This window comes from Arvicanthis niloticus, chromosome 16 (genome assembly GCF_011762505.2).
Source record: "Arvicanthis niloticus isolate mArvNil1 chromosome 16, mArvNil1.pat.X, whole genome shotgun sequence".
NCBI classification, from domain to species: domain Eukaryota; kingdom Metazoa; phylum Chordata; class Mammalia; order Rodentia; family Muridae; genus Arvicanthis; species Arvicanthis niloticus.
Window position 1 is genome coordinate 70,430,918 of NC_047673.1, and position 112,935 is coordinate 70,543,852.

Here is a 112,935-nt window from a genome sequence, read left to right on the forward strand (position 1 = left end):
GCAGGAACGCTGCTCTTGCCTCGATTATCTGTGACCTGTCAACAAGGATGCTGTAAACTAGGCGGGATGAAGTTGTTCCGGGGTTATCGCTGCTAGAGAATCCCAATGGTGCTCAGACCCCGAAGAAATAAAACCACTCCTTGAAGTTTCTGCTCCCTCGGAAGCCATTACTATTTCCTTTGTCCCCTGGAGCTCACCTAATGTTCCCGTTTTGTTTTACGCTAATTTGAAGTTTAGTTGCGACTTCTCTATCTGCTTCCCCTCGTGCATACATGCATTCATTGATTCATATAAGTCTCTCCCCAACTTCTTACCTGAGAATAGGACCTAGGGACTGGAAAATCCTAAGGAAGACCCCCAGTGAGCATCTGTTGAACCAGAAACTAAGTTGCTTCATAGAGAAATCGGAAGCATGTAGCGTTATGGTGAAGGGCGCAGAGGCATGGAGCAAAGGCTTGCAAGGCCTCCAAGGGGCTCCCTGCTGAGGAAGGGGTGTTCCACAGCACAGCCCAGGACCTGTCCCTGCTGCTTCTTCAGTGCTAATGGAAGGATTCACAGGAGAAGGCATATGTGCTGGTTGTGAGCGCATCCTGTCTGCTAATACGCATGTATGCTAATACTACACATGCAAGAAGGCCAAAAGAGGGTAATGGGTTGTAAGCCAACTGACACAGCGCTGGGGACTGAATGACTCTCCATCCTTTGGAAGAGCGGCAAGTAGGCATATCTTTACTATGGGCGATTATTCCAGGTGATCAGCAAGCTACTGAGAGGTCTAGGCTTGCACTGTCTACCAGCAGAATAGTAGTAGCAAGTGTCCTGGCACACACACACACACACACACACACACACACACACACCTCCAACCCCTCTCCCTTTCTTTCCTCTTCTATTTCTTTGACAGATTATCAGGTTCACAGTGGTGTATGGAATGGAAAATCAGATTTTTATTTTTCTATGCTTTTTTTCCCTTCCCCTGCTCCCATACATATATCATGGTCTTGTGTATCCCAGGCTAGCTGGCCTCAAACTCTCTGTGTAGCCAAGGATGACTTCAAACTTCTGATCTTCCCACCTCCACGACGCAAAGCTATATTTATAGACATTCTACCCAATGCCTGATTTTATGCAATGTTAGAGATCAAACAAGACCTTGAACATGCCAGACAAGCACCGTAACAACCATGCTACATCTTCCAGCTTTTATTATTAATTTAGAGACTGGGTCTCACTATATAGCCCAGGCTGGACTTGAACTTGAGATCTCCCTGCCCCGGCTTTCTGGACATGATAGTTCATACCTGCTTTTATTCTTCTCTTTTTCCTGTGATGCTGAGGATCAAGTTCAGGGCCTTGTGCATGCCAGCAAGGCCTTTATTCTTGAATTACATGCCCAGCCCATCACTCAATTTTAAAATCCATTATTTAAAATGAATTATTTAAAAACAAAAAAAAATATGCCTATGCCAGGCTGTGCTTATGTATCTTCTTATGTAGTAGGTGTGTGTGTTCCTGTTTTACTCTGCAAGAACTATACTACAATCCAGACCAAAACCCAAGACCTGGACAGATGCTGTGCCAAGCTGACCTCCAGATGTGACTCCGTGAGAACACTGGATTCCAGTCATCTTGGGAAGAGAGGTGGCCTGGTGTTCAGCACAGTGGCCAGTGCACTGCTGTACCTGAAAGATCAGAAAGCAAGCCTAAGAAGAAAGCAGACGTCCATGATTACTGCTTCCAGGAGGAGCTTGCCAGTGACAGTTGAGTCTCCTAGAGACTCAGGCTGGATTCTGAGCTGTAGGAATTCTTCAACCTGCTATGTGGAAATCCTCCGGGATCCTTTGTCCATCATTGCCCTCTGCCACCTCCTGCCTGCTCAAGAGGAACACTACAGGGCAGGGAAATGGGCTGATGTAAATCATGACAGGCTGTGTACTCCTGGGAGCTGGGGCTGAGTGTGGCCAGAAATCATAGTGCAATTTGTGATCTGAGACTCCTCTAACCCAACCAACAAGCACCATTTTCTTCTCCTTTAGAGTTGTCCCATATGCAATATGTATTGAACGAGAACTCAGGAACACCTCATTCTCTCTTCCTTTTGCTCTAAATTTGGCTTTTTATTTTTTATTCTCTCTCTCCCCTTCTCTGTCTCTCTGTTTCTGTCTGTCTGTGGGTCTCCCTCTCCCCTCCCCCCCCCTCTCTCTCTCTCTCTCTCTCTCTCTCTCTCTCTCTGTGTATGTGTGTACTTGTGAATATGCACACATGAGTTGTCAGAGGACGATTTGTGGGAAATGGTTCTCTCCACCTGCTATGTAAGTCCAGAGATTGAACTCAGTCAGTCCAGCAGGCCTGGCAGCAAGCACTTTGACCTGCTAAGTATCTTGCTGGATCTGAATTGAGTTTTTTCTTGCATGTGCTTGGATGTGCCCTTGTCCAGATACAGAGAAGACTTGGGTTGGAACTGGAAGTGAAAGAAAAAAAACAAAAAAAAAAAACCTCTTAGCCAGACATGGTGGTGCATACCTTTAATCCCAGCACTGAGAAGGCAAGAGGGAGGATTTCTATGAGTCTGAGGCTAGCCTGGCCCCCCAAAGTGAGTTTCGAGATATCCAGGGCTATATAATAGGGAAATCCTGCCTCAAGAAAAGACAGACAGAAAGAGGGAGGCAAGCACGTACTCACGCACATACATGTGTGCAAGCGTGTGAATGCTCGTGCACACACACGGGGGCGGGGCTTTTATGGCTTTCAGCATTGCTTCATTCTGACCATTGAGTCCCTATTGTTCCAGTACTTAGGAGTTGAGGCAGGAGCATCACATCAAGTCCCACCTGCTTTACACAGGAAATTCCAGGTCAGTCAGGGCTACATAAAAAGACCCTGTCTCAAAAACTAAAATAAATAAATAAGCCACATGTACAGATGTTTGTGAGTACATTTTTTTTTGTTTTTTTGTTTTTTGTTTTTTTGTTTTTTGTTTTTCGAGACAGGGTTTCTCTGTATAGCCTTGGCTGTCCTGGAACTCACTCTGTAGACCAGGCTGTCCTCGAACTCAGAAATCCACCAGCCTCTGCCTCCCAAGTGCTGGGATTAAAGGCATGAGCCACCACCGCCCGACATGAGTACATTTTTAAGCCTTTTGAGAATTCTTTTATAGTTATTTTTTGAGACTGGGTCTTGCCATGCAGTCCAGGCTGCTGGAATATTTGGTCCTCATTCACCTTTCTTGTGCTGAAAATGCAGGCACGGTCGTCAAGCCAACCTCATTTTTGGATGAATAACTGTGGTGTGGTGTTCTGGGTTAGATCCTGGAAAAGAAAACGGATATAAATGACGAAGTGGGTAAATTTTAATTAAGACCCACAGCATAGCATGCCCAAGACCCTACCTAGGTTTGCTCTCTGAAGAGCAAAACAAAAACAAACAACCAAAAACTTGACTTTTACAAAGTCAAAGCAAAGGATGCAGGGTGCTGTATCCACACAGAGATAGCTGGGTCTCCCCTTTGTTCATAGATGGGTTGGGGGATGGAGGGCACTGCAGCAGGTCTGCAAACACTCCCCTGTGCACACATTTGTGCAATGAAAGTAACCTACTGCTTTTTGTTCAGGGACTTGTCATAAATACTGTGTAAGAAGGCTGACAAAATGGCTCAGTGGGTGAAGGCGCTTACCTCTAAGGCTGATGATCCCCAGAACCCACATAAATGTTAAAATAACTTCACGAAGTTGTCCTCTGACCGCCACATATGCATCATAACACAAAGAGCCTCCCTCCAAATTAATAAACACTGACATGTTTGTATCTGTGTACGTGTGTGGATGTATATGCACATGTGTGCCTGTGTGTGGCGGGCAGGAGTGATGTAAAGGATCTTTCTCAATTTGCTCTCTTACTTTTAAAAAATGCTTGCCGGGTGGTGGTGGCGCACGCCTTTAATCCCAGCACTTGGGAGGCAGAGGCAGGTGGATTTCTGAGTTCGAGGCTAGCCAGGTCTACCGAGTGAGTTCCAGGACAGCCAAGGCTATACAGAGAAACCCTGTCTTGAAAAAACAAAACAAAACAAAACAAAACAAAAACAAACAAACAAAGAAAAAAAAAAACAAAAAAATAAAAAATGCTTTATTTTTTATTTATGTGTCTATGTATGTGTGTATGTGTGAATGTGTGTACGCACGCGTGTCAGTATGGTGCTCACAGAGCTCAAAAGAGAGAATTAGAGCTCCTGAGGCTGGAATTACAGGCAGTTGTGCACTGTCCAACATAGACGCTGGCAAACAAACTTGGAGCCTCTGCAAGAACTTAACCACTCACAATCACCCTGGCCCCTCATCTTACTCTATTGAGACAGGGTCTGTTACTGAGTTCATGGAGCTGGCTGGAGGGACCGGCTAGCAAGCTCCTGGACTCGGTTTCTTGAATTCGAGGCCCGAACACCAGGCATGTGCTGTTGTGCTAGGTTCTTACATGTATGTTGACAACCCAAATTCAGGTCCCCATGCTTGAACAGAAATCACTTTTTGCCTACCTAGCTAATACCTCGACCTTATAAATACTTATTGAACTCAAATTCTATGTCCTGTTGGCTATTTCTCTGTAAACATATATTGAATAGTAGTTCTTTCACATTTATTTCTCCAAGTGGAAAATATAAAAGAACCCCTTCTTGATAATACCTTTAAATTAACCGGGCATAGTGGTGCATACCTTTAATTCTAGCACTTGGAGGCCAGTCCAGTCTACAGATTGAGTTCCAGGACAGTCAGAGCTACATAGTGAGCCCCTGTCTCAAAAGAAGTTTATGTTTATATATATATATATATATATATATATATATATATATATATATATATATAAAAATTTTTATATATACCTCTAATTTATACATATAATATTTAATTTATATATGTGTGTGCATATATACATTTGTATATATATAGAGAGAACAGTTTCAGAAATAGATACACGGTGAAATTAAAGCTCAACAACAAAAGACCTTGTCAAGCAGAAGCAGGCCCATACACTGGCTACTGAAAAGCAAACTGAAGTTTAAGGATAGCTCAGACAGCCATAGCCAAGATTAGGGTCTGGATTTGCCCTCTCTAACCCCAGGGCTAGCTCACTACATGACAGATGTGCTAAGGACTTTAGGTCACTATTCATAGTTAGTTGATAACATCTGCTGCAACAGACACAGGTAAAGACAGAAGGTAGTCCTCAAGACACACCAGTGCCATGAGGAAAGCCTTGGTTAGCCAGAGCCACAGCCAGGCTGGAACAGACAGGCCACTTGGAGTCATTATCCCTTCTGCAGCTCCCATGTTTCTTGCCACCTTTCCCATCCCTAACACCCAAATATCAGAGGCCTGCCTTTCCTCCCCAAGTGCTAAGTGTTCTCTTCCTCTGCTCTCTTTGTTGTTGGAGTTGGGCCCTCTCCCTGGGCTGCCCAGGACCTAGTGGAGGAGCCCAGGGTGTTTATTAAAAGGGAAACCAGGAAAAGGCAGCCCAGGGGAGCCGATGGCTCGACTTCCCCCTTGAGATCTCTTTTCCCTTTGATCCTGACCTCGCTTTGATTTCCTTCACTCTCCTCTCCACCTTCAGTTTCTGAAGTTTATTTCACAGCCGGTGGTTACAGTAGACAGAGACAGTGTCCTTCCAAAAGGCATACGGTGGCAAGCCATAAGCCTTTTCTGTGTGCTCCAGGCGGGAGGTATAAACTCATCTGACTAACACAGCATCACTAAAAGGCAAAAAATGAGTCCTTGGAGAAACAGCCCATTCCAAGGTTGGAGCCTCAAATATTTTGGCCTAAAATATTTAGACACAGTTGAAAGGGAAAAACACTAGCAAACTACAGAGAAGTGGGCACTCTAAAGAAATCATCCGGGGACAGGGCAGATGACTCCACAGATAAAAGAGCTTCAGTCAAAAAGAGCTGATACCTGTAAATTGTTCTCTGACTTCTACATGGAAGTAGAATGATGGAATGCGCTCTCTCTCTCTCTCTCTCTCTCTCTCTCTCTCTCTCTCACACACACACACACACACACACACACACACACACACACACACAAAATGTAACCACAGGAGAAAAAGAGGAGGAGGAACAGGAGGAGGAGGAGAAGAGAAGAAGGAAGACTAGGAGGAAAGGAAGAAGAAGAGGAGGAGGCAGGGCTGAGTTGTGACTCAGTGGTAGAGCATTTATCTACCATGTATTGGGGACATGAGTTCCATCCCCAAGTATTATAAGGACAACAAAAAGGCACTGCCTTTAAAATAAATGGAGACAAGAAAATGAAATGGCAGGAGGGGGCAGAGGTTGTGGGTAGGGTAGGCTTTCCACAGGGAAAGTGGTACCTCGAATGAGCTCAGTTAGGAGCAGGGTTTTGTTGAAATCACAGCACCAGGACTTCCTTTTTATGTCCCCAGAGAGCACCATTCCCAGGGCACTGGAGTTGGCTGGTAGGGGTCATGCTGTGCGTGCTAAGGGGAGGTTCTGGGAGGTAGGGAGGTCCAAGTCTGAGTCTTTATGCAGCACAGGCACGTGGGTTGTAAGGAGCAACAGCAAGATGGCCATAAACCAAGGTGCAGATGCATGTGTGACAGGCCTGTGCAGAAACAACTGTGGGTAGCTGATGGGCCCTGAACAGAGACTGAGGACCAGAGTTCTGCATCCCTAGTGTATGGAAGGAAGGAGTTACTCACCTGCAGAAAAAAACAAAAACAAAAAAACCCAGCAGGCTCTTCTTCCACTGCTCCAGGGACACCTGTCCTTACAGCAAACCATCTTCCTCTTCTCGACTGTTCAGTACAAGTGACTGAAGCTTGTAAGTGAGGGAGCTGATTTCTGGGCCGTCTCCAGCAATTTTCTGTAGTGTTACATTCCCCACCCCCCACCCCCCACCCCCCACCCCCACCCCGCAAGAATTAGCTCAGCAGAGGACCAGCTCAGAACTGTTCATTAACCATTTGTGTGTAAGAGTGTGTGTGTGTGTGTGTGTGTGTGTGCACATGCACACACTTGCACTGTGCCACAGTGTGCAAATCAAGCTCAGAGGACAACTTGACAGAATCAGTTCTTGCCTTCCTTCTGTCATGTGGACCCCAGGGATCAAACTCATTGAGTTAAGCTCTGAGGCATACATGTCTACCTGCTGAGTTACCTCACTGGTCTTTTTCTGAGTTTTTGAGACAATGTCTTCCTATGTTGTCCAGGCTGTTGGTGAACTTTGCAACTTATCCTCTTATCTGAATTTTGAGATTATAAGCATGTGTCACCGTATCTGGCTTTTGTTTTTTTAAATACAGTTCAATGTCCAGGACATCAAAAGTCCTATTTGTCTGTCTGTTTGTTGCAGTACTGGGAATTGAACCCAGAACCTCATAGCTGCTAGACAAGTACTCTACCACTGAGCTATATCCCTAGCCCCATGGCAAATCATAATCAAATAATAGTATGCCATGTCCTCACATGCTTAGAATACTATAAAATCTATAATAGAGTCTCAATATTTATTTGATACATTAATTGAAAGAAAAATTTGAACTGGTTGGCAGCAATCCATACCTTTAATCTCAGTACTGGGGAGGCAGTGGTAGTCAGATCTCTGAGTTCAAAGCCAGTCAGTTTACAGAGTGAGTTCCAGGGCACCCAGGGCTAGACAGAGAAACTCTTGTTTCAAAAAGAAAAGAAGAAGAAGAAGGAGGAGAAGGAGGAGAAGGAGGAGAAGGAGGAGAAGGAGGAGAAGGAGGAGAAGGAGGAGAAGGAGGAGAAGGAGGAGAAGGAGGAGAAGGAGGAGAAGGAGGAGAAGGAGGAGAAGGAGGAGAAGGAGGAGAAGGGAGAGGAAGAGGAAGAGGAAGAGGAAGAGGAAGAAGAAGAAGAAGAAGAAGAAGAAGAAGAAGAAGAAAGAGGAGAAGGAGGAGGAAGAGGAAGAGGAGAAGAAGGAGGAGGAGGAGGAAGAGGAGGAGGAAGAAGAGGAGAAGGAAAAGAAGGAGAAGAAGAAGAGAAAGAAAATTCTGAGTACACAACCCACCATCTGCATGTATGCAAAACTTCAGGGACAAGGGGACAGAGTGAGGGGTCAGGGTACCTTTAAAGCACTAGAGGCAGAGAAAGTGTGTCTTCCTTACATTCTTATGTTCTTCCGTATATTCTGGATTTTAGAGAGCTGGGATAAGCCAGTGAAACAAACCTGGATCCAGATAACTGAGAAGACTCTGCATGACCAAGGCCAGTCCTGCTTCAGAACTTCCAGCCTCTGAATCAGGTGGGAGAGCAGTGTGATTCACCCCAGCAGGTCCCTAAGCAAGAGTTGGGGTTTTTGGGGCCACCTGTCTTCATCCAAAGATACAACCCGGGAGCATTTAGGGAAAAATTAGGTTTCAAGGAACACATGGCCTGGGGTCAGGTGTGTGTCCCAGATGAGGCAGGGCCGATGAGCCTCCTGGGGACATCCACTCCAGACTCTAAAGCTTTCTTCCTGCCACCAGTGTAGCTCTGTCCTCACCTGTGTGGGGTATCCTCCCCAGTCTGGAGCCGCTCCATCCGGGAACTCCCCTGCATCCATGCACTCACTCAGCAGAGTTCTTGACCTTGCTTGGGGTCCTGTCCCACATGGAAGTGAGGGTGTGAACAGGCCTTGTCTTCTGCGGGGTACTCAGTCTTCCAACCTGTACTGGAGTCACTACACTAGGGTTTCTTGTGCAATTGTTCACGGAACCCACAGACTCCGAGCCTGACTTGTTCCCTGTACGTCTAGGTCAGCCAACAATGTGGTGGTACACAGTAAAGGTGCAGTTATCGTCCCAGAAAGGGACATGTGAAGGGGTCATGTGCCTCTGCTGTTGGCCTACAAATGACCCCAGCCATTCCTGTGCCTCTAGATCAGGATTCTACAAGAGCATCACAGCGTTTGGAATTTGTCTTCACGCAGTTCCTTATCTGCTGCCAGCCCTCAGGCAAGTCCCTTGACCTCTGCAAACTTCCGCTTCCCACCTGCAGAGTGTGCCCTGGAGGAGCAGAGAGGTTTGCTTGCCTTTGGGACTTTTTAAACTGTCTTGCCTTCCTGACCCTCACCCTAATGCATGTTACAACAGTTTATCGTGTTCTTTATCTGTAGGTGAGAGCAGGCCCTGGTCCTGAGGCTGCAGACTGAAGGGTCCGGGAGGAGTTGTTCATATTTACTTTAGCTCTGCCTGACCACCTATCCTGACTGCCACCTGGCCAGGCCCCTAGCAAGGCACCCAGCCCACAGGCCACCCAAGTCTGTCACATCTCCTATACAAAGCTCACTACTTTGCAAAGTAGGTGTCTTCTTCAGATGTGCTGGTTTGGGCTTCCATCTGGTCTGTGAGCTCCTGGTGGGCAGGCATGCCAGGTTTAGGGGATCTTGGGGGCAGTTCTGGTGGTGAGTGTTGAGTCTGTGGTTTTATGAGGATCTGGGGCCCCAAATTCATAAGGGTGCAGAGGCAGAGATGAAGCACCTACTCTACCTGCTACAGTACAGAAGGTGCTGACAGTCTCATCCAAGAACCATGGCTCAGCATTTTGCTAGAAGGCACAGAGGGCTTCTCTCAGGCCCTGAAGATGTCTCTCAATTAATCTGTCCTCAGAGGAACTACACACCCAGTCAAGGGTTTGCAGCTCTGCAGCCTGGAGCAACTGACAGGGCAATGTGGACAGCTACTCTTAGATCCTCGGGGCAAGTATGCCTCTTTCCTTCTCTTCTTCCTGGGGGCTTTGGTAGCTGAAACTTTTCACTTCCTTTAAAAGGCCCAGATGAAAGGTTGTGGTGGGATGAAAGGCTCTTGGGGGGCTGGCTGGAGGAAGTAGTCAGCTGACAGGTAGTTGTGAAGCCACCTGGAGAGGTGCCAGTGGAGAATTAGCCACACCTAGGGGTGAGGGGGCTGAAGACTGGAGGCACCCTTATCAGGAATGAAATCTGTCATTTCCCTCAGAGGAGGCCTGAGTCCAAGGCTTGGGGAGAAGAAAAGTGGTCCCGAGTGAGCCCCACATTCACCCATGAGCTTCTGTGTCCAGGTATGGGGGCAACTGAGCAATGCTTCTCCAAACTCAGAGGCATGGAAGGATCCTGAGACTCTGTGTGTATGTGTGTGTGTGTGTGTGTGGTGTGTGGTGTGTGTGTGTGTGTATGTGTGTGTGTGTGTGTGTAAGAGAGAGAGCGAGAGACAGAGAGAGACAGAGAAAGAGAGAAAGAGAAAGGCAGAGACAGAGAGTCAGAGAGAGAGAGAAAGGAAAGAGACACACTCCAATGCTCTTAGAGCATTTTCTTAGGCCCATCTGTGTACTTCCTTGTAAAATTCTCCACTACAAAATACTATAGTCATTTTAGCAAAAACCTCCCACCCTTGATGTCTGAACAGCTTAGTTGTATGTTTTGGGTTGGATCTGAAAAGACTCCTAGGGCCCCCGGCGCAGCAGTGTTCAGAGGTGAGTCTCCTGGGAAGTGGTTGAATCACAGGGCTCTGACTGACTCTTAATTTGATGGGTGGTTGAGAGGTGATGGACACTTAGGAGACAGAGGTGAAATGAACAATGGGAGAACTCTAGGGACACGCCCTTAGGGGTGTGGCTTGCTTTCTCTCCTCTCCTTGCCACTTCTTTTTTTTTTTTTTAAGATTTATTTATTTATTGTATATGAGTACACTGTAGTTGTCTTCAGACACACCAGAAGAGGGTGTCAGATCACATTACAGATGGTTGTGAGCCGCCATGTGGGTGCTGGGAATTGAACTCAGGACCTTCAAGAAGAACAGTCAGTGCTCTTAACTACTGAGCCATCTCTCCAGCCCTTCTTGCCACTTCTTGTTCCTCTCTCCACACCCCACAGTTGCCATGAGGGAAGTAGCTTGTCTCCATCACTTCTTACAAACCATGAGGTCCTGCTTTTCACCACAGGCCTAGAAACAAGAGAGCCAGCCTATGGGCTGGAGAAATGGGATACGGTGAGGAGCACTGCATGTTCAATTCCCAGCACCTGCATGGTAGCTCACAGCTTCACAGATCTCTGTAGCTCCAGTTCTAGGGGATGCATGGGCAGTGGGCATGCGCATGGCAGACACACACACACACACACACACACACACACACACACACACACAGGCAAAATACCCATACACATAAAATAAAATTTTAAAAATCTTTTAAAACGAAAGAAAAGAATTGGAGGAATCCTATGATCTTGAACTGGAACTCTGACCCAAAAGAAACCTTAATTTTTCTTCTTCTTCTTCTTCTTCTTCTTCTTCTTCTTCGTCTTCTTCTTCTTCTTCTTCTTCTTCTTCTTCTTCCTCTTCCTCGTCATCTTCATCTTCCTCATCCTCTTCTTCGTCTTCTTCTTGGAGGCAGGGTCTCTCTTCATGGCCTTAGCTGTCCTGGAACTCACTCTGTAGACCAGGTTGGCCTCAAAGTCAGAAATCTGCCTGCCTCTGCCTCCTGAGTGCTGAAACTATAGGTGTGCACCACCACGTCCAACTAAAACTTCAATTTCTTTAATAAGTTGATTTCGTTAGGTATTTTGTCACAGGAAAAAAAAATGATGTTTAGTTCTTCTCCATCCACCAGATGGTGACTTCCTCCTGGACCATCTTCATTGAGAACCCTGTTTGGTCAGTTTAACCCTTGATAGAGTCTCACCCACTGCCTCCATCCTGCTCCATGGCTGCTCACACACACTTGGCCCCGCTGTGCTTGGCGTTGAGCCCTGTCTCTCTTCATGGCGGTCTCCTTACCTGTCATGATGTGTCTGTCCCCTTGACCTAATAGACGACAGGGCTCCTCTGTGTAACCCTGGATGTCCTGGAACTTGCCCAATCAACCAGGGTGGTCTCAAACTCACAGAGATCTGCTTGCCAATATTCCCACCTTCATTCCCACCCTTGCAAGCTGGGACTAAAGATGTGCCCCACCACAGCCCGGATTTTTTTTTTTTTTTTTTTTATCATCCAACACAAACACCCTTTGTGATGTGGTCTTGTGCCCATCCCCAGGTGCGTCTGAGAGTCCTCCCTGCATCTGTGAGTCCTAACGCCCAGGTGCGTCTGAGAGTCCTCCCTGCATCTGTGATTCCTTATGCCTCTTTGCTATAGCCCTGTTATTTCCTAGGGATACAAAAAAACTGTCTCTTAAACTCAGTGAAATAAACTGGCCAACAAAGAGAATTTGTATTTATCAGCATACTGTCATGGAAAGAGGTCTCCTAAGGGGTGAGGTGGGGAATATGCTGCCCAGCAGGGCGTACAGTGCATTGTGGGGCTGGAGAGATGGCTTAGTGGTTAAGAGGACCCAAGTCCGAGCCCCAGCTCACATCAGACACCTGACAACTGCTTATGTCTGCAGCTCTGGGGGATCCCAGACCCTTTTTTGACCCCAGCAGGCACTATACTCACAAACACAAGCCTATACTTTCTTATATACACATAATTTAAAAATAAAAAGAAACTTTTAAAAGACATAATGTGCTTCAAGAGTTTAAGTTAGGTATGGTGATGCATGCCTCTAATCTCAGAATCTGAGGAGGCTGAAGAAAGGATTCAGATTTGGGGTCCAGCCTGGGCTACATAGGGAGACTTTGTCTCAAATACTAAATAAGATATGAATAAAATGGGAGAAAAGTATAAGAAAGAAGAAATGATAAGGTCTATACATAAATTTTGCATGCATCAAAAACTTTCAGAGACAGATTCATACAAAATTCTCACCTCTGGAAGACCATGTCACAGGTGCTGAGAGAAGCTCTGCTTTTCTTACAATCCTTCTAAAGTGCTGTATGAATTTGTCATTTTAATATTTATTTGTTTGTGTATACATTTGTTATATGTGAGATGCTGTGGATTGCACCTGTATCTCCAGCCCTCTTTTTTTCTTTGTTTGTTTGTTTAAGAATGTCAATGTGATAGAGGCCACTTCAACAGTATGGTGGGCTCTTTTTTGTTTTTGTTTTTGTTTTAAGATGTATTTATTTTATGTGTATGAGCACACCGTAGTTGTCTTCAGACACACCAGAAGAGGGCATTGGATCCCAGATGGTTGTGAGCCACCATGTGGTTGCTGGGAATTGAACTCAAGACCTTTGGAAGAGCAGTCAGTGCTCTTCACTGCTAAGCCCTTGGACTTTGTTGTTGCTGTTGCTGTTGTTGTTTTGAGACAGCTTTTCTCTGTGTACCTCTGACTGTCTTGGAACTCACTCTGTAGATCAGGCTGGCCTTGAACTCACAGATCTGCCTGCCTCTGCCTCCTGAATACTAGGATTAAAGGCATGAGCCACCACTGCTTAGCCTTCTTTTTGATTTTTGTTTTGTTTTATTTTGAGACAATGTCTGACTAATTTGCCTATAATGGCCTCCAACTCACTCTGTAGAAGGAGCTTGCTTTGAGCTTCTCCTGCCTCAACTTCCACATAACTGGTTTACAGGTCTGCATTGCCAGGTTCATTTTTGGTGAATTCTTTTTTTTTCCCAAAACTATGGGTCATCTTGTAATTAAGAAGTAAATGTATGCCGGGCGGTGGTGGCACACGCCTTTAATCCCAGCACTTGGGAGGCAGAGGCAGGTGGATTTCTGAGTTCGAGGCCAGTCTGGTCTACAGAGTGAGTTCCAGGACAGCCAGGGCTACTACAATATCGCTTAAAAAAATAAATAAATTAATTAATTTAAAAAAAAAAAAACAGATGTAGCTTGACACACAAGTCTGTGTTGGGAGAGGCTTGGTCACCTGTGCCTTTAGTACTTATAAGGTCTTTTATAGTTGGCGCTCTGTCTGTTTAGCACCTCTGCATCTGCCCTAGCCAGAATCCTGCTGTCTGACACCTGGGAAACCAGCACCCTGCCCTGGCTGTGAGTCACGCTCTACAATTCCCTGGATGTCTGACTTTCTGCTGCTAGGAGATATGGCAGCCAGACCAGCAGCAGTCTCCTGCTCTCCTGGGTCCCTAGCATTCTCCGGGGGTCTTCCCTGGAGGCAGAAGCCTTGCTGATGCTGAGTCCTGGGGGCAGCAGGTGAGCTGTGGTGCAGAGGCTGGCTCACCCACCATTGCCCTGCTAGTCACAGAGAAAACCAGTTTGTTATGACCTCAGAATAGGACCTGCATTTTATCTGTCAATACAGGGAACTTATAAATGTCTTTCTGTTTGTTTGGGTTTTTTTTTTTTTCAAAACAGGGTCTCTCTCTGTGTAGCCTTGGCTGTCCTGAAATTCATTGTGTAGACCAGACAGGCCTTGAACTCAGAGATCACCTGCCTCTACCTCCTAAATGCTGGGATAAAAGGCGTGCACCACCACTGCCTAGCTTGTGAATGGTTTTAATGTATACTAAAGTTTTCAGCGAAGGATCAACTATATAAACTAATTTTTTTTTTCTTAGAATTTGCTTGTAACTTAAAGAACTGTATCTCTGGGCTAGGATATATAGCTCAGTGGTGTGGCACTTACCTAGATGTGGGAGGCTGGGTTTCTTTCATCCCTAGCACCACAGAAGCCAAACAAAAAACCAAAATTCAGGCAGCACCTACAAGCGCAGCGCTTACTGCCTTCCATGCACATCTGTGGCAGAAGTCTTGGTGTTTCTTTGGAGAAAGTCAAGCATCTTTTCTAAGGAAACTCCACTGTTGACAGAGGACTCATGCTGAAACCTTAGCCTCGCTAGGCACTTTCTCTCCCATATTGTCAGGACATTTCCAAAGACACCATGTGAACGTGCTTCTAGAGTTTCCTCAAGGTAAGGAAAAAAAAAAAACTACCAAAAAGGATCTCCTTGACAAAGAGGCTTTGGGGAATGTTCTCTGAAGGGAAATGACCTGGATACCATGTTTGCTCAATCCACAACAAACGTTTATTTAGCACTGAACATGTGTCAGGCAGCAGGAGATGTCACAGTCATAGATTTTGAAGAAAGATAAGAAGCCAGGTGTTAGCCAGGCTTGTGCACACCTGTAGTCTCAGCATTTGGGAGGCAGAGGCAGACAGACCGTGGAGAGTTCAAGGCCAGCCTGGTCTACATAGCAAGTTGACTAGATAGAGAGGCACAGACACACACACACACAGAGAGAGAGAGAGAGAGAGAGAGAGAGAGAGAGAGAGAGAGAGAGAGAGGAAGCACCCAGGTCAGGTGTTAGGTGGCACTGTCTATGTAACCAGCTTCAGAAGACCAGAGACAGAAGAACCTCAGACTGAGGGCTCTCCTGGGTTTGGGTGTATAGTATGGTACACGGAGGAGTAACCACAGCACAGTCTCTGCATCTCTCTCTCTCTCTCTCTTTCTTTGTTTTAATAGGATCTTACTCTGCAGCCCAGAGTAACTGGTGCATGGTAACTCCGCTGCCTCAGCCTCTCAAGTGCTGATATTATTGTACTCAAATTTGTGAAAGGTGCTTAAACAGTTGTTGAATGAATGCTTTCTTCAGGGATTTTTTTGGGGGGGAGGGTTATTCCTTGTTTTGTCCTGTGCACAGAGTAAGAGACCAATACATACGTAATGAAAAGGTGAGAATGGTTGAATTTTGGAAGGAGAGGAAAGTTACAAAACTTACATTTAGGATAACTTGGTAACTTAAGCTGCTTTATGAGAACTGGGGAGCCTCTGAGGGGTTTATATAGTGAATTTAAGAAATAGGCTCAGAACAGAAGAGAGGGTAAGAGAGAGGCTCTGACCTCCATAGCACATTCATTCATCCACTGACAAGTTTTATTTAGTAGCTACCATGTGTTGGGCACCAGTCAACATTGTCATAGAATTTTTAAAAAGATGGTCAGTAGCCAGGCTTGGCGGTGCTTGGCTATAAGTTCAGCACTTGGGAAGCTGAAACAGCAGGAGATCAAAGTCGAGGCTAGCCTGGGCTACACAACAAATTCCAGGTTAGTCTCAGTTACATGGTGAGGGGAAAGGACGAGAATGATGAGGAAGAGAGAGAAAGAAAAGAGCAAAAGAAGAAAGAAAGAAGAATAAGGAGAAACGTGATTTAAAACTAGTCCTAGGAGCTTATTTGTATAGCTCTGTAATCTCAAGTCCTCAGGAGACAGACGCAGAAAAACTAGAAGTTCCAGACCCAGCATTCCTATAAAGTAAGTTTAAGGTCAATCTTGGTAGAGCACTTGCTTAGCATGTATAAGAGACTAGGCTTGATAATCAGTACCATCAAAAAAAAAAAAAATTAGGCACATTCTTCCTCTCAGACAATTGTGATCGACATTTAAAAAGTAACCCATGCGTAGTATCCACCCTTACACTTGTCCCCAGACAGATGCTTGAGATCCCAGGCAGAGCGTCCCTGTGTCTGCTGCTCTTTCCTGTGTAGCATTACCTAGCATAATGCCGAGTTCAGAAGTTAGGCAGTGCAAGGATTAAACTGTATTTATTTAGCGTGAGAGGTGCAGGTGCCCTGGTGTGTATGTAAAAGTAAAAAAAAAAAAAAAAAAAAAAAAAAAAAACCAATAGTCAGTTTTCTTCTTCCACCTTGGGGTCCCTGAAATCAAACTGAAGTTGTTCAGCGTGGCAGCAAGTGCCTTCACTGTCTCAGCTCTCTCCCTGGCTCCAGAGGGATTAAAATAATTATTAAAGGCCGGGCAGTAGTGGCGCACGCCTTTAATCTCAGCACTTGGGAGGCAGAGGCAGGTGGACTTCTGAGTTCGAGGCCAGCCTGGTCTACAGAGTGAGTTCCAGAACAGCCAGGGATACACAGAGAAACCCTGTCTCAAAAAAAAACAAACAAAAAAAAAAAACCAAAAAAAAAAAAAAAAAAAAAAAAAAAAAACAAAACAAAAAAATTATTAAAATAGAACAATTATAATGATAATAATTATACTTGCAGCCAGACAGTGGGGGCACACGCCTTTAATCCCAGCACTTGGGAGGCAGAGGCAGGCAGATCTCTGAGTTCAAGGATAGCCTGGTCTGCAGAGTGAGTTTCATGATAGCCATAGCTGCACAGAGAAAGCCTTGTAAATAAATAAACAAACGTAGATGTATGTATGATGTAAGGTCACAATCTCAGAAAGAAATAAACTGTGTGTTCTCTCTCGGGGCAGAATCTAGCCAACACTGTGTGTATATATATGTAAACAAATATACATGTGGTTGCAGTGTAACAGGAAGAAAAACCACGAAAGGCTAAACATAAGGAGAGGAAGAAAGGCTGGCTGCAGGTAATAGGCACGGGTTATGAATGAGGAAAGAAAGACCACTGTTTTTCTGATTCTAATTCTGTCATGGAGCATTTGGTTTTGCTGGTGGATAACTGTATAAAATATATCGGATACCAAAAGTGTCAGATTTAATGTGAAGCCTCACAACTTCCATTTTAAATGCTAATTCTAACTATAGAGTTCAAAAACTCTGGGTCTGGTTAATTTAAGTGTGTAATATTTTTTTTATTTATCTGCAAGGTTTTTTTTTTTAAATAACAAAGTTTATAAAGTGGAAATATAGGACAATTACAACCATATGTTGGAATGAAGGTTATGTGACTGTGGCCTCCCCATCGTACCGCCGTACATTCACCCTTCTTCTAATGGATGAAACTGTACGTCTGTGCTGATGTAGGCCTTGAGACCGCATTAGCTACCGGGTAAGTACTACTCAAGCCCTCCTACGGCAGGACGCTGGTAACTGAGAGGGTTAAGTGCCTCATAGCCAGTGATTCACATTCCTGTCAGGTCAGGCTGGACAGCAATATTCCGTCTTGCTACTACCAACGGGGTGAAATTAAAACTTACGAATTATTTTTAGATATTTCCATTTAATATTTTTGGACTGTAGTTGACTATCGGTACCTGAAACCACAAGGAGTGAGATCGAGGACTTGGGGGAAGTCAAGTGGAAGATCGGTGCTCAAACGCTGGTGACTGGTGACATGGTGCACGCCTGTGATCCCAGCACTCAGAAGACAGAGACACAGGGATCACGTGATCCAGGCCAAACTGGGCAAGTGAGATTCTGTCTCACAGAAGCAAGCAAGCAAGCAGTATAGAAGAGCAGAAAATGGCAGGTCAAACCTCCCTCCTTGGTCCCATACATTGTGTGTGCGTGCGTGAGCATGTGTGTCCATGTGGAGGCCAGAGGTCAACTTCAGATGCCATTCCTCAAGAGCCATTTATCTTGCTTTTTTTTTCTTCCTTTCTTGCTTGATTTTTCTTTTCTTGTTGTTTTGTTTTGTTTTTTTGAGACAGGGTTTCTCTGTGTAGTCCTGGCTGTCCTGGAACTCACTCTGTAGACCAGGCTGGCCTCGAACTCAGAAATCTACCTGCTTCTGCCTCCCAAGTGCTGGGATTAAAGGCGTGCGCCACCACTGCCTGGCCTTTTCTTGTTTTTTGGTTTTTGTTTGTTTGTTTGTTTGTTTATTTTAAGGCAGGGTTTCTCACTGGGACCTGGGGCTCACTGATGGCTAGGCTGGCTGTCCACTGAGCCCCACAGAGCCTCCTGTCTCCACTCCCCAGAGCTGGGATTACAAGTGTGCATCACCACACCCAGCTTCTTACATACGTTCTGGGACCAAATTCGGGTCCTTATTTAATCATTTTACCAACTGAGCTATCTCCCCAGCCCCAGTCCTTTATAGTCCTGTCTCCTTACGCTGCTTAAATGTTTTAACCTGAGAACCGTTTACATTGTAAGCCGGGTATGCTGGCGCATACCTGTAATCCTAACAATTGAGAGACAGAAGTGTAAGGATTGTAGCAAGAGCTATATGTCGAGTTCCAGGCCAATCAGGCTATATCACCAGACCTCGATCAAATACAAAGCCCACAGAAGGAATAATCCCCTAAAGCCACTGTGGGCCTTTACTTAGGGTTTTCCAGGCTCCAGGCATCCTTACTTAGATCAACTAGAAGGTCACTGAATGGAGGTACCACAATGTGTGTCACTTGGTCCTTATGAATGACACTCACCAGCTTCTATATTTTGTGTCTCTAACTTTGCATACTTCTAAGAGCTATCTACATTAAAATCCCCAAGAGATGGTAGCAAAATGATCTGGGATTTTTTTCTTTGTATTTTCCTATGTTGCAGTACCTTCTGTGACAAAAATCTACTTGTTCAGGATAAAGACTTAGATAAAATATGAAGGGTTGGGGAGGGATGGCTCAGGGGTTAGTAGCACTTGCTCTTCCATAAGACCTGTGTTAGACAGCTCACAACTGCATATAACTCCAGTTCTAAAGGATCTGATGCCCCTTCTGGTTTTGAAGGGCATCTGTATTCATGTGGTGAACATAAATTCAATCAGGTATACACACATATACATAAATAAAATCCTTTGAAAAATATGAAGTACATAGACTATGTTAGAGAGGTAGGCTTGCTTTTTTTTTTTTTTTTTTTGGTTTGACTAGACAAGGTTTCTCTGTATAGCCCTGGCTGTCCTGGACTCACTCTAGACCAGGCTGGCCTAGAACTCAGAAATCCACCTGCCTCTGCCTCCCAAGTGCTGGGATTAAAGGCATGCACCACCACCGCCCTGTGGAAGGCTTGCTTTTTAAGGTGGGATTTCACTGTGTAGCCCTGGCTGACCTGAAACCTGCTCTGTGTGGACCAGCATGCTGTATGTAGCCTCGAACTCACAGAAATACATCTGCCTCTGCTTCTGTCTCATTAGTACTAGGATGAAGTACCATTCCTAACAAAATCTTGCTTTCTTGCATAGGGGCCTGGAGCTTTTCTCTCAGAAGCCTACTTTCTGGGTGAGAGCTGGATCTGGGTCTGGAGGTTTGGTATCAGGATCTTTCTCACCCTCTTGGCAACTCAAGGCACTGGGACAGTTCTGTAAAATCAGTAATAATAAAAGTGCTGACACGCCAGGCAGTGGTGGTGCACGCCTTTAATCCCAGCAGAAGCAGGTGGATTTCTGAGTTCGAGGCCAGCCTGGTCTACAGAGACCAGGACAGCCAGGCTTACACAGAGAAACCCTGTCACAAACAAACAAAAAAAAAAAACAAAAAAAAAAAAAAACAAAAACAAAAGTGCTGACACTAAAGGGAGTCCTCCTAGTGGTCATTCTTCTAAGCAGGGCTGTGTGTTAAGTATTATTTGCTCTGTGTTCTGATTAGGTTCTGTGGATATCATTCCATTTTGTAGATGAAGAAACTGAGGCATGGAGTGGTTATGTGTCATGCCCAAGATTACACAGCTTTGGAGGTGCAAGTGGTGGGACTGCCTCCACAGCTGTGCAGACTGGCTCACCTTCCTGCTGTTAACATTCCATTACTACATCTCCCTGTCTTCCGGTTTCTCCCCTATATAATGAGGCTCTAACACCTATATAAAGAGATTTGTTCTGTTTTGAGACAGGGCCTTGTGTTCATGTAGTCCAAACCAGCCTCAAACTCACTATGTATACAAGGTGATGTTGGATTCCTTATCCTCCTGCCTCTACCTCCAGAGTGTTGGGATTGCAGACATATGCTTTAAGTGGATGAAATCACAATCTGTGCAAATGTGAGGACCGAAGTTCTAATCCCTAGCATCCATGTGATTCCCAGAGTATGTCTGTTATCCTAGAGCTCTTAAGAGAGGCTACCAGGCTGAGACATGGTCTGTGCACCACACCCAGCTTGAGAGATTCTTAGTAAGATGATAGACCAAGCATGTCAGAGTAAGTGTGAAATAAAACACCAAACCGTTACTAATATTCTGAGAAATTCCATTGGTAGGGTGTCATGCAAGTGTTTGTCTGGGTATCCAGAAGTGCACAATGTAGAGAGACCCTAGCCTTGCAAGGACAGAGCCCCCTGAAGAATGTTCTTGTTAAAGGGGCAACACAGTAGCTCAATGGGAGAGTGCTTGCTTCACATGAGTGAGGCTTTAGGTTCAATTCCAAGTACTGACAAAACAAGAATGGTTTATTCAGGACTGATGATTCACTGGGTAATTGTTTGCAGTCTAGCACCATCCAGGCATAGTGGTGCATGCCTTTAATCCTAGCACCTGGGTGCAGACAAAGGCAGATCTCTTATGATCTATAATCTCTTCAAAGCCAGCCTGGTCTACATAGCAAGAGCCAGGTCAGCCAGGCTGCACGGTGAAGACTTGTCTAAAAAAAGCAAAGCCCTGTGGCCTAGCTTCAGGTTCAGTGATAGGCCCTGTCTCAACGGAGTAAGATACATGGTGATAGGAAAAGGCACTCAGTGTTCTTGTCTGGGTTCCAGAAGTATACCACACACATACCTGTACACCCTATACATACACATACCCACACATACAGGCACGCAGATGCATACACATGAACACACGCATATGCGTGCATACACACACACACACACACACACACACACACACACACACATACACACAAGCTTAAATCATATGACCATGTCCTGTTGAGCTTTAGTCCTTATTAGGAACATTTAGAAAAACTTTACCCTCCTCAGAGTACTGCCTGGAGTGGAGCAGTCCTCTACTGTGCTTGTTTGGCTTCCAGGAATGTCCACAGTACGGTGCCTCACCTCCCCTTGTAGGTTTACCATTCAACTCCCACCAGGAGTGGGTGGTAGAGTCCCATCTACCCAGCAGATGCAGCAGTACCAATGCTGGCCAGCAGGTGCCACAGAGACCCTGAAGCTTAAGCTTTGGCCTTAAGACTGAATTGAATGGACCCCAGAAAAAGGCCTTTACCTCCTCCTCACCTTCCCTTCCTTCTCTTCCTTTTGTGGTTTTGTTTTTGTTGTTTGTTTGAGACAGGGTCTCACTATGTAGCTTTGGCTGGACTAGAACTAGTATGTAGAATGGGCTAGCTTTGAACTCACAGAGATCTACATGTCTCTGCCTCCTGAGTGATAGAATTAAAGAAATGTACCATAATGCCTGTCATCACTTTCACATTTCAACGTGAAAAAATGTCCATAATTCTTGTTTTAATGTGCATTGATGTTTTGTCTGCATATTGTCAGATCCTTTGGAACTGGAGTTGTAGATAGTTGTGACCTACCATCCTGGGAATTGAACCCAGGTCCTCTGGAAGAGCAGCAAGTGCTCTTAACTGCTGATGGTCCCCTTTAATGGCCCATGGCTTTTAAGAATGCTTTGAGGCTAGAGAGATGGCCAGCTGTCAAAACTACTTGCTATCCTACAGAGGACCAAAGATCAGTTCCTAGGAACCGTGTCAGACAGCTCACAACTGCCTGTAACTCCAGCTGTAGACAATCCAGGGATCCGATGCCCTCTTCTGGCCTTTTCAGGCACCCACCCTCACACATACATGTAAATAAACGATAAAATAAATCCTTAAAACAAAAAGAATGTTTTGAGCCAAGTGTAGTGATGTGCATTTGTGGTTCCAGCTATTGGAGAGGCTGAGACAGGAGGATACTTGGGCCCACAAGTTTGAAGCCAGCCTGGAGAACAAGAACGAGATCAAGAAAGGCCCGGGAGGTAGAGGCAAGGGGACCAAGGGTTTAGTCTGGGCCACTGAGATGGATGAATGGGTAAAGGCTATTGTGGTCAAGCCTGACAACCTGAGTTGGAGCTGTAAGACCCACGTGTGAAAGAAGAGAACCAGTCGTCCCCTAACCCCAACATTCTCCATGTCATACATATTAGTTCTTTTAAGAAAAAGTCCGACTGCAGCTCTGAACAGACCACTCCAGACCACGAGGTTCCAAGAAGGGGGGGGAGGTTTATTCAGGGGATAGGGCAAAGGTGGGAAGAGGAAGGTGGAAGAGATAAGAGAAAAGAGAAGTAGAGGCCGGCCATGACCAGGTGGGGGAGGGGACAGAGAGGCAAGAGGGTAAGAGAGAGAGTAAGAGAATAAGAGAGAGAGAGGAGGGGGCAAGCAGCCCCTTTTATAGTGGATCAGCCTACCTGGCAGTTGCCAGGTAACTGGGGAGGTGGAGTTTAGACAGAATACTAACAATATACAAATTAATAATAATAATAATAATAATAATAATAATAATAATAATAATAATAATAAAACAAAATTCAAGAATTAAAAAAAAGAAAAAAATACCTCAATGTCATGCTTCAATAAATAAGTTTTAGGCCAGTCTGGGCTGTGTGTAACTTTTTCTCAGAAAGCAAACAGGAAGGGAGGAAGAGAGGGAGGGAGGGAGGGAGGGAGGGAGGGAATGAATTCCAAGTGTGGTGTGGTAACACACACCTGTAACATCAGCAATCAATAGACTGAGGCAGATTGCCTAAGGTTGAGACCAGCTTGGGCTACACAGAGAGTTTAAAGCCAGCCTGAGATACGTAAGAAAACTGTCTCATAAAACAAAAAAAACAAACAAAAAACCCAGAAGTGTGGATGTTCTGTGCAAGTAGGCAGGGAGGAACACAGCTATGGGGAAACTATGTCTTATCACTTACCTTGTAGAGCTTCTGGAACACTTTTGAAGAGATAAGTTAACCTAAACCCATTAATATTTCATGATAAAACCAAGGAAGAGATGAGTAAATGAATTCTTCTAGTTGGAGATGGTGAGGTGTGTGTGTGTGTGAGAGAGAGAGAGACAGACAGAGAGACTGGCAGAGAGACAGACAGAAAAGAAAAAGAGGAGAGAAAGACAGACAGAGAGAGAGAGAGAGAGAGAGAGAGAGAGAGAGAGAGAGAGAGAGAGAGAGAGAATGAGTTTCAGGGAGCCCAGGTTGGCCTTAAACTCAGTTTGTAGCAGAGGATTGACCTTAAACATTTCATTCTTCTCCCTTTCTCTCCTCTGTACTAGGATTACAGCTATTTGTCACAATGCCCAACCTCTCTCTTCTGCCTAAAGAAGTCACACACGTACCTGCTATGGTGGTGGAGACAGAATGTCATGTCTAACCCCCTCTGTAATGACACTCTCTCTAATGCAGTGTTAGGGAAGCGATTGCTTGTAAGATTATCACCCTCATGAGATAACCATCCTTAGAGGCCACAAAGAGCTCCTCTGCTCCTTCCGCCACTCAAGAATATAGCAAGAACATGGACACAGCCGGGCAGTGGTGGTACACGCCTTTGATCCCAGCATTTGGGAAGCAGAGGCCAGCCTGGTCTACAGAGTGAGTTCCAGGACAGCCAGGGCTACACAGAGAAACCCTGTCTCGAAAAACAAAAAACAAAAAACAAAACAAAACAAAACAAAAAGAACATGTACGCATAGGGACCAGAAAGTGGGCCCTTACCAGTGTCATGCAACAAAACCTTTCCTGGGGAGGTAACACACAGGTCTACTCACCCCAGATAGGAAACCCACAACAAACCAAAGTACAGATACCACCAAAATCTAACTTAGTGAACTATGAGTTTTACTGGAGTTACTTATAGGAATATGAGTGAGGGGTTCTAACAGGAGCAGAAATGGCTCACAGAAGCTGCATCACCAAAGCCCACCCCAGCGTGGGTGAGAGCTCACAAGGCTGGGAACCTGGAGCTCACTGCTTGATAAAACCAAGAAGAGGTTGAAGAGGGTCCTTCCAGGTGCAGCACTTGGGTTTAAACATCTTCCAGGCAGGGCTGCTGGTTCTGCTTCTTCCAGGCAGCTGGTCTGGTCTCAGACTCTCCTTAGCTCAGCTCCCTTTTGATTTGAGCGGAATTACTCTAACCCTAACCGGAAGGGCCTAGTGAATCTGGTCAGTTTCAGGAACTTCTGAAGCTATTTTGAGTTGTTTGCCTTCCTGCTTAAGGAGCTTCCTGTAGGATGGATTGTTTGAATCTTAGAGGAAACTGTTCCATATCAAGCAGCCTTCAAAACAGCCAGTGTCTTGATCTTGAACATGTCAGCCATCAGAGCTGTGAAGAAAAAAACAGCTGTTATTTATAAACTACCCAGGCTGTGGTATGTAGTTACAGTGCAGAAACAGACTAAGGAAAGTGACCGGACAGATAACAACATCAATCTATCATTTTACATGGCCCTTGAGAACAGCTTGGACAGTGTCTGTCACACGACAGGATTGGCTGCAAATTTAGGGCACATCTCAAAACTTGCAGAACACCAGCTAAGCACCAGCGTTAGGCCCATGGTCATTAGATTGCTTCATTTTAAGGTAATCCAGAAACCTGATGATACGATATTAAATTCCAGATTTTAACAGGCTACCAAACAGTGCAGATTTAATGTAGATACCAATTCTTTACGTTGAGTCTAGGGACAGATCTTATCCTGTGACTCCCCCTGGGGTAAGGGCTCTTGTATATTTTACTGTTGCACATAATGGTAGTCACATTTTATTAAAAGCTATCAGCCAGCAAGGTCTTTCTGGTTTTTTGTTTTGTTTTGTTTCAAGACAGGGTTTCTCTGCATAGTCCTGGCTGTCCTGGAACTCACTCTGTAGACCAGGCTGGCTTTGAACTCAAGGATCTGCCTGCCTCTGCGTCCCAAGTGCTGGGATTACAAGCATGTAATCCTCCCCAACTCCTTTCTAAGAGCTTCCCATACTGCTGTATTTTGGAAATGAGATGCTCCCTAGAGCTCATGGAGTAGTCTCCCACCTTGGCACCATGCAGAGGTAGCAGAAACTTCAAGGTCGGACTAGTAGGCCTCTGGTGATTCCACATAGACTCTTGAAAAACATACTAACACATGGGTTCCTGAGTCCAGTGTTTTCAACAAACTAAGAGGTAGAGAGGAAGCAAGCTAGGGAACCTGCTCAGGGCACTGAGGCAGAAGGGACCTTCTAGCAGCCTGGCTCTACCATCGTGCTCTGGCCTGGACTCACCTCCTGGACCATGATGCCCAGGGGTTGGACCACAACCACTCTCCTTTGTATTTCCCATAGTACCTGATACACAAGGTAGACCTTAAACACGTGTTGAGCTGAACTGATACTGTATGCAATTGAAGTGTGCTTTCATCCATTCATTAAGCTCAGTAAAACATCCCCAAGCTGGAGTGCTTGCCCAGTGTATGCATGAAATGCTTACAACTGTCCACTGTTGATGATTGCAAGACTTTGCTCTAGAACCAAAAATCCCAGAGTCCAGCACTCAGGAGCAGAGGCAGGTATGTTTCTGTGAGTTTGAGGCTAGTCTGGTCTGGCCTTCATAGTGAGTTCCAGGACAGCCAGGGCTGTGTAGCTCAAAACCCTGTCTCAAAATCAAAAACAAGCTAACAAAAGAGAGACAGCTATGTACTCTCTGGCGTTTCTCAGTAACTACCTCCTACATGACTGAATCTGACACTGCAGAGATTCTGTCTTCTGGCCCTACACTTTTGTGGCGTGGATAGCTGAACTGGCCTCATGCTGTCCTTACTGCTGGTCCTGATGACATACACGTGTAGTCAAAGCCCTTGGGAGATGGAGGCAGGACAAAGGCCAACCTGAGCTAAAGACTGAGCTCAGAGCTAGTCTTCAGCTACACAGCTCCCACCTCCCAAAAAAACAGTCAACTGCTCCCTCCATTAGCAGAACCAACATAAATTAAGGGGGAGGACGAACACTGTGTCGGGGAGGAAAACCCTGATTTCTACTTTAAAATGAAGACTGGTAGTTGCCCTGCATCCCCTCAGAGTCGCTGTGGAGACTAAGAAAAAACGGGTGCACAGAGACTCTGCACAGATGTCCCCTGCAGGGTCGGACGCGCGCCCAGCAGCCGCCCGCACCGCAGCTCGGGGTTCACCTCACACGTCCCCGACCAACGCGAACCGCCACGAACCCCACGGGACTTCCGGGTCCCCTGAGACCGCCGCGGCGGGAAATCTACCCCGGGAGCTGGTGTGGGGTGAGCTCTGAGAGGGGCGTGAGGCTCCGGACAAGCGGAGGACGCGGGAGGGCGGGACCCACACGCCGGGGGCGGGGCACCAGGCCCTTTCCAGCCCCAGCCGCCTCGGCAACGGAAGTTCCGGTGTCGGCGAGCGGAGGTGAGAGGTCAGCAGGAAGTCGATACGTGGCCGCCGCCTGTCCCCGCCGAGGAGGCGCTGCGAGCGGAGATGGCGGCGCAGCTAAGCGTAGAGCAACTCGAGGTGTCGCTCGACGGCCTCACGCTGAGCCCGGACTCGGAGGAGCGGCCCGGCGCGGAGGGTGCCCCGCTGCAGACACCGCCGTCCTCCACCTCCGGGAATGGACTAGGCTCGGGCGCCGCGGGACAGCAGCGGGAGCCCGGGGAGGCGGCGGCTGAGGGCGCGGCCGAGGAGGCGCGGCGGATGGAGCAGCTCTGGGGCTTTGGCCTGGAGGAGCTCTACGGCCTGGCGCTGCGCTTCTACAAAAGTGAGCGGATCACTCTCCTCTGAGGGGCTGCGGGCCGGCAATGCCTGCCCCACCCACCCGAGCTAGGCCGGGGTGACCGGAGCGCGCCGTTCCGTCCTTGGTGGCACCCGGAGTTTGTCACTACCGGTCTGGCCCCTGGTCACACCCCTGAGAGACCTAGAAGCCTGGTTTAGCATCCTGTGTCGCCTGAGCTTGCTGGGCGTTACATCTGGTTTAAGTTTTCTGGTTTCTGTAAGCTGGAGTGGCAGAAGAGCGCGCCCTTCCCAGGGCTCCAGTTCTGGGATGGAGTTTTCATTTTTGTTGTTATTTATCGGTTTTCCTCCACGTTTTCCATGGCTCCCAATGACATCAAAGCGGTTAAAAGAAAAACTATCAACTACCTTAGTGGAAGAAAATAGTATTGGGTCCCACACATATCTTTTCTAGCCTTGGAAAGCGTGAGCATTTATAGGGTATGATGAGCGGTAGGGATGTGGCAAAGGATAAAGTAAAATACTAAGTTCATTTATTCCCTTTTCCCTGAGTAAGTAAATAATGGCCACTGTGTTCTAGTAACTTCTAAGTGGCTGGGGAATTTTACCTTGTAAGTGAATAATGAAGACTAACGTGGGGAGTTCTCGATCTCTCTCGCTCTCTTAAAAGTGTGGCACTTTTCTTCCTTTTTTCTTCTCTAGTTAATAGTGGAGGTAACAGTCACAAGATTTGGTCAGTGGGAAAGAACTTGACTAATTAGTCTGATTCTTAAAAGATATTTAATTTAGGCTCTTGAGTGAAAAAGCAAAGAGAGAGAAGGTCAAATGAAACTTTAAAAGTGGTTGCTAGGCTCCACATGCATCCCAGAACAGCATATTTATGAGAAGTTTGCCAGAGATAGTGCTTTCACATTACATAGTTTAGCTGCTAAAATCGATTTGTTCACTGTAGTGACCCTAAGGTAGTTTTATTCTGAAATTAACTTTCATTGTGCAAACTAGTGAAATTCTACGAAAATTTCCAGAACAGTAAATAGTCGACATTCATAGTATTTTTAAGTTTACCCTTGAGCTGTTCATTGCCGTGGCACAGGGAGTTCAGCCCTTACTGTGGTAGCGGACTCTCGGAGTTGTGAGTCACTGGTTTGAATTTAGAGTTTGTTGTAAATAAATGCAAATCCATTGGTTTCTGTACAGTTCACATAGCAGTGCTTGCCCTTAGAAGTTAATTTTGGGAACTTGCTTTTCAGTAACATAAACTGCAAGAAACTGGGAAGAACCAACTTTTAACTTTTTTTTTTTAAAGAATTTTTAATTTTGTGTGTGAGTGAGTGTGTCAGTGTCAATGTGGATGCCCCAGGAGACCAGAAGGGTTAGAGCTCCTGGGGCTAGAGTCACAGGAAGTTCTGAACTGTCTGACTTAGGTGTTGAAAATTGAACTAGGCTCCTTGGGAAGAGCATTGTTCATTCTTTTTTTTTGTTTGTTTTTTTTTTTTTTTTTGAGACAGGGTTTCTCTGTGTAGCCCTGGCTGTCCTGGAACTCACTCTGTAGACCAGGCTGGCCTCAAACTCAGAAATCCGCCTGCCTCTGCCTCCCAAGTGCTGCATTGTTCATTCTTTACCAATGAGATATGGCTCCAAAACCAGAAAGAACCAACTTCTAATCTTTGATTTTGCTGCATGGGTAACAAAGGGAGGGATATTTCATCTGAGCCCATCTTATTTGAAAATAGCAATATCTGTGTTAAGAGAATAAAACATTAAGCATGGTATCACACCCTTAATCCCAGAGCTAGGGAGACAGTGGTAGGTAGAGCTCTGTGGATTTGAGGCCAGCCTGGCCAGCACAATTCTGGGACAGCCAAAGCTACATAGTTAGAGCCTGTCGAAAAAGAATAACAAAAAACTTAAACAAATTAATTAACTTTAAAAAATTGCATAATGGTCAGCAAAGTTAGCATTGTTTTGGGTCAGGAACCTCATTCTAAATTATTGTTGCTATATAAATTCCTAGAAGCTGCTAGAATCAAGTTCTACATAGGGAAGCTAGGTTAGCTAACACTAGATTCACACTTAAGATTGAGTTGTCTATACATACTATTTTAAATTGCCTTTTCAGTGGCAAGAGTCTTTGGAGAACCTATTTTAAGGGGGCTAAGTTATTAGTCACCTTATAGAAGGAAGTGCATCTCAATTCCTAATTGCTCAAAACTATATCCAGGAACTTACAACAGCTTTCTGTGTGGATTATTGTTTGCACCAACAGTGAAGGGCTGGTAGTAAATCAAGCACTAATTTGAAGAGGGAAAGGATATAACAGCAGAATTAACAGAAACTGGGGTGAATCCAGCAAGGCTGCCTTTGAGGTTTTTTGTTTGTTTCTGTTTTTTTCCGGATGTGTATATGTGCATTTTCTATGTAGACGTCACAGGACAACTTTGGGTGTTGTTCTCCTTGAGACAGCTCTCCTTTGCTGCTTTGTACACTAGTCTAGCCACGTGCCATGAGCTTCTGGAGATTTTCTTGTCCTAGCTTTTCTTTATGTAAGAAAGCTGAGTTTACTTTCACTAAAAACCCCACTATTTTGTGTTTCTTGATGGTTTTTAGGAGATCTGGACTTAGGTCCTCATACTTGTACAGCAGATAAATGCTGAGCCATCTTCCCCAACTCCACCCTTCATTTCAAATTACATTTTATCTTCTGTGGACTCAATGTGAATCTTGAAAGCAAGATTATTTTCTATTGAAAGTAGCTGGAGAAGCCTAGGATGTAGCTCCGTTGGCAGGGTGCTTGCCTGTCTGGCTTTAGGATGTGGGTTCTATCAACAGCACCATATAAGCCAGCCATGGTGCTGCAGGCCTGAAATTGTGACACTTGGGAGGTGGACCTAAAGCTTAAGGCCGCTCCGGAGCAGACACATGCGACGCTCACCCGCCCACCGCCAAAACAGTGTTTGTGTTACACACTTGCAATAGTGGTGATGATAATCCAAGGTGAATTAACTATCAACATCTCTGAATTTTTGCTAAAATGAAAGTGAAATGCTTCCCCATCGTGCATGACATAGCATACATAACTAGGCCCTGAGTTTATCCCAGGGGATAACAGATGAGGTGTCCCTTGTGATAAGACTGTGTTTTGCTATCTAAACGTCAGGGGCTTTAGACCCTTATTGTGGATAAGGCTTGATATCAGGATACTGCTGTGTGAATGGCACAGTCCTCTTGCTTTTAAGGAACATGGAGGCAAAAGACTTAAAGGGCCAGTTGACACCTGCAGAGCAAATGTGGATTGAGGAAATAGTATCACTCCAGAAAGGACAGTGGAGAGGGGATGGGACCGGGCATGTTTGTCTGGGAAATGTCAAACTGGAGGTAGTTTGATGAAACAAGGAGAAAGTTGAATGCCGATCCTGGAAGTGTTTGATGAAGTTGTATATAGTTTAGCCTTTTTGTTAGGTGAAGAACCAGTGAAGGTTTTTCAAAAGAGGAAAGAAATTGCTCTTAATTCTATTTTAGCAAGATTAAGCTAGGCTTTCTTAGCCTTTTATACTTTATAGCTTTATACTTCTGGGATGGAGTTAACTTTTTTATTGTTGAGTTTATTCAGGGTTTAGATTTTTCCTTTTCAAATACTCAATTGCTGTTATGTTTGTCTGGTAGATTGGTTGCATTAATTTATGATTTCAAACTAATGGTTGTCAGTGGATACAGAGCAGATATTTACCAGATGCTAGGTGAACCTGCATACATACTATTTTACTTAATCCTTCCTTGAGAGTTCTGTGTTATCTATATCTCTTAGTTGAGGGACCTGGCCTAGGCCATTCAGTTACTCCTTTTTAAGAGGCAAGGCTGGATCTCTCTCTGGTTTCAGACAGTTCTTCCACTGCAAAAGGTGAAAGTAGATAGTACCCTACTTTCTGGTAATATACTAAGGGAAAGAATTCAAAAGCACTATCTAGGTAATTTATTACTTGAATATTTTTGGCATGAAAACATTAAGAACTAGTGGGATGATACGAGTTGGTTTTGTTTGATTTAGATTTATTTTATTTGCATGACTGCATGAATGTATGTGTACCACTTGTTGCCTGCTGCCTGCAGAGGTCAGAAGAAGGCATTGGCTCCCCTGGAAATGAAGTTACAGATGGTTATGAGCCACCATGTGGGTTCTGAGAATGGAACCTACTTCCTCAGAAAAAACAGCCAATGCTCTCAACCGCTGAGCCAATTCTCCATCCCCTTCTTACCAAGTTGTGATGGTATGGGTGATTTTAACTGCAGTCTTTGATAGTGAAGTTTAATACTCATTTAAATGTTTATTGGCCTTTTCCCCCATTCATATAGTTCAATTCATGCTCTTTCTTTCTTTTCTTTTCTTTTTTTTTTTTGAGACAGTTTCTCTATGTAGCCTTGGCAGTCCTCAAACTCAAAACTAATAGAGATCTGCCTGCCTCTGCCTCCTGAGTGCCGGGACTAAAGGCATGTGCCAGCACTGCCTGACTTTTTGTTTGTTTGTTTATTTGTTTGTTTGTTAATAATGTTCTTTATGAATACACTATATGTATGGATGGAACTTGTACAGGATTTATACTTAATTTTTTAATATTTTTGTATTTATTGGTGGGGGCAATGTCATGATCAGAGAACAGCTTAAGTCAGTCCTTTCCTTCCACTGCATGGATTAGGGATCAACCTCAGGTGTCCGATTAGCTGCTGAGCCTTCTTGCCAGCTGGATTTTTTGAATTTTGGTAGTCCATTTTTACTTGAATCAAATAACAATTATGACTGTTATAATGGAGGGATTATTCAAAGATTACCATTTTACCAGGATCCAGTTTTATACTGTTTTTGAATATAGGTAATAGTTATTTTTTGTCAGACTGGCTTAATTTTGCTTTTCTTTTCTCTTTTATTTATTTTTCAGAGACACAGTCTCACTCTGTAGTCTAGGCTGGCCTTGAACTCACTGTATAGCTTACACTGTTCTCAAATTCATGGTGATCCTTCTGCCACAACTGGGATTATGATGTCATCACCTTTGATTTTGCCTTCTTTCTTAATAGCCCTAGTGGAAGCCTGTCAGGGTCAGTGATGAGGAAAACAGAGAATCACATAGTAGTAATAATAATAATACACTGTTAGCCTCTGACATGGTGATGTAAACACCAGCTGATTCTAAAGGAGAAATCTTCTATAAAGGATTTGTATTTTTTTTATTAAGCCCCATTAAAATTAGTAAATAAAACAACAATCTTAACCTACTGTTTGTAAGTTATTGGCATACTCTGTAGCAAAGCTTCAGTGCATTTCTAATGCTGGAAACGGTATCTTACTAACACCAGTTGTTTTCTTTACATTTCATTTCTTTTAGTAAAAGATGGCAAAGCCTTTCATCCAACGTATGAGGAGAAACTGAAGTTCGTGGCTCTGCATAAGCAGGTCCTTCTGGGTCCATACAACCCAGACACTGGCCCTGAGGTCGGGTTCTTCGATGTGTTGGGGAATGATCGGAGGTAACAGTGTTGTCTTATTTAGGTACTTAATGATGTTAGAAGGAAGTGTAATATATATTGCTTAAGGTGTAGGTAGTTAACTTCTTAGCTTAGAATAACACCTGAAACATTGATTTTACTCATAGATTCTAAATCCTAGTGTGGAAGAAGTTTATTTATCTAGCATAAGACAAGTACAATTTCATCTGACTCTTTCTAAATAATATTGAAAGCTGCCATTTAAAACATGTGCTACTGGGCCTGGAGAGATGGCTCCGCTGTTAAGAGCACCAGCTGCTATTCCAGGGGACCTGAGTTTGATTCTCAAAAACCCCAACCATCTGTAATTCCAGTCTCAGATGCTGACCTCCAAGCACACAGATAAACATGCAGGCAAAACACTCATAGACATAAAACTAAATAAAAATAAAATGCATACTGTTGATTTCCTTATTGAGACATACAGAATTTTGCCAGAAAATGGAATATTTTTGTTCAGGCTAAAAATGTAAAGAAAATAAAATACAGATTGCTTTTTAACAAGTTTGAATAAGCTGGGTGGTGGTGGCACATGACTTTAATCCCAGCACTTGGGAGGCAGAGGCAGGCGGATTTCTGAGTTCGAGTCCAGCCTGGTCTACAGAGTGAGTTCCAGGACAGCCAGGGCTACACAGAGAAACCCTGTCTCGAAAAAACCCAAAAAAAAAACAAGTATGAATAAACAAAATGCACTTATATTTTGGATTGTTTATGGCATCTTATTAATATATCAATGTAGATTTGTTGAAACTTGAAGTTTTGAACTTTTTGCTTCTAGTAAAAACAGTTCATTTTAATTGTAATTGAGTTTTTCATGTGTAGATTTAATTAAATAAGATTCTCCTTCTGCTAAGGGGAAAAGGTAACTGTTGTTTTTATTCTCTGCAGGAGAGAATGGGCAGCTCTAGGAAACATGTCCAAAGAGGATGCCATGGTAGAGTTTGTGAAACTTCTAAATAGGTGTTGTCCTCTCCTCTCGGCATATGTTGCGTCCCACAGAATAGAGAAGGAAGAAGAAGAAAAAAGAAGGTGATGTCACAGGGCGTGGTGGCACACAGTGCGGGCACTGTGCACTGATTCTTTGCTTTCTGGAATATGTGCTCTGGGTCAGAGACTTTGCTACTGTTCTTCACTTCTTATTGCAGTTTTTCAAAACTCTTCATGTGAGTGGGTGGAGGGAGGAGGGGCTGCTTCCTCTGGTTACACCTGTAAGTGAACCTGCATCCTATCTACAGCAGTATTCCTCACCCCACCCCCACCCCCACCCTCAGGACAGAGTCTTTCTACTGTAGCCCAGGTTGTCCTCCTGAATAAATGCTGGAATTATACATGTGTACTACCACATCTGGCTACTTTTGCCCTGCTGTAATAAGCCTTTAACAGGCTCAGCCATAAATCCACTCTCTCCTTCCCTCCTGTTCTCAGGTGTTGGATCCTAGATGGCTTATTAATTAATTAATTAATTAGTTATCTACTCCAAAATTTGGAGTAGATACTGCTGAGCTCACTGCTTGTGTGTCTGAGATTCCCCCAGCACCCATGTGGAGGCTCACAGGCATCTGTAATTCCAGTTCCAGAGGATGCAACAGTCTTCTAGCCTCCAGGAATGCAAGCAGTTCACAGACATCCATAGAGGCTAAATACCCATATACATATGATAAAAACTAAATTAAAAATTAGACAAATAGCCCAAGCATGAGAGAATTATAGAAGTGCTTCACTGGGTGGCACATGCCCTTTAATCCTGGTATTTGGAAGGCAGAGCCAGAAGATTGCTCAAAATTCAAGACCAGCCTGTTCTTCATAGCAAGTTTCAGGCTAGCCAGAGCTGCACAGTCTAAAACAAACAACTCAGTGACATAAATAACATTTCATTGATAAGTAACCAAAGTAATGTTTTGTATCCTGTTGAAAATACTTTGAATTGTATTTACTTTCTCTGTATGGGTGTTTTTTTGTGCATGTATGTCTATATCATGTGTGTACATTGTCCTCAGAAGCCAGACAGGGTTGGTTCACCTAGGACTGGAGTTTCAGATGGTTGTGAGCCACCATATGGGTGCTGGGAATCAAACTTGGGTTCTGGAAGAGCAGCCTGTGCTCTTAACCACTGAGCCATCTCTCCACCCCTCAATTTGAGTCTTTTATAAAAATAGATTTATTCTTAGGTTTGATTATATGTACGTATGTGTATCTGGATGGGGGTTTAGACACATGAGTACAGGTGTCCTCAGAAGACAGAAACGGATATCAGATCCTCTGGAGCTAGAGCTGAGGGTTCTGGAGACCGAATTCTGGTCTCTTAGAAGATCAGTGTATTTCTTAACTGCAGAGGTCTCCTCCAGCCTTCCCAGCCCTATTTTTTCTTACTATTTTTTGTTCGTTTGGTTCCCTCCCCCACCCCATTAATTTATTTACTTACCCACTTTACATCCTGATTGCTGCTGTGTGGTCGTCCCTGTCCTTCCCCCACTTGCCTCCCTCCCTCACACAGTTTTTTGTTTTTGTTTTGTTTTTTTAAGGCAAAAGTTTCTCTGTGTACCCCTGGCTGTCCTGGAACTTGCTGTAGATCATATTGGTCTCGAACTCAGAGATCTGCTTGCCTCTACCCCCACCCCCAGTGCTGGGATTAAAGGTGTACTGCCCTCTTTTAAAGACAGGGGCACTGTGTATCAGCCTGCCTCTACCTTCCTGGTTCTGAGAAGCATCATGCCAGGCTAAGACTTGGTACTTAATGAAAATAGAATAACATAGAAAATTGATTTATATACTGTAGTACACTGTTGAATCAAAATAGAATAACATAGAAAATTGATTTATATACTGTAGTACACTGTTGAATCAGATATCATGTCTTTGAAAGTTGCCTTTTTTTGATTCTTGCTTACTTTTGTTTTGTCATTAAAGACTGTGAAAGCCCCCACTTAAGTAATTATTCTTGAGGTAGTCTATGTATGTAGAGATGTATGTTGTGAGATTGACTCCATATTTTGTTTTACCATGTAGAAGTTTATGTGTTTCATATTTTGAGAGATTGCTTGCTATTCTCTGCAACGATTTTTGTCTTGTTTTCACTGGGAAGTGAAATATAAATGATTTTAAGATAGACTCTCTATGCAGAGTTCATTCTCTTTGCTCTGTACCGTGTAGAAAGGCAGAGGAGGAGCGAAGGCAGCGTGAAGAGGAAGAACGAGAGCGACTGCAAAAGGAAGAAGAGAAACGGAAGCGAGAGGAGGAGGACAGGCTCAGACGGGAGGAAGAAGAGAGGCAGCGGATAGAAGAAGAGAGGCTGCGGCTGGAACAGCAAAAGTGAGTTTGCTGCTTAGATCTTATTTAAAAATGAGAGCCAGGCGACTACCCTGTTTCCTGGGATTTTACCTGCATGTCTTAGATGTTCTGTGACTGCCTGGGAGGAAGATGGGTATTGGCTCCTTTCATGTTTACCAGGGACTTTTGTTTGTTATCAGAGGACAATGTGTTGAAATTTGGAGTTGGCTTGTAAAACCTAGAGGCCTGAAGCAGCAGTTGAGGTTGCTCGGTTGCTGTCTTGAGTCCAGTGTCTTAAGTTCTCATGATCTCTTACCTTCTTGATCTTCCTCTTTGTTCTTACTGCTGTCTGCTCTGTCTTTCACAAGACTGTCTCACTTGGGAAATTTGTGATCCATTTTCTGTGTATCTGAGAGACCCGGTTAGAAACTCTGAGGACCTAGAGCCTAGCTAACCCAGTGTATATCAGATGGCCATTCCCGGACCTAGGGTGGGACATGGGAGCTGAAACTTCCTTCTTCAGAAAAGATGGAAAGCCACTTTCTCAGAACGTCTGGCCTTTCAAAGAGCAGCTGGAGATACCAGTAGGAAAACACAGGGTTCCAGAGAGGGCGTGGCAGAAAAGTTAAGCTGGAGAACGGAAGGTATATCGAGTCTCCTCTTTGCTTACAGCTAGTTTCTCAGAAAAACCTTCACTGGTAGTTAACCTTAAAGTATCCCATGGCCTCACTGTACTTTGAAGGAGGTTTTAAATGCCATTCTCTTTTGAATTTGGAGTTAACACCTTTACTGGGCCCAGTGTCATGCTTTACTTAGGAATCTGTTTTTACTTAATTAGTCTGCTTATTAAATAGATTTGAAGTCTTTGTAAGTAGGCTATAGCAATTTTGAAATATGTAATTTTCTCTGGAAGAAATAAAAATAATTGAACTAATTCGATAGAATTGGTATCTCCAAACAAGGCACCGTGGTGTACAGCTATGATCCCAGCACTTCAGAGGCTGAGTCAGGGTTAGCCTGGCTCTATATAATATGACCCTGTGCGTGGAGGGAGAGAGAGAGAGATTAGTAAAGCAAGCATCGTGCCCTGCTGTTCTTATCTTCAATGATTCTTAATAAAGCCACCTTTAAATGAAATGCTGTAGCCCGTTAGGTTTCAGTGGTTTTATTCCTTCTTAACAGAGCCTGTAGCACCGATTAACTCTTCTGCTTTGTGCTGTTCTGGGGTGTTTAGGTAGAGAAACCATAGCCAAAGTCAAGCACATCCATGCCCAATGGCACCCCATGTCTCTCAGCATCGTGGTGAGTTAGTGTTGCTGCTGCTGGACTATCTATATTTGAGCTCTGGCTCTTGAATCTAGCTGCAATAGAATTTTGGGCAGTTACTAAACGACCTTGCAGTGTTGTCACAGGCTAAGTGCGTTGGTACTTGTAAATTTTTTAGACATTGCATGACATCAGAAGAGCACAGTGAGTGTTAATAATGGTGATGGTGATGGTATGATGTGCTTAGTACTCTCCATTCTGACTTTTATTGAAAAACATAAGGAAAAAATTAGAGGTCAGTTTTTCCCCTTCAGTATTCAGGGTATACATTATTGGCCTAGTCATTTTTAAGTTATAAGCTATAAAAATAAACAAGGACATTTTATTTTGTTTGGAACAGTCTCCTGTTGTCAGACTGGCATGTATTTATTAATGTTTCTAGGCAGCAGATAATGGCAGCTTTAAACTCGCAGACTGCCGTGCAGTTCCAGCAGTATGCAGCCCAGCAGTATCCAGGGAACTACGAGCAGCAGCAGATTCTCATCCGCCAGCTGCAGGAGCAGCACTATCAGCAGTACATGCAACAGTTATATCAAGTCCAGCTTGCACAGCAACAGGTATGACAGAGCGTAGAGAAGGCATTGTTTCCATGGAACCCAGGTTCTGTCCTGCCGGTCATGAATGAACTTTGCATTACCAGCCTAAGGTATAAAGGAGCTCTTTGGTTGACCTTTTAGGCAGTCTGCTTAGCATTCATTGTGTTGGCAGTTACAAAAGAAAATGCAGGGTCTTGAACCTCAGAAGCTGTATTTTACATAGGGCATGTGGGGGTTGTGTAGGTCAGTGTCATAACACTGAGTCTGGTGTGAACTGTTAAGGGTGCCCGAGTAGCCAGCCATAGTGTAAGAACGTTTTTCAGGCAAACATGCACTATCGGGATCAAACAGCTTTAAAGAGATACAGTCCCCTCCCATAAGGCCACAGGCTGGTTCTTCAAAGCTGGGGGAGATCCAGATCCATTATAACTCATGACAGCATATATTCCTTCTCCAGCATCCTGTTCCTAAACATTTGCTTCAACATTTAGGTAGTTTGAGTTGAAAGATGGCTCAGGTGTTAAAGGCTAGGCGCACAACCAAAAATACAGGAGAAAGTGGTTTAAGTGAAAGACGGGGAAAAAGTCTGGTGCTTTCTGACACGTTACTGCTGTTCTGATTTCCTGCTTTTTCTCTGTTCTGTGAGAATAAGACACAGGATCAAGGTTTCTAACCACACAGGATGATAAAAGGAAGAGAAGGATGGTAGCTAGGCCTGGTGGTGTAAACCTGTAACACCAACTACCCAAGTAGCTGAGAGTTCAGGTTAGTCTGGGCAGCTTAGAAGGATCCCATTTCTAAGTAAAAGGGGAGAGGGGTGGGGTGGATGGAAATAGGTAAATTAATTGATTTATAAGTGCTCACTATAATTGGGCTGTGACACTTTTTGACAAAGTCAACATACACACATTCATTATGCAGTAATAAATATTTTTAGGAAAGTAGAAACTTTTAAAATAAAATGACCTCTTCTCCTAGTCTTAGAAATCAATGAGATGTTAAGAGGCTCTATAAGTTCTGTATAAGCCACACGAGGATCAGAAGGCGCTAAACTTACAGTTTCATAAGCATCCTTTCTGATAGCTGCTTCTCCTCTTGTATAGCCTTCTTATACTTTATCACCTCCTTCCCCTTTTCCTGCTTAGTTGATAGGTGTTGAGATAATAAGATTGCTGTTACATACTGTCCTCTTCATAGGCTGCTGTCACTTTATGAGGGGAAAGTTGTTCTGGTAGGATAAATTAAAAAATGGGACAGAAGTCACAGTTAGAATTAGTATGATCAAATTCTAATTGGAACTAGATAGGTCCAGTAGGCTACCTGAGAATTGAGCCTCACAGTTACCACTCAGGTTCTTTTTTTTACAGTTACTAATGAATTTTACATAAGGAGAAGGAAGAAATAGAATTCAATACTCTGAAGTATTTTGTGTAAATACTGAACAAAACTGCTGTCCCTGTCTCTTTGGTGGCATAGCTGCCTAGTGTGTCGAGTATATTGTTTATATTGTTCCTGTACCTTTCTCTTTTTGGTTTTTGGGGGATAGAATGGGCAGGGGTTGTTTGGTTTTTGTTTGTTTTAATTTGGTTTGGTTTGGTTGGTTTTTCAAGATTAGGTTTCTCTGTGTAGCCGTGGTTGTCCTGGAACTCACCTGTAGACCAGGCTGGCCTCAAATTCACAGAGATCCACTTGCCTCTGCTTCCCAGGTGCTGGGATTAAAGGTGTATGCCACTATTACCAGTAGTCCTAAGGTTCTTGTGTAGCCCAGAGACTCAAACCCTCCCTCTCAGGGACTGGGAGTATAAACAAGCACTGTCAGACCAGATCTTCTTACGTTTTCTAAAACCTCCCCCAAAGTATATTTTTAAAAAGAGTTGTATAAATAATTGCACCCTTCTGTATCTAATAAATAAATGTCCTGGTCAATGGGATCCAGAGAAGGGACTTTATTGATTTTACTGGAGAGTTTCAAGATTAACTTCAAGAATGCTTTCTCTTCCTCCACCATCATGTAATGTTTTGAATGTACTGATTTGGTTGATTGCATTTTTTTGAATAGCTGGTGCTTTTTCTTTGGAAGTGATTTAGAATCTAAGCCTTAGAGTAATTTTTATTATGTAGTAAGCAGACAGAGGTGTTTAAACTCAGCACTGGAGAAGCAGAGACAGGTGGGTCTCTTTGTGAGTTTCAGGCCAGTCTATACAGATAGTTCAAGGTCAGCCAAGGTTACATAGTGAGACTGTCTTTGGGTCACAGTGGCAGGAGCTTGAAATAGATGATTACATCACCACCACAGTTAAGAGCAGAGACAGATGTTGCTTTCAACTGGGTTTCCCTGCTCATACAGCTCAAGATCCCTGCCTAGGGAGTGGTACAGCCCACAATGGGCTGTATCACATCAATTGATGTTATAAAGATGACATAAAGAATGGATTTGTAGTCCTTGTGCATTCAGAAATCCTGTACTGTTGCCAGATTTCATCACTCACACACACACACACACACACACACACACACACACACACACACACACTTCTATGACCTCCATGTGGATTTTTTTTTGTTTTCTGCTTTTTTTAAAAAAAGATTTATTTATTTTATGTATATGAGCACACTGTTGCTGTCTTCAGACACACCAGAAGAGAGCATCAGATCCCATTACAGATGGCTGTGAGCCACCATGTGGTTACTGGGAATTGAACTCAGGACCTCTGGAAGAGCAGTCAGTGCTCTTAACCACTGAGCCATCTCTCCAGCCCCTCCATATGGGATTTGTAACCCTGTTTAAAAAGCTGGGTGCTAGCCAACTACTCTATCACTGAGAGCTATATTCCCAGTCCTCTTTTTATATTTTGAGATAAGAGTCTCACTAAGTTGCCCATCCTGGCGTTTTGTATCTCAACCTGTTCTTGAACTTGCAGTCTTCCTGCCTCAGCCTTCCAAGTATCTGGAGTTAACTGGCCTGCACTAATGGACCTAGCAAATTTCTTTTCTTTGTACTTTGTCTTTCCCTGCTTCAGGCTTATGACACTGCTGCCTCAGTCTCCTAAGTGCTGGGATTATAGGTTCAGCACTGCACCCAGACCAGTGTAAAATTTTAAGTGAGAACATACTTTGACCTCTAATTTCATTACCTCTTAGAGCAATGTTTTTTTGTTCATTTGTTTCTTGGTTTTTCAAGACAGGGTTTCTTTGTGTGGTCCTGGCTGTTGTGGAACTCACTGTGGAGACCAGTCTGGCCTAGAATTTATAGAGATCCTCCTGCCTCTGCCTCCCGAGTGCTTAAACTAAAGGCATGCACCACCACTACCTAGCTAGACCAATATTTTTTTTTACAACTTGATTGATAGTTTTATTAAATTGTAGGCTGTAATCCTAGCACTTGGGAGGCAGAGGTAGGTGGATTTCTGAGTTTGAGGACAGCCTGGTCTACAGAGTGAGTTCCAGGACAGCCAGAGCTACACAGAGAAACCCTGTCTCAAAAAACCCCAAAAAAAAAAAAAAAAAAAAAAAATGTAGGCTGGATGTGGTGGCACATGCCTTTAATCTTAGCACTTGAGAAGCAGATGTAGTTGTAAGGCCAGCCTGGGCTACTGAAGCCTTGTCTCAGTCAGTCAGTCAATCAATCAATAAATGGGTAAATGGATAAATACACATACACACACTATTAAAAACAATTTTGTTGGAGCCAGGGGTATGACAAGCCCCTCCCGAGACTTAGGCTCCATAAAACCTAAAATAGTTTTTTAAAAAAAATTGTGATTACAGTCTTTTTATGAATATTTATTTCTGTCTGTATTAGAATAGGTCTTGTTTGCTACTTTATACATCTATCAAACTCACCAGTCACAGCTTCTGGTTCTGTGAATCTGCTATGACCATTTGTTTCTTTGAAGTGTAATTTTCAATTTCTGTAGTTGAAGGTGAGGATGGGGAGTAGGTTCAAGTGTTGTTGTTGGCTGGGCGGTGGTGGCGCATGCCTTTAATCCCAGCACTTGGGAGGCAGAGGCAGAGGCAGAGGCAGGAGGATTTCTGAGTTCAAGGCCAGCCTGGTCTACAGAGTGACTTCCAGGACAGCCAGGGCTACACAGAGAAACCCTGTCTCGAAAAAAAAAAGTGTTGTTGTTGGTTTGTTTTGTTTTTCCACTTCAGCCTCTTGAGTGTTGTGCTGGCACATAACTGGCATATCCAGTTTTGTAGCTTGAAAGACAGAGTGTCTCTGTGTATCCCTGATTGGCCTAGCACTCTGTAACCAGGTAACCTCACACTGAGATCTGCCTCACTGCATCGTGAGTGCTAAAATAAAATTAGTGGCACACACCATCATTCCTGCCCATGGTTGAATTTTATTAAAAAACAAAAAATATTTTCTTCTGTTCAATTTTAAGAATATATATCACTGCTGGCCATGGTGGCACATGCCCTTAATCTCAACACTCATGGAGGACAGTGGCATATTACTGTATTTAACTTTTGCCCTTAGTTTTATCTGAGATTGAATGTTTAATCATGTTTAGCTGTCCGTTGGTATTATATTAATATTTATTACAGATATGATAAAACTGGCAAAAGTTAATTAGTAATTTCTTAGACTGCTTTAGTATAGAGCAAATGCATGGTGTCAGACTTCACTCCTAGGCAGATGTTAGCCTTTCTGATAAGAGCATCCTAACCTTTTCTCTGTCTGTAGGCAGCATTACAGAAGCAGCAAGAAGTGGTGGTGACTGGATCGTCGTTGCCTGCATCCTCAAAGGTGAACACAGCTGGGGCAAGTGATACACTGTCAGTTAATGGACAGGCCAAAACCCACACTGAAAATTCCGAAAAAGTCCTCGAGCCAGAAGCTGCAGAAGAAGCCTTGGAAAATGGGCCAAAAGGTATGGTTTAGCACGTGTATTTACCTATCCAGATGTCACTCTCAGACCTCAAGAAATTCTGGACAAATCAGGAAGATAAGCTGAGTAGCTTTGGGGAACACTTACATGTGTGTGAGCCCAGCACTCCTTTGCTTTTTGAATTGGAATCTGATGCTTCTGATGACACAGACAAAGAAGATCAAGGCTTAGGGATCTAATTCTGTTCAGTGAGAGCGGTTGCTTAGTGTCACAAAGCCCTGGGTTCAGTTTGAGGTACCACATGAAACTGGATGTGGTGGCACATGCCTGTTATCCCAGTAGAGATTTGTTATTTAGACGTCTGTCAAGTTCACCAATTTCATACGGCTTTTGTTTTTGTGATCTGAGACCGTTTGTTTCTTTGAAGTTTAGTTTTCCTAATTTTAATTTTCAGCAGTTGGGAGTAAGGATGGGAGGTTCAAGTGGTTTCGCTTTCTTTTTCCCGCTTCAGCCTCGGAGTGCTGAGCTGGGTTGAAGCTTAGCTAAGGAGGATCCCTGAAACTCCTGGCCTTCTTTATTTAGTCTTACCAAGAGTTTATAGCAATAGTTTTTCACAGTTACCGATTTACTCTGTGAATGTATGTGTGCACACAGAGGGCAGAAGACAACTGGCAAAATCTGGTTCTCTCTCTACCGTGTGGTTTCTGATGAGTTACCTCAAGCTATAATAAAATCAAGCTTGCTGGCAAGTGCCTTTACCTGCTGAGGCATCTCAGTGGCTTTTTATTTTGTTCTCCTCTTCTCCCCCTCCTCTCACTACCTGGTTTTTTGTTTTTGTTTGGTTTGGTTTGTTTTGTTTTTGAGGCAGTATCTCTCTGTGTAGCCCTGGCTGGCCTTCAACTCAGAGAACTGTCTGCCACCAAAGTGAGTGCTGGAACTAAAGGGGTGCATGCACCACCACAACTGTTGATTTGTTTTGTTTTGTGACAACTCGGGATGGCCTTCAAGTCACGTGTAGCTGAAGATGACTTTGAATCTAGTTTCTACTTTGTGTAGTACTAGTGACTGAACCCAGAGATTTGTGCATGCCAGGCAAACACTCTGAAGTGAGCTACGTCCCCAGCTCTACAAGGGTTTGCAAATGAGAGGAGATCTTGTTAGCGAATCTGATTAACTTAACTGGAAAACCTGCTGAGTTCTGCCGTACACATGAATATTACTCAGTAACAAGATGTTTGTCCTTGCCGGGCAGTGGTGGCGCACGCCTTTAATCCCAGCACCTGAGAGGCAGAGGCAGGCGGATTTCTGAGTTTGAGGCCAGCATGGTCTACAGAGTGAGTTCCAGGACAGCCTTGGCTACACAGAGAAACCTTGTCTCGAAAAGCCAAAAAAAAAAAAAAAGTTCGTCCTTTCCACCGTGTGAGGTCCTCCAGTGGTTCTATTCTAACATTGGCCAGGATTTTCTGTTTCTCTTAGCTCTTTTCAGAGAAGCCCTTAAAACTTTAAGATACCCAGAGTTTAAGAATTTTCAACAGGTAGAATGAAGTGAAAGCAGAGTGTTAGGAAAACTCACTTGTAAGACTGTGGACTCTGTTTTGTTGAAGGGATATGATGACCTCTTGAGTACCTGTGACCTTCTTGGATATTATAATAACCTGAGAAGCTTTTCTGTTCCCTTCCGTCCTTGGTCTAAGCTAACCATGTTGCCCTTGGTGTCAGGTGTTCTCTGCAGGGTAAGAAACCTTTGGCCTCAGCTTTTGTAAACCCTGTTGCCTTTAGACTCTCTTCCAGTGATTGCAGCTCCATCCATGTGGACAAGACCACAGATCAAAGACTTTAAAGAGAAGATTCGGCAGGATGCAGATTCGGTGATTACAGTCCGGCGAGGAGAAGTAGTCACCGTCCGAGTCCCCACTCATGAGGAAGGATCATACCTCTTCTGGGAATTTGCTACAGACAGTTATGACATTGGGTTTGGGGTTTATTTTGAATGGACAGACTCCCCAAATGCTGCTGTCAGTGTGCATGTTAGTGAGTCCAGTGACGACGAGGAAGAGGAAGAAGGTAAGCCTTGGTTCACATTCAGTCCTGCTAATACTTACAGACAGGAGGTGCTCTGTTCAGGAGTGGGATGTTGGGTGAAAAGGCTCTGAGAAAGGCCCATCTATCACAAAGTTTCTGAACATGAATTTCTCTAAAATGCCAGGAAAGTCTATTTGGTTCTGAATGTTGTTTTACTTACAGTCTTCTGTATTGGAAAGCTAAGTATGTGAAGACTCTTTGAGGTTTGTTGTTTGTATATTTTGTTTTTGAGACAGGACGTCGCTTTGTTGTCCAGACTGGTTTTGAACTGGTGGACTCAAGCAGTCCTCTTCCTTGCCCTCCCTAGTATCTGGGACTACCAGTGTGTGCCATTATGCCCCAGTTTGTAAAGGTTTGAAAGAGCAAATAAGAATTCTTGTCATCCAAGGAATTTATATTTCTGATAACAACATTTTTGTTTTATAAATTCCTGTTAGTTCAAGGACAGCCAGGGCGACACAGAGAAACCTTGTTTTGAAAAAAATCAAAAAACAATAAAAACACCAATGCAAACAAACAAAGAAAACAAAGACAGGATCTTCCTGTTTCAGTCCCAAGTGCTAAGATAATAGATTTGAGCCACTACCACAGCTGGGTAAGACAGGGTTCCATGGAGCCAAAGCTGACCTTTAATTTACTATATGGTCAAGGGTGGCCTTGAACTCTCAATTTTCCTGCCTCTGCCTCCAAAATGCTAGGTAAAAAGTTGTGTGTGGTGGGTCAGGGTGGCACAGGCAGGCCTTCACCCAGGAGGCAGAGGCAGGTGGATCTCTGTGAGTTGGGGAACCCATCTGATCTACTTAGTGAATTTCAGGATATCCATGGCTGATACATAAGAAAACCCTGTCTCAAAAAACCAAACAGCCAGGCTGGAGAGATGGCGTAGTGGTTAAAAGCACTGATTACTCTTCAAGAAGTCCTGAGTTCAATCAATTCTCAGCAACCACATGGTGGATCACAACCATCTGTAATGGGATCTGATGCCCTCCCTCTTCTGGTGTGTCTGAAGGCAGCTACAGTGTACTCATATAAAAATAAATAAATCTTAAAAAAAATTTTTGGGGGGAAAAACCAATAACAACAAAAATTGTGTGTAAAAAAGAAAACACCAGATTTCAGCCACTCTTCTCTTTGGAAATCACCATTTTACAAGAGTGTGACTTTTCATTCCTCTCAGTAAACAAGCAGGAGTTTTGGAAGACCTTGGTCTAAGAAATAAGTTAAAGGATGTATTGATCTTTGAGAAGCTGCCCTCCTCAATTTTGATAGCTGGAAAAACTAGAACTTGGGATATTTCTACAAACTGAGTCAGCCAGGTTGAGACTGACACAAGTCTGTAGTGCCTCCTGTGAGACTGCCTGAGCACCCTGGTTCCACTCTTCAGGGCTAACTGAGCTGTCCAGTGGCTTAGAAGAGTACTATAGTATTTCATGATGATGGTACTAAAATAGGTTTAAGAGTTGTTCTTGGAATGGACGAGTCCATTTTGATTTAAAAGTATTCTCTGTTTAGTCACATTGCCATGCTCTGACAGCACTGGGCTCACATGGAAGCATGTAGAGCTGCTAGACCATAAGCCTGCCTGAAATTCACCGAATATGTAGTTTAACAATTGAAATTTCATCTAATTTTTCAGCTCCAAAGACAAGCTTTGTTAATGTACCATTTTTATATGAACTACCAGAGTGTCCTAGGTGTTTCAGTATATCTTGCAGACTGTCATCCCAGAAGATTAAAATCCTTAATTAAATATCAAAAAATATTAAAACATGTCCCGCCTTGTCTTTCATGGCTTCTTTTTCCTAGCCATCTTAAAACTCACTATGTGGACCAGGCTGCCCTCAAACTCAAATCCACTTACCTGCCTCCCTGTGCTGGGTTTAAAGGTGTGCACCACCACAAGGTTGGTGTGTTGTTTGTTATGTGTACCGTGTACCACCGTGCCTGGCTTGTTTTTAAGATTTTTAAAGATTGACTTTTAGTTGAGTGACTTTTAGTTGACTTTTAGTTGAGTGAATGTTTGGTCTTATGTATGTTTTTGTACCACATGCATGCCTGAGGCCTGTAGAGGTAAAAGGGTGTCAGGTCTTCTGGAACTGGAGTTATAAAAAATTGTGAGAGCTATGTGGGTGCTGCCAACCAACCTTTCTTTGGTCTACTCCAAGGACAAGTTTTCTTAATGGCTAAGCCAAACCCAAGGCTTTGGCATTTTGTTTTTAATAATGTTGATTCCTAAGTACTAGCAGCAAAGTGAAACATTTCCCATAATACTTATAAAAACCAAAAGTTAGAGTAGGACGCAAGGAAAGGTAGAATCTGAATAGTTTAGCTGCATGTACTACCTACATCCCAGCAACATGGGCCAGCAGCTTAGCCTGTGCTAGCCTTTCTCATAGAATCAGACTGCTTGCAGATATATAGAAAGGAAAGTGTGTGTTTCTCTGAAAGAGCTTCTGTGAATGCTTTTATGAGAGTCCTACTGAGGAGTATTCTCAGTGGTAGGGTTTGTGCTCTCTGTGCACAAGATCCCCAGCACTGCAGACAAGAAAGGAAGAGACAGGTAGTTCTTGGCTCTGGCTAGATGTGATTATCTATAATCCTCATCTGTAATCTCAGCACTAAGGAGGCTGATGTTGGAAGATCATTATTTGATGCCAGCTTGGGCTATATAGTGAGTTTCCAGTTAGCCTGGGCTACTAAGACAGACAAACTATATCTCAAAAACTAAGGACAAAGGGCTAGAGAGATGGCTCAGTAGTTAACAGCATTCCCTCCTGAAGAGGGTCCAGGCTTGATGCCCAGCACCCACATAGTTGTTTATAACTGCCCATAACTGTAGTTCAGAGGAACTCTGTAGGCACCAGGCTTGCACTCTCTGTACATACATATATGCATACATACAGGTCAAAAGTCCACGCACATAGACTAAAATGAATCTTTTAAGAAGGTAAGAAGGAAGGAAAGAAATAGCTCTGCTTTGAGGTTGGGTTGATGTTTGCTTGTCCTGGCCATTAGAGATTTTTAAAAGAAAATTACTTCTACTTTCTGTTCTGAAGCCCTAGCTGATAAGTTTGGGGATTATTGACATTGAGGCAGTAGCTGGTAAAGGGGGCTGGAGTGATGGCTCAGGCACTTACTGCTCTTGCAAGGTATCCAGGTTCAGTTCCCAGCACTGATGCAGGCTCAAAACCGCCTGCACCTTCAGGTAGGAGTTCTGACACTTCCCTCTGACCTCCTCACACACCTGCTTTTATAGGATACACATAATGAAGAATAGGCACAAATATAAAAGTAAAAAATGAGATATACGGCAATCTTAAGGTTTTATTAAAAAGAGAACTGGTAAAACATAGCTGAGGTCTTTGACCTTAGCTCTGCCTTACGTGTCTCAGAGGGAAGGTGGGGTTGTCTACTCACATACATTTCTAATCATTTCTAAACACTGATCCATTAAAATCTCCTTTTGAGCAGGAATGGTGAGATCTTACTAATTCTGAGAACTGTTCCACTAGGAATGAACCTGTGTGGAGACTTAGCTCACTGGGCACATTTGTGCCTGTGCCTTAGATGATGCTTGTGCGCCATTGATGTGTCCACGTATGTACTGTGTAGTCCACAGAACAAGAGTCTAAGGTGGTAATGCAGCTTTGTGCTGGAATTATAGGTATGAGCCACCATATCTGGGTCTCCTCTACTTTTTTCTCTTTCTCTCTTTCTCTCTTTCTTTCTTTCTTTCTTTCTTTCTTTCTTTCTTTCTTTCTTTCTCTTTCTTTCTCTCTCTCTCTTTCTCTCTCTTTCTTTCTTTCTGTTTTTTTTTTTTAAACTTTCAAATGTTTAGAATTACTACCCCACCCCCACCCCCAGTGGTATCTCTGTATAGCCTTGGCTGTCCTGGAACTCACTCTGTAGTCCAGGCTAGCCTCAAACTCATAGAGCTCTGCCTGCCTCTGCTGCCCAGTACAGGTATGCACCACCACTACTTGGCTAGTTTTCCCCATTTTTAACTTCTTAAATTGTACGCTATACTTATCTTTTTTCAAAATTTTATTTATTTAATTTATTTTATGTATATGAGTACATTGTTGCTGTCTTCCAACACACCAGAAGAAGGCATCAGATCCCATTACAGATGGTTGTGAGCCACCATGTGGTTATTGGGAGTTGAACTCAGGAACTCTGGACTTGGACGAGCAGTCAGTGCTCTTAACTGCTGAGCCATCTCTCCAGCCCTGTACTTATCTTAATGGACATTATTAATACTGGTGTTGGTAAATTTGTCTGTAATTATTCAGATTTTATAAGTTTTTACCTAATTTTCTAAGATATATTCCAAGATACCACATGATATAATTTGTTTTATTTCCTTAAATTTCTCTTGAGAGCTTCTCACACTTTTAAATTCGTGGGTATTAAATACAGCTAAAAGATGTTGCCAGGGTTCCCTTTGCTATGTTAGGAACCTAAAAGTCTTTCTTTCCTTGAGGTTGTTTATATGTCATGTGTTAAACTGAGACAATTTGAAATAATTATTCTTACAGACTATTAGTGTTTCTTTTCTAACTTGATATTTTTACAGCCCAGGAAATTAGTAACAATGAGAGTCTTGATCAGAGCAAATTTTTTTATCTGTGTGTTTTATCTCTGCTAAACAGGACTGGGGGAATTGACAGTTTGTGGCTGCCTCTGTGGTTTTTATGTTTATAATATACAGAAGCTATAGTCTGCCTAGGCTACCTTCTACCATTCCTAAAATGAAGGTGGCCTTTGTAGAAGATCAACACAGAGTTTTCCTCAGTGTTCCATGACTAAGATTGTGATATATAAGGAAGGAGTTAGGAACTGGATAGAGAATGGGAAAAACAAGTCTGGTTGCTACCTCCACCCTGTGTCACTGCATTCTCAGGTGCGGCAGCTGTTCATAGTGGTGGTCAGACATTCACATGAATGACAGACGCCTACATGCAGTTGAGACTGGTTTAAGAGAATTCCTAGAGCTGGAGAGATAGGTCAGTGGTTAAGAGCACCTACTGCTCTTCCAGAGTCCTGAGTTTAATTCCCAGCAACTACATAGTGGCTCACAACCATCTGTAATGGGGTCTGGTGCCCTCTTCTTGTGTGTCTGAAGATAGTGACAGTGTACTCAGATGCATAAATAAGAGAGAGAGCGTGAGAGAACAACACCTCAAAGCATGGAGTTTCATTGCTTGGTGAGTGAGGTGATATTCCTGGATCTAACGTTTGGCTTTTGTTTTCTGTTCTTTCTCACTGTCCACAGAAAATGTCACTTGTGAAGAGAAAGCCAAAAAGAATGCCAACAAGCCTCTGCTGGATGAGATCGTACCTGTGTACCGGCGGGACTGTCATGAGGAAGTGTATGCAGGCAGCCACCAGTATCCAGGGAGGGGAGTCTATCTCCTCAAGTTTGATAACTCCTACTCTCTGTGGAGGTCCAAGTCAGTCTACTACAGAGTCTATTACACTAGATAAAGCTGGTGTTACAGAGTCAGGAGTCTAGGGTTGAACAGAGATGACATTTAATTTCCTTTGACTTTTGTGGCACATAGGAGTCAGTGTTTACCTTCTCGAGTTTGTTCTGATGGTTAGTGAACTCTTGTTGAGAACCAGGATTCCTTGAGACTCTTTAGCATTAATGCTCTGAGGTTGAAGCAGTTGGGAGACTCATCTAGCCCATGGGTGCTGACCGGCAGAGCTGCTAGTGGATAGTGAAGGTACGTGAGCTACGTGTTAGTATTCAGTCTCCAAAATAAACGTCCCAGCGTTTCCCTCACCTGGCTGGGGGGTGCATTGCTGGCTGTTCCGTGTGTTCTGCAGAGCCACAGTTACAGCTGTAACTGGGAATGCTTCTGTACTCGCCGACTTCAGTGGTTTTGACTACGTGGAAGAGTTTGAGACGTAAAAGCTCGACTTCACAGATTATAGTAGAAAAGGAAATGGCCTCAACTTGATCTTACCTGAGTAACAAGGCTGTTTTTGCTTGGGGTATAGCTGTTTAAGTTACAGAGAATTATTTTCTGAGAGAATGTTAAACTTAGAATATTCAAACCCAGTAAGCACTTGATGTGTAGAGATTCATAGACGACCTCTGTCCTTCCCACCAGGTCCTCGGATTCTCAGGCCTTCTCTTCCATCTGCCATTCACACTACTGCTAACAAAACAAAACTAGGTGATTTTGTTTTGATATAGTTTTGTGGAACATCTCAAATTGAAACTATTTTCTGTAAAAAACATATAGCCAGGAGTTTATAAACTCAAACTGGCATCTACTGAACTAAAATATGCAAAATCACTTTAGTATAATTCAGCATTTGAGGAGTACCATTGCACTAATAGGAAATCACTGCCAGAGACAGTCCAAATTTCTTTCTGTTTGTTATTAGGGCACAAACTGTCCCACCATCCCAGTGTGGAATTACAATCTAGAGAAAATTGGAAATGCACGTGCTTAATGTTAGAGCTTTAATCTGTATTATGTCTTGCTAGTGGTAAAAGGAACGTCTTTAGTTCTCTTATGAAAACAAACCCACATTCATTATTTCAAGTTTGTCTCAGAGGTTAAGTCTCTAAAGAGAGGGTAGTATAGGTAGAAAATGACAGAGACGGTGTATACCTAGTGCTATATTGTCACTTAAGTCTTAGGTTTAATTTTGACATCACAGGTCCCTTGCAGGGCTCCCACTGGCCAGCTGCAGTGTGCACAGGTCACTATGTTCAGGCTACTTGAGGTTTTCATATGCTGCCTTTCTTTCTGTTTTTAATACCTGGTTCTATAGGTTCTCTTTTGTTTGTTAAGAAACTGGATTATTTTCTCCTAACCAGTGCTTAATTTGTGTTTTTGAGTTTTCATCCAGAAGTAGTCAAATGTCTGTGCTGTTACATCCAGAATATTCATTAGGCTGGCCACAGCTCTTCTGTATATATAGAAACCACAGAGTTAGGATGTTTTTTAATGAGGAAATATACTGTATTTAAAATGTAAAATAAACTTTTAAAAAGCAAGCACTAATATATATTTCTTTCAGCCTTTGATTACAATTTTGTCCTTGCACATGTTAAGATAAATTATCTTCTAAACGTCTTGTTCTTGGGAGCAGTGCTGTCATTTTACATAGCGTTTCTGTCACATGTTCATATCTGAACATTTTTGGTTCTAAACTTTTTTATTGCCTTTGGCTGTTGATTAGTACCGAACAAGTGCGATTTCAGAAAGATCTTGAAAGTAATATATTTAATCAATTAAAATGTTTACCTGACTCGTTGATGTTTCTGTTAATACAGTCTCCTGGAGCATTTAATTTTCTTTCTTCATTTAGATAGGATAAGAAATGCCTTAGATGATTTCTGTTTATCTAGTTGAAAAAAATACCAAAGTCTTTCTGACTGGCTAGTTTTCCCTGTGAATCATAATGGACTTTAAATTGTCTAGACTTGACAAGAAGGGAAGTGTTGGCTTTTGTCCTGCAGATGACCAGGTTGTAAGGTATTTTCCGGAGCTGCCCTGTGTGCCTTTGCTGTGACCTGGGAGATAACCTACTGTATAATGGCTCCTGGCCTGGTGGCCTCTTAAGTGGGACAGGTGACTGCAGACGTCAGACCACACTAATGCAGGATTGGTAGGATTGACTGTCTAGTCCCTGTGCTGTGTGTGGTGGATCTTGAAGTCAAACCTAAGGACAGGCAGGGGAGCTGCTGTGCTATCAGCAGGTTTTGGAGGCCATGTCTTAACCATCTTACAGAAGAAAAGCTTCTGCTTCCACATAGTAAATGCTGCCCGTTACCCACTGAAGGTGACACTCCAGCCACCTAAGCCATCTCTATCTCATTCCCGAGCTTTTTCCCATGCAACCTAAAAATGTGTGTCTGTGCGTCTGTGTGTCTGTGCGTCTGTTAGGGGCAAAGCAAGTCTTAATTCATTTCTCTTCACCTTCGTGACCAGGCCGGCCTCAAGCTCCCTGTGTGCCCCACGCTGCCTTGAATTCCCAGTCCTCCAGCTTCTGCCTTCTGAGTGCTAAGATTATAGATGTCTGCATACCCAGCCAGTGCTACACTTTTAATTTATTCACATGTATAGGTGTTTTGCGTATATGTATGTCTGTGCACCACGTTCATGCCTACTGCATGCAAAGGTCTAAAGAGGCATTAGACACCCTGGAACTAGAGTTGCAGACAGTTGTGAGTTGCTACATACACATTGGATTATACATGTAAAAAAGGCTCCAGAGAATCTGATATCTTTTTCTGGCCTCTTTGAGTATCCATATACCTGTGAGCATACTTACACAAACACATATATGCACACACATAAGTAAAAAAAAATCTCTAAAAACTTTGTTTTAGAAAACTTTTTCGGATACTAAATACAAATGTAATAACTAGTACCCTAAATGTTTGATAACACAAATGTTCCTGGTTTTAGGCCTTTTTATATACTGGAGTGTTTGTATAGACATGAGAGGTCCTGGGACCCGAGTGTGAGCATAAAAGTCATTTCTGCTTGAAGTGCACGTTACCCTCATAGCCTGAGATAAGTTTATTCAGTAATGTGAGTCTACCTGCGTTTGACAGTAGCCCACCAGGTGAGATCACTTTCGAGCTCACAAAGTATTTGGTTCAGGAGGGAAAGGTCCTGCTGTGCATGTTTGACAGCTGAGTTCATCCCAGAACCCCATGGTGGAGGGAGAGAGCCACATGCGAACTGTGCCGTGTATATACCCTCACACACATACACATACAATAATAAAGTTTAAATCTACAACAATGAAATTCTACTGTTTCCCTGGTAACCACTAATAGGATAATGCATTTCTTTCTATTGATTGTTTGGAATTCCTCTCCTGTGTCCTTTACCTATCTCAATTAAACTTCTTTTAGAGGTACTTACTTTGAGTGTTTGGCCTGCTTGTATAGTATGCTTGCACACTACATGTGTACCCGGTGCCCACAGAGGTCAGAAGAGGGTGTCAGATACAAGAAGACTTCCAGGCACTCGCCAGCTGCCATGAGGGGACCTGAACCTCTGCAAGAAAACTAAGCTTTCTCAACCATCAGTTAGATAATTTTGTATAATTTTATTACCTTTTTAATTCAGTTTAAGCTGGGTGTGGTAGTGAATGCCTTAAATCCTATCATTAGGCAGAGGCAGGTAAGTAGATCTCTGGATTTGAGGCCAGACTGGTCTCCATGACAAATTGTAGGATAGCCATGTCTATGTAGAGTGTCCCTAAAGTAAATAAGTCAGAATAGTTTACACGTTTTTACATACAGGGCTGACAAATGGCTCTGGGTGGCTCACCTGCCATCAAGCTTAAGGACCTGAGTTCAAGCCCCAAGACTGGATTTCCCAGGGTGGGGACTCCCAGGAGACCTACAAACTGTCCTCTGACTTCCACATTCAAGCCGTGGCATGTGTGTACACTCACACCTGCACACAAAAGAAAAAAATTGAAAACTCTTTCTTCCCAATTCTAGTCTGTATCATGGGTATGTGCACCAGTGTTTTGTTTTTATTCCTGTGTGGATTTTTGCTTATTTCCATATGTATGAGTTTCTGTAGTATTGTATTTATCAGTTTGTCCATTTACATATATTTTACTTTGATTTTTGATAATTGTGCCTGTGGGGATGTGTGTGCCCTCAGAGGCCAGAAGAAGAAGTCGGGTCTCCTAGAGCTTGACTCACAGGTGAGCTTTTTTTCTTCTAGTCACCGTTCTGTTGCTGCAGAAGACACCATGACCAAGGTTGTGAAAATCTCTGAGCTACAGAGTACAGAGTAAGACCCTATGTCAAAGAAGGGAAGGCGGGGGAGGATGAGGGTCAGAAAGAGCAGCGGCTCTCGGCCTTCCCAGTGCTGCCATCCTTTAACACAGCTCCTCATGCTGTGGCGGCCCCAAACATAAGATTATTTTTGTTGCTGCTTCACAATGTAATTTTGGTACTGTTAGGAATCGTAATTTAAATGTCCGATATGCAGACCCTGTAAAAGGATCATTTGACCCTCGGGATGAGAACCTTACCCTGAGGGCTTACAGGTTAGAAGCCCCTGTTGCTTTTGCAGGGAGCCCAGATTCACTTCCACATGCACTCAGACACACACATCTATATGTGTGTGTAATGAGGTTCTCCCCCTTGAAAAGCCCAAGCCCATTCTTGCCTTGGGGCTGTGTGCGTGTGTGTTACAGCAAAACTCAAAAAAAAAAAAAAATACACCTTAGCAGTCTGAGCTTTCTAAACGAAAAGGCCTCGTGCTGTGAGAGTTAAGCTGTATCCATGGCAGCTGACAGATTACAGGAAGACCAACCCCAACGCCTGACAGTTGGCACACACCAGGGGAGAATTCTGTGCTCCTGTTGACCCGTGATCTTGTGGTCTAGGAAAGGACAGCTATCCTGGAGGGCTTTCCCACCAGGTTGAGGGTGTATGTGAAACGCCTTGGCAGCCAGTGCAATAGAAATAGTAGCTACAGTGGGGTGGGAAGGTGCCTCATCTGGCCTTTACACCCCATCAGTAGGCTGTTGAGATATAGTATTCCCCAGAACCTTGCAGCAGGATGTGGGCATGTTGACCCTTTCTCCATTTGGACCTTGCTCCAATAAACTGGCCAGAGGAACTAGTGCCCCTTTCCTGCTGTCTGTATGACCGTAGTCTCCTCCAATTCCAACAAGAAAAGTTGGTGCCTCCCTCATAAGGAGTGCCACCTCTCTAGCAGGAAATAGAGTGGACTTTGGCACTGGGCAAGCAGGAAGGTGTGATCTGCTAAAGGGTCCAGCCTGGCACAGGTGGCAGTGGGGGTTCGGTCTGCCCTGGTGCCTGAGCTGTGTGAAGATCTAGGTACACACAGAGCCACAGATTCACTGCTGTCGCCTCCTGTTACACAGGCACTACTGGCTCATGCCACATCCTGGCACATGTAACTAGGTGTTGTCCGTGGGGACAGGAGTGTCATCAGGCTGCTCACATCTGCTTTGGAGCAGCTTGCATCAGGGACTCTTGCATTCAATGACGATTTACCTCCAAGGAGTTGGGCGTATCAAGATGGAGCTGGTGTCTCCTTCCTACCCACCACTTGCCAGAAACCCATTGAACTGGACAACAAACACAGATTTTATACTTTTTTTTTTTTTCAAGACAGGGTTTTCTGTACCCTTGGCTGTCTTGGAACTCACTCTGTAGACCAGGCTAGGCTCAAACTTGCATTCACCTGCCTCTACCTTATGAGCGCTGGAATTAAAGGCATGAACCAGCACTACTTTGGGAACTTCGTATTTTCTATGAGAAGCAAATGGCCACAGAAGCAGCTGCTGATGCTTTGGTAATATCTCCACATGAATTTGCTTTGCATTTCCCTGACAGCTTGAGTTACTGAACACTTGGGGATAGTTCGTGAGCATTTGTGGTTTTTGTTGTTGTTGTTTTTTTTTTTTAAACTCTGTCGAGTTCATTTGCCCATTTGTTTATTGGCAGTTTTATTTCCTTGGTGTTGAATTTCTGCAATTCTTGCTGGGCAAGATGATGCATGACTTTAATCCCAGCTCCCAGGAAGCAGAGACAAGAGTTCAAGGCCAGCCTGATCTATATAGTTTCAGGCCAGCTAAGGCCAATTTTTTATAGGTCTTTATTAGATCTGAACGTTTTCTAGTTGACTCAACAGGCTCTTTTAAGTGAAGAACCATTTAGTCTGTAAATAAGGATGGTGTGACCTCTTCCCTCCCTCCTTTTACCCTTTTGTCTTGTTCTTATCTACTTGCTATATCTAGACTCAAGCACCAACCAAGAGTGGTGGCAGGGGGAAGAGGCAGGTAGAACTCTGAGTTCAAGGCCAGCCTGGTATAAAGAATTCCAGAACATCTACAGTACATAGTGAGACTCTGTCTCAAAAAAACAAGGGATGGGGGTTATGGTCTGGAGAGATGGGTCAGTGGTTAGGAGCACTGGAGCTGCTCTTGCCAAGGACCTGACTGGTTCTAGTACCCATGTGATGGTTTATAACCATTTGTAATTTCATTCTGGGGAATCCAGCTCCCTCTTAGGGCACCAGGCATGCAAATGGTAACACCATTTGCCAAACCACTTGTATACATGAAATAAAAATAAATCTTTAGGGAAAAAAAAGATTCAAGCTTTGTATAAAATAAGAAGGAAGACATTTTTGTCTTGTTCTTGGTTCTAAAGGAAATGCTATGTCTCCATGTAATGTTGGCTATAGGTCTGTTGACACAGCCTTTATTATCTTGAGATATGTCCTATCCTTAAAGGCTCCAGAACTCTGGGGGCTGAAGAGATAGCTCAGCAGTTAAGAGCACTGGCTACTCTTTCAGAGGTCTTGAGTTCAATTCCCAGCAACCACATGGTGGCTCACAAATATCTGTAATGAGATTTAATGCCCTCTTCTTGTGTGCATGAAAACAGAGCTTAAAAAAAAAAAAAAAAAAAAAAAAAAAGACTCCAGAACTTCTATCATGTTGAACTTTGTTAAATGCCTTTTCAGCATCAATTGAAATGATTATGTGGTTTCTGTCCTTAAGTTTCCTTATATATGTGTTACACTTAATGATTTGCATATATTAAACTAACCTTGCCATTCTGAGATGAAGCCCACTTGCCCATAAAGTGTAATCCCCTTAATGTGTTCTTGAATTCAGTGAGCAGGTATTTTGTTAAGAATTTTTCTTTCTATGCTTATCAATCAAAGTAGTCTATAGTTTTCTTTCTTCTTTTGTTTGTTTTTGTTTTTTGAGACAGGACCTGTGTAGCTTTGGTTGTCTTGGAACTTCCTGGTTTAATCCTCTTGCAAGAGGAGCTGAAGTTCAAAGCCAGGTCTCAGCTATATAAGACCTTGGAGAGAGAGGTTTGGGAACATGGCAGGAAGTGGGGGGGAGGAGGGGAGGGAGGAGGAAGAGCATTGAACCAGGGTCTCACTGTCTGCTAGGCAAGTGTTCTAACACTGAATGATGTCTAAAAACATTAGTTTTTAAAGAAAAACAAAAAGTGCCATTAGCCTGCAACCCGCCCAGTTAAAAGAGGAAGCTAGGGCCAGGCTGAGTGTAACCTGTAACCCCAGGGCTTGGGAGACAAGGGCAGGAAAATCAGAAGTCCAAGGCCAGCCTGAGCTTCAAGAGACCCTGTTTCAACAAAACCAAAGACAAAGAGGAATCCCAGAACTGGTAGTGTTGCTCAGTGGTGGTGCATGTGACCACCATGCACCTGACTCTTGGCTCCATCCCCACAACTCAAAAAAATGGAGGTGTCTGGAACTAAAACTCCAGCCGCTGGTTTCCTTTCCTGGAAGCTGGTCCTGGAGCTTTCACACCTGCCCTTCTGGACATGGCCCTGACAGGGCAGAGCTGACTTCAGCTTGCTCTCAGCTTTCACCAGATGAGACTACAGCTCTCACTGGGCAGGGGCCGGCCCTTCTGGGCTGAATCTTGTTGCCATAGGGCAGTTACCCTTTCAGGAAGGCCTGAGATCTTTCCTGGTTGACAATGAAAGGACATTGCTGTCCTCTGTTGTCAGCCCCACTGGGTGGGACCCTGAAGGAGAACGTGAAGGTACCAGGCCCAGCATCTCACGGAGACCAGTTCTTCTGGAAGCTCCAGCCAACAGAGGCAAGTTGTTAGAAATGCAAAGTACCAGACACCACCCTTGATCTAACCAGAAACTCTGGGGGTGGGGGGGATGGGAGTAGGACACCCGGCTGCCAACACCACCAGTGTTTTTGCAAGCCCCCAGGTGTCTCTGACACACCACCCTTGAGAACCCAGTTGAGACCAGCTGCTGCAGTTGGTCTGATGCTGTCACTGTAGTCACTGGATGTATTTGGGTGGGGGAGGGGAACAGCCTCTACAGCTCTGCCTCGCCCTCCTGAGAGCTATGTTTGCAGGTGTGTGCCTCCACTCCCACTCGAAAGCCTGGGTCCTGGAAACCTTCTAGTGCCAAGCAAACAGAGATAGCTTGCCACCAGGAACTTTGGGTCTCATGTTTTATTAGCTCCTGGTCTAGTTTGGTTTTTGTTGCTACGATAAACACCATAACCAAATGCTACTTAGAAAAGGGTTTATTTGGCTTACACGTCCACCTCAAAGTCCACGCTCAAGGGAAGTGAGGCAGGAACCGGAAGCAGGAACGATAGAGAAGCCGATGCCTGCGCTGTTCGTGGCTTGCTCAGCCTGCTCTTTTATTCAACCCCAAAACACCTGCCCAGGGGTGACACGTCCACTATGGGCTAAGCCCTTTCACAGCAATCATTAATCAAGAAACATGTCTCACAGACACGCCCCACAGGTCAGTCTGTCAGACTCCTCAGTTGAGGATCCCTCTTTCTAGATGACTATAGTTTGTCAAACTAACAAAGCCTAGCCAGTGCAGCTGCTGCGGAACAGCTGTCGCCCGAGAAGTAAGGAAGTAGTAGCTTAACAGTTTGCTCATGAGTCGGCGTGTGGCCTGGACCATCTCCTCTTTCTTCTGCTTTGTTAGCTCTGATGGCTGAAAGCTACTGAGGAGTCACTGGAAGTTGACTTGGTCCCATGTTCTGCTTCCTGTTCTAAGGCCCCTCACCAGCCCAGACCTTGGGTCTCCCAGGCTATTGGTAGTCATGTAGGGGCTCCCAGGTTGATGGCCTTCAGGTGTGGGTCCTGTGATCAGGAACTCAAAACTGCTAGTCAAGAGCTCCCAGATCCAAGGGAAGGAAACAGAGTCCAGGCTCGTTAGAGGACTGTCCGCACCGAGTGGGTGCTGCTGTCTTTGGGAGACACACTCTGTCACTTGTTTGTGTATGGCCAGCATCCATTTTTCCCCTCTTTCCTTTCTTCCTGGTCCTTTGAGTGAAGAAAGGACAAGCCGTGCAGGATGTACTGAGACCGCAGCCGGTGCTCTGCAAACCAACCCGTGGCTCAGAAATCAGGTCTGTGGCACTCGGAACCTGAGAAACCTTTTAGTGTTCCGGGAGGAGCAGATGCGGGCCCTGCTGGGGGTGGTGGCTGAACAGCAGGGCTGGCTTTGCAGTTAGCGACTAGAGGGAGCTTTCCTAGGTTCATGAGGACAAAGATCCTCATGTGGATGGGGACTTTAAGAATTTCAAACCCACCCGCCTTCGCCTCCAGTACACGTACCCTGTCTTTTCAATTTTCCAGACAGCACATTCTATTTGGATCGAGTGGGTCTGTGCTGTCGTTATTCTTGAGCCTTCATGCCCACATGGCGGGACTTCCAGATTGTCCAACATTTGCAGCAGCAGCTGGCTCCTCTGCAGGCATTGGCTGCACATTCCTCGCCCCTCCCAGATTTTGAACCTGTCCAAATTAGGAGGAAGTTGAAGCTCCCCTGGCTGTTGCAGTCTGTGTCACAACCCACACTGCCTGTGTAACCATCAGCAGCCGTCCTACTACTCAAGTTTTAACCTTTTAGAATTGCTTGCTCCTCAGCCTGGCTTCAGAGAGCACACCCAGGTCTTTAGGAGCGGAGCGGGTCTGACCTTGTGGCGCTGCCTTGGGAGGGGAAGGCGATCTTATTGCTTTGCTGCCATCTAGTGGACACATTCAGTCCTGCAAGGACTTACTACTTTGGGTCCCACATTCTGCTTTTGGACCTCGTTTCTATTTCCTTTTCTAAAATCTTCATTATGTTTCTTTATGTGTGGTAAGGACGCTCAGCACTGCATGAGTGGAGGTCAAGGACAGCTTGCAGGAGACGATTTTCTCTTCCACCGTGTGGGTCCTGGGGGTCTCACTTAGACCTTCAGATTGGGCAACAAGTGGCTTTATACCATTGAGTCAACTTGCTGATCCATTGGCCAAGTCTACCAGTGAGCCCCTCCTCCCCCTTCCTCCCCCTTCCTCCTTCTCCTCCCTTCCTCCTCCCCCCTTCCTCCTCCCCCTCCCTTCCCCTCCCTCCTCCCCCTCCCTTCCTCCTCCCTCCTCTGTCTTCCCCCTCCCTCCCTCCTCCCCTCCTCTTCCCCCTCCTCCTCCCCTTCTCCTTTGAGACAAGGTCTCAGTAGGTAACCCAAGCTAGTCTCAAGTTCATGACCTCTTGAGTGGTAAGATTACAGCGTGCTACCAAAAGTCTGTATTACCCATGATGAAACAGAGGGAACAACACAAATCAACATCAAATACTGATGTCCATCCTGTGGGACGTTAGACCTGCCAATCACACTGAAGGACAATGTAAGCTGGGTGCAGTGGCTCGCTCACATCTGTCACCCTGCATTCAGGAAGCCAACATCTGAGGCTTGCTTTGAGTTTCAGGCTACACCGTGAATTCCAGGCCAGTGGGCTATGATGAAGTTTCCCCTTTTTCTCCCTCCAAACATTTGTTCTTACTTGTTCATTAACTTTTTGTTGTTTGGGGTTTGGTTGGTTTTGAAACAGGGCATCTCTATGTAGTCCTGGCTGTCCTAGAACTCACTGTGTAGACTAGGCTGGCTTTGAGATCACAGAGATCTGACTGCCTCTGCCTCCCAAGTGCAGGGATTAAGGGCGTGCTTGGTCCCATCTATACTTTCTTTTGAGTTCCCTAAGCATCTTGTTAGCTTTCAACCTGCCCAGGCCCGTGGAAGCTGAAGCCAGGAGTGTGGCTTCCTGATGGTACAGGTGAGGAACACCTGGTCTGCATACACATAGCAGCAAGCCTGTGCAGGAGCAGCATCAGGACCAGCTGTCAGTCAGGATGTGACTGCTAACAGCAGTTTCCACATTGTATGAGACGACTGCTCTGTGCTGTGTCTTTAAAGTAGTGGGATCCAGATAACGAAGTTGAAGTTGGCTCTCACCATGCTATCCCAGGCTCTGTAGAGGGGGATGGTTATTTTTGTGTCATTGTGAGAAAATATCTGATGGGAACAGAATGAATATCTAGCTGGATGGTGGGTGGCGGCTCACACCTTTAATTCCAGCACTTGGGAGGCTACAAGTTCTAGGACAGCCTAGGCTACACAGAGAAACCTCATCTCAATTAATTAAATAAATGAATAAATAAATAATTTTTTTGATTCAGAGCTTTCCACCCATAGCTCTTCATTCCATCAGTTCTGGGTCCCTGTGAGGCAGAGGCAGAACACCATGGCAGTGGGCCGTGTGTAGGAAGAACAAGGTTGTTTATCTCAGTTAGATGGAAAAGACAGATAGAGACAGGAAGGGACAGGGGCTTGGTGTAACTTTCAAAGATGCCCCTCCCATCCTACTTCCTCCAGCTTGGCTCCACCTCCTAAAGATTCCACCATCTCCCCAAAGTCACCAACAGCCAGGGACCAACTCCAGCACTGGATCCAGGGGAGACACACGGAAGCGGGGATCATCTTCCCTCCAGCAAGCAGGTCTGGGGAGAACTGGAGAAAGTACACCGCTGGCCTGTTCCCTCACGACCACAAGCTAACTGCCTCTCACTTTAAAGGGGTGGTGTACTCTGGACTTCATCTCATGTGGCCTCATCCATCTTCAGAGAGGCTGCTTCCTCTGGGAACTAACTACTACAGTCTGAGAGGTGTAATCCATTCCGAAATTCAGGCTAAAAATCCCAACCCCAGCTCAACAAACCACCTAGTGGGTGGGTCCTCAGGGAGCCTCCCCAGTAGGAGGGATCCTTAGAGAGAAGCCAGAGAGCAGAAGAAGGAGCCTCTACTCCTTAATCCCTCCTGGCATGTGAGGACACAGGTGTCTCCCCTGGAGGACGCAACAAGAAAGAGCCATCTTAGGAAGGGACACAGCCTCTCCAGACACCAAACCCCACCACATCCTGATCTTGGTCTTCCAACCCTCCAGAACAGTGGTTCGGTTTGGAAACAGAGTTACATAGCCCAGGCTAGCTCTGAACTTAATCAGTTGCCAAGGATGACCCTGGTCTTCTGATCCTCCTGACCCACGCTGCGATTATGGATGTCTAGCCCTGCTGATTTTTGCCAACCTGAGGATCGAGGGCCTCCCTGAATGCTAGACAGGCACTCTACCACGGCCCTCAGCCTTCAGAACTCTGAAAAAGACTTTATTTGATTGCACACCACAAATAAACAGTAGCACAGACGAGGAAATACCTCCTCAGATTCCTCACCCCGTAACCAACCTTCTTTGCAGCCCCACAAGGTGGAGTGCCTGTCTCTTCCAAGGACTCCCCTTGTTCTGTGGGCCTATAGGTTCTGACAGACTCAAAATGTCAGCTAGAACCTCCCTGTCTTTCCTGCCCAGCCAGAGCTAAGGAGCCACTCCACCAGGCAGGTAGGTACTTTAGAAGGCTCTCTACTGAGGCTCCCTCCCCACCCAGCTCCCTTCTTTGAGGTCCCCAGCAGGACCAAAACTAATTCCAGCACCCTCTGCAGCCTCACCACCCCACACCACCAACTCCCCTGCCCTAACTTGTAGTTGCCTGGGCCTGGCTCCGTTATGGGTCTCGACACAAGGTTGTGTTGGGCCTGGTAGGGCAGTCCTTCCTGTTTGGCAGAGCTGCAGTGGTGTCTGGGTCACCCTTCCAAGCAGGAACCCACGACCGAGGAAGCCCAGTAGCAAGTCTCTATTGATCTGGAGCCTCCAATAAGCTCGGTAAACAAGGGAGGACTTGAAAGGAGAATGCTCAACCACCGTCCGTGTCCCCTACAGTGACTGTGGTTCTTCCACTCTGACCAGCTGGTCTCCAGGTCTCCCACACACAGAAAGCAGGGCATCCAGAGGCGGATCGGCCGCCACAGGAGTGGGAGGGCCCTACGCTAGCACAATAGCCACCACTTCCGCTGGATGCGCGATCCCTGCCCGCTCCTCCAGGGCACGGGTCTCCGGGACACTCTGCACCCATTTGGTGGTTCAATCGTTCCTCACTGGCTTCCCGGGAATTAAGTGTCAAGGAAAGTATGCTTCCTTTGTGCAAACTAGGAGACACTCGCATAGAGTCTGTGGATCTGGGTCACCCCTCCCGCTCTGGTCTGGGGACTGTGTGCCCCAGGCTCGCAAGACGGCCACCAGAGGGTGCACGAGCGCCGCCACGAGGGCCGGACTCCCAGCGCCCCCGGCACAGGATTCAGGCCAGGGTGCTGAGGAAGATCAGACCTGGACCGATCTGTGAGTGCCTCTGCCTAGGGATGTCAAGCGATGATGCTGGCACTGTGGGGGGACCATCGTGATGAGTCTCTTTAGGACCCGAGCCATCGGTTACTACCAGTCCGAGAACCCAGTTGGGTCATTGTGTTACCTCCATCTGGCGGGGCTGGTCCGGGGCTGGCCCTCCTGGAACCGAAGTCTCTGGCCCATGACAGCAAGCACTACCTAGGTAAGGGGTATGATTTCAAGGCTCCCTTCAACGGGCAGTGGCCTGGAGGTGGCCTGGAGACCCTTGGAAGCTCTAATCCTTCAGGAACTGGTCTCAGAGGTTGGGAGCGAGGAGCCTCCTGGTCCTAGTGCACTCCTTCCCCAAACCGTAAATTTGCCCTTATGCATGAAAACTACAACCGGATGCTGATCTTTCGGCTCTGTCCCGCCCATAAGGAGACCTGCTGGAAACAAACAAACAAACACATGTAAAATGTCCCAGAGAATAAGATGCAGGCTAGGGGATTTGGATATGAATTCTGTAAAAATTACACTGGTGGGGCTGGAGAGATGGCCAGGACAAGCCCAGGACACAGCATAAGCCCTTCTCCAATAGCAAGGCCATGGTCTACCTCTAACACTGTACTCCACCAGCCAGGGCCTAGCCTCAAGGTCCCCCATCGACCGCCACCCCAAACCACCTCTTTCCTTGCCTCCCTTCCCCCACCTGAGAGCATTGCAAGACCAGAGAGAGAGATGCCACACTGTTCCCCATGGCAGTGGAGATAGATACCACACCGTTCCCCATGGCACTGGATTCACCCTCTTGAACCTGGACAGAGGCCATCCTGACCCAGGATGAGGATCTGGTCCCTTCTCATTAACTCATCTCCCTGTCAGCATCAGGGCTGCCACCCATCCAGAAAGAACAGGACCCTCCCTGCTCATACAGGCCACTTCTCTTCAGACCCAGTTCCCTGAAGTGACTTACAGTCACCCACAAAGCAACTAGCATTTCCCTCCAAGCTAAATGGTGAGAACCCCTGCTCCAGTGGCCAGGATTGGGCCCTCAGAACTTGGTGGTGTTAAGGGGATGGGGGTAAGAGGAGAGGCATTCACTGAGGCCCAGCACACATGGATAATTTCCAACTGTTGAGGTTTAAAGTTGGTCTGGAGACAAAGAAAGAGCTGGGACAACCCAAGAAAAGAGAGGCTTTTTTTGGTTCTCCAGACACTGATGAACCAAGGTTGTTGCAGGATATTTGATCACGTTGTGAACCCCGAGATTGTGTAATTCACTGGGGAAAAAAACAAACAAACCTATTTTTAGTTGTGGTGTGGCTCAGCCCTTAGTACACACCTTTAATTGTAAACAATGATATCAAAATTCATCAAAGAAGGACCCATGTTTGGCAGTGATGATGTCTATTGAGTGGCAGACCAAGTGATGAATCAGAGAAAGATTTAACAGAATAAGATATACCCAACACTCATGGGAACAGGGAGAAACTGAGGGGGTTCTTAAGAGAGAAAGGAGAAAGGAAGGTAGCTTTACTGGGACAGCCATACAGAGAGACTGCAGAGATGGAACAAGTTAGACACAGGTGAAGACCGAACAAGCAGAGGATGAGAAGCGGCCAGAAGATTAGAACAGATTGCCAGAATTCATATGAGGCCAAGCAGAGTAATTCAGTAAGAATTCAGAGTAAATCAGTCATCTTGGGGAGAGAGAGAGAGAGAGAGAGAGAGAGAGAGAGAGAGAGAGAGAGAGAGAAACAGCTGAGTCAGAACAGATGAGTTGTTTTGTTTTTGAGACAGGGTTTCTCTGTGTAGCCCTGGTTGTCCTGGAACTCACTCTGTAGACCAGGCTGGCCTCAAACTCGGAAATCCACCTGCCTCTGCCTCCCAAGTGCTGGGATTAAAGGTGTGCGCCATCACCGCCCGGCCTGGCTGAGTTGTTGAAACAGCCGGCTAGGGTTCAGAAATAACTAGAAAGAGCAAACTTATTCAGCAGTAAGTCTCAGAGGCTGAGAACATTCTAGACTTAGATAAGATTGTACAAAACTGATGCCCCAAAGTTACCTCTGTACATGTGCCATTGGCACGTGTGTGCATCCCTCCACAGAATAAATAAAAGCACAAAAGATACCACCAGCAAAAAGCTGGGGTCTTTCTCCATTGAACTGTGCTGTGCTGGCCTCTTGAGGACTCTGCCTTAGCCTCCTGTGTAGCTGGGACCAGAAGAATGTGTCGCTACACTTGGCTGGCCCCCTCTTGCCCTTTTATGTTTTGATCTATAGGCTTGGGTAGAGCTGCAGGTAAAATGGTTGCCAAGCATTCAAGAGGACCTGGATTCCATCTCCATCCTGCAAAGGAAGAAATCTGAACTATGTCTTTGTGTAACTTACACAACAGTTATCTAGGCAAAATCCTCATAAAAGTCAGGCAGGATGGTGCATGTCCTTAATCCACTTGGGAGGTAGAGCCGAGAGGACCGCAAGTTCAAGACTACTGTCAGAAATGTAGTGAGTGTCTGGGCAACATGAGATCCTGTCTTGAAAACAAGATAACAACAACAATAAGGAAAAAGAAAACATTATCTCATGTGTATGGGTGCTTTGCCTGCATGTACATCCGTGGACTACCTTCATGCAGTACTTGAAGAGGCCAGAAGAGGGCACCTGATGTCACGGAGCTGGAGGTGAAGAGTTGAGTGTCACCATGTTGGTGCTGTGAATTGAACCCAGGTTCCCTAAAAAAGCAACCAGTGCTCCTAATTCTTGAGTCCCCTTCCCCAAATTTTTATAAATACTGAAATATATAAAAGGAACGTGGAGAATCACAACCATGTAACACAGAAATCCTTGAGAGAACAAGCTAGTGGGAGGACCCAAAGGTAATGACTGACGGGGCAGTGTTCTGTCAGGGGAACTAACACAGGACCCACTGTAGTAGGATTAAGGGGCACAGGGGGAAGCTGAGACCTCTGTCGCCTTAGAGGTCAGTTCTGCCCACCAGCACTCTTCTAGGCTAGAATACCTAGGACACTGCTGGAGTTAACTGTTTACCAAGTCCCCTCCCCACTGGAGAAGAACCCCATTTCTGCTTTCCCAGGGTAGGTGCCAAGGCACTGTAGGCTCAGTAGCAATGACACAGACAAGGAGACTGAGCACAGCATGTTTCCGCAGGAGAGGGACAACCAAGTGCCCCCAGCCAGCCAAGGGAGCAGCTTGGCTCTGGCCAGGTCTGAGATCCCTAACACAAAGCATCCCACCAGGGGTGCACCCCATCCTGCCAGCTGCTCAGGAAGCGGGGAGAGGCTGGCACTACCACAGCAGTCAGGTGCTCCTCTTCATCCACCCTCGATAGATCCGTCCCCAGAAAAAAGAGGGCACTGGTTCCAGTCTAGATATTCTCACAGATATTTGTCAGTCCTTTCCTACTAAAGTGATGAGGTGATGCCCCAGGAGGCCCAGAGTAGCACAGGCTTGTCCTATGCTCACAGGCTGAGAAGCCCACCATCCACTAACCCTTTATCTGGTGCTTTACAAAAGGCCCTTTTCCCATAGCAGGGCTGTACGGTGGGAGGGGCTCCTCACCCCTAAGCTCTCCCGTGTCTCTGAAGGGCGTCCATCATCCCACTTAATGTAAATTACACTCAAAGAAATGGTCCTTAGATTCCCCCTTTCTCTCCTCTGTTTCTGTCCATGGCCGCACGTCCAGGACTTGGAACAGCGCCATGACCACACTCAGGACAGGCCCTGAGAGAACGTCAGCAACCAAGTAGCAACAAGACAAAAGAGACATGAACAAGAAAAGAGTAAAAGGTAGAAAGTAGGCTTCGATGCTTTGGGGTTTCCTTTGTATTTATTTTTAGCAAGGATTGTGTGCCTAGCTCTGCATTAAAATAGCTGATGCTACCAACCTTTGTTTCAGGGATCTGTGCGAGGCAGTTTCGCAGGTTTGTGCAGCCCGAAGGGAAGGTGATGGGTTGCCTGGCGCACCCAAGCTGAATCCAGAGCATTTGTCTCACAGGACCCTCTCCGGCTCACTGTGGGCTCACTGTGGTACCTGCTGGGTACGGAGGAAAACAAAAGCCAAACGCTTTGGACAAGGCTGAAAGCTGAGGAGGCAGCCATGCTTGAGGCTTAAGCTTCCAGAATGTATCTCCTGCTCGTGGTCTCCAGGGAGAGGCTGAACTGTCCAGGTGAGATTTCCACACCAGGCATCCCAAGGAGGCAGAAGAGAGGCTCACTGTTGGGTCTCACACTCCATTTTGGATTTGACGTTGAGAATACCCCCACCCACAAGGGGAAGGCTAAGGGAAGATTGCCTAGTTGGCAAACCCTACCTTAAGACGCCAGACTGGCCGGGCGGTGGTGGCGCACGCCTTTAATCCCAGCACTTGGGAGGCAGAGGCAGGCGTATTTCTGAGTTCGAGGCCAGCCTGGTCTACAGAGTGAGTTCCAGGACAGCCAGGGCTACACAGAGAAACCCTGTCTTGAACCCCCCCCCCCCCCCAAAAAAAAGACGCCAGACTGGGTCACCACCTCCTGTCAAGCCCATTAGTGCAAGCTATCTGGGAGAAACACATAGGCCCTGAGCTTCCAAGAGACCCTGAAGGCTGGAAGGGAGACGTTATGAAATACTTTACCCTTGTCCTTCCATGTCTCAGTACGGGTGACTTGTGGGCAATACCCTCCATGCAGAACTAGACGGAGTGGTCATCCTGTGCAGGAAGATTAACAGCGCCCTGCAAAGGATTCTGGGGAAGAGACAGTGTGACATAGGGACTTTAATTCATACTCTGGTCAGTTTTGCACTTGAGATGTCCAGGGCGTAGGTCAGAAGACTACATGCCAGGAGTGGCTAAGTTATTGCTTATCTACATAAGCACCCAGAAGTGTTACAAATTCAGGTTCTTTTGCAAAGTGATTTATGTACCATATGCGACCTGAGAAAGAATGATCTGACACTTCTGCCCCAAGGAACTTCTGCAAATCTGGCGAACTGCGGGTTGTGCGGTTCCTGGGCCGCTACTGCTGGAAAACAGCTGCGTTTCCTTCTAGGAGATCCTGTTGTACACACCAGGCCTTGCAGTGGGTAACGACACTACGACCTCTAATTTCTGTGTCTGTGACTGGAGATAAAGACTGTCTGGCCAGGAGGCCACAAGCTTTCGAATATCAAATTTCTGCTGCAGCGCCCTGCGGCTGTGTAACCATAGCAAAGTCAGGGTCCCAACCTCTCCAGGACCCCGAGGCTCGTGGTCTCCCACTGCGGAAGGATGCCTGTTCCCGGACTAGCGGCTCGGACTAGCGGCCTCTGGTAACCGATGCATGGATCCCTCTCCTCCCTCTGCTTTCCCCCTCCGGGGTTCCAGCTCTTGGTTTGCGTCTTGGCATCCGGATCCTCCGGGTCCCACCGCGCTCTGTCGCCTTGAGCATCCGAGCAGGTCCTGCCCCTGCCTCGGGCCAGAGGCGGACCCTGGTTGTAGAAGCAGCTTCAGGGTCTGCCCTGCCCCCCGCTCCGCGCGGAGAGCTGTTGCCAGGAACTGCAATATTAATAGGTACAAACTTCCTGGAAAGATTTTCGTCTTCGTAGTAGATGACCCCTCCTTGTCTGCCGGGGCAGGCGACCGGGGAGCCTGGGACCCACAGGAGCCGGAGACATTTGGAACATTTGGAGCTGAGGCTCAGGAGAGGTGAGGTTCATGGTTGGAGACCCACTTGGCGGGCTGGTCGCAGACGTCGCGCGGCAGGGTCTGGCTCGCCTTTGCTACGTCCCCTGCATTGGAGCCGCGATGTCCGACCGCCTGTCCTGTCCTCGGGAGCGCGCACGCCCTGGGCTACCCCGCCCGCATGCACTGGCCACAGCTCCTCCGGATCGGCTTCAGGGACCTCTGGTCACTTAGCAGCACCCAAACAACTCAGCAACTGGTGCCCATAGGTGCGCGCCATTCCTTCCTCTAGGATTACCTGGCCCAGAAGCGGTTGTAGCCAAAGCCACCTCTCTTTCCCAGTCGCTAAGAGAGGACAGATCGGGAGCCGCCTGGGCTCTGTGTGGTCAGTCCCTGCCAGCACCTTGCGGATAGTCAGGTCCCAGTGCCCATGCAGGATGCTCACTCCCAGTACAGTGACCGGAGTTCCCAAACCTTGTTTTGACTGTTTTTGTTTTTTTTTTTTTTTTTTTTTTTTTTTTTTTTTGTTTTTTTTTTTTTCGACAGGGGCATCTGTTCTGGATTGGTTGAGTGTTCCCCCACCTGAAAGTCATCATTCATTGAAAATATTTATTGAAGCCGGTGTGGCGGCAAGCTTGTAATCCCAGTACTCTGGAGGCAGAGGCAAGTGGTCTCCCACAGTTAAGTTCAGCCAGGTAGTGAGCCCTTGACTTAAACAAACGGATTATTGTTACAAAGCAAACACAGAAATCCTCTTTCCCCGAACTTGGGGAAAAAAAAAAAAAAAAAAAAAAAAAGACAGAATTGAAACATACAATGTGGCCAGATGGCCTTGGGATCTCAAGGAGGAGAGGCAGGAAGGGGACAGACAGCAGGACAGAGCTGTGTTTGTAGAAGTGTTTAGGGTTGGGACTGGGTGGTTGGGAATGAGCAAGCCAGCCTCCCAGGCTCATTCACAAAGATGAAGACTGGCCTTGCTGGTTCCACCGGTGGTGTGGCATTCAGAACAGCAGTTCTGGGCATGCTGGGTTTGATGCACCCATTGAACATCCAACAGTAGGGCGGAGCAAATACTGGTCAGACAGGTCTCCAAGACGAGATGGCAGACTGAGGGAAACACCTGAAGGAACCGCCAGCCAGCCACCTCTGCTTATGGAGCACGTGACATTACAGTAATTATTTTAGACATAGGGTCTCACTACGTAGGCGTACCTGGCCTGGAGCTCTCTGAAGATCAGGCTATCCCCGATGCAAAGATCAGCCTGCCTCAGTCTCCTGAGTGCTGTCATCCCAGCCTGAAGTAAAAAAATTTAAATTTAACTAATTTAAATTGAAAAAGTTATTGACTTGAAAAATCTTTATTATGTCTGAAACAACTAGAGTATAAACATCTGTTTTTTCTTTTTCCCCCTTTCCCTTCTCCCTCTTGCTCAGTCCCGCTCGCTCTGGGCCCCTCTGGCTCAGTCCTGATTGTAAGTATACTGTAGCTGTCTTCAGATACCCACAAGAGGGCATCAGATCCTATTACAGATGGTTGTGAGCCTTCATGTGGTTGCTGGGATTTGAACTCATGACCTCCAGAAGAGCAGTCAGTGCTCTTAACCACTGAGCCATCTCTCCAGTCCGTCATCTGTGTTTTTCAATACGTCCACATTGGGTTGTTTATAGTCACCTCTAAGTCCAGCTCCCAGGAATGAGGGGACACTGAAGCAATAGAGAGGTATCCTGTGTGCTGTCCTCTGGGGACAAGGGACAGATGGAGGACAAGGCAACTAGGAAGGTGTTACATCGTCCCCCTACAGCCTTCATCATCCAGTTTCCATATCTAGGCAAGAATTGACCTGCCTCTAATCTGGCACTTACCAGGCAGAGCGGGCATTGTTTTGCCCAGTGAGTACACAGGCACTTTCATTTTCCAAAGCCCTGACCTCTGGTTAATGGACTGGCATTGCCCTGTCAGCTACAACTGGAAGCCACCTGTGCCACTTCTTTGTCACCTGTGTGAAAAGCATAAATGCTCTGTGCCCTGTCTTCCATGCCAGAGTGAGTAGTAATTGTCCATAACTTGGCTCCTCTGGGAGTCTGGATCCCTGAGGCACTGGGTAGGTAGGGCAGAGCCTTCCTCTTCACGCTCCATCCCTGATCAGTGGTCATATATTCATGGTTGAATGATGACCATCACTGTGATCTGTGGTGGACTTCCAGCTACAGAACCTGGTTGGAAGTGGCTTGCAGACCAGGTGCAGGGGCGCGCCCTCTCAGCAGCAGCATCCATCCCATGACCCATGGGTTAGGTAGAGCAGGGCAGGTTTCGGCCACTACTGAAGAGAGAATTGAATGAGACTTTGCAAAGCACAAGGATCACATCTCTGGGCCTGCTGCCCAGTGGGCTGAGCTGCCGGGTGCATGTGCTGCTGGGGCTCCAGATGAGATGGTATGGCATGCGGAAAGAGGCTAGGGACAGGTAGGAAGAGGCAGAGAGAAGCACGAACTCCTCTAGGTACTGGGCCTGTGTCAGGAAGGAGAGAGGCAAGAGAGCAGATTGGGCTTCAAGGCTGGAACAGCCTCCTTACTGTGCTGACCTCCTGCTGGGCACTTCTAGTCACGTGACCTCTTCACTTTATAACCCATAATAAAGCTGGGTGTGGTCGTGAACCCCTTTAATTCCAGCACTTGGGAGGATTGCCATGCACACACACAAATACATTCGCAAATGAAAAAAACACACATGAGGACTGGTGAGATGGCTCAGCGGTCACGAGCACAGGCTGCTCTTCCCAAGGTCATGAGTTCAATTCCCAGCAACCACATGGTGGCTCACAACCATCTCTAGGGAGACCTGCTGCCCTCTTCAGGCAGGCAGATGTATATGCAGCAGAGCACTCATTAAATAAATAACGTTAAAAAAAACCACACACACACATGAACTCACACATGCAAGCACATATACAAATACCAATTTTTAAAAACACACTCACAAACATACACAAAACTCACAAACACAAATACAAGCATAGGCATACACACAGCCACAGGTTACACACTGAGGTGAGAGCAGCCTCTTTTTAGGTTACCCCTTCCTCTTAGCTCCACCGACCTCATTCCCCAGAACTCTGCTTTCCCAGTTGTTCAGTTTGGGAAACTGAGACCTGGGCAAAATCCCCTCGCTGAAATAAATGCCTTTCAAAGTTCACCTGAGCCTTTGTCTTGCCCTGACATGGACTCTAGAGCCAGAGTCTCTGTTTCTATGTCCCTTGCCTCTCTGAGGTACAGAAAAAGGGTGGTCCCTTCCTCAGACTCTGTCTCTGTCTCTGTCTCTGTCTCTGTCTCTGTCTCTGTCTCTGTCTCTCTCTCTCTCTCTCTCTCTCTCAGCGTGATCATCTGACAAATGAGGGCAGAAATCTTGCAGAGGGAGGGAAGAGGGGTGTATTCTAGGTGAGAAGTGTAGTTGCTAGCAGAGGTTCTAAGTGTGTGTGCGCGTGCATGCGTGCCTGTGCACGTGTGGGTGTGTGTGTGTGTGGGTGTGTGTGTGTGTGCACGTGCGTGCGTGCCTGTGCACGTGTGTGTGTGTGTGTGTGTGTGTGTGTGTGTGTGTGTGTGGTGGTGGTGGTGGCTGAGGCAGGCAAGGTCTTACTATATAGCTCTGGGTGGCCTGGAACTCACTATGTAGACCAGGCTGTCCTCAGACTCACAGAGAGCCACCTGCCTCTGCCTTTCCCATGCTAAGATTAAAGACATGTGCCACCATGTTTTGGGGTTTTTTTTTTTGTTTGTTTGTTTGTTTTGGGTTTTTTTTTTGTTTTTTGTTTTTTGTTTTGTTTGGTTTTTTGGGTTTTTTTTTGAGACAGGGTTTCTCTGTGTAGTTCTGGCTGTCCTGGAACTCACTCTGTAGACCAAGCTGGCCTCAAACTCAGAGATCCCCCTGCCTCTGCCTCCCAAGTGCTGGGATTAAAGGAGTGCACCACCACTGCCCGGCCTAAGACATGGTTTTGTTTATGCTTTTTTGAGACAAGGTTTCTCAGTGTAGCCCTGGCTGACCTAGAACTCACTTTGTAGACCAGGCTGTCCTCGAATTCAGAGATCTACTTGCTTCTGTCTGGGATTAAAGGTGTGTGCCACCACCACCCAAGGAAGATGTGTTTTTGGAACTGAGGTTTCCTTGGAGTGGGGAGGCTTTGCTACAAAGAGTTGACAACAGGCAGAGGGAAAATGTACCAGCTCTGAGCAATGGTGTTTAGGATGCGGTAATGACTCTGATTAGGGTCCTGCTTTTCATTCTCTCCCTGCCTAACCTCCCTTCATTCCCTGCCTCCCCCTCCATCGAAAGGAAAGGCCAGGCTGTACCAGGTACTGGGCTCAGACTCCACACATTCTTCAACCCAGAGAGGCAGGTGTGAGGACGCAATTCTACAGGCCAAGTTGCTGAGGCATAGAGAGACCGAGACCTCAGCCCTCCTCAAGCGAGGACAGGTCACACACATCTCAGGCCTGGTGATGATACTACCCTTTCAGGACCTGGATGTCTTGCCTGTGCCTCTCAACTTTGAATAGTCTTGGAGGCTGATCCTTCTCCTGTCTTTCTTTCCATTTCTCTTCCATGTTGTGAGAGTGGAGGTATTCTTGGTCATCAGCTAAATGGGCCCTTGCACATTGCCCTTGGTAACGGAAGCCATGACAGTGCTGAGCCTTGAGTGTCTATATAGCTTCACTCTCAAACCACTCAGGGGGCTCTATGTGTACTGCTGGTGTGTCTGCCAACCTGTTAAAGGACTTGACAGTGTCACAGTAAGCCACTGGGACAGGGTATCACTCAGGCTTGATGGTTTACCAGCAGCCTAACTTCTGTGCTAAAACAGAGACCCAGTAAACAAAGTGGCCACATCTGGTTGCAGATGTTGCAGCCCCTCAGAAGGCAGGATTCTGCCTTTGTTGGGAGGGTCATTTCCAGATCAGTCACCCATGACATTCCATTAACTCACAGGGTCCCAAGGGAGGCAGGGTAACTGGTGATCTCATTATGTCATTGAATGCGCTGTGGCTCCCCAGGTTCCACATGACCAAGGCTGATGCCAGCGGAGTTGGCACTGGGACTCAGGGCTCTCTGACACCAAAGTCCACACTTTTTTCCCCTGCTATCCTTCTAGCAGGCTTGTGGGGTGAGGAGGTGGAGGCTTCCCATGTAATCTGACAAAGCAGGGCCTGAGGGCTCCAAGGAGTTGACTCTAAGAACCTTCCTGGCCTCCAGGCCTATATCTCCTAAGCTCCTTACCAAGTAGCCGTCTTAACAGTGTCTCTCTGAGATTATGGCTGGCTGTCTTCTGGCAATCCTGAGCATTGTGACTTGCTGATTCCTGGCCCTACTGCTTCAGGCTCTGGCCTCTGGTGGCTGGAGAGACTGATTAGCAGATGAGTGATTGCTGTACAAGCCCCAGAACCTGAGTTCAGACAGGTGTTTGAACCGTGTGTGTGTGTGTGTGTGTGTGTGTGTGTGTGTGTGTGTACAGAGACTAGAGGCTTGCTGGAGCTTGCTGGAGCTTGCTGGAGCTTGCTGGGGCCAGGAAATCTTTACTTCATGTTGTTGCAGCAGCTCCGTCCTCTCTCCTACAGAAACTCTGCAAATCAGAACTCTCTAAATGTTTGCTGACCCTCAGTGCCCTTCAGGGTATAAGAAGAGAGGGCCAGATAAGGGAATTAGCTCATAGGTAGGTGTTGGCCTAGCATGTATGGGACCTTGGGTTCCAACCTTAGCATTCAAACATAAAATAAAAAAAATAAATAAAACAAAAACTTCAAAAGAGAAAAAAGTGTGTGTTCCAGTACACGAGGAAGACATTGGTTTATATCTTTAGGAATCTGAGCCAAAGGCAGATTTGAAAAGAGTCACCACTTCTTTTCTTCTTTTCCCTTCCCTTTTTCCTCTCGCTCCAGCCCTGCTCACTCTCGTCCATAGGATTTTTACGTATTCATTTATTTTATGTAAGTCCATTGTAGCTGTCTTCAGACGCCCAGAAGAGGGCATCAGATCTCACTACTGATGGTTGTGAGCCACCATGTGGTTGCTGGGATTTGAACTCATGAAGAGCAGTCAGTACTCTTAACCGCTAAGTCATCTCACCATTTCTTAAGCACTTACTGTGCTGAATAACTAATCTAGGCATCGTATACATGCGCGTGTGAGGTCACATGAATGTGTGTATCATGCTTAATCTGATTGTCAGCTTAATTAGATTAGGAGTCAGCTGAAATAACACCCTGAGCATGTCTATTGAGGCACGTCTGGGAAGGATTAACTAGAGGGAATAAGGTCTCCCCTAGAGTCGGGGTTGCTTACATTGGCAGTCTAGATTTGAGGCCTGAGGTACTTTTTTTTCTTTCTTTCCCTCTTCCTTTCTTCCTTTCTTTCTTTCCCTCTTTGTTTCTTTGTCTTGTTATTGTATTTAAGACAGGGTTTCTCTGTGTAGCCTTGGGTCCACATTCAGGATTTGCCTGCCTCTGCCTTCAAGGCATGCTGGGCTTAAAAATGGACGCCAGCCCCTCCTGGCCTGAGGGACTTTTTAGAGTCACCTAGAAGGAATGCTTTAGCTGAGAAATTGCTTTGATCATGATGGCCCTCCGGCCCACCCTTACGCCACCCCAACCCTGTCACAGGGTTTGTGTGTGTGTGTGTGTAGCCCTGGCTGTCCTAAAACTAGCTCTGTAGACCAGGCTGGCCTTGAACTCACAGAGATCCACCTCCTCCTGCTTCCCTGGAGTGCTGGGATGAAAGGCCACCACTTCCTGGCACGAAGTGTTTACTGCTGATGGAAGGTTCAGCCCCTCGGGAGGTGCCATTCCCTGGGCAACTGCTCTTGAGCTGTATTAAGTTGGTGTGTGCATGTGTGCGTGTGCATGTGTGTGTGTGTGTGTGTGTGTGTGTGTGTGTGGTTTATGAATGTGTGGGCACAGGTGCACACAACAGTGCAAGTGCTTGTGTGTATAGTCAGTATTGATGTCTTTCTCAATTATTTCTCTGTCTTTTTTTTTTCCTGAGACAGGGTCTCACTATGTAGCCCTGGTTGTCCTCATACTTGCTATGTAGATCAGGCTAGCCTCACTCACAGAGATCACCTGCCTGCCTCCACCTCAGGAGTGCTGGGATAAAGGGCATGTGCCCCTGTACATGGACCTGGAGCTCACCAGTTGGCTAGACTGGTTGACCAGTAAGCAATACAGCTAGGCACTGGGACTGCAGGTATATGGTCATGGCATTTGGCTTTTTACATGGTTGCTGGGGATCTGAACTCAGATCTCTGTTCATGCTTCTGCATCAGGCCAACCGCCACCTCTATTCTTCGTAATTCTCATGGCAATCCTGTGAGGGGGCCTGTTGTCAACCCCAACTTTAAGGATTTTGAGGTCATCAAGGGCTTATAGCTGCCATTTCTGTAAAGGTAGGAAGCACAGTTTCTCTCCACATTTTCATGTTTCTGAAATTGAACCCTGTTAGATTTCCGCCCTTCTTATATCTCTGCTCAATTTACTAATAGGCTTTCTCTTCCCTGAGGAAGCCCCAAAGGTAACAATCCCAAGAGGAAAAGAACCCAGGAGATATGTTCTGCTGCCTCTGTATCAATCTTAGGGAAGAGTCCAGATTGGCCCTCCTGGGGTCACATGCCTATCTCTGTCCAATCCTTATGGCTAGAGAAAAAAGTGTCACTATGATCCAACCAGCATTGACACACCCTTTCCTATAGCCAGAAAATGTCACTGGAAGTGGGTAGCAGTGAGCTGGCCATTAGCTATGGCACCCAATGGTCATTTTCATAGGATGCCACCCACTGTCCCCTGAGACAAGAGGATCTTAGGAAGAACATCGGAAGTCTATGGTTTCCCCTTCTCTTGTGAAGTGGTATTCTAAGGTTGTTAATCAGACCACAGAACAGTGTTGTTTGAAGGATTTAATAAAGCAATGAAATATGCACATAATATAGTAGACGTGATTATGTTTAAACTTCTCACCCAGGAAGGATCTGTTTGCAGACAGATCTTTAAGAAAAACATGAAAAAGCTTTTAGAAAACTGAACCTGTGAATTTGTCACGTCAATTCAAGCCCCGAAGCTCTGGCTTTTTAATGCTGGCCTGAGATTGTAGCACCTTTTCTGTTCGCCCCATATTTTCATTTCTGTTCCTGTTGTTGTTGATAAAATACCCCAACAAAAGCAATTCAAGGAGAAAGGGCTGATGTGGCTTCCAGTTTCAGGTGACAGTCCATCATTGTAGGGGAACCAAGGCAGCAGGGAGGTGAAGCAGCCAATCAATCACATCACAGCCAAGAGCAGAGAACCAGGAATTAATGCATGTGCACTTGTGTTCAGCTTGCTTTCTTCACTCAAACAGTTCAGAAGCTTCCTGCCCAGGGAATGGTGCCACCCACAGTGGGTAAATCTTCCTATCTCAATTAATATAATCAAGACAAGCCCCCACAGACAGAACTACAGAGTGAATGATTCTACATAATTCCTCACTGAGACTCCCTTCTCCAGAAGACTCTAGATTGTAACAAATTGACACCCTACAATGATCTTTCCTGCCGCCATCTGTCTTTTCTCATTTGCCTCTCATTCCCAGCCATCCAAATACTACTTTTACCTTAAGGTCATCATCAGATTTTTCAGGGTCTTTCCCCAAAGCTTTATCTTTTTCTGTTATTGTCTTGTCTTGTTTTTGTTGTTGTTATTGGCTGGATGGTTTTCAAGACATGATTTCTCTGTGTAGCCCTGGCTGTGCTGGAACTCACCCTGTAGACCAGGCTGGCCTTGAACTCAGAGGTATCCTCCTACCTCTATTTACTGACTGCTAGGATTAAAGGCATGTGCCACCACTACCTGGCCCAAAAGCTCAATTTTAAGGCTACTTTCCCCTCTCCCACAGCCCCTTGTTAGGGCCAGCAACATGGCAGGGTGACTTCTGAGCAGTGCTTGGCTTTTCCCAGTTTAAGGAGTCAAGCTTCTCTCTGATTTTGCTTTAGGCAGGATTAGGTCATAGGACTTGTGACACTTATACTGTACAGATTAGGGTACAGATTAAGCTGGTACAGCAGAGGCCCCCAAAAAGGTTATCCAAACTGGACAGACAAGTTATTTTCTCTCATATGCCAACCTAAAGACAGCAACAGCGACCACAGCTGGGTAAGCTGTTGTATTCTAGAATGTTCCCTAAAGGCCGTCAGGCGGAAGGCTTGGTTTCCAGCGAGGGACTGTTGGAAGGTGCTGGGAAATTTTAAGAGGTGGGCTCATTCGAAAGAGGCTGGGCCACTGGTGATGGATTCTTGCAGGAGTCCCCTCTCTCTGCCTTATGGCTACTATGAGTTGTCACCATATGCTTCTGCCATGATGTGCTGTTGTCTCTCTAGAAGCACATAAAGCTGTGGGCCAACTAACTGACTGAGGACTAAACCTGTGAGCCCAAAGAAATCTCTTCCCTTGTTACATTGCTTTCTCTCGGCTGTCGGCCACAGTGACAAGAGCTAATATATCAGGACCTCCTAGGAACCAGGGCTCCTCCGCAGTCTGTTCCATCGTCTCCAGGGTTACTGTTCTCACCCACATTACGGTTATTCCTCACTTGGTCCCAGCCCATGAACGAGGGAAAAAAAGTTTAGAAAGCTTACGTCTTAGTCAGGGTTTCTATTGTTGCACAAAACATCATGACCAAGAAGCAAGTTGGGGAGGAAAGGGTTTATTCAGCTCACACTTCCACATTGCTGTTCATCACCAAAGGAAGTCAGGACTGCAACTCAAGCAGGTCAGGAAGCAGGAGCTGATGCAGAGGCCATGGAGAGGTGCTGTTCACTGGCTTGCTTTCCCTGGCTTGCTTAGCCTGCTTTCTTATAGAACCCAGGACTATGAGCCTAGGGATGGCACCACCCACAGTGGGCCCTCCCACCCTTGATCACTAATTGAGAAAATGCCTTATAGCTGGATCTCATGGAAGCATTTCCTCAAGGAAGGCTCCTTTCTCTATGAGGACTCCAGTTGTGTCAAGTGAACACACAAACCCAGCCAGTACAGCATATGTGTACAGCCACCCATGGTGGCTTTTGGCCTCAGCACTCAGGATGTTGAGACAGGAGGAGTACAACGAGTCCAAGCCAAAGCTTGGAAATGGGAGGTGTCACTCCAGTTACATCCCGTATAGAGTTATAGTATATGGATGCATGTAGCTGCAAGGAACTGTGGGAAAGTTGGTCTCAAGTTAGCGTAACATGTTTGACATGGTCCATTGAGCAAAAGACCACAAGCCTGGTGGCCTTAGTTTAAGCCCTGGAACCCATACACAACACACACATGATAATAATACATTATAAAAAGATAAAAAGATTGGTTGGAAAGCTGGGTGGGAGGCAGAGGCAGGCAGATCTCTGTGAATTTAAGGACAGCCTGGTCTACATAGTGAGTTCCAGGATAGCCAGAGATACATAATAAAGAGACCCTGTCTCAAAATCAAAACAAGATTGGCTGGCAAGATGGCTCAGTAGGTCTAGCACTGGCTGCCAAGCCTGACAACCCAAGTTTGATCCCCAGTACCCACTATAGAAGTTGAGAACTGACTCAAGTTGTCCTCTGATTTCCACATATGAGCTCTGGCAAGTCTCCCTCCCCCCATAAATCCATACGTAGATACATATATATGCTTAAAAAATACTCAATTGCTATGGGAAAATGTATATTTGGTATGTCACTAGCTGTTTTAGTTTTAGATTATGGTGAATGCTTCAGAGGACAGGAGGACCAGCTGAAACAACTAGCCTTGTGGATTGAGCAACACTAGACTTTGAACTTCCCATTCCCAGCTCCCCATTGTTGGGTTAGTTGAACTGCACACTGTGAGTCATTACAGGATTCTAGAGAATCCTGACTAAGCTGGGATTGTGAAGAGGTAGATTCCACCAGATGTGCTGGCAAGTAAGTGCAAGCAGTCAAAGAAGAGCGAGACAAGGCTCCGCGGGGCCCCTCGGGAGAGACTCGGTTACTGTACTTGCTTAGCAGATTCGGTGGCCCGGCTAGCTTGCTTGAAGAGGAGGTCCCCGTGGCTGGAACACAGAAAGGTCCTCATGGCAGGAAGTTAGGCATGGCAGCTACGGATACAGCAGCTCATTAAAAGCCTTCTCCACGATTCCTCACAGCCCGGCCCCAATGACACGAGAAAGTCCATGAGCTTTACAGGCTTTATTTTTATGGCAGATGGTACTGGATCTGGATGCACCCCCACTTATGTCAGGGTGGGCCTGATGTAAACAGGGAGGGAGAAGCAAGAAGGGTCTGGGGAAGAATGCTTAATTGGCTACGCCCTCTGGCCTTCAGGTATCTCTTGAGGCTGAGGCCTGTAGTCACGCCCTCTACCTGTGCTCTTTGGGAGGGGCTGCATTGCCCTATGCATGACTGCAAAGTGCAGGTCAATGGAGATCTTGGCCTAGTGTCAGGAGCCTGGGTTCTGGGAGCACAGGGGAACAGATGCCCATTCCTCACAGGCAATGGACACCCGTTGGGTCTCCAGGCTACTTCCAGCCAGAGCTTTTACCAAAACCCAAGTCATCTATCACAGTCCCACAGGCACACATTGTCACAGGCACACACTGTCAGTCACAGGCACACACTGTCAGTCACAGGCACACACTGTCACAGGCACACACTGTCAGTCACAGGCACACACTGTCAGTCACAGGCACACACTGTCAGTCACAGGCACACATTGTCAGTCACAGGCACACACTGTCAGTCACAGGCACACACTGTCAGTTACAGGCACACACTGTCTATCACAGGCACACACTGTCTATCACAGGCACACACTGTCACACGCACACACTGTCAGTCACAGGCACACATTGTCAGTCACAGGCACACACTGTCAGTCACAGGCACACACTGTCAGTCACAGGCACACACTGTCACAGGCATGCAGTCAGTCACAGGCACACACTGTCAGTCACAGGCACACACTGTCTGTCACAGGCACACACTGTCAGTCACAGGCACACACTGTCAGTCACAGGCACACACTGTCAGTTACAGGCACACACTGTCTATCACAGACACACACTGTCTATCACAGGCACACACTGTCTGTCACAGGCACACACTGTCTGTCACAGGCACACACTGTCTATCACAGGCACACACTGTCACAGGCACACATTGTCAGTCACAGGCACACACTGTCAGTCACAGGCACACACTGTCAGTCACAGGCACACACTGTCTATCACAGGCACACACTGTCTATCACAGGCACACACTGTCAGTCACAGGCACACACTGTCAGTCACAGGCACACACTGTCAGTCACAGGCACACACTGTCAGTCACAGGCACACACTGTCTATCACAGGCACACACTGTCAGTCACAGGCACACACTGTCAGTCACAGGCACACACTGTCAGTCACAGGCACACACTGTCAGTCACAGGCACACACTGTCAGTCACAGGCACGCACTGTCTGTCACAGGCACACACTGTCAGTCACAGGCACACACTGTCAGTCACAGGCACACACTGTCAGTCACAGGCACACACTGTCTGTCACAGGCACACACTGTCTATCACAGGCACACACTGTCAGTCACAGGCACACACTGTCAGTCACAGGCACACACTGTCAGTCACAGGCACACACTGTCAGTCACAGGCACACACTGTCAGTCACAGGCACACACTGTCTGTCACAGGCACACACTGTCTATCACAGGCACACACTGTCAGTCACAGGCACACACTGTCAGTCACAGGCACACACTGTCTATCACAGGCACATGCTGTCACAGGCACACACTGTCACAGGCATGCAGTCTGTCACAGGCACACACTGTCAGTCACAGGCACACACTGTCAGTCACAGGCACACACTGTCAGTCACAGGCACACACTGTCAGTCACAGGCACACACTGTCAGTCACAGGCACACACTGTCACAGGCATGCAGTCTGTCACAGGCACACACTGTCAGTCACAGGCACACACTGTCAGTCACAGGCACACACTGTCAGTCACAGGCACACACTGTCTGTCACAGGCACACACTGTCTGTCACAGGCATGCACTGTCAGTCACAGGCATGCACTGTCTATCACAGGCATACACTGTCAGTCACAGGCACACACTGTCTATCACAGGCACACACTGTCAGTCACAGGCACACACTGTCAGTCACAGGCACACACTGTCAGTCACAGGCACACATTGTCTATCACAGGCACACACTGTCAGTCACAGGCATGCACTGTCTATCACAGGCATACACTGTCAGTCACAGGCACACACTGTCTATCACAGGCACACACTGTCTATCACAGGCACACACTGTCAGTCACAGGTACACACTGTCAGTCACAGGCACACACTGTCAGTCACAGGCACACACTGTCAGTCACAGGCACACACTGTCAGTCACAGGCACACATTGTCAGTCACAGGCACACATTGTCAGTCACAGGCACACACTGTCTATCACAGGCACACACTGTCAGTCACAGGCACACACTGTCAGTCACAGGCACGCACTGTCTGTCACAGGCACACACTGTCAGTCACAGGCACACACTGTCAGTCACAGGCACGCACTGTCTATCACAGGCACACACTGTCAGTCACAGGCACACACTGTCTATCACAGGCACACACTGTCTATCACAGGCACACACTGTCAGTCACAGGCACACACTGTCAGTCACAGGCACACACTGTCTATCACAGGCACACACTGTCACAGACACATACTATCATGCTGGCTTTTTACAGGTGCTAAAGATCTGAACTTAGATCCTCAGGTTTGTGCTACAGTTTACTTTGCTAAGCTTAAACTTGATAAGTAGCTCAGGCTGGTTTTGAACTCAGGGCTTCAACCTCTTTCATGCTGGGATTATAGGAGTGTAGCAGCCCGTGCATCTCCACTTGGCTCTGTGATCCAGCAGAGCAGATCCAACAACATTTGAAGTGGCTCTGGCCAGTGGAGACATTGAATGCAGCTTAGGCAAGCCCTACTGAGAGAGTTGTAGCCCCCACCAGGGTTAGGGGACAAGTGTGTGGTGCATTTGCAAATGGCCATCAATTCCTGGCCATGGACCGTCCTCAAGAAGCCAGCATGCCCTGCATGTCCTCTCAGTCACTGAGCCATGTGTTGGGTTTGCACAGCAGCAGTCTGTCACCCTGTGGAGATGGCACATGAGAGATCTGCACTGGCAGGTGCAGAAGGCCCGGGTAAGCTATGTGAGCAGGTGGCTCAGATGCCTTCCACGGTGACTCCTGCTTCATGGACTCTGTTCCTAGGACTTCAAAGGTTGTTCCTTGGGATCAGTTGGCTGAGAAGGAATGACTCCAGGCCTGGCTTACAGATGGCACTGCAGGATGCTGGCACCAACAGAAAGTGGGCAGCCGAAGCCCTCAGCCACGCTCCAGGTGGACCTGCAGGACTAGGGTAAAGGAATGACTTGCAGGGGTCAGGTCATCGAGAGGCGTGCATATTTGTTAACTTGGCTGAAATGAGAGGTGGATGGAGGAGGAGCTACAATGACTCGGAGGTGAGGGAGGAGAACAGCTGCTGTCAGGTGACCACTAGGCCTCAGGACAGAGGATATGGCCGGATCTCTCCAGATAGGCATAGGCACAGAATGTAAAGAAGGTATTTATGTCACAGGTGTTTGCCTTATGAGTCAGCACCAAACAAAACAAAAACAAAAAACCCCAAAAAACAAAATCCACCTGAGACAATTAGGTTAAAAAGAAGAAAGGTAGGTTGGATTGATGGCTCATAGGTTAAGAGCACTGGCTGCTTGTTGAGAGGTGTTTAGTTCAATTCCCAGCAACCATATGGTAGTTCACACCCATATATACTGGGGTCTGATGCCCAATTCTGGCACATAGGCGTACACACAGACAGAACACTGTATACGTAAATAAAGAAAGAAAGAAGAAGAAAGGTTTACCTGGGCTCAGGTTTGGATGTTTCCTGCTGTTTCTTTTGGGCCTGTAGCAAGGCAGCATATTATGGTGGGTGCCCTTACCTCACAGTCAGGAACAAGATAGGAAAGAGAAACACCTCTTTAAAAGGCAACCCCTCTCATGACTTAAAATCTACTTAGTCTCATTTTCTCAAGGTCCCACCTTCCAGTGTCACCCTTTTATCAAAAACTCTGTCAGGGCGACACATTTAAACCACAACTCCCAAACAGAATTCCTGCAAAGGAGCCTTGCCAACCTGTGGAGGTGAATCGGTCTCTTCCCAGCCAGCCCAGTGCTTGCTCAGTGGGTCCATACGGCAGTGACCATGGCAGAATGGGTGGCAGCTATGCATAGAACAGCACGGCGACGACTGAGGGTCACTGGCGTCTCCTGCTTAGTAGCAGTAGATTGGCCAACAGCAGAGGCCAATGTTCAGCCCACATTGCTGCCAGCCAGGAACCCAGGCAGCCACTGAGTATAAGCTGACCACACTGGATTCTTTCCATCATGCTAGGGACAGACATTTGTCTTTTGTGGATTCTGGGGATGCTTCCTCTGCCCTCAGTTTCAACCAGGACTGTCAGCCACATAGCACCTTGTCACCTCTGTGCTCCACACAGTATTGCCTCAGAATAAGGACGCTGCTTTTCATTGAGCAGAACCTGACCTGGTTTAATCCCACACCCAGGAGAGGCTGATTGCCCAAGAGCAGCTGACCTCATGGAAAGGAAGGATGGGCAGCCAGGTGCTTACTGGGCACCACTGCTTTGAAAGAATGAGGCTCTGTCTTACAGGGCACAGTGGGTGCTCTGAAAGGAGATTGTAACATGGCCAACACATATGGGTCTGGGACTCAAGGGGTGGGTAACATAGGGGACCCAGCCTCAAACACAAAGCAAACACATGGGGACAGGTCCTAGTGTAGAGCAGAGGGTCAAAGTAATGCATCAATGTGACATTTGCCTGTAGGATGCTTTCTCTTCAGCCCTCTGTGGGTCCCCTCGCCATCCAATAGAAGCAGAGCCGTCCCTAAGGGATTGTCATAAAAAGTTATTAAGTATCTATCCTTGGTGTTCCTAAGGCCTAGCTTCCCCTGGGGGCTTAGAATTTCTTCTTTTAGTAGAGCAGCTCTTCAGGCCTCAGTTACCTCAGAATTGATGACTTCAGGACAACCTAAGACTGACCTTTTCTGGCCGGATCCAGGATCCACAGGCCTGTAACCTCTTGAGGCTGGCCAGCTTCATCAGGTAGGTGTGAAAATCCTGGACTCCATTCCTACTCTGGGTCTCCCAAGAGTCCCCTAAGTCACTTGTCTCTCAGCTCCTTGCAGAGGACCCATGGAGATAAACCTGAAGCTAGAAGGGAATAGTCAGGCACACAGCATGTCACTCAAGTCCGGGGGAGTGGTGGTTTCTCACTGGGTGGTTTAATACCCTAGAGACTAGAGACTAGGCACTAGAGACTAGGGGCGGGGCCCAGCTCCATTCCCTCCAGCAGATACAAATCCACCCGGAGAACCAGTTTGCACCGGTCCCCAGGAATCAGCAGAGCCCCCCTACCCCCCCCCCCACCCCCCCCAAGCTCGGGAGCGTCACTCCCACGGAGGAGGAGGGGAGGAAGAGCCAGCTCCAGGAAGACCTGGCTATAGGGATGTACTGGAGCAATGGGGGACCGGAGTCAGGGCTGAGGTCAGGGCACCCGCGGGATTAGCCTTCCGACATGCCACGCTGCGACGGGGCGATTGGGATTTGCGGGAAGGAGCTGATAAACAACCATCTGCTGGCCAGCCTGGAGCCTTGGTGCTGCCTTAGGGCCAATGATGCTTGGGTCAGCCAAGCCTGGCATACTTAGGATCTGTGGACTTCATGTGACAGCTGAAACCATTTCCCTCTTCCCCTCCCTCCCTTCCCTCCTCAGAATCAGGCTCAAGTAGTTTTGTTTTGTTTTGTTTTTTAAAGATTTTATTTTATGTATATAAGTACACTGTCTCTGTCTTCAGACACACCAGAAGAGGGCATCAGATCCCATTACAGATGGTCGTGAGCCACCATGTGGTTGCTGAGATTTGAACTCAGGACTGCTGCTGGAAGAGCAGTCGGTGCTCTTAACCGCTGAGCCATCCCTCCAGCTCCTGTTTGGTTTCTTAAATCAGTTTTTCCAGATGGGGCTTTTCTGTGTAGCCCTGTCTGACATGGACTCACTCTGTAAATCAGGCTGGCCTGGAACTCATAGAGATCCGCCTTCCTCTGCGTCCGGAGTGCTGGGATGAAAGGCGTGCACTACCACTGACAGTGTTTTGTTTTTAAACGTAGACTTTCCCCTGCCACTTTCCTTAATTTTGACATCATGGTAAGGCTAGTCTGGTCTACAAACCGAGTTCCAGGACGTTCAAGGATACAAAAAGAAACCCTGTCTCAAAAAACCAATAAACAAACAAATAAAATAAAAAGTCACATTATTTGTCCACCCCGTCATTTATTTTAATAACATGTGAAGTACAAGGACAACTTCTGGAGCTGTTTTTTGTTTGTTTGTTTTTCGAGACAGGGTTTCTCTGTGTAGCCCTGGCTGTCCTGGAACTCACTCTGTAGACCAGGCGATCCTGAACTTTTTAATATAAAGCTTTTCTGCAGACATTTCCTTATCAACTAGAACTTTGCAAGGTTAATAGTAGTTATATAATATATATTATATATATATATAGTTAATATATATTATATATATATATATTAATATATAGTAATTATATGTTACTAATATAATATATATGATATATATCTACCAGAATTCCTACAAGGGTACCAGTGCTTATATTCCAATTCTACAAATTTGCTACCTTGGTGAGGCCAGCGCTCAATAGTGGAACTACGGTCTTTTTTTTTTTTTTTCCTTGTTTTTCAAGACAGGGTTTCTCTGTGTAGTCCTGGCTGTCCTGGAGCTCACTCTGTAGATCAGGCCTGCCTCGAACTCAGAAATCCGCCTGCCTCTGCCTCCCAAGCGCTGGGGTTAAAGGCGTGCGCCACCACTGCCCAGCTCCGGTCTTAATGCTCAATAGTCTCTCATTGGAAAGATTGGAAGTTTGGGACCAGGTATTTTACTGTTTCTTATAACTTTGGGTGGTGGTGGTTTGATAGGAATGGCCCTCATAGATTCAAGTGTTTGAATGTTTGGTCCATACAGAGTGGCATTATTAGGTGTGGCCTTTGGGAGTATGTATACCCTCCTTGGGGGAAATGTGTCACCATGGAGGCTAATTTTGACGTCATAAATGACATCATACTGTGAACCCTGAAACCGTTATTTACTGAACAAACAAACAAACAAACCCTGTTTCTAGTTGTCCTGTGGCTCAGCCTTTGGAGCACACCTTTAATCCCTCTGGCTGGAGTAGACACACCCTTAATACACACTTTAATCCCAAACAGTGAAGGTAAAGTTAGTTTGTAGAAGAAAGCAGCCATGTTTGGAAGTGATGTCTGATTGTATGGCAGACAAAGTGATGACTCAGAGAAAGATTTTAACATAAGATATGTTCAACTCTCATGAGAAGAGGAAAGAGAAGCTGCTTCCAGAGTGGTAGAGAGATGAAGAAAGCAGGTTTCCTGGAGAGTTTTACAGAGACAAGACATAGGAGCCAGAGAATGAGAAGGAGCCAGAAGATTAAAACAGATTGCCAGAGTTAGTTTGAGGCCAAGCAGAGCAATTCAGAAGACGCTGAAAGAAGCCAGATTGAATCAGTCAGCTTGGAGAAAAGTTTTTGAGCAAGAACAGCTGAGTTGAATTAGAGAGCAAGAGTTCAAAAAGAACTAGAAAGGGTGAACTTATTCAGCAGCAAGTCCTCAGAGTCAGAAAACATTCTAGACTTAGATTGTGTGGAGGCTAGAAGCTTCCAGGACTAGGCCTATGTTAGCAGACTGAGGCAAAGATGACAATTACATCAGGCGAATAAAAATTACTTTATATATATATTAAGGTTATAGAAGCTTAAAGACCTGGAGGCAGGGACTGGGGTTATAGCCCAGTGGTTGAATGCATCTAAGTCTGGGGTTCAATTCTCAGTCTTAAACACAATCAATTAAAAAAAAAAAAAAAGCTGAGTAGCTGGGAGTGGTGGCTCTCATGCCTTTAACCCCAGCACTTGGGAGGCAGGGGTAGGCAGGTCTCTGAGTTTGAGGCCAGCCTGGTCTACAGAGCACATTATGGTTGGAGCATGGTGATGTACACCTTCACTTCTAACACCCGAGAAGGCAGAGGCAAGTTTGAGGCCAGCTTGATCTACACAGTGAATTCCAGGCTAGCTAGGGATACATAAAGACCCTGTCTCAAAAACAAACAAAACAAACAAACAAACAAACAAACAAACAAACCAGGCGCTAGTCCAGAGACAGCTCAGCAGTTTAGAGAACTTGGTCTTGCAGAGAGGACTGGGGTTTCATTCCTAGGCCCCACATGACAACTCACAATGAAGTATAACTCTAGTTCTAAGAGGTCCTATGGCCTCTTCTGACTTGTCAGGACACCAGTCATGAAAATGTGGCAAGCACATACATGCAAGCAAAACATCCATGCATTTAATGTGATATCCTCCTAGATATTTTGGGTGGAGTTTTTTTTTTAATGGTTTTATGTGCATTGGTATTTTGCCTGCATATGTCTGTGTGAGAATGTTGGATCCCCTGGAGCTGGAGTAGCACTTGTGAGCTGGGAATTGAACCCAGGTCTTCTGGAAGAGCAGCCAGTATTCTTTACTGGGTCATCTTTCCAAACTCTTGGGTTTGTTGTGTTTTGTATGAGACAATGTCTCTATGAAACCCTAGCTGTCCTCTGCCTTCCCTGTGCTGGGATTAAAGGTATGTGCCACGATGCCCTGCTTAGATGCTTTTACTTGGAGAGTAAAAGCTGATGGAAAAGGTGAGAGAAGGGAAGAAAATGATTGACCAATGGTGAGGAGCATGCTTATTCTGCTGTGGGGTGTGTGTGTGCGCGCGCGTGTGCGTGCATGTTTGGAAGCCCCTTCGGAAGTTGGGAATGATCTGATTGTTCTTCACCTTATTGAGGCAGGGTCTCTAAACTGATACCCAAAGTGACTGACAGGGCTAATCAAGACTCTTACTTTCTAGGGAATTCGTCTCGGTCTTCCTAACACTGTTATTACAGGCAGAGCCTCACGAACACCAGCATTTAGTCGGTTGGTGGGGATGGGAAATCCAGTCCTGATGCTTGTACATGCACTTAAGTGGATGAGTCACTTCATCTGCTCAGTGCCAACATGCGTGATTGCACACACACAGGCTCTACTCCCTAAAGCTGTGCCTGCCCCCCTTTCCTATTTGTTTCTACTTCAGGCAAAATTAGGAACTCTAGTTTGTTCTATCAGATATGGTTCTAGACTATGGTTATGACTGCTTCATAATGAAGCTCAGACTTCACTTGCTATGTGACCTTGGGCAAATCTCTTCACCTACATGAGCAACCGCACTCGATCTGGCCATAGAGAATTACAGGCTTCCCATTGGGCCAGGCCTTCCCATACACTGTCAGCATTGAGCAAGCCTTCAAAATACTGAGGAATTTGAATTTTTCTCTTGTAATAAAAGTGTAATGGAATTCTTCTACTTGCATAAAGTTTAGGTTTCCATATTCCTTTCTAAAAGTTTCTTCTACAGCATTCTAACTTTCCTAAGAGGTTTTTTTTATTTTTATTTTTTTCTTTTGAAAAGGCTTTTATGGGGCTGGAGAGATGGCACAGTGGTTAAGAGCACTGACTGTTCTTCCAGAGGTCCTGAGTTCAAATCCCAGCAACTACATGGTGGCTCACAACCATCTGTAATAAGATCTGATGCCCTCTTCTGGTGTGTCTGAAGACAGCTACGGTGTACTCAAATAAAATAAATCTTTACAAGAAAAGAAGGCTTTTATGTGCATCAGAATTTTTACTTGCACTTGACTGCACACCACACATTTGTGCATGGTGCCTGTGGAGGCCAGAAGAGTTTTGGGTCCCAGACCAGGAGACAAACTGCTGTGAGTCATGTGGGTGCTGGGAATTGAAACCAGGTCCTCTGGAAGAACAGACTTAACTGTTGAACCATTTTCTAGACCCTTAAACATTTACTCTGACAATTTTCTAGGACTTTTCATCTTTCGTCTTTTCTGTAATCTTAGGAACCATCAACGGGTCACTTTCTTAAACTCCCTCCTCTTGCCAAGTGTGGCAGCCAGCACACCAAGCAGGACTTCCAGCCCACACAGACTCAAAGAAAGAGGCTCCAAGTTCTAGTGGTACTTTTATTATTTTTCAAATTGTATTATTTGGGGAGAAGGTATAGACAACACACAGCATGCACATGAAAGTCAGCGGACAGCCTGTCAGTCCTCAAGCAGGGCCTAGTGGTGCACACCTTCAATCCTAGCACTGGAGAGGCAGAGGCAGGGAGGGAGATGTGTTTGAGGTATGAGTTCCATGACAGCCAGGGCTACACAGTGAGAGCCTGTTTATAAAAAGCCCAGCCTGGTCTCAAACTCACTGTTGGCTTTCCATTCCTGATCCTATTGTCCAGATGTTGAGAAGACACCACCTTAGTTTGCATGTAGTTTTTTTGTTTTCTCTCCAAACTACACTGCTTTGTTTGTAAACAGGAACAAATTACCCATTTTACGAGAATATATGAGAAATGTCAAATACTAGTATGCATTATATCTGGACTAAGTTTACGTTCATAGTACTTAGTACATGAACAATGAGCAGTGCTAAACACCCCAAAGGTATTTTATAAGGAAAGAAAACAGCCGGGCGGTGGTGGCACACGCCTTTAATCCCAGCACTTGGGAGGCAGGGGCAGGTGGATTTCTGAGTTCGAGGCCAGCCTGGTCTACAGAGTGAGTTCCAGGACAGCCAGGGCTACACAGAGAAACCCTGTCTCGAAAAACCAAAAAAAAAAAAAAAAAAAAAAAAAAAAAAAAAAAAAAAAAAAAAAAAAAAAAAACCAAAAACAAACAAAAACAAAACAACCCAAAAAACAAAAAACACACACACAAAAAAAGGAAATATAATATAAAGTCTTGCCTATAGCATACTGCTATTTGAGGGTCAGCCACCGCTACATATAGCACATCTGTATTTAAGACAAAAAATACACCAGCAGTCAAAATTTGCCAGAGATTAACAAAACTCATGTAACCCAAACTGGCCTTGAATCCATGTAGCTAAGGATTACTTCAAACTTCTGATTCTCCTACACCCATATCCTGATTGCCCTGTGTTGGGATTACTAGGAAGATCTACCCGTGTGGGCATTGCTGGGGATTGAAATGAAGGATTCTTCTACAGTGGTCAAGTTCTTTAATGAGCTACAAGCCCCAATTGAGTTTTTTGCTATAGCTATGTGGCCTGGAACTCAAGAGATCTACTACTTCTAGCTCCCAAATGCTGGGATTAGAAGGCATGCACTGCCATACCTGGCCCCAGCAATTTTTTTTTTTTTTTTTTTTGGGGGGGTTTTCTCCGTATAGCCCTGGCTGTCCTGGAACTCACTCTGTAGACCAGGCTGGCCTCAAACTCAGAAATCCACCTGCCTCCGCCTCCCAAGTGCTGGGATTAAAGGCGTGCACCACCACTGCCCGGCCCCAGCAAATTTTAATAAGCACCTATAATTGAGTTTCTAAAAAATAACCGAGACTGCCAAATGGCTCTTGTTGAGTCCAGTCATTTCCCTGCCCAGCTAACATTTCATGTCCTTCAGACAATGTTACAACTAACTTCATGTCATTATTGTACATCACCATGTATTTTACATTAAACATTCTAATGTTAATAAACTAAAGAATCAATTATTAGTGCTTGAATAACCAGTTAATATGTAACATTTTAAAATAGCAAACACTGTTTCTTTAGACTTACATTTTTACCATTAAATGTCTAATTTCATATAAATATAGTGCACACCTGATTTGTACTCGTTCTTTTAAGATTTGATTAGATTTAGGTTTTAAAAAACTATCTATTCAGACTTAAGATCTACCAAACTTAAAGCCATCAAGCTTGTTCCTTTCCACACCAACCTTCCTTCTCCTATGCCTTAAGAGTTTTTGTCAAATCACTGGATATTAAACTTTTATCTGTAAGGTTAATAATAAAGACAAAAAAGCAGGTATCGTTTAATGTATTTTAATAGCAAACTTACAGGAACAGCACAGAAGACAGACAACATTAAAAACATGTACTTGCATGTAGGACAACTCAGTTAGAAAAGTATAGTGATGGATGGAATCTACTGTATGATAAAAATGCTACAAACACCATTTAGTTGCCGTCAATAAGAAATTTACTTATTTTAAAAAAATCCAAATGCTGGCATTGTCCAGAAAATTTTAACAGGTTTATTTATAATTGTTATAAAGTTGAACTGTTGAAATGTGTTCACTGAAACATTTTGCTTGCATTAATGCTTTACATCTTGCATTTATATTAAAAATTCACACACAAATGAACGTGGAGAAACTGCCAATACCTGATTCTGTCCCCTATGTTTCCACTCGCAATCATAGACTTAGGTACCTTTGACCCCATGGAAAAAATATCTAACATTCAGAACTACTGATAACAGGAAGAAGAGGAAAAAAAAATTTTTTTTTTTTGAGAATGAAATGTTTCCCCTCATAGTGGACTCTTAAGCACGCTCTCCGCGTATGCGGCGAGCTAGCTGGATATCTTTTGGCATAATTGTTACACGTTTGGCATGGATAGCACACAGGTTGGTATCTTCAAAAAGGCCAACCAGATAGGCCTCACTTGCCTCCTGCAACAATAAAAAAGAGAAATTACTTAATGGTATTGTTTCTAACAGTTAAAATACTTACATAGTAAAACCCTTTTTAAAAATTTATCAAATGCTCACACAAAAACCTGTCAAAATGCTTAAGTTCACACAAAGCATCAAGACGCTTCAATTTTCCGAAATGTTAACGTGCTCTATAGTAAACAAACACCTCAAAGAAACCAATTCTAACATTCTCATCCTTATAAGTGGAAGTGATCACTATGACAGCCCCGGATCTCTTCCATAGCCGATGCCATGGCAGCTGCAAAAGGTCTGACATGATCCGCTGACCGTCCCTGTCCACTTTCCCCTCAGTTCTATCAGGGTACTTAAGAATTCCAAGGACAGAGACTGGCTTCCTGTGCTTACTTCCAGATTCTCCATTTGCTGCACTCTTATCAAATGCTGGTTCCCGCCACCACCTCGTTTCACTGTAAGATTCTTCAGGGTATTATTTTCTCATTCATCCCACCACCCAAACTTGCCAGCTGCATGAACCACCCATGGACACCTGTCATGTCATGTGAAGAGGACAAAGAAGGACCTCCACACTTTACAGTCACTTAGGTTAAAACACCTAGTGTTTCTTTTGGTGGTTTTGAGACAGTTGAGACTTGCTATGTAAACTCACATGGACCAAGCTAGTCCTCCCTGTACTTAAGGAGCCCTTTCTGCCTAAAACTCACAAATGCTGGCATCACTTGTTCCCTGGGATCCACGTGATGGAAGCAGAGAGCCAACTCCTGACCATCACACACTAAATGGCTTCCTTTTTAAAGCTGTTTCTAGGGTTCCCTGAGTAGGAGTTGGACGTACAATGTAAAGATAGTGCCTTTCACCAATGCTTCCCATAAACAAATTATGGGAAACAAAACAAAACCCAAACCCAACAAAGGAGGTGTAAAGAATAGGACCTAACATAAATATACACAAACAGAAAAGGTTTCAGACATCACTAAAACAGAGTGCTGGGTATGTTTGTCAACTGCTCACTACAATATTATTTTTGAGACATGGCCTCTCTGGACAGACATCAAGTTCCAAGGATCTGCCTATCCCTGGGGCTGGGATGACAGATACTGTGTCCCTCTTTTTGTGTGTACTGAGCATCTGAACCTAGGTCCTCATGCTTGTATGAGGACTTTAAAAGCCTTCATGTTTGCATGAGAAGCACTTACTCAAGCTATTTCTCCAGCCCCTATCTTCTCCTTTAAGGAATCCTTATTACCTCACTATAAAAATCTGTCTCATCCAAAATTTACTATTCCTGTATGTCTTTACACCTGTGACTCTCACCATTCTTCCACAATAAGCAGCACTACTCCTACGGTCTTCACAATGAGTGAAGTTAAACTCCAGTTCCTGGGCATTTACTCTGGCCCTACTATCCAGCCAGCTTTTTAATATCCAGTTAACAAGTTATAATAATAACTTGTTATTGTCAGTTAACTTGGCAAGAGAGCTCTCATCCCATGTAATGCTGTGTTACAAATAGATGTGTTTTTTTTTTTTTTTTTTTGCATTGCAAAACTCCAGGTCCCCACAACTTCCACCTAAGCCGTTCTTCACTCATATCTTAACTATTCTCATGATTTACTACTCACTTCTGAGTCTATAAGTGGGTTAAGAAGTCTAGATAGAAAGCAAGCTGGTGAGATGGCTCAGTAGGTATTTGTTATCAATCCTGACAACCTCAATTTGATTCTTGGAAACTCACATAGTGGAGGGTGTGCACAATCTACACACAATTGTAAATAATAACAAAAGTGTGCTAGGTACAATGTATGGTGAGTAGCCTGCTCTCAGCATTTACGGAAGTTCCTCAGTAAGAAATCATTTTGTTTAACTCAGCATTTGAATTATGCAAACCTAGAACAGATGCTTCTGTGAAATGCAGCACAAACTTCCAGGAAATCAGCAAGTCTCACGTATCTGAGACCATTTGCTTCTAAGATTTGTGCTCTCTGGAAGATTACGGGCCAGATCACAGCACACATATATTCCCAGTTCTATCAGCAAATGTTCCTGTGTCTCTTTAACATTACAGTTGTAAAGAGAGCACAGCATGGTAGAGAATGTTTTTAATTCTAGCACTCAGAAGACAGAAGCATGGAATCTGAGTTCAAGGCCAGCTTGGATCAACACAATAAAATCCTGTCTCTAAATAGTTTAATTGATAACTCAAAAATGTAATTTTGACCAGCAGTGGTGGTGCACTTTAATCCCAGCACTTGGGAGGCAGAGGCAGGTGGATTTCTGAGTTAGAGGCCAGCCTGGTCTACAGAGTGAGTTCCAGGTCAGCCAGGGCTACACAGAGAAACCCTGTCTCAAAATACAAAAAACAAAAAAGACAGACAAAAAAGAAAAGAAAAAAATGAAAAATGTAATTTTGAAATGGTAAAAGAAAAAGCATCTTATAACTAGACTTTATAACATTTGAGTACATTTATGGCTGGACTGTCTCAAAACCTTTCATCCTTAACCTAAAAACATTTTAGTTCAAGCTCCCTGATATTTAGGTCGGTCATTTTCCTGATATTTACATTGGTCATTTTCCTATCATTCCTAAGGTCCCTACCTCTTTGAACTATGTTTATTTTTATATTTCTTTTCCTTTGGTTGTAAAGTCATCTCCACAACTCTCAACCTACGGTGGTTTCCTTTTACTGCCAACCATGGTCTGTCTGAACATAGTCAATGGAAAATGCTAAAAGAAATTTTGTTTTGACGCTGGTTTTACATTAGCCCAGGATGGTCAGCGATATTCCTACCACAACCTCCTTGGTCCTAGGTATGAACCTTCACACCCAACAAACATCCCATAAAATGTTGAACTTACTAATATAATAGGACACTGTGCCAGGACTGGTGGCACAGGTCAGCAATCCAAGCCAGCTACTCCAGGAAGCTAGAGGGCAAGAGCTGCCCAGCATGGTGATGTCTGTCTCACCCGTGCCAAGAGGCAAAGGCAAATCTCTTGAGTTTAGGCAGACTACACAGAAAGACCCTGTCTCAAAAAAAAAAAAAAATAAACCAAAACAAAAAAAAAAAAGGAAAAAAAAAAAAAAAAAAAGAGAAAGGAAGGAAGGAAAGACACGAAACCCAAAAAAAAAAAAAAAGGCAAGCTGGGGAAATAGTTCAGAGTATTTTGTGTAGATTGCTTACCCAGGGGGAGGAGGCCTCGGATTCAAGCTCTATTTAGAACTACATAACAAAAATTTATTGTTTTAACTGTCCCACCTCCTTTACTGTTGTTGTGTCTAAGTTATAACTTATTGTCTATATTAAAGTTTAAGAAAAAGACCTCAGTAGTATATAGGTGGGTGACAAGCAAATTATAAAATTTAAACTATGCACTTTAAAAAGATTAACTTATAATGCATGTTTTAACCACCAGCTTTTCTACTCAGCCTCTTTGTTCCCAGAATAAGGCTCTGGAACTTAATTATTTATGAATAAATGCCTAGGCCATAAGCTTTGGCTTCCCGCCCCCGCCCCCCCAAGCTGGCAACTTATATAACATGTTTATTATAGTCTATGTCTGCCACATGGCTGGCCACCCTTCCTCAGTTCCATTCACCTGACTTCCTCAGTTTGGACAATTCTTACCACCTTACTTTTCCTAGAATTCTCCCCCCCCCCCCAGATGTCACACCTTTTAATCCTGCCTCAGCTAATTGGCCATCAGTTTTATTGACAGGTGATGCTTCTACACAGTACACAAGATTCTCTCTACATCGTGTGTGTCTACATGTGTACCACATCCATGCACTCATGCATCCCCAGTGGGATGACAGATCTAGAGTTGCATGCCGTTGGGAGCTGCCTGACAGGAATTAAAGCAGGAAGAGCAGGCTTTTAACCAATGAGACATCTCTCCAGTTCCTATAATCTTTTTTCACACCCTGTGTACCCCACCCTTGGCTATCCTGAAATTATACTGGCTGAAAACTCAAGAGATTAGCCTGCTCCTGCAGTCCAAATGCTGGGATTAAAGGCATGAAGCACTACCATACCAGTCTGTCTGGTAAAGCCAGGATCCCAATATGCATTCCAGGTTAATCTTGAACCAGCTGTATGCATAGTGCACACTGTGCTGACTATTAACCCCCCTGCCACACTGCTCATGTGAATGTTGGCACTACAGACTAGCATACCCTATCATGTGCAATTTAAATTATGTAATTCTAAAGCCATAAATAGATTACCTTGTTTTTAAGAGTCCTTACTGTGTAGCCCAGGCTGGGTGAACTTACATCAGCACCCTTGCCTCAGGCTCACATGTGCTGAAATTATAAAAGTTTTGAGTCATCATGGCAGATTAAAAAACACTGTTTAGAATCCAACTTCATCTCCGGTACAAGGGACTAAACCCAGGGCCTTGACCACACAGGCAAGGGCAGGACTAACTAGTAGGCAGCACCTCTAACATTCACGGAACTGTGACCTTACAACTAACCTGCATTCTCACAAATACAAGAAAAGACCTGTAAGGAAGGAAGGTCACTGTTGGTTTTTTTTTTTTTTTTAGTTTTTGCAAAAGGATCTCACTATGTATATGTAGGCCTGGCTAGCTTGGAGATCAATCAAAGAGACCCACTGTACCTCCCCGTGTGCTGGATTAAAAACACCTGCCACTCCAAAGCAAGGCTGCTCTTTTCAGAGATATGGCTGTAGCTGGTTAAGAGGGATTGCCTAGCCAGGCAGAACACCTTTAATCCTAGCACCTAGGAGGCAGGAGCAGGTGAGTTAAAGCCAGCCTGGTCTACAGAGGGAGGTCCAGGACAGCCAGGAGCTACAGAGAAACCCTGTCTTGGAGGGAAAGGAGGAAAGCTTGCTCAATATGCACATGGCTCTGGACTTAATCCCAATCATCATATAAAGCAGATACAGTGGAGCCTGCCTGTACTCCATCTTCAGGGGTATGGAGAGTCAAGAGTTCAAGGTCACCCTTAACTACATGGCTGGCTTTCTGAGCATAAACCTAAATAAATTCACCCATTCAAAAAATCAGAGGACATTTAAAAATGTGCATGTTTTACTCAAATCATGCTTACTGGTTAATTATGTAACTAAATAATAGTATCAATGGATACTCACACATAAATGATGTTATAAGTTTTCCAGCCAAAATGTTTAGTAATTTCAATCAACAAAGCTTTATTATTTCATGTAAGGTTAAAAAAAAATGCTGGACATACAATCACAGTGATGTGTTAAGCACAGCCTACTAACAGTAATCAGAAAACAGAAGTAGCTCATCTTGGAAATCTTAAAATTACATTTATTCAAAGGAATTGATAAACAGCTATTGAAACAGAAAAATAAAATTCTGACAGTTGAAATTTCAGTAACTTCAACCCATGTTCATTTAATAGATGCTTATTCTTCAATCCACCAATCAAATGAAGTTTAGCCTACCATAGAAACAGCTCAACCAATCATACATCAGAGTAGAATCCACCTATCAAATCTTTCTCAAATATAAAAGCAAAAGCGAAGCACAGCAACAGTAGTTTTTAAATTAAAACTCTCCAATGATGTGCAGTACTGCCCAGTAACCTACATTTCTACTCATGTTTCTGATGGTGCCTGCATGTGTATGTATCTGTGTGCAGGTGTCAGATCCTCTGGAACCAGTGAGCTACTGTGTGGTTGCTGGAACTGAACCCTGGGCCTCGGGAGAGCAGCCAGCGCTCTCAACCACTGAGCCAGCCCTGCTGCCCCATCTGTTCATATCTGAGATACAATCGTAATTACATGGCCAAACTTTAAGGTTTTTTTTTTTTTGTGTGTGTGTTAATCTCAATTTTAATCTTGTTATAATTTATTAGTGCTTCCACATACACTCACTCTAGATCACCGTTCCCAACACTAGAACTAAGATGGAATCCAGACTATGCTTCCTGTTTGGTGACTCAGTTCTCTTCAGCACACTCCAGTGTCCAGTTCTTGCTCCCTCACACATCTGTCTTCAAGTTCCTCTCCTTCCTGGCAGTTTTAGCACAGCCACCACTCCTGTGTGTTCTTCAACACTGCCTATTCTAAGTATTACACTGCATCCTAATCTGCTTCTTCAGGACCAGGGCAGCTCTTCATCAGGTGTTTGGACCTCTGGCTCTCCATCATAAAGTCTTGTAACATCCATAAACCAAGCCAGAGTTTTTGTTTTTTGTTTTTTTGTTTTGTTTTGTTTGTTTTTCCAGAGCTGAGGACCGAACCCAGGGCCTTGCTCTACCACTGAGCTAAATCCCCAACCCCCAAGCCAGAGTTTTAAGCATCACTTTTAATACAAGGTTAAAAATTCTACATGGTAATAACTGCATTAGGCTTTTGAATCAATTAAGACTTGGTTTTTATGCATGACCTTGAACCTCCTGAGGGCTGAGATGATAGGTGTGCACCACCACTGTTCAACTACCTTAAACCATTTAACCTTTAAATTTCATCAAGAGCAAATCAATGACCTTACAGGCTTGTAATGACAGTTACATGAAAACATGAAAGATCTGTAACTGCTCTTGGTACACAGCATGAACAGAACGAGAAACTTCCCCACACATCCACTTACCTGCAAAGCACCAATAGCTGCACTCTGGAAGCGCAGATCTGTTTTGAAGTCCTGAGCAATTTCTCGCACCAGACGCTGAAAGGGGAGCTTGCGAATCAGAAGTTCAGTGGACTTCTGATAGCGCCTGATTTCACGGAGTGCCACAGTACCAGGCCTAAAAAGTTAACATTAAAGAAGTTGTTACCAAATCTATGATACGAAAAGTGGTCAGCTTTAAAAAAAAAATGCAGTAATTTTTCAAAAAGACCTACTCAACTATTCAACACCAAATTTCACAGATCAGTTTTATGATCTGAATATTCAATCCTGTTAAGAAAATGATCACCTTTAAAATAAAAAAAGCATAAGGCAGTTTATCAAAGCCATATATTCATGTTCACTTCCATGCAGACATAACTCGACCAATCTGCACTAAGATTTAAGACTCTGAGCTGGTTGTGGCATTGATGCTTGTACCAGAGCTCAGGATGCAGAGGCAGGAGGCGTTGACAGGAGCCTCACCTACACTCTAAGTTCCAGGCAAGCCAGGATTGTGTGAGCCCTGCCTTTTAATATACAAAACTTGGGAACACATTAGCTATTAGGGTGGCAGCAAAGACTGCCTGGTCTCTCCTGAGGTCAGCACCATTTTCCTTTGCTCCATCTAGAAGGCTTACGTAATTCAACGATTCACCTCAGTGTATTTTACCTGCCAGTATTCTAGCATCAGTCATAATTAAATTTGAAAACTTGTTTGCAGTTTTTTTCCATAAGAAAATGTATTTTTTTTATTCCCCAAGGCAAGGTTTCTATCTAACAGCCCTGGGTGGCCTCAAATTCAGAGATCTGCCTGCCTAAGTGCTGCTATTAAATAACCCACAACTATCCAGCCAAAAAAGATTTTTTTAAGTTATTGCCTATAGAATTATTTCACCTCTAATTCTGACTTATTTCTCTCTGAGCTTTTTACTGTAAAGCCTATGTAAATTTGGGCAACTTGTGCCCTCTAATGGCTGATGTCCTTAACAACACTAGTTATAGCAAAATTAAATGAGGTAATAAAGGAGGGAAAAAAAAAATCCCACCAAGTAAATATGACCAATGGGAACTTTACTGGTCTTCCTACCCATAAGTTATTACTTTACCACAGATGAGGAGCTACCTAAAAATATTGTGTGTATCTCTGTGTATATACATAGATAGACACACACACATATATATGACTTTACTTGTAAGAGGAATGGCTATTCAAAAATGTTAACGTGTCCTATTACCAATTGAATACTATGTCTTTTTAGGTTTTTAGATCAGATTACAGCTTCAAATCTAAATGTTAACGATCAAGCTGAATTCACAAATGAACATATGCATATATATTTTCAAGCAGTAGTAATTATTCAAAAAAGAGAAACATCTTTTCCCCATAGTAAAAAAAAAAGTATGACTATCTTCCTGTCAAATTACATGGACATACTATTGAGACGCTGTCCTATTCCTCGCCCTTTTATAAATACCTGTAACGATGAGGTTTCTTCACCCCTCCAGTAGAGGGCGCACTCTTGCGAGCGGCTTTTGTAGCCAGTTGTTTCCTGGGTGCTTTACCACCGGTGGATTTGCGAGCAGTCTGCTTTGTACGAGCCATGGCACCTCCTTATTTACCTACCAGTGTTTAAAACAAAACAAAACAAAAAACCCCATCGTATTCAACTAAAACATACACATTATTCCTGCCAGAATCCCCCCCGACCTGGAAATTAATCATTTGGGGGAGGGGGGGCGCTGTTATATAATTAGTTTGGAAGGGCGCGGATTACGTCTTTTACACAAATATGACTTAAAACTAGAAAACTGTCAGCATTAATATTCTATAATGCAAATTCCAAGCGATAAACGGCCAAAACCAGAGACATCCCCCCCATCGCTTTTGATCCAATTCCTTTAATTAAAGTATAAATTAGAAACGTCTGCAAACATTCGATCACAAGTAAGTCAAATGAACGAAGCCACAAACACAGAAAGGTCGAGTCAAATTAGAGCCAAAAAAAATTATAAAAAAGGTTTCAGCGCCCCCCCCCCCGCCCGTTCGCGGCCCCCCTCGCGCTTGGCAGTTGGATTGCTGTAAATATCTAAAAAACATTCTTGAGGTTTGTTTCTTTATAGTTAATGTTGACAAAAAGGCGTCTCGAAAGACAAGAACAACAGCCGTCGCCAGTGAGCATTCCACAAAGCCCGTCCCCCTCCCGGGCTTCGCTATGGTAGCCGACTGCCCCGCACCCAGGCTTAATTAGCGCTCGACACCGGCCGCCCGGCCCACCCAGCACCGCATAAACTTTTGGTTCTGCCTCCCCTGGGTCCCTAGGTTCGGGGTACCCGACCTGCCCGTCTCGGGCCCCCGCATCCCGTGCTGGCAGCGAGCGACTCCGCTCCCCAAGACTAGCACAAAATGGAAACAATTGGAAAACGTATCCGATTCCCTTCCAGAGACAAACAGCAAATCGTTCGAAAATACCCCATCTCCTGCCACGTGCCGCTCTCCAAAAATGCAAAAGTTCTTTTTTTGTTTTCTGCATTTCATATGCATCAAGTTTCTTTTTCTCCAAAAAAGGCAAAAAAATGTTCTTAAATTTTTTTTCCTTCCATTTTAAAATGGGGAAGAGAGAAACGGGGGGAAAAATATGGTCGGTGACCAGAGAAGAGACAAGATGGTGAAGCTCAGGCACAACTGTGGGGAGGCAGCAAAAAGCGAGTTAGCCTGGGGTGGGAAGCGGCGGCGATTTTACCCCCTTTGCGCCCGAAAAACTGGGGCCCGGGACCCGGAGGCGGCAGTTAAGAGGCTCGCGCGGGACATGGTAAAGGTCTGGGGTCCCCGGAAGGGGCAGCGGGAGGGATTTCACCGAAGAAAGAGGAGCCCGCGGCGCCGGAGGGAGACAAGCTCGGCGTCGCGGCGGTGCCACTGCTGGGCTGAGACGGAGAGACGGGGGAGCCGCCGCCGCCGCCCGCGGAAGGCAAACTCGTTCTCCATCTCCCATTTCTGCGCCAAAAAGTTTGCGGGTCGAGCCCGGGGGACTGTGGGTGCCCTCCGTGGGCCGCTATGAGGCCGACGGCGAGCGGGGCCGGCTCCGGGAGAGCGGGCAGACGGAGAAACTTACCCCCCTTCTCCTTCGGCTGGAGCTCGGCAAACGAGAGGCGGCGCTGGCGTTAGAGAGCGGCGGCGGCGCGGCGAAGGCTGCGAACACAATTGAAAGATGGCTGACACCGAGGCTTTCCCCTACACACGCCGCCCCGCCCCGCGCCGCGCGCCAGCCAATCACACACAATGGAGGGAAGGCTTGGTCCCGCCCCGGGCCCCCGCGCGCCCCGCCCCGCCCCTCCCCCCGCGCGCTCGTTCGTTGGCGCGCGCTCGCTCCTCCCCCGCGCGCCGCCCGCCCATTCCTCCCGCCGCCTCTCGCGGTGTGTACAAACACAAAAGACACGCCGAGGGGCCGCGGGCCCCGCTGAGATGCAGTCCGCCCTAATCTGTCCCCGGCCCGCACTCCCTTCCCGCGGGCGCGCAGGCCTCACAGTGAGCCCCGCAAGCCCAGCTTTGGGGTGCACAGAGGGGAGTGGGGGAGGGGAGGGCGGCGCAGGCTGCGGACCAGCGCCCGGCCTGCGGGGGAGGGGCACCGCCCCCGCGCGCGCCCCCGAGGCGCCCGGCCCGTGTGGGGGCGGGGAGGAGGCCGCGACCGTACGGCCGCCGCGCCCCAGTCGAAAACGCGCCCGAGCAGGAAGCTGGCAAGTAGAAGCCCGGGTCCCGCGCCCACATTCGGACCGCGCGGCGCGGTAGGGGCGGGGGACCCGCGGGCCTCTTCCCGCCTTCGCTCCCTGCTGAACGCCAGCCGGTCCGGAGGGTCGGGCCAAGTCGCCCGAGGACAAGTTGGTGGCGGACTCTAGCCCGGGAGAGGCGGGGCAGCCAGATGCAGCCTGCGGGGCAGTGCGGAGACCTGCCACCCGTCGCAGGTGGTGGCAACTGGGGCGGAGGGTCAGGGCTCACCCTCTCCCTAGGCCGCGGTTCTTGGTGCAAGATGGCTGTATTTTGTAAGCCTCTGAAACAATGTGCAACACGGCTATCGCTGTATAAGCAGAGTGAGCCTCCCCACCCCTTCACTGTTGGAGGATCGCTGTAGAAATCTCGTGACATAATAGTCTAATGTTGTCAGCTACAGGAGGCTGAAACGGCAGGTATAAGGAAAAGCCGGTGTAGGGCTTGCTGTTTCCCGCTTTCCTACTGCTCAGTAGCTTGGGCAACCGACTGCCTAGCTCAAGTTCTCATTAAGTGACCCACAAACATCTGAACCATCCCCAGATGGTATTGACCAGGCCCCACAACTCTTGTGTGAAGGCTTTCAGTAGAAGAATCACGACGATCCCGTCGGTACTGAAGGAGATACATTTCATAGATGGACTGTATTATATGTAATCTGAAGACCTCTCAAAGCAGTGTTATCATAAGCATCATCCTGAAACAGACCTGTGGAAATCAGATATGAGAGAAGAAATGGATTTGTCCAAGGTCACTGACGTGAGGAACAGACCCCAGAGAAACAAAAAAATAAATAAATAAAAAAAAGAATCCAGGCCTCCTGTTTCATTATTATTTAATGAGTGTTAAGTGTTGATGTGATGAACACATGCAATCTGCGATAGTATCCTAAAAGCACAGATGCAAAAAGGCCTCCACTGAGCTGCCAGTGAAGAATTCCTATAATTTGAGCCAAGAAGCATTTTTTTCCCTCTCACTTGTTTTTGTTTTGTTTTCAGGAAACTAAAATATTTGTTGCTGGATTTATCCAAGAAGGCTGTTACATATCAATTGAATCAGACATATCTTCAAGAAATGTTACGTTAACGTGCCATGGATAGCACTTTCTTTGTATGCTTGCTAGGTTTTCCCATACATTCTAACGCTTTAAGCAGATATTTGTAAGGGATCGAAGGACTGTGTCAGGTGAAGTACTTCATGTAGATTGTGGGTTCTCTGAACCGACTAAAGTTGCCCGTCTGTAACATGGAAGTAGAAGTATTTATTTGTGTGATGATAGTTCACAAGCTCTTTCTGGAAATATGACTGGTTATCCTCTTTGTAATCAGGAGGTTTCCAAATTTGCCCTATATATTTGGCATGCCGCCTCTGCTCAGTACCGTTTGGGAAGACGGGATGTTGCAGTGAACAGCACCAGTAACAGTCCTGCCCTGGAAGGACTTTCTCTGGAAGCATTGCCTTGCACAGGGAAGCTGCACTTGGCCAGGGGACAGGATGCTTTGGAGCCTTAAGGATGGCAAAAGACCGTAGCTAATGGAAATGGAGATTTCTTTTCAAGGATTCTTAAGGGGCACCAGAGGTTAGTCTTTTGTTGTTCTAGAGTCTCCCTGTGTAGATCTTGGTTTAGCCTGGAACTGACATGTAGACCAGCAGGCTGGTCCCCAACTCACAGGGATCTGCCTATTTCCTAAATGCTGGGATTAAAGGCACATGCCGACACACCCAGCCACCGGACTCTCCGATCCGGGAGTTCAGTTACCACCTCTACATTTGAGGTTTATCATAATGGAAAGAGGGGAACAAAAGCTTAAAATCAGGTTAAAATCTTTGCCTAGAATAAAATAATTTTGGTTGCTAATTAAGATTTGCTTATAAGTGAAAGGATAGGATAAATTGCCGAAGCTAAATGTGAAGGTGCTTGCCTGTAATCCCAGCAGTCCAGAATCAGACCCAGAAGGACGGTTGGGAGGTAGAGACTAGCCTGCTCTCCATAGGGCATTCCAAATCAGTTAAGCCTACCTAGAAAGACTATATCAAAAATTCAAAAACAAAGAATGTCAATCACTTCATTCTCTGTTGTCTGTTCACCAAGCACCAAAAAAAAAAAACCAAAAAAACAAAAAACTGCTTGTTGGAGATGTTTCTGAACACTTACCACCCCTTTCTTTGAGGTGTTGATTTAAATCTGTCATTTGTTTGTTTATGGTCTGTTTCTCGCCAGTAAGAATATAAACTCTAAAAAAAAAAAAAAGGAATATAAACTCTAGAAATAGTTTTGCCTGTTTCTTTTACTGAAGCATTGCCCTGCCACATACGTACTAACACATTGGTTTGGAGCCCTTTTTCTGCTAGCTGTAACCATTAGGAAGTCTCACCCACTCCCATGGAAGTTGTCATACAGAAAGGTAGATAAAATGGCACAATTAACTCCCATGTACTCATTATGTTGACCTGTGACCAATCTTGTGTTCATTTTCACTGTTTTCATTTTTGTTTTGACAGGATTTCACTATGTAGCTCTGTCTGGCTTTGAACTCATGATCCTCTGCCTCACACTCTGGCATGTGCCAACACAACCCAGCTGTGTGAGCCTTTTGAATATCATAACCTATAGATTCTCCTGAGCTCATACTTTGCTGAAAAGCATGTCCTTTGTCCTGTGGCCTCAGATCCACACTTTTCTCCAGAACTCTCTCCTCTTGCCCAGAAAATAGTGTCATCTGTTCAGGTGGTCAATCCAACCAGTGTGGACCACCTCCTAGATAGTCCTCTGCACAGAGTCTCATGCTGGCCAAGCATCTCTCTGACCCTCCTGTCTCCATCTTCCGAATTCTGGGAAACACTTGGGATTTTTGTTTGTTTGTTTGTCTGTTTGTTTTTCAAGACAGGGTTTCTCCATGCGATCCGAGCTCCACCTGCCACTGCCCCCCAGGTGCTGTGGTTGAAGGCCTGTGCCACCACGGCCCTGGCCACACTGGGTTTTGTATGGTGCCAGGATCAAACCCAGTGCTTTGTTCTAAGAAAGCACTCTGCCAGCTGAGTTACATCTTTAGCTCTTTCTTCCCTTTTTTTGTTAGCAAATGCAATCTCTGGATGGGATAGGATTTAAAGCTAATTACCTGAGTCTGATCCCCAATAAAACATTTTTAAGTATATGCTAAATACAGTTAAACTTTTTTTTTTTTTTGAGACAGTATCTCATGTAACCCAGGCTGGCCTGAAACTTGATGCATAGCTAAGTATGACTTTGTCTTAAACTTCTGATCCCCCTCCTTCCACCTCTCCAGAACTAGAATTACAGATGTGTACCCACCATGCCTGGTTTTATTTGGTTCTGGGGCTCAAACCCGGGGCTTCTTGAATGTCAGTCAAGGAGTCTACCAACTGAGCTCAGTCACCAGCTAAAAGTTGTAAAGGGTATTGAATTTTTTCTGTGTGCATTGAGGTTTTGCCTGGGTGTGTACAGTGCCCTCATGTTCCAGAAGACACCAGATCCCCAGGGGATGGTTGTAAGCCACTATGTGGGTACTGAAAATCAAACCCGAGTCCTCTGGAAGAAAGCTAGTGCTCTTAAGAGTGAACCATCTCTCCAGCCCCTAAAAGCTGTATTCAGATAATGATACAGGTCAAACTGTAGAATGTTTAAGAGTCAGTCTGCAGTTGCTTCGGGTACCATGGAAGTGGGTCTACACACTATAAACTGAGGGGAGTACTGGTAGGATGTAGGAGATGTCAATCTGAACCAGCCCTGTGTGCTTTTTTTTTTTTTTTTTCTATTTTATTTTTTAAATTATTTTTATTGGATATTTTCTTTATTTACATTTCAAATGTTTTCCCCCTTCTGCATCCCCACCCCCCACCCCATGTGCTTTCATTTGGGGCTGTGCCATGCTCCCATGGTGTCCCTCAGACTCCTTGGCCATACTGGGTTATGCTCTTTGCTTCGTAGACTTAGGGCAGGGAACTAGGCCAGAGCACCTTCCTGCCTGTGCTCAGTGCTTCATTTGGGTTCAGCTAGAACTGCCCCTCATCTGTTTCCCAAACAATCAGGACCAAGAGACACAGAGTAAGCCTCCTCTGCTCAGGCTGATCTCCAGTGAGCATCCCCAGACGGGGCTACTCCCAACCAAAGACACGAGTCCCAAGTTAAGGAGGAGGTCCTATCTCCTGGAACTGGCATGTCCCATAGTAAAGTCCTCTGGGCTGCTCTGTTGTCTCTGTTTCTTGTCATTCCTCAGCTACCTCTGCGCCATGTCTTCCTCAATCCACACCCATGTGAAGCTCTCTCGATTTTGATGCTGATTTCCTTCTTAGAAATGTAGCAGCTGGTATGTTTGTTAGCTGGACTAAGGTCTTTTCTCTAGATTGTAAGTTTAACAAGGGGTGTCTGTGGTTTACTGTTCTCTGTCAGCTTATACCAGACCTGCCTATGGCATCAACTGTAAGATATGCCTCCCCTCCTCCCCCAGGATATCCAAATGTGAAGAACTGGGCCCCTCGGAGTCTGGTGGATTTCATCAGCAGGCAACCGTTTCACTAGGGCAAACCAACATCATGTATGTCCATCAGTCTCATACTCACTGGGTGACTGATGGCTTCCGCTCTTGCCATGGTCCAGCTTAGATGAACTGGACAAGTGTGGATCTGCCTTGAGGAATGAGAGATGAAAAAAAAATGTTTTTGAAGCAGAAGCTCTGTGTTCCAACCTAGCCTCTAACTTACAGCCTCAAGTTCTGGGACGAAGTGTACCCAACCTATAATGACTCCACATGGCTTATAGTGAATCCAGGCACACCCAGGGTTATAATGAAGCTCTCCTTTCCTACCTTCTCCTTGAGATGCTGAGACTGAAATCCAAGGCTTCACACACACCGAACAGGGTTTAACACTGAGCTTAACAATGGGTTAAGGTAAGAAGAAAAACATGTAAACCTATTACTTTGTTTTTTAACCAGCAAATTAAAAAAGAAGCAGGTAAACACTACAGGAAAAGTGTCATGAGAAAAAAGGACTGTCTTTTTAAGAAGTATTTCCTAAGTAGTGGTGCTACATAACTGTAATCTCAGCCCTGGAAGGCAGAGGCAGGAAGATCTCTGTGAGTACCGGGGCAGCCTGCTCTAAATAGTAAATTCCAAGACGGATATATATAGAGAGACCTTGTCTCAAAAGAGAAAAAGAAAGTATTTCCTAAACTGAGTCTTGGCACCTGCTTATAAACCCGGCACTTGGGGTAGCTGCATCTCTAGTACGGGAGAACTTGTCACAAACAAGCATTCCCTTTTGAAAGTTTTTAATGTAGAAAGTAAAGGCAGTGCAGGGCAGTGGTGGTGCACACCTCTAATCCCAGCACTTGGGAGGCAGAGGCAAGTGGATCTCTGAGTTCCAGGACGGCCTGGTCTACAGAGTGGGTTCCAGGACAGCCAGGGCCTCACAGAGAAACCCTGTCTCTAAGAAGCTGTGTGTGTGTGTTTGTGTGTGTCTCCTAGTCCCAAAGGATCCAGTACTACCTTCTGGTCTCTAAGGCACCAGATGTACATATAATGCACAGATAGACATCCAGTCAAAACACATAAAATAAATACAAAATTTAAAAATAGACAAAAATTTCTTCTCCCCCCGCCCCCCACAGGGTTTCTCTGTGTAGCCTTGGCTGTCCGGGAACTCACTCTGCAGATCAGGCTGGCCTCTAAGTCAGAGATCCACCTGCCTCCCCATGCTGAGTGTTGGGATTTAAGGTGTGTACCACTACCGCTCAGCTTAATTTTTCTTTCTTCTCCAAGAACCAGACTAAGAAAAGCAGGGATGCAGCTCAGTAGTATAGTAGAAGACAACCAGAGTGCAGAAGTCACTGGATTCTGTCCCAGCACTGCTAAGAGAGAAAGAAGGAAAAAGGAAGGAAGGAAAAAAGATCAGAGATAAAGCAGGCTCAGCCAGCGCTAACTTTCTCATGGGGAGAGGGACTGAGTTTCTTTGTAAACTTGAGATGGAAATAGAGCTCAGCTGCCCCGGAAACAAGAACCTGGGTACCTGGGACCCAAAGCCCCTGCTGCTGTTTTCTTAGTAGTCCAAGCAGTGGGGTTCTCATCTTTCTAATATCAGAACAGAGAATAAGCGGTTAGAGAGGTGGCTCAGTGGTTAAGAGCTCTTGCTGCTCCTCCAGAGGACCCAAGTTCAGTTCCCAGCACCCACATCAGGTGGTTCACAACTGCTTGTGCTTCCAGCTCTTGGGGGGGGGGGGGGCGGGATCCAGTTCCCTCTTCTACCCCTGAAAGACACCTGCACACAGTAGCACACACACACACACACACACACACACACTCCCACAATACAATACAGTGCAAAACAATATGATACAATACAGTACAATGTATTAAGAAAATAAAAATTTAAAAATAAAATAGGCTGGTTGTGGTGGTCGAAGTTTGTGATCCCAGGGCCCAGGAGCCTGAGGGAAGATGGTCAGGAGTGATGGAGGGGCCTGGAACAGTGGTACGGACATACAACCCATACTCAAGCTGTCCACCACCAAAACGTTTAGAGGCTAAGGCAGGCCCGATGGACCAGGTCTCTTATTCCAGCTACTCAAGAGGACCAATAGTTCAAGGCCAGCCTGAGCAATTTATTATTAAAACCATCTCACAAAACAAAACAAAAATCTGAAATGGAGTGGGGCACGGCTCGGTGGCTTAAAGTGCTTATCAGCAAGCATTTAGGACCTGAATTCAGACCCCAAGCACCTACATAAAGGGCAGGTACAGCAGCAACATGTCTGTAAACAGAGGTAAAGAGAGGCAGGTCTCTGGAGCTCACTGACCAGCACCCCAGGTTCAGTGAGAGACTCCATCTCAAAAGATAAGGAAGAGTCAAGTTTGATCTCTGCCTTCTACACAGTCCGCACGCGCGCGCACACACACACACGTTTATCACACACGCACACACAATATCTGAAACCACATGTCATCTCACATTATCTATAGTATTAAGAATCCTTCCTTTCCTCTTTCCCTCTCTGTTTCTGATAGAGTCTTGCTATGTAGCCCATGCTGCTTTAGAACATAGGCTCTTCCTGCCTCAGGCTTTCAAATGCTAGTATTACAGGCATGTACCACCCAAACTGGCTTTTAACAAGCTTTATTTGATTAAAGTTGATCAAAGTTGTTAGAAATACATGTTTTATAACTTAAAAGTAGCCACATTCAATATTTTTTTTTACCTAATAAGAATTGGTAGCTGGGTATGGTGGCGCACGCCTTTGATCCCAGCACTTGGGAGACAGAAGCAGGTAGATCTCTGAGTTCGAGGCTAGCCTGGTCTACAGAGTGAGTTCCAGGACAGCCAGGGCTACACAGAAAAAAAAGCCTTGTCTCAAAACAATTGGTAAATGTTTGAAATAATGCTCAGCTTCGTTAGTCATCAGGGTAATGCAAATAAAACTGTTTTGAAGGCTGATGAGATGGCTAAGTGGGTAAAGAGGCTTGCTGCCAAGCATGAGGACCTAAGTTCTACCCCCAGGAGAGACTCTACTCCAGGAGGTGGTCCTTTGACCTCCATGTGTTTGCTGTGCACTATTTTCTTCATTTTCAAGCATGTGAAGCAAAAATATGCTTTCTTTTGGGATCACTAACTTGTGTCCAGCCCCTCTGTTTGGCCTGGGCATGCTCACCAACTCCACCATCCACTGCCAGAATGGCACACATTGTGTCTTCAAAGTGATGTTTTCAGTACTTAAAGGCTTTCCAGATATTCATACCTTTGATACTCAGCAATTTCTCTGATGCTCTTGAGATAAAACCAAAGATTTGAACCTTGGTTGTCCTGGAATTGGCTCTGTAAATAAGGCTGTCCTTGAACTCAGAGATCTGCCTGTCTCTACCTCCCCAGTGCTGGGATTAAAGGCATTAACTCTGTCATCTCTACCTGGCATGATTTGAATTTCTTGATTTGCATCATTTTATAGGGTTTCTATATCAAGAGAGTAGGGAACCATGTTCACAGATCATCTTAGGGTGTTTATACAAAGAGTTGGGGAAATATATAGACTATGTATACATAGGACATGAAAGTAAAAGGGGAACTCTTAAGAAGAGAGGAAGAAGTCTAAGAGGAGGGGGAACCAGAGCATAATAAGATGTTTATGTCATGAGAGCAAAAGGGGGAACTATCTCAGGGGAAGAAGGGGCCAGGGGAGGCAGTGGGGTTGGATAAAAACAAACTATAATTATATTTATATAATATATGTTACATATATATGTAAGAATGTATAAATGAAGCTCATTACTTTATATGCTAGCCATTTTTTAATTGGCCAATGTTTCTAGTGTATTACATAAATACAGTAAAGAACTTCACAGGCTGGATATGGTGGCACACACCTTTGATCCCAGCACTCAGGAGACAGAGGCAGTGGATTCCTATGAATTGGAGATCAGCCCTGTCTAGTAGGCTAGCTAGAGCTACTTAATGAGACTCTGTCTTAAAAAAAAAAAAAATAATAATAATAACAGAAACTAGGCAGTGACGGCTCATGCCTTTAATCCCAGCACTGGGGAGGCAGATGCAGGGAGATCTCTGTGAGTTTGAGGCCAGCTTGGTCTACAGAGTGAATTCTAGGCCAGGCAGGGCTACACAGAGAAACCCTGCCTCCCCCCCCAAAAAAATAAATTAATAGTGAATAAAATATATCCATATCTTTGTGTGTGTGTAGGTGTGTGTAGGTGTGTGTATAGGTGTATGCGTAGGTGTACATGGAGGTCAGAGGTCAACATTCAGTATTTTCCTCAATTGCTCTTTGCTTTATTTTTTGAGACAGGATTGTTTGCTGACCCTGAAGCTTGCTGATAGGTTAGGGTCTAGCTAAGAAGCCCTAGGGATTAGGATTACACAGTGCCTAACTTTGTACCTGGATGCTGGGGAGCAAACTTTGAGGTCCTTGTGGTTGTGTGGAAAGTCCTTTAGAGGCTGGGCCATCTCCTTGGCCCTTGAATGCATATACTAAAAAAATATAAATGACGATGCATAGTGTTAAAAGCTATTGGGCTAAGAGTATAGCTCAGTGGTGAAGTGTGTGCCCTGGCTCAGTGCCCTCACACTGAGGGGTAATAAAAGCTGCAGTAATTGTGTTTGCTTGCTTGCTGTGTGTTAAAAAGGAATAGTACCTAGACAGAAGAACAAGCCTATGGTGGATGACACACTTCCATGGGTTTCCAAATGACTGGCACTCAGGAAACGCCCCTTAAGTCTTTCCTTCTCCACATGTAGGGGCTACTGTTTTACAGGCACTGAAGGTATGCCAAGGACAGGCTAACTCAAGCTGGAGACTCAGCACAGGCTCCTGAAGCTCAGTCACTCTGCTTGCTTTGAACATGGTTTTCAGAGCTACCAAGTGAGACCAGCAGTG

General features: G+C 45.4%; 2 protein-coding genes and 3 long non-coding RNA genes across 12 annotated transcripts; 2 read left to right on the forward strand and 3 right to left on the reverse strand.

The window, feature by feature from the left end:
• Positions 1 to 24,211: 24,211 nt before the first annotated feature.
• Positions 24,212 to 26,688, reverse strand: LOC143434749 (uncharacterized). Its single transcript, XR_013104501.1, has 2 exons — positions 26,549 to 26,688; positions 24,212 to 24,718 (listed from the first exon to the last, which is right to left on the reverse strand). It is a non-coding gene; the product is annotated as an uncharacterized LOC143434749 (long non-coding RNA).
• A 140-nt stretch (positions 26,689 to 26,828) lies between these two features.
• Positions 26,829 to 51,963, forward strand: Acbd3 (acyl-CoA binding domain containing 3). Its single transcript, XM_034520234.2, has 8 exons — positions 26,829 to 27,135; positions 32,486 to 32,627; positions 33,534 to 33,674; positions 35,796 to 35,954; positions 37,621 to 37,795; positions 42,465 to 42,651; positions 44,389 to 44,673; positions 49,967 to 51,963. Exons 1-8 carry the CDS (start codon positions 26,859 to 26,861, stop codon positions 50,176 to 50,178), a joined length of 1,578 nt encoding a protein of 525 aa, XP_034376125.1. The 5' UTR covers positions 26,829 to 26,858; the 3' UTR covers positions 50,179 to 51,963.
• A 6,782-nt stretch (positions 51,964 to 58,745) lies between these two features.
• Positions 58,746 to 68,751, reverse strand: LOC143434750 (uncharacterized). Of its 8 annotated transcripts, none has more exons than XR_013104508.1 (5): positions 68,366 to 68,751; positions 67,637 to 67,785; positions 63,875 to 64,175; positions 59,815 to 59,994; positions 58,746 to 59,576 (listed from the first exon to the last, which is right to left on the reverse strand). It is a non-coding gene; the product is annotated as an uncharacterized LOC143434750 (long non-coding RNA). The 8 variants fall into 8 exon arrangements; XR_013104509.1 differs by lacking the exons at positions 58,746 to 59,576; positions 59,815 to 59,994 and adding exons at positions 66,120 to 66,265; positions 66,357 to 66,463 and having other exon boundaries at positions 60,691 to 64,172; XR_013104506.1 differs by lacking the exons at positions 58,746 to 59,576; positions 59,815 to 59,994 and adding exons at positions 66,120 to 66,265; positions 66,357 to 66,463 and having other exon boundaries at positions 60,692 to 64,175.
• On the forward strand, positions 67,781 to 72,857 carry LOC143434751 (uncharacterized). Its single transcript, XR_013104510.1, has 3 exons — positions 67,781 to 67,918; positions 68,781 to 69,415; positions 69,938 to 72,857. It is a non-coding gene; the product is annotated as an uncharacterized LOC143434751 (long non-coding RNA).
• Positions 72,858 to 92,521: 19,664 nt separating this feature from the next.
• Positions 92,522 to 103,054, reverse strand: H3-3a (H3.3 histone A). The gene is made up of 4 exons (XM_034520005.1): positions 102,889 to 103,054; positions 101,254 to 101,398; positions 99,761 to 99,914; positions 92,522 to 93,168 (listed from the first exon to the last, which is right to left on the reverse strand). Exons 2-4 carry the CDS (start codon positions 101,379 to 101,381, stop codon positions 93,040 to 93,042), a joined length of 411 nt encoding a protein of 136 aa, XP_034375896.1. The 5' UTR covers positions 101,382 to 101,398; positions 102,889 to 103,054; the 3' UTR covers positions 92,522 to 93,039.
• Positions 103,055 to 112,935: the final 9,881 nt, after the last annotated feature.

Coding starts and splice junctions, on each gene's coding strand:
- Acbd3 (XM_034520234.2), top strand. CDS start 26,859: ATGGCGGCGCAGCTAAGCGTAGAGCAACTCGAGGTGTCGCTCGACGGC. Junction 32,628..33,533: donor GTGTTGGGGAATGATCGGAG/GTAACAGTGTTG, acceptor TATTCTCTGCAG/GAGAGAATGGGCAGCTCTAG. Junction 35,955..37,620: donor CTGCGGCTGGAACAGCAAAA/GTGAGTTTGCTG, acceptor TAATGTTTCTAG/GCAGCAGATAATGGCAGCTT.
- H3-3a (XM_034520005.1), bottom strand. CDS start 101,381: ATGGCTCGTACAAAGCAGACTGCTCGCAAATCCACCGGTGGTAAAGCA. Junction 99,915..101,253: donor AAGAAACCTCATCGTTACAG/GTATTTATAAAA, acceptor TTAACTTTTTAG/GCCTGGTACTGTGGCACTCC. Junction 93,169..99,760: donor CAGCTATTGGTGCTTTGCAG/GTAAGTGGATGT, acceptor TTATTGTTGCAG/GAGGCAAGTGAGGCCTATCT.